Here is a 142,658-nt window from a genome sequence, read left to right on the forward strand (position 1 = left end):
CACCGTACGAAAGCCTGTACCAAGGCAGTCAACGTCTCAGAAACGAGAGCTCTGTTTCTGACAAACGAACAACTCCGAGAGACGGAATGGAATTCCTTATCCACCACATGCCGAGACCATCCAAGAAAACCCAAAAAAAAAAAAAAAAAAAAAAAAAAAAAAAAAAAAAAAAACGAATTTAACACAAATTCCAAATTGAAATAAATGACTGAACCAAAACACAAACAGATGGCGTGCGTGATAAGAACTTTTACTTTAGTTTTTACGCCTGTGACGCTGCCTCTGCATTCCCACTCAACGGAGGAGGAGAGACGAATCGCTAACATCTCAGGGAGTAGAGGAGGATGTAGAGAGAGGCTGAAGAAGAAGAAGAAGAGTGAAAATTAGAGAGGAGCTTAGGCAACGGGTATATAAAGGGAGAGAATTTCAATTTTGAAATACTAACGGCCTTTTTTTTTTTTTTTTAAAAAGCAAAAAACACAACGGTTACTTTATGGGAAATTTGGTTTGGGCCTCAAAGATTCTTTTTTTTTTTTTTTTTTTTTTTATAATTATAAAATATATATATATATATATATATAACTTTGGTTAAAAAGGATGAAATTTTTTGTTTATTTGTTGCCTTGCGATACTGAAGTCGTCCGAAGTTTCTACCTAAGAGTCACTCTTGCAGATGGGAGTGGGAAAGTTTTTGCTTGGTCTACTGGTCCCGCTGCAACTGAATTGTTACAAATATCTCCGGACGAATTCTATAAACTCCCTGAGGTGATTTGTTTAAACTCAAACATACGGAGACATGTTGCTTAAATTTATTATTACTATTTTAATCCCTGAGAAGCACTTTTGAAGAATTGCATCACATATATAATGTTCTGTTTTTTGTTCCAAACCATTTAGATGGTCTGAATTTTCAAATAGACTATATCACATTTTTACTTAGCCATTTTTGTGCACTTGTAACAAGTTATCTAGCTGCTTTCTCCTCTAAATCAATCTGTGCTGATATTGCAGGAAGAACAAGTTATGTATCCATCTTCATTAGAGAATGAGAGGTTCATGGTTGCATTAGTTAGTTGCAAGAGGAAAGTTTCTGGAGTCGATGATGGCTTTCTGCTTGAAGATGATGCAATTTCAAGGGAGATTACTCGTGCATTAAAATGTGAATAGTTTTAAGTTGCTGAAAAGATGTTTTGACTTATCAAAATATACATACACAAATATTTTTTTGGTCGGGAAATTCGAATTCATATTTGTTAACTGAAATTTTGGCCAAGCTACTGGACTGTTCCTACCCGAAGTATTAATATTATATATATATATATATATATACATACATACATAATGTCACCACAAATCTTTGGCACGATCTTTCAATATATTTGCAGTAGAATATGGATTATTTCCCTCTCTAATTAACATCAATACTTTTATGTGACATTGATCGGCTTTCTGTGTCATTATCATTTATAGTTTTATTTGGTAAATCATTATCTTTTATAGTTAGACACACTTTATTCTGTTTGGTTAATTGAATGAGATTTACGCCTAAAATGATGAGGACAACAGGAGAAACGTAAGGATTTCGAAGAGCAAATGCAACTGTATATAAACGAGAAAAAGCTTACTTGGTGAACAGAGAAACTGAGAAAGACCATAGATACCTAAAGAAGTATATATATATATAATGTATATACATATTTTTGGTCAGGATGTCCAGATTATAGCCTATCTCTATATATATATATATATATATATATTTTTTTTTTTTTTCCCATTAAAACAAAAGAGTGAAAGTCAAAAGCTAATTGGTATATCATATTGATACAATTTGTGAAGGCAAAAAGAGATAGTGATTTGAGAAAGTATACGATGCCTTCAATTGCATATGCTATTGTTATAATATGCAGTTGTTGATAATGTCTATTTATGTAACAAATTTAGTTGCGTGCCTCCAATTGCAAATGGTCTTGTTATACTACTTTATAAAACCATAATATGCCTATAAACCATAATCACAGAAACTGCTGTGACACTTTTAAAAGCGTGCATAACATGACTAGGAATCAGACATTATACATACTTTCAGCTCCTCATATTACTGTCAATGAACTTATTTTATCCCCAAAAATTGTTTTTTCTGTTCATCATTCAGAAAATTATGGTCGAAATAATGTCATATTTTGACAAAAAGCCTCAAAATCCTTTAGACAAATAAAGATCCCAACTTTCTTCAGCTAAACTAAAAAAAAATTTCATGTAAAACTAGTCTAATTTCACTACTATTTGTTGCTTACTAAATCTCAAGACAAAGATTTAGGCATTTCATATCTTACTGCTAAGAAAGCGGCAAATAAATAAAAAATGTTGCACTGATAAAGCTATTCACAATTATTATGACCTGGCAAACTCTTCTTATTATGTTTTGCATTCCTTTCCTGAGCATGCTCGCTCCGTTTTTTTCTCATATGAAAAATAGTAAACATATATAAGAAGAAAATCCATTTTCTCTTGACATAATCCATTCCCCCGGCCCCCCTCCTTTTTTTTTTTTTTTTTTTTTTCCCTCCTTTGGTTTCTAAAGATGACATGATATTTGCAAGCTGTACTTGACAAAGTAATCCTAATTTATATAATAGAATTCTTTCCTACTAGCAATTGTGTATCCTAAACTTCTAAAAGATCTAAAGCAGATATGAGCAAGGGGAATAATTTTATCACACTCTTCGTGTATTTAATTAAATAAACCATCTTTTATATTTATGTTTCTCTATGGAAGGACAGCAAGTTGCTTATCTTCTTAGACAAACCAATGCAGCAAACTATTATAGTTAACAGGTTAGTTGAAAAAAGAAAACGATGCAAACATTATGCAGGTCAAGCTTCTTACTTAAGCAAATCAGTCGAAACAATTCTCAATCACCCCCAATTTTTCTCAAAGTAAACGGACAACAATAGAAAGATTTAAAACGTAAATTAAGGCATATATATACTAGGGAAATAAGAGCTACATTTTCATCTGGAATGCAAAATTTGGTTAAGATATCAGATTATAAAATACTCAAATATAGCATCTGTCACCACTGTTGGTGGAATGTCACTCATCACTCTTACATAAACTGTGATGATCACCACAGGTCACATCAAGAAAAGCACGCAACTTTACCCACAGCATCAAAACTAAAAAAATTATAACACGGGGTCAGGTTATACATTTTGTTGACCCCAAAGAGAAAAACATGCATAAACAAACATGAATTACAACTAAAGCTAACATGGCAGTCTATCGATCCCTAATTCTGTTCTCAAAGTCCTATTAGAGCTCAACAGGAAATTAGTGTGAACCTCACTACCAATTTGAAGGTGTACCGACCAGCACATCTGTCCTGTGCCTCAGCAGCTTTGTCCTTTTCATTTTCTTGATAATATCAAACATCTTGGGATTGAAGAAGCTGTCACGGACAAACTTCCTCTCCTCAGCTTGAATCTCCATGACAGCACTTGGATATGGGTTTGGAGGCTTCTTCCCTTAAGCATGGGCAATTTGCTTCAACCGAACATATGCCTTCTTTTTAGATTTCTTCTTCCCCCAATATTCCATCTATAAATACAACAACAAAAACTTATATTCAGACTGCATGAAGAGTGAGAACTAACAAATCATTTAAAAAGGAAAGAAGCAGATATTGACATGGGCAACCGCCACTGCTTCCTCCTCTCTAACGCCTTGCTCTTCAACTCAAGCACCCGCAGAACCAAAAACGCAGGCTAGAGGAGGATCAAAAGCACAAAGCCTGTTCCAACATAAACCCTAACAGCAAGTGAATTCCATATTCATGCACGGATGTTCATGCTTGGAAAAAGCGATGCTTCTGGAAGAATTTCTTAATATAGACATCCTCAGGGAGATTGATCCTCTTCTCTTCTCCATCATTAAGGGGAAATGTTGCAGGCGGTGCCCCTGGTCAAAACCCATTCAATCTATATAAACAGCAAAATTTAAATATAAATGAGATGATGAATTTATCACATCTAGAAAAATTTCTTGCAAGAGAAAATTACGAGACACAGAGAGAGAGAGAGAGAGAGACGAAATAAAAAAAACCCTACTGTTGCATGGGTTTGAGCCAACGAGGCTCGGCCCTGGCTAAAAGCCCTTCACAAGCTTTTTGGTTCTCGTTAGCAAACTCTCCTTTCATCAACGACATTGCAGCAAATTTGTCCTTGAAAGTACAACGAATTTGCAAAAATCACTAAGGAACAGGGAAAAATTACCAACCTTTTTTTTTTTTTCCCCAAGGGCCTTATGGCATCAAAATCAAAATGCAGGTGGGAACATAATTACAAAGTCTAAAACACACACACATTCTGTGATCCTAATTGGGGTACGGAAATTCTCCATTTGAATGGAAAATCAAAGATCAGAGACATTGAACTTATCTGCCAAAAAAAATGGACTACTCATCATAATCGGAAGAGAACACACTAGAATACACACTGAGGAGAAAAAAACCATTAAAAATCCAAGCCATAAAGTAATTTTATGAGCGAACGGAGACAGATACTACTTACCGGCGGCGATCGGAGGAAAATCAACGGCCGGCGACAAGGTATACCGAGTGGAGAAAAGGTAGAAATGCAGCACGAGAGAAAACTAGAAAAGCCGCGACTTTTTACGTTTTGACGGAAAAGTAAAAAAGATTATAAACAACATTAACATATTTATATATATATATATATATAATTTATTTATTTTTGTTTTTAATCTAATATTGCATTTTACAAAATGAAAATTGAAAATATCATTTTTTTTGGTGATTTTTTTTTTTTGGTGAATATTGAAAATATCATTTATACAACAATAAAGTACAAACCTATATAAAAATATGCTTCAGCCAAAAAAAAAAAAAACCTATATAAAAATATGGTACTAATAATAATAATAATAATACTTATTAGGCCAACTGGAAAAAAAAGTGCGCTCTGAACAAACTTTGTCTTCTCGCTTCTATTAGCGCTTGGCGTTGCTTGTTGCTCCAAGTGAGGGTATAGTTGGAGAGCTCTTTGCTCTGGCCTCAGTAAATGGTGAGTGCATCTCAGAGGAAAAACTGTGTGTGTGGTTTTCAGCTAAGAGTTCAGTCTTCAATCTTCTCTCATCTAATCTCTCTTTAATTGTTTGCTGAAAATATCTCCTTTTTTTTTTTTTTTTTTTTTTTTTTTTGTGGGGGGGTAGGTTTTGCAATTGATATGACATTATTCATTTAAGCTTTGGTAATGATGGATTGTTTTGATATCAATTTTTTTTTTTTTTGTTATTTACTTTTGAACTTGTTCTGGGTTCTTGAATGAATTACGATTCGTGAAGTTCTGCGCACACACACACATATGTATATATATATATATATATATGTGAGAATCTATTGGTGTCCGATCTATTCTGACCCACATGATTTTCCTCACCAGCTTCAGCTCAAAACATCATCCAAATCCCACTTCTGAGTTCAAGCGAAGCTTCTGAGTGTGGCTGTGTTCGTCTTTTCGCAGATAGATATAGATATGCTCAACAGCTATATTAGCTCAGGTGTATACTCTTTTGGAAGCAATGGGTCTCTTCCCTTTTCCTTCAGTGATTACTCATACTGCTTAAATGAGAGATATGAGAGAAACCCAATTCATAAATCATCATCATGTTGTTGTCACTGTTGTGCTAGCTGTGCATTTCCAATCCATAGAGTATCCATAAACCCTGGGTTTTTATATGGGTTAAGGCAATCCTCCCTGCTTCAATGGCCTGCTTCTAGAAAATTGATCTTGGGTGTTGATAGGTACTATCACCGGATTCCGGTTTATGGTATTGACCAAGGCTGTTATGAGGTCTCCTCCTCCTCTCTCAAGGAGAAGAGAATATATAACACAACTGCGGGAAGAAGAAAGGGAAGATGCTGTTGTATGGTTGAGCAAGGGAGTAATGAAATCTACCATTCAAGCCGTTTTGATGGTGCTGAGGCATTGATCAATCTGTTGAGTGAGGAAGTGGATGAGGAATATTTTGGTGGCAAAAGCAGGAATGGGATTTCTCATAAGAGATTGGCAGTAGAAAGGAGAGTCAATTCGGGAAGGAGAGAGAGAAATTTGAATTCATTTGAAAAGGTACAATTGGAAAAGAAGGAGAAATATAGTAGCAAGTGCAATAATGGGAAGAAGAAATCCGACGGGTTGAGTAATTCGAAGCATGTATTTGAACCAGTCGCAATTGAGTCCAGGGAAGAGGATTCCAAAAGGAATGACGAAAGGGGGGTACTTACTAGAAGTGATAACAGAAGGGGATTAAGAAAAGAGGATTCTAGCTGTTCATCTTATTATTCATTGTCATCTATACAGGATTTTGACAGTGAGACAGAAGTTCATGATAAGCATGAACAAGAAGAGTCTTTTACTGGGTATAAGGACTCAGGATGGAAAGGAGAAGGTACATATGATGGTGCCTTAGTACAGAAACACAAGATTATTGGAGATGGTGAAGAGGAGCATGTAAAAGTATCAGAACAGAGAAAAAATGCAGTTGGGGGTGTTGCTGAGTGGGATTGGAGAAATAAATCAGAGAAGAAGCTTGCTGATACATTGGTTGAAGAAAGACAGTCTAGTAGGGAACACTCTGGAATGCATACAAGAGTTTCAGGAACCCATGAAAGTAACTATGGCAAAGCCTCCAGTTCTTACAAGCGATTCAGTGATGAGGAAGAAAATTCAGCTTTGACAGTGACTTTGGAGGAAGGCACAAGAAAGCAATATGCTCAAAAAGGGAACCAAGGTGATAAAGTACCTACTACATCTAGAAGGAAATTCCCAGATAATAAAGAAAGGTCAGTGTTCCTCAGAGGTGACAGTGAAACATCTTCGCAGCAGCAGGAAAGATATAGTAGTAGGGTAGAAAACCTAGAGACAAATGTTAATCTTATAGGCGAAGCAAAAAAAGTGCAGCACAGTGAAGTTAGCCATCTTACCAAAAAAGAAAGTTTTAGCAGAAATGACAAGGATCTTAGAAGAAAGTCAGGAAAAGATTTGGATACTGAAAGGACCTTCATTTCTCAAAGGCAGTCTGAAATTGGAATGATAGGTTGGGAAGAAAATGCTAAAATGGTTTCCAATTCAGTTCAGGAGACACAAGAGCAATTCCAACATACAGGTCAAAACATCCTTGGACAAGCCAACTTGAGAGGAAAATCTCAACAATCCACTGAAACGTTAGAAGCCTGTAGTAATATCGAGAAGGCTTCCATTATCCAGTCTGAAATCGAGAAGGCTTCCATTATCCAGTCTGAAACTACTTTGAATAGCCAGGTGAGAAACACAAATTTAGTTTCTGTTACATGTGCAGAATCAATAAATCCTCAGAGAATTCGATCCAGAACAGGCTCCAATGATACAACTGCAATCTCAGTGGCTCATGCCACGGGAACAGAGAGCATTCCTAGTTCTCAATGTGCTTCCGAAATAAAAATTGTTAATCAAGAAAGTAATACAATATTAATTGGGATAGCTGGTGAAACAGGAGAAGGAAGTAAGCAAACTAATGAAAAACTCAAGCAAATCAGTTCAAGAAAGGAGGACAAAAGGCCTGCTAGGCCTTCAAATTTTTATGAGAGAGACTTGGAAGAGGCCTCTACATTTCAAGGATCTTTGAATTTGGTTTCTCAAACTGGTATTCAGCAGATTGGTATGGGGGACCATAGTAGCTCACAGGCAATGGTAATGCCTCCTCCATCTCAGTTGATAGCTAGAAGTTCAATCCAAGATGACTCAACAAGTGGACATAAGGCTGAAGAAGTTTTCAGTACAACTTCAGACAGGGGCTCTAGTGCCTTGAATGCAAGTTCAAGAGGACGTCATGGGGAGCCTATGAATGTCATTACCCCTGACGATGCTCTGGGTTCTGCTGATCGTATACAGAAATCCTCCATGCAGTTTGTTGGAGAGTTTGTTGAGAAGATGAGGCATGAAGTCTCAACCTCTGAAGTCCAGAAAGTGAGGCACGTTGCCGAAACAAAATTAACATCTGAAGAGGACAAGTTGAGGGAAAAAAGTTCCAGTCCATATGTTTCTGAAGACTTCCAGCAAAAGGAGCAGCATGAAGCTCGTTCATCTGGAGGTTCTGGAACAAAGGGACCTTCAGATGAAATGTGGGATGTAGCAGACCCATCTATTCGTAAAAGTCCTATGGAAGAAGAAGGGGAGGCCACAGTGACAGGTGGCAATGTTATTGTCAGGAGAAGTGGCAGGTCCTTTTGGAATATTGTTTCAGATGTAGTTCGACTGAGGTGGGGTTCACGTTCTGAAACCCCTAGTTCTGCTGCAAGGTCAGGTGGAAAAATTTCATCAAATGATTCTGTCGGTAGTGAGGCATGGTTTTCATCCCGTGAGCCTGAGGAGAACAAAGACAAACATACAAAGGAAAAAGGCCCACAATCTGAAACTGCATCTGATCAGATGCAACATCAAGGAGAAGAGTCTGGCATACTCAGATCAGTGGACAAAGTAAGATATCTTGAAGCAGAAACATCATTTTCTACAAATATAGTGGATAGTGCATCAACATCAGAGGGCATTTTGTTGCCTTCTGGTGATGGAACTCTAGGCTTTAACAGATATGGAAAAAGTGTTGAAGGTACTTCTTCTGACATGCAAATAGCAGGATTATCCTTACCATCAGATGCTAGAGGAGTGAGGTCTACAATTGTAAGTGAGATTTCAAGTACCAATAATGATAAGGAGTCTAGTAGTGGTTTGAGGGAGCACATGGAGCTACCTGCTGGTGGAAACCTTGATGAAGTATTATTAGGGAGTGAGGGAAAGGATGGAGAGTTGAAAAGAAGGAAGTTCCAGCGGAACAAACAAGTGCCCAAAGACAGATTTGATGAGTGGGAAGAAGCCTATAAACTTGAAAATGAGCAACGAAAAATTGATGAAATGTTTATGAGAGAAGCATTGTTAGAAGCTAAGAAGGCTGCTGATACCTGGGAGGTGCCTGTCGGGGCTGTATTAGTGCAACATGGAAAAATTATTGCTCGTGGATGCAACCTGTAAGTTTATATGCTCATGCATATGCTAGAGCTAATTTTTCTTCTAGGTATTGATATATGAAATATGTATTTCAGAGTGGAAGAGTTACGAGATTCTACTGCCCATGCTGAAATGATTTGCATACGGGAGGCTTCAAAGCTACTTCGTACATGGAGGCTTTCAGTAATTTTCTCTACTCTTTTAAACCCAATGTGTGTGTGTGTATATATATATATATACATATATGTATATATGCATACAACTTTTCAAACATATTTTGTATATTGTGTAAAACATGTTGTTCATTGGATGGTGTGCTGCAATTTGTGAAGCACTTTAAATTACGTATACTTTATTTGTCTGAAATGATATGCATGGTATGATTCCTATTCCATATCGTATCCCAATGACTATGAATATTCAAATAACTATTTGGCAGAAATACAAACCATAAATACTCAAGGTGTCCTCAAGGGTTTACTTGCAAGTTACTGATACACATTGCTATGTCATGTACCTTGTTTTAACTCCATACTATGTTTTTCAGGAATCTACACTTTATGTAACACTTGAACCATGTCCCATGTGTGCTGGAGCAATACTTCAAGCAAGAGTTGACACTCTTGTCTGGGGAGCCCCCAATAAGCTTCTTGGAGCTGATGGCAGCTGGATAAGGTAAATTAATTATAAAGTTTTCAGATTTGGATTTAATTCATCTTTGACATTAATGGTGCATTAAATTTGAATGCTGAACATCATTTTGCAGGCTTTTCCCTGATGGGGGAGGGAATAACTTAGAACTTTCTGATAAGCCTGCTGCTCCTGTCCATCCATTCCACCCAAAAATGAATATCCGGCGTGGTATATTGGCATCAGAATGTGCAGATGTAATGCAACAATTTTTCCAGCTGAGACGAAGGAAGAAGGAAAAGAAAGCAGAACCAACCCCAACGTCTGGACTTTCTATTTCACACCATCCATCAAAATTTCTTAGAAGGATGCATGATATCTTCCACATGATGTTCTGTTTGTAACCCTTCGTGCTTTCAATAAAATTTCTTAGAATTTATTTTGTATTTTGCTTCTTAAATAAAAGTTTTGTTGTATCAACTCTCAATATCCGAGATCAAAGATGCACAATTCTGATTATTGAATGTTTTAAAAAATAAAATGACAAAACGGGCAAAACTCAATTACATGGGAGTAAGATACTACAGATTTGCCAAGCAAGAAAAGTAAAATGTGTCTACAACTTAGGATTAAGAGCTTGTTGTCAATCCAAGTACAAACAAAAATTTAAATATGCAATTTATTTTCCACCAGCACAGCAATTAGGGAATTGGAATCCTAAAATTCATTCTTGCAGTAGTTAGCTGTTTTCCATGTAGTCTTCAGCTTGGTCTTAGATATGATAGAATGAAAACTCAATGTACAGAAGAAATAAAGGGATTGCTGTTAGAGCCTGTTGGTCATGCTCTTGTTGTTTTCAAACTTGTTTTCAGAAAACATGATTAGACAACAGATTTTCAGAAACAACTTTGAAACATTCTCATATGTAATGGCCAGAATGTGTGTAATTTTTAAAAACTAAAACATTAATTTCTAAAAACAGAAGGGGGGGAGGAAAAAAACCTAATATGTTTCTGATCATTTATTTTACCCAGAGTGCATTCTAAACATGAAAAAAAAAAAAAAAAAAAAATTGATGATTGATAACAAATAATAAGCATATATAAATAAGTAGGCTAACAACTTCTTCATCCTTACTTGTAAATCCATCAGCCCATGTACTTTTTCCTGCATTTTTCAAAATCAACTTTCATGCAGTTTTTTATTGCCGTCTGTGGTTAGCGGTTATGTTTTACTTGCCAACGGCAATGCATACGACGAGCATCCATGCTCAAATGAAAATGTGGTTGTTTAAAAGGATCAGGAATTTCAGGTATTTTCTGATCAGGTATTAATGAGGGTGAGAAAAGATCAGGTGAAAACTGAGGAGGTAATGGGAGTGGAAGAGAAGGATCATAATCAGCTTCTATTATAATAGTATTCATCACAAACATTATTATTATTATTATTAGTAGGAGTAGTAGTAGTAGTAGTAGTAGCTTACTCGCAAATTTACTCCTAATAACGATGTTATCCATAACTTTGTTCTATGATTTCTTGAGTTGAGTATTCCTTTTGTTTTGCATATATAGAAGATTTTGAAGAGTCTCACAACTTTTTTATTTTATTTTTCCACATATAGTTAACTATTGTGTTTAATTATAAATATTATATGTGTACTTATCAGTAAGTATTTTATGAAACAGTGGTGATTGTTGGTGAAGAATAATAGCTCTCTTCTACTGTAGTTACTTATTTAATTAAAAATTCATCTATCTTTGGAATAGTCATATTTGTTATTAATTAAATTATTTATTTACGTTTTGGTCAAATATTTGTCTTTTAACAAGCAAATTATGTTTTGCAAAAAAAAAAAAAAAAAAATAACAATAATAAATAAATAATAATGAATAGTTGTAGTTTCTTTTGGCAAAAGCCAAGGTAAGCGTTTGGGGTAGAAAACGCTACGTAACAAAGAAAAACCAATATAGTAACTAGAAATTTGACTCTCCTATCCAGTTTAAAGTTGTAAGGAATCCAAAATAAATAAAACTATTAAAAAAAAAAAAAAAGGAGGGGGGGGGGGGGGTGTGTGTGTGTGTGGGGGTGGCGCCAATTCTGGGTCTAAGAAACAAGGAAAAAAGGGGCCAAAATATGCCAAATTTGCTAGATGAATAATAACCCCCCCAAAAAAAAAAAAAAAGAATTAAAAAAAAAGTGAGTTTCAACTTTTGGGACATTCTTAGATGAACCAAATCTCACTGACCCTCCAAAGCTTTCGCCACCTTTTGAAAACATGCATAGCCCACAGAGACCTTTTCACTGGGAAGTCCCTCCATGCACTCTACCTCAAGTCCCTTGTTCCTCCCTCCACCTACCTCTCCAACCATTTCATCATCCTTTACTCCAAGTGCTCTTGCCTCTCTTGGGCTCGGAGTGCTTTTGATCACACCCCATATCCCAATGTCTTCTCCTTCAATGCTATCATCTCTGCATATGCCAAGGAATCTCTTAACCACATTGCGCGCCAACTGTTTGATCAAATTCCTCAACCGGACTTGGTGTCTTATAACACTCTCATTTCTGCTTATGCCGATCGTGGTGAGATTGTACCTGCTTTGAGCTTGTTTCTGAGGATGAGAGACGAGCGTCTTGACATGGATGGCTTTACTTTATCTGCTGCAATAACAGCTTGCAGTAGTGATGTTGGTTTGATTAAGCAGTTGCATTCGCTGGTGGTCTTAAATGGGTTTGATTCCTATGTATCCGTGAACAATGCACTCTTAACGTATTACAGTAAAAATGGGTTTTTAGAGGAGGCCAAACGGTTGTTCTGTGTGATGGGTGAGGTGAGGGATGAGGTGTCATGGAATTCGATGATTGTGGCTTATGGGCAGCACCGGAAAGGGTTGAAAGCACTAGATTTGTTTCAGGAAATGGGTAGAAGGGGTTTGAATGTTGACATGTTTACTTTGGCTAGTGTTTTAACTGCATTTACATGTGTGGAGGATTTGTTGGGTGGGCTTCAATTTCATGCCAAGTTAATTAAAACAGGGTTCCACCAGAATTCTCATGTTGGTAGTGGTTTGATTGATTTATATTCAAAGTGTGCAGGTGGTATGTCAGACTGTCAGAAGATTTTTGAAGAGATTCCGGAGCCAGATTTGGTTATTTGGAACACCATGATTTCTGGGTATTCTCAGAAGGAGGAATTTTCTGAAGCCGCTCTTGATTGCTTTCAGCAGATGCAGCATGTCGGTCATCGCCCTGATGATTGCAGCTTTGTCTGTGTGATTAGTGCATGCTCCAATTTGTCATCTCCCTCTCAGGGGAAACAGATTCATTCATTAACAATCAAATCTGATATCCCATCAAATGAAATTTCAGTGAATAATGCTCTGGTTGCAATGTACTCAAAGTGTGGGAATCTTCAGGATGCAAGAAGATTATTTGATAGGATGCCAGAGCATAATACCGTCTCTTTAAATTCACTCATTGCAGGTTATGCACAACATGGGCTTGGGATGGAAGCACTGGGTCTTTTTGAGTGGATGCTTAAGTCAAACATTGTACCCACAAGCATAACATTTATCTCTGTCCTTTCTGCTTGTGCTCATACTGGAAAAGTTAAGGAGGGTCAAGATTATTTCCGTATGATGAAGGAGAAGTTTGGGATAGAACCAGAAGCTGAACATTATTCATGCATGATTGATCTGTTGGGTCGAGCAGGAAAACTTGGTGAAGCTGAGAGGCTTATTGAGACAATGCCATTTAGCCCTGGTTCCATTGGTTGGGCTGCATTACTTGGTGCCTGTAGAACTCATGGAAATATGGAGCTGGCTGAGAAGGCTGCCAAGCAGTTTCTTCAGCTTGAACCTTCAAATGCTGCTCCATATGTCATGCTTGCAAATATGTATGCTAGCGCTGGCAAATGGGAACAAGTAGCTACAGTAAGAAAGCTTATGAGAGACAGAGGCGTGAAGAAAAAACCAGGTTGTAGTTGGATTGAGGTGAATAAGAGGACACATATTTTCGTGGCCGAAGATAGTTCTCACCCAATGATAAAGGAAATTTATGAATACTTGGAGGAGATGTCAATGAAGATTAAGCAAGCTGGGTATGCGCCAGATGTTAGATGGGCTTTGGTGAAAGAAGATGGACTTGAATATATGCTAGGAGAGAAGGAGATACGATTAGGACATCATAGTGAGAAGCTTGCTGTTGCATTTGGGCTTATGTCAACGAAAGAGGGAGAGCCTATTCTTGTGGTGAAGAATCTAAGGATATGTGGAGATTGTCACAATGCAATCAAATTTATCTCTGCAATTGCTAGGAGGGAAATCACTGTGAGAGACACTCGCAGGTTCCACTGCTTTAAGGATGGGCAATGTTCTTGTGGGGATTATTGGTGATAATTAAGTTTGTTTAAGCTTCTCCAGCTCATTTTAGTCAGATAAAAATCTGGTCTTCGCAACATGAGATCTATGACTTGAACTGTTGGATACCATGTTAAACTCCCCGGAATTCAGAATCAATCGCTTCCATGATTAAGAAAGCAATAGCTTTTGATCCAGTATCAGCAGCTGAAGCTCAGTGTCTTTATTTACCTGAACCCTCAGTTAAGCTTTGGGTGAGTCAAATCTTGCATCTTGACTTTTGTTAGCCACATTGATCTTAGTTTATTTTGGTTCAATCCTTGGTTAATCGGCTTCTCTATTTGAGGGTTGCTTAATGATGTATTGACTTTACATTATCAGCAATTAATTTATTTCTTGCCTCATGACGTATGTGTACTTACTCCTAAATGGGTATAAAAACATATAATTTGCAGACTGATACAAATTTAATACAGAAAGAAAAATGTATGAGAATTATTGGTCATTGTGTATTCATCATATACGCTCCAACTTAAATTGATACAATGTTATTATTGGCACAGCATGAATCTAATGGAATAATAGATGAATGCAATGAGTTAATGAAGTGGCAGTAGGTGCGTTTTTCTTTAGCTTTTGGCCACCATGCTCTGCTTTCAAGTAACCAAACTCTTCAAGGAAGTATTTTTAATAGCTATCTCTCTAACTAGCACAAACTTGCTTAATGGACATGGACCTTTTAGTAAAATGAAGTTTGTCTCGTTTGGTACATTAGTAATTTATTACTTGGAAGTGAATTTAAAGATGACTTCGGTTCTTTGGGTTAGATATGTAGAAAGAGTTTCTTAAAAGGGATTTTATGATTTACTAACAGTTAGAAGGGAAAAGAACCAATGACATAAACATAATTGAACGTATGTTACTAGAAAAACTACGCATAATATTTCTATGTGTATATTTACTATGGTTGATACTGTATTTCCTAGTCTGCAATACTGTGCTCTCAGGTGAACAATTACCTGCCCTCCATGATGTGTCCAGTTATCACTGAGGAAGCAGCCGCCCTGAGCACTTCCATCAATCATTGTAGCAGGACATATGGTGGTGAGGCTGAGGCAGTGAATCAAGAATCGGTTGGGGACATGCTGACGGTAACTGTATACATCAGTGAATCAAGAATCGGTTGGGGACATGCTGACAGTGACTGTATACATCATCAGGAAACTAATTATGCTCAAGCCCAGTTACTGATTCTATAGTTTCCTACCACAAGACTTGTTCTTCCACTGGTACCGGTGATACTGGTTTAGTTGTGTGAAAAATCAAGTGGAATATCAACAGCCCTTAGCACAGGCCAAATCATGGTGTAGACATGTTTACGTTAGTTTTGTTGAATTCTAATAGATTGGAAGATAAAATTTACCAATCTCAATTTTATTTACCTTCAATTCTACAAGTAAACCAAAATAAACATTAGTATTTTCTGGAATAAAACAGATTGTTTATACATGGAAGTATTGACTTGTTAAAAATGTAACCGAGTAATAGATGTCACAGTTAGTTTGTGGTGTCTTACATATATATTTTCTTCATAATAACTTGCAAACTATGACCAGATATGATGCCAAAGTTTATATTAGGTTTGCACAAAACTGCTTAAATCTAGATACGAGCCTTTTCATTTACTTGATAAAAACAAACAGAAGTCCCTCTTTTTATTTTTTTTGTTGTAATTTCTACCTTTGGTTTTTTGGTGAACAATTTCTTCCTTTTATTAACTTTGGCTTAATGCATATTTTCAATTGGGTATTTTGGTCATTTACCTTTCAAGGTGAGTATGGAGTTTTCTTGCAGTGCAAAAAGATCCACCGTTCTTTTAAACGGTAACGCCATGTTGGCCTTTTACAAATAAGCCAATGTTTGGCTTATCATCTAGGTCAGTCCAAACGATAGGACCAAGTTGCTTAGTTACCGAACCCCACAAAAAAATAACAATAATAATAATAATAATAATAATAACAATACAAAATAAAAGATTGGGCTAATTACTAGCATTTGATGGTCGATCGAAAAAAAAAAAAAAACTTATAATTTCATCAAATTCCAAGAAAGTCAAATCGTTTATAAGTTTTAAAATTTTAAAAATGAATTTGAATATCTAAAAATATGCAAATAATATACATGCGATACACACGTTATATATATAATAAAAGGAAAGAGAATGAAAAATGTAGTTTTCTTACTCTTTTTTGGGTGAAAGAGTGAAAAATATAGGGATAACGAAACACATAGTGAATTCTTCATTATTATTTTTTCATAGTTTGGAATCACTATGGAATAAAAATTATCAGATTGATTTTGTATTTATTTATATATGAACAAATATTGAAATTGCTACTTGAAGCGATTGAATTGTAATAAAGATAATTTAATATTTCTAAATGGGTGTGCGTTTTTTGTATCAATAGTTTTGATAAGGATTTTTGACAAATGATCTCAATTTTTATACTGATGTAATTTAACAGTTTATTTAAAACAATATGCAAGTAATATACAAATATGCATATAATATACATGCAAATACACACATTATATAAAATAAGAAGAAAGAGAATGAAAATTGTAGTTTTCTCAGTCTTTTTTGGGCGAAAGAGTGAAAAATATAGGAAAAGAATTGGGATAAGAAAACACATGGTGAATTCCTCATTATTAATTTTTCATAGGTTCAAATCACTATTGAATAAAAATTATTAGATTGATACGGTATTTATTTATATAAAGACAAATATTGAAATTGCTACTTGAAGTGAAGGCATTGTAATAAAGATAACTTAATATTCATAAATAGGTATCCGTTTCTTATATCAATAGTTTCGATAAGGATTTTTGACAAATGATTTCAATCTTTAAACTGATATAATCTAACAGTAGACATATATGTGCATTTAAGACAATTTATATAATTTATTTTAATTTTAAAAAACAATATTTGTTATCATAAAACTATTACAAATCTTCAATATTCTCTCCCATAAAAAAAATATTTTCTCTCTCCTACTTTTTTTTTTTTTGGGGGAAAATGAAAAATCTCTCACATTAATTTTTGTGTAGCCAAAAAAGCATATTGATTATTAAGATATTTATATCTATAGTTCCAGACATTCTAGAGCTTAATGGCCACATGTATGTTTATTGGAGAAAGGACAGGGAAATTTCTTATCTCAAAGTTTAATTTTTTCTTTTTTGGTTAACTATATATTTCCACGTTTAATTGAAGCCCATGAAACTAGGATTAAAGAAAGACGTATCTATATTACAATTTGCACTTAAACGTTGTAGATTTTTTTTTTTTTTTTGTCATTTACAATGATATTTATTTTACATTTATAATAATTCACTTATTTTCATTTTAGTATTTCAAACTTATAATTTTTCCAATATAAATGTGAATTAAGCTAGATTTACTTGATTTAAACAGTGTAATTTGGACGTGTAGGAGAATTAAATGTTAATTTTAGTAGACTGCACAATCACACTTACATAAAGTTTTGTATAGCCAAAAAAGCATATTGATTCTTAAGATATTCATATTGATTATTAAGATATTATATCTATAGTTACAGAGATTCTATAGCTTAATGGCCACATGTATGTTTATTGGAGAAAGGATGGGGAAATTTCTTATCTCGAAGTTTAATTTTTTCTTTTTTGGTGAAACTATATATTTCCACGTTTAATTGAGGCCCATAAAACTAGGATTAAACAAAGATGTACATAGTATTGGAATTTGCACTTAACTGATGTAGGGTTTTTTTATTTTTATTTTTTATTATTTACAATGATACTCATTTTACATTTACAATAATTCATCTATTTTCATTTTACTATTTTTAACCTGTAATTTTTCAAATATAAACGGAAATGATTTAATAATTAAGCTCAATTCACTAGACTTAACCGGCGTAATTTGGGCGTGTAGGAGAATACAATGAGAAATTTCTCGAATAGAATATGCTGAATTTACTAAACTGACAATCACACTTAAATTACGTTCACATGGGCATTTAAGGGCAAGAAGATTGAAATAGAATTTTTTTAATAATATTTCTTTCTCTATCTTTTACCGTACCATCATTATTATTATTTTTGCTAAAAATGGAGTTTCATAAACCAAAAAGGAGCAAGCAAACAAGCTTGCCAGGGATCAAAAGCTAGCACTGAAAAACCTGTCTCCTGATCTATCTTTACGATAAAAGAATTACACATGCATTGAATAGGGAAGCACCCGTCTTTACAAAAAGAAATAACCCACTAGCTGAGGATATGAGCAACATGGTTGCCAGTTCTGGGAATCCAAGAGAAAGAATCAAAACCAAAAGAAATTGACAGCAAGCTAAAGCCATATAAACAAGCCTCTGCAGACCCTACTACATGCTCTTCTAAACATATACCAAAAACATATCACGTTATGGGACATGGCTATTTTCGTTTTTGCCTTTTTTTTTTTTTTTCTTTGGTAACAGGGACACGGCTTTTTCTTACATATATAAATATTATATTGGCCATGTTAGGCTTCCCTTCAGTCACGTGCTATTGCCTGCTTGTTTTGAATATTCTTTTTCCAAATAAACCACGAGGTCAACAAGATAAAAATAATCATATACATATGTTATATGTAATATATTTAAAAATAAAATTAGAAAATAATTATCAGCTATAAATAGAAGAGTTTAATGGCAGAAAAAAAAAAAAAAAAAAACCATCCAAGTAAGAGGTAGCTAAAGAGTAAAGAGTGAGTGGAAAAAAAAAAAAAAGTAAAAAGAAAAAAAGAAAAAAGAATGATGATGTACATGGCTGCTAGAAAACCTGCCAAAGTTATAACATGGAGGGACTTGATCGGTGAGAAGGACTGGAAAGGTCTTTTGAACCCTCTGAAACCTGAACTGGGCCAGGAGCTCAGTCACTACTGTAATTTGATCAGAGTCATCGAAAACTCCTTCCAGAGCAAAAAGGATTCGCCGTTGTTGGGGCTTCCCCAACACAGCGAGAACGAACTCCTCACCATCGCCGATTTGTCAAATCACTACGTGGTGGAGAAATATTTGTATGCTTCAACCAAGAACATTAGGCCTGAGCAAGGCCATGATGATTACCCACTTGGACCGAAGTCCGGATACTCGAATTGGATCGGTTACACCAGCCGTAAGCACGGATCAAGGGACGGCCCATCTTGGTAGGAGGGAAATTGTTATCGCCATTAGAGGAACACTTAAGCACGAAGAGTGGTATCCAAAATTTTGCATGCGAAAGCCTTTTGATATATTTCATCAACATAAAACTCTTAACCTTAAGTTGCAGGAAGGTCGGTACGACTATTATGTCACCGCGGATTCTCATGTGTCTGGCTACAATTAAACAAGTTTCAGAGACCAGGCATACAGTTTCTCCATATAAGATTCTTATATGTTCCGGATAGCTTTTATCTATTTATTTATTTATTTTTAAAGTTTCTTCCTCTTCCAAAAAAAAAAAAAAAAAAAAAGTTTGAACCATCTTCTAAAAAATTGTTCAAATACCATCAGAAGCAGTTTTTCAGAACCTATTTATAACTAATTATTATTAATTTATTTCTTTTTCCAACGTTATATGATATAATGTCAATAAACTTTGCTTAGGAAATTTTATTTTTCCATAATGTGTTTCAGATTCTAGAAGTGGTGAAAGGGTTGGTGGCCAAATACCAATCGGAGGAAAACCTCAGCATTGTAGTGACGGGGTTCAGCATGGGAGGTGCATTTGAGACGTTAATTGCAACAGATCTCGTCTACAACAGATATAACAAGGCTGACGGCCGGGAAAATGCTATTCCGGTGACGGTATTTGCATTCGCCAACTCACCTCTTGGAAATAAAGATTTCTACAATGTGGCATCTAAGCTTGACGATCTTCACATTTTGCTTGTGAAACACGAAAGCGACGTAAACCCAGATAATCCAACCCAGAAAGACGATTACTATCATGTTGGAGAAAAGTTAATCGTCGAAATGGGTGTGCACGATTTGGACGTTTACAGCCTGGCCATTACTCAATCTCAACAGGTTGATCAGACTAGTCTCGCATCTATGTGCCCAGCAAAATGATTGACATATCATTGGTGGTGATGGTGATGATGATAATTGATGATCAAATTATTATCTACATTTATCAGTAAGTTTAATTTTATATTATGATTTTGTCATTTGTGAAAAACAAGGTGCACGGCTAGGAAATTTATATGTCATGCATCCTTGGGGAGATAATACAATGACCGACAAGGAAGTAATACAGGATGGAGAGGAAAAAGGAAAGGAGATGCTCCTCGGACTTTCGGCAATGAACTGAGACGTCGGGCTCGCCCCGGATGATCGACGTCATCCAACCTGGACCTAGGGGAATGGAATTTAAAAATATAAGATGCTAATCATCTCAGTGAGTGACCCTATCTACTATACAATTGTCAGGACCCGTCCAGAATTCCTTCCTGGAACCCTAGACAAGTCTTGATCCCAGGGAAATACCACCGAACCTTCCAACGGAAAATCCGGCAGCACCTCCCCTAAGGGTAGAACTTACCACAAATTTTCTGCACTGAAAACACACTTCTATAAACATCTCGTTATTCCTCCCACAAAACTACAAAATTGATTCCACAACTTTACAGCACTCCAAAGAATAGTAGCAACTCAGTGCATAAATAATAACTACACGTCCAATACAGTATACAGAGCATTATACAATAAATGTAGAATTTATACAATGACAGATAAGAAGTAATACAAGATGGAGAGGAAAAAGGGAAGAAATACTTGTTGGACTTTCGGCAACGAACTGAGACGTCGGGCTCGTCCGGACAATCAACATCTCCCAACCTGGACCTAGGGGAACGGAATTTAAAAACGTGAGATGCTAATCATCTCAGTGAGTGACCCTATCTACTGAACACCTTTAATATTAATAATATAACAATGAAAGGAATTTAATTAATATCAACAATTAAATAAATAAATAATAATAACAATTGAAGTAATATTTTCTCTCAAAACCATCACTATTCACTCCGTTGGAAATATTCCCCTTTTAAAACATTTTCACAAAACCTGATATTCGTACTTCCCGAAAACCAAGGGATCAAATAATTTAATAAACAACAATTAAATAAATAAATACCCCAAATATAAATAAAATGTAATAAATTATAATAAATAATTTTTGTACTCTTTGGGGTTTGAAATTTCTATCCGAAAAATTTGTACTTGACGCACCACACCATATACCAGTGATGCCCTCCGATACCCAGCGTCCCGAGCACCGACTGGCGGGGAGATTAAAGAGAGAAACTTGCAAACGGCACTTCGGCGTCCCGACAGTACCGCTGCTGAAACTGTCATCTCGGCCAAGGATGGGGGCGGCTATGTGCACTATATCAAATGTAACACCCCGTCCCGAATCGCACCGGAATCCGTGCACGTTGACCGAGGTTGACCGTTGACCGTTGACCGAAGGGGTCAAAAGTTGACTTTTTGACTCGGTGGGAATTTTGAGTTGACCAGGGTACCGTGGCGAAGTGCACGATGCCACGAGTTCGTAGACTGGTAGCACGTCGAAAACGGAGCTACGGTTTGAAAGTTATGGACGAAACAAGTTGCGGTCCAAACTGTCCAAGGGGTGCCGGAGTTGACTTTTTGTTTATGGGGAATTGAGCTTTGACTCATGCATGGTTGTGAAGTGCTCGTCGATACGAGTTCACAGACTAGCGGCACGCTCAAAACGGACATCCGGTTAAAAAGTTATGGACGTTTGAAGTTTACCGGATACCGTATTATTTTAATGTTTTTGGGTCGTGAACAGTGAAATGCCACGTGTCAGCTTCTGAGTGGTCCACGTGGCATGAACAGTGTCATGCAGGGTTTTAATTTTGAAAAACTCTCGGGGAAGAGAGAGAAAGAGAGAGAAGAGAGAGAAAGAGAGAGAGGAGAGAGAAAGAGAGAGAGAGGACCCGCCGGCCGCCGGCCATTTTCACGTTTTTCCGGCCTAGTTACTGTACACGCGCCGACCAGCCAGATTGCCCACCTCATTTCCGGCAAAACCTCCAAATTTCACGGCGAACGGCCGCCGGACGCGCCCGGATCGGACGTCCGAAGTTTGGCGGCGATTTTTCCCCTCCACCGCCGGCGACCGCGAATCGGCACTATTCCGGCCGATATACAGTACACGCGCCATACACCCAGCATCCTCTCCTCAAGTCCGGCCTACCCACCAAAAATCACGGCCATCGGACCACCGACGCGCCGGGATCGGAGCCTGTTCCGGCGACGGTTGCCGGTGACGTGGCGGCCCGCCGGAAATTACTGTTCCGGCGAGTACCCCGAAAATTCCGGCCAGCTCCAGTCCGCAGTGTTCGACCTCCTGAACCCAAATCCGACTTCCGTTTCCACCAATTCGCGACGGTTTGGGAGAATTGCGGAGCCGAAACCCGAAAAGCTTCCCGATAAAATTCAAACCCCGTCGGGTACGATCATCGAAAATTAAGACCGGATCTGTGATTAGCATCACTCGAGCTTCGATTCGGTATATGATTCGTAAATTTTAGTTATCGTTTGTGTTTTGACCCCCCGGGTACCGGGTATTATTTACCCGAATAAAATATTAATTTATTTGACTGTCTGTGAATTTTGTTCTAGGAGCACCGGTGAGTCGTAGAATTGATCCCGTAGTGGATCATGGGTTAATTGCGTGCTCCAGGTGAGTGACCCACCTTCAAATTAATTTTGGAGAATTTAATTGATGAATATATTATGTGTGAATTAAATATTTGGAATTTAATTTCTATGTGCCAAATATTTATTGAATTTATTGTAGAATTATTTATGAATTTATTGGATTTAAGAAAATGCGAATTCTACAATTTATGCCATGTGGAATTATTTTATGGTTTTGAGGATTTTGAAATTGGTGTGGTTTTAATGGTAAATTGGGCACGATTTGAATTTCAAATATTTCAAGGAAAATATTTGGTTATGTTGGTGATTTCAATTTTTATAAAATATGCCCATGAAATATTATGAGATTTGATTATGAGATTTTGAGCATTATTTATGCTATTGGGAAAATGTGGATATTTGAATTGATGGATTTGAAAGTTGGTGGATTTGAAAATCATGAAATTTATGGCATTGATTACAAAGAAATTGTGGGAAAATTCCCGGTTCAAGCGGATGGATTATGCCTGCTATGTTTATGAAAAATGTGAAATTTGTTTTATAATTTAAATTGTGGATTTTATGATTTTTAGATGCACCGTGCACGTACTGGTGTTCTGATTATGTGATATGGTATATGTGATATGGTTAGTGTGCACACGGTTGTGATTAGCGCGCAGGTGGGTGTGAGTAGTGCGCGGTTGATATTATGAGGGTGTCCTGTGGATGCCATCGGAGAGGGCGGCCACCCCCCATTGGCCGGGACACCAGGTTAGCAGCGGCGCAGTGGGACGCCACGCGACCGTATGCCGGTTTCTTTCTATAACCTCATGTCTGGCGGTACCTTGGGACGCTGGGTACTGTTGGCGCCACTGGTATATAGTGGGTGCATCAAATGATTTTCAGAACTGTGTTTTAAAAATAAAATGTTTGGAAACTGAATTAGAATTAAAAATATAATTGTTACCGCTTCTGGTATTTAATTGATGTCTTGGTTTTCGGGAAATATGAATAAAGGGTTTTGTGAAAATGTTTTAAAAGGGAAACCTTTCCAACTGAGAGAATTGTAAGGGTTTTGAGAGAAATTATTATTTCCAAATAATTATTATTTATATACCTATTACCGTGGTATGATAGTGTAGAGTAGTAGGGTCGCTCACTGAGATGATTAGCATCTCACACTCTTAAATTCCGTTCCTCTAGGTACCAGGTTGTCGGTGTTCACTCGGAGCGGACTTGATCTTCCTCGCTGTATTTGTTCGCGCAGTACCTTGTTCTTCTTTTACTGCAGTTGTAATATTTCTTTCACTTTTGCTGTATTCTATATTTTGTAGTACTTCATAAAGCTCTGTATACTGTATGGGACACTTATGTATTTGTATTGCACTGGATTACTGTATTTTTATTTTGGAGTGCTGAAATTTGTGGAACCAGTTCGTCGTACTGTGGGAGGAATAAGGGAACAATTATAGAAGTGTGTTTTAAGTGCAGGAAATTTTGTGGTAAGTCCATCCCTTAGGGGAGGTTCTGCCGGATCTTCCACAGAAGGGTCCGGTAGGGTTTCCCTGGGATCAGGGCTTGTCTAGGGTTCCGGTGGGGAACTTTGGACGGGTCCTGACATCAAACCTGCCTGCCCACGGACCAATGGCAACTCACGGGAGACATAATACTTGCGCGCTATATATACCAGAACACCAATACTGTATGAGTGCGTCTAAAATAATTATTCAATCAAACGTACCGTTCTTTCCAAAATTACCGTGAGAAATATACCCATTTTCACATTTACCATCCCACATATTTTCATTTAACAAACCCGGTACGAAAACATCGATAACCAATAACCAATAAAAATAATTTTTCTCGCAACACGCGGTTCAACAAATATTGTACCACGGGCATAATTATAAAATTAAACCACCAAATTAAACAAATAATTTTCTTAAAATATTCAAACCAATTATGCCCAAAAATAATATAAAATCCAGACACAATTAATTACTGAAAATACTTGCTCATGTGTAATAAATATCATTTAATCACAATAAAATAATAATCGAGAATTTCTTAATGACCCCATAATTCCATTTAGCACCAATGGATAAATATATATAAAATAATATTTTTTCCGATTATATTTAAAGTACACCACATGAGCATAACTACAGATATCAAATTAACACGACATAAATATAATTAATTACCCCAAAAATATTTTCAAAGGTGGGTCACTCACCTGGAGCACGCAATTAATCCAAGATCCACCATGGGATCAATTCCACGACTCACCCGTGCTCCTAGAACACAATTCACACACAGTCAAATAAATTAATATTTTATTCGAGTAAATAATACCCGGTACCCGGGGGGTCTAACACAAATGTTAACCAAAATTGTCGAATAATATATCGAATCGAAGCTTGTGGAACGAGGATCGCATTACCGGTCTCCATTGACCCCAATTCCGCCGGAGGTGGCTGGAAAGCTTCGGCCCGTTTTGATTCCTTCGCATCTCACAAACCACTTCGAATTTTGGAAATTGGAGTCCATATTTGAACTCAGAGGACCCAAAATATTGGCAATTTGGACTGGGCTGGCCGGAATACGGCGGAATCACCGGAAAAAATTCAACTCGCCGCCGCGACTTCACCGGCCCGATCTGGGCGCGTCGCCGGCCGACCGGTCGCCAAATTTGGCTGGTGAGCTCGTCGGCGTGTGGTCTTGGATGGTGGCCGGCGCGTGTAGCTTATGGTGGCCGGAGAAAGATAAACACGGGAGAGAGAGACGGCCGGTGGGAGAGAAAATGAAAGAGAAGGAAGAAGAAGGAGGAAGAAGAAGAAGAAGAAAGAAAAAGAATTCCTCCCGTGTCCCTGCCCCTTTTTCCCCACGTGGGGAGAAGAAAAGAAAAAGAAAAAGAAAAAGAAAAAGGAAAATAAAATAAAATAAAAATAATTAAATAATATTAAAAATAATATTATTATATAAAACAACAATAATAAAATAATAATTTGGTATTAACCGTGGTTGACATGTGGCATCTCAACATGGTGACACATGGTCACATTTATTAAGTCACACATGGCACATCGTTACGCGTTTAGAAAATAATATTAAAATAATACAGTATTTGAAAAACTCTACAGGTCCATAACTTTCAAACCACATGTCCAAATCGGACGTGCCGCTAGTCTACGGACTCGTATCGACGAAAAATTTACAACCATGCATGAGTCAAAGCTCAACTTTGCATGAATAAAAAGTCAACTCCGGCACCCTTGGACAGTTTGGACCTCAACTTGTTTTGCTCATATCTTTCAAACCGTAGCTCTGTTTTCGACGTGCTACTAGTCTACGAACTCGTGCCAACATGTACTTCGTACCGGTACCTCAGTCAACCTAGAATTCCAACCGGAACAAAAAGTCAACTTTTGACCCCTTCGGTCAACAGTCAACGGTCAACGATCAAGGTTGGAAAATTTCTGTTGTACTTTGGGACGGGGTGTTACAATCTTCCCCCCTTACAAAAAATTTCATCCTCGAAATTTCTTACGTCGCTGAAACGCATAAGAATATCAGTCGCGGATTTGTGCCTTGAGCTTCCACGTCGCTTCCTCGACTAGGTTAATTCACCACGAGACTTTTGATCCGAGAAAATAGTTTTATTGACCCATACGCTTTCTTCATTATTTAAAACCTGTCTTAGTCGCTCCTTACACGACCGGTCTTTGATGTCCTTTCGTAGCAACAATACGTGAATTACACTGCATGCCGATGTCTGCTTTCCCGGAAGTACTAACTTGCATGCCACAAAACCAATTCTTCCAATAACCTCGTAGAAACTAAGGTATTGAGAACTTGGCTCTCTCTGTCAACCAAAGCGTATGACTCTCTTCTACGGAGATAATTTCAAAAAACTCAATCTCGAACTTCGAATTCAAGATCTTTTCCACGCACGTCAGCTTAACTCATTTGTCGATTCCTGAGTGGTCTTCAAACTCTCTTGGATGACCTTCACCTTATTCATAGCCCTCCGTAGGTGTTCGCATCCAATTCATGTTAGTCGTCGTGCGGTGCCTCTTTTTACCTACTTCACTCCAATACAGTGGGGTTCGACACTGCCTTCCATGTAGAATCTCATACGAAGACACCTCGATGCTCGCTTGGTGGCTAATATCGTAACGAATCCTGTCGATGGAAATTGCTCAATCCAGCTCCTTTCAACATTGCATAATGCACGGTCTCAATATAACTTCCAAGTGTGAATTCTGCACTTTGCTTGTCCATTGTCCTATGGTGAAAGGCGATGCAGTCGTTAAGTCTCGCTCCCAGTGTATCTGGTAACCTTCATCATAGTCTTGAAGTAAAGCTTGAATCTCAAACAGTCATGATGGCGATTGATGCTCTATACAGACTCATAATACGCTTTACGAACAGCTTGGCAAACTTGTTTCAGTAAGAACCACTCTCGTACCAGGAAAAAGTGCGCTAACATTTCTACTTCCCGCTTCCACTTGTCGGCAGCTTAACTTAGCAAGTATAATAGAGACCTCATCTACAATCACTACACTACCATCACGCCTAATAGTGAATTTGAACTTTCCTCTTGTGCAACTTTCTTCTCATGCCGACTAATTAAGGATATTCAAACTAGTCCACAAGAACACAATTTGCAAGTCTTAGTCATAGTCGAACGCTAACCATAAAGTGCTTCTTCTTTTTGTGAACGATAGTTTAAGCACAAAATCCACGTTTACATCTCCCCACCCGACACGGAAATGGGCAAAGATTGAAACTACCTCAACATCTCTATTCCCCACTTTTACTTGTCGGTGACTCAAGTACCTTTATTCAAATCCTTCAACTTCCTTTATCGTGCCAAACCATAATGTCATCTAGTGAGCATTCCATACATCTTTGTACCCTTGGGGTGTATCGTATACATCGAATCACGTGCTTCCTTTAGGATCTCCTTTTTGAACTCAACGATATCCTATTTTAGATTCTCAATTAGCGATACTTAACCCTTAAGTCGCTCTCGGAAAAACCATAACATAAAACAAATAATAAAATATATTTTTCAAATATACCACCAACATAAAATATGCACAATTTACCAACCCAAATTAAATTTCCAAACTTCTTCAAAAATCAAAATATAATTTATGAAATTTACTAATTAAATCAATGAAATAGTAAATAATACGAAAATTTGTTTAAAATACCTTAACTTGCATAGGCAATTGTTAAAACTCCACATTGGAACAACAATAAAAACACGAATAAATGCAAAAAATCATATATTAAAATCCATAGCATAAAATAAAATATGCACGCTTGTAATGGAGGTACGTATGATACCTTCTAACATGCTACGTGATCCATGATTCCAACTGTCGCCGACATGCTGCTACCAATACAAACCAGGGTGGTTGCCTATATTGGCCGTCCGATCCCCTAGACTTGTAGGCAACATGATTATGGGGCTAGCTCTACATGGACCACATTGGTTCGCCGCCTCCGTATGGTGCAGTATAATATCAAACAATATAACATACAAATACATGTACAAACATAAACAAAAAAAAAAATACTTGAATAAAATACCCTTAAATTTCAAATATCACTTTGAAAAGTATTTAATTTTTAATAATCGATCGGAAAAATATTTTGACACCTTGAAATTGATCGACACCCATTCGTACTTGACAACAAGTATCGATTTATGGGTAATGACCTTGCTAAATCGTTGATAGCCGATACACACCCTTAGGCAATCATCATTCTTCTCCATGAACGAAACGGATACCATTCACGATGACAAGCTTGACCTTCAAAAAGAAAAGGCAATCCTCGACCATCAACTAGGCCATAGGAATTCCCCGTTAGGCTAGATGATTCTAATTGACACCCTCGAAGATTAGAGTTATTCAAACTCGAGCAACGAATTTGCTTCGAGACAAATGGAAAGAACGCTTTAAAACGGAAAAAATGAGAGAATAGACACGGATGGGATACACAACAATGCACAGTCCTTTAGGAATACTAGAACCTAGAGCTCTGATACCAACTGTCAGGACCCGTCCAGAATTCCTTCCCGGAACCCTCGACAAGCCCTGATCCTAGGGAAATACCACCGAACCTTCCAACGGAAAATCCGACAGCACATCCTCTAAGGGTAGGACTTACCACAAATTTCCTGTACTGAAAACACACTTCTATAAACATCGCCTTATTCCTCCCACAAAACTACAAAATTGATTCCACAACCTTACAGCACTCCAAAGAATAACAGCAACTCAGTGCATAAATAATAACTACACGTCCAATACAGTATACAGAGCATTATACAATAAATGTGGAATTTAGAAAATGACGGATAGAAGTAATACAAGATGGAGAGGAAAAAGGGAAGAAATACTTGTTGCACTTTCGGCAACGAACTGAGATGTCGGGCTCGCCCGAATGATCAACGTCTCCCAGGGGAACGGAATTTAAAAACGTGAGATGCTAATCATCTCAGTGAGTGACCCTATCTACTGAACACCTTTAATATTAATAATATAACAATGAAAGGAATTTAATTAATACCTACAATTAAATAAATAAATAATAATAACAATTGAAGTAATATTTTCTCTCAAAACCCTCACTATTCACTCCGTTGGAAATGTTCCCCTTTTAAAATATTTTCACAAAACCCGATATTCGTACTTCCCAAAAACCAAGGGATCAAATAATTTAATAAACAACAATTAAATAAATAAATACCCCAAATATAAATAAAATGTAATAAATTATAATAAATAATTTTTGTACTCTTTGGGGTTTGAAATTTCTATCCGAAAAATTTGTACTTGACGCACCACACCATATACCAGTGATGCCCTCCGATACCCAGCGTCCCGAGCACCGACTGGCGGGGAGATTAAAGAGAGAAACTTGCAAACGGTACTTCGGCGTCTCGATAGTACCGCTGCTGAAACTGTCATCCCGGCCAAGGAGGGGGGCGGCTATGTGCACTATATCAAACCTGCCTGCCCACGGACCAATGGCAACTCACGGGAGACATAATACTTGCGCGCTAAACCATATATATACCAGAACACCAATACTGTATGAGTGCGTCTAAAATAATTATTAAATCAACCGTACCGTTCTTTCCAAAATTACCGTGGGAAATATACCCATTTTCACATTTACCATCCCACATATTTTCATTTAACAAACCCGGTACGAAAACATCGATGACCAATGACCAATAAAAATAATTTTTCTCGCAACACGCGGTTCAACAAATAATATACCACGGGAATAATTATAAAATTAAACCACCAAATTAAACAAATAATTTCCTTAAAATATTCAAACCAATTATGCCCAAAAATAATATAAAATCCAGACACAATTAATTACTGAAAATACTTGCTCATGTGTAATAAATACCATTTAATCACAATAAAATAATAATCGGGAATTATTAATGATCCCAAAATTCCATTTAGCACCAATGGGTAAATATATATAAAATAATATTTTTCCTGATTATATTTAAAGTACACCACATGAGCATTACTACAGATATCAAATTAACATGACATAAATATAATTAATTACTCCAAAAATATTTTCAAAGGTGGGTCACTCACCTGGAGCACGCAATTAATCCAAGATCCACCATGGGATCAATTCCACGACTCACCCGTGCTCCTAGAACACAATTCACACACAGTCAAATAAATTAATATTTTATTCGGGTAAATAATATCCGATACCCGGGGGTCTAACACAAACGTTAACCAAAATTGTCGAATACTATATCGAATCGAAGCTTGTGGAACGAGGATCGCATTACCGGTCTCCATCGACCCCACTTCCGTTGGAGGTGGCCGGAAAGCTTCGGCTGGTTTTGATTCCTTCGCATATCACAAACCACTTCGAATTTTGGAAATTGGAGGCCATATTTGAACTGAGAGGACCCAAAATAGGGGGAGAGGGGTGGCAATTTGGACTGGGCTGGCCAGAATATGGCGGAATCACCGGAAAAAATTCAACCCTCCGCCGCGACTTCACCGGCCCGATTTGGGCGCGTCGCCGGCCGACCGGTATCCAAATTTGGCTGGTGAGCTCACCGGCATGTGGTCTTGGACAGTGGCCAGCGGCCCAGCGCGTGTAGCTTATGGTGGCTGGAGAAAGATAAACACGGGAGAGAGAGACGGCCGGTGGGAGAGAAAATGAAGGAGAAGGAAGAAGAAGGAGGAAGAAGAAGAAGAAGAAAGAAAAAGAATTCTTCCCGTGTCCCTGCCCCTTTTTCCCCACGTGGGGAGAAGAAAAGAAAAAGAAAAAGAAAAAGAAAAAGGAAAATAAAATAAAATAAAAATAATTAAATAATATTAAAAATAATATTATTATATAAAACAACAATAATAAAATAATAATTTGGTATTAACCGTGGTTGACATGTGGCATCTCAACATGGTGACACATGGTCACATTTATTAAGTCACACATGGCACATCGTTACGCGTTTAGAAAATAATATTAAAATAATACAGTATTTGAAAAACTCTACAGGTCCATAACTTTCAAAACCACATGTTCAAATCGGACGTGCCGCTAGTGTACGGACTCGTATCGACAAACACTTTACAACCATGCATGAGTCAAAGCTTAACTTTGCATGAATAAAAAGTCAACTTAGGCACCCTTGGACAGTTTGGACCTCAACTTGTTTTGCTCATATCTTTCAAATCATAGCTCCGTTTTCGACGTGCTACTAGTCTACGAACTCGTGCCAACATGTACTCATAGCGGTACCTCAGTCAACCTAGAATTCCAACCGGAATAAAAAGTCAACTTTGACCCCTTGATCAATAGTTAATGGTCAAATTCAACGGTCAACGATCAAGGTTGGAAAATTTCCGTTGTACTTTGGGACGGGGTGTTACACAATTATAATACCACGATAATTAAGTAGATAAATAATAATTAATTGAAAATAATATTTTCTCTCAAAGCCCTTACGATTCTCTCGGTTGGAAAAGTTTCCCTTTTTAAAGCATTTTTACAAAATCATTTATTCATAATCCCCGAAACCAAGACATCAATTTATTCGACTAAATATCAAATAAAATATAATAAGTCAAGCATCCAAAATTTATAATTAAAAGAAATTAATTTATTGAATAATTAAGTAAAGGAAAAAAAATTAAATCAATTTAAAATCCCCATTTAATTAAATAATAAAAACAGCATTAATCATATTCTTAATTCCAATGCAATTTCAAAATATTTATTTTAAAATCCCAGTTCTGAAAATCACTTGATGCACCCACTATATACCAGTGGCGCTAACAGTACCCAGCGTCCCAAGGTACCACCAGACAAGAGGTTATTGAGAAAAACGGGCATGCGGTCGCGTGGCGTCCCACCGCGCCGCTGCAAACAGGTGTCCCGGCCATGGAGGGGCAGCCTACCCTCATCCGATGGCAAATACAGGACAACCCCATAAAATCACCTGCGCACTACTCACACCCACCTGCGCGCTAATCACATCCGTGTGCACATTAACCATATCACATATAAACAGAACACCAGTACGTGTATGGTGCATCTAAAAATCATAAATTAATACATCTCAAAATCTCAATTTTTTTTTTCATAAACATACGGGTTTATTCCATCCAATTAAACCCGAAAAATTCCCACAATTTCTTTATAATCGTCGCCATAAATTCCATGCTTTCCAAATCTACCAACTCCCAAATCCACCAATTTAAATATTCAAATTTTTCCAATGGCATAAATATTTTTGAAATATAATAAATTAAATCACATAATATTCCATGGGCATACTTATCAAAATTGAAGTCACCAACATAAACAAATATTTTCCTTGAAATATTTGAAAGTCAAATCATGCCCAAATTAATGTTAAAACCACAAGAATTTCATATATAATTGAATTCCACAATCCTCAATACCATAAATTAATTTTCACATGGCATAAATTTATATAATGCATATTTTCTTTAATCAAAATAAATCCACCAATAATTTCCACAATAAATCAATTATTATCAAAATCACAATGCCTTTATATATCAAATTTCCATAAAATCCCAATTTCCATAGTTTGTCAAAAATCAAAATATGATTTAATTTATTCAAATATGGGCATCAAAATTTCCACATATAAATCCACTAAATATTTGACACATAGAATATAAATTTCAAATATTCAATTCACACAAAATATTCACAAATTTAATTTCCGAAATTAATTTGGAGGTGGGTCACTCACCTGGAGCACGCAATTAAATCACGATCCACCATGGGATCAATTCCACGACTCACCCGTGCTCCTAGAATAACGATTCACACACAGTCAAATAAATTAATACTTTATTCGGATAAATAATACCCTGTACCCGGAGGTCTAACACAAATGTTAACTGACAAATTATATGTCTATGGAAAGCTTACGAGATGAGGAACATGAAACCAACCTTCGTCGGACCCATTTTGACCCGCGGTGGCCGGAATTTGGCCGGAAAGTTTTGGCCGAATTTAAACTTGAGGGATCGAAAATGGTGGAATAGAGGTATGGGTCGAGCTGGGTTGGCCGGAAACAGCGAGAATCGTCGGAAAAATTTAACCCGCCGCCACCGCCGACTTCATCGGCCCGATCTGGGCGCGTCCAGCGGCGACTGGCTGGGAAAATTGGAGGTTGGGGTTGCGGGGGACTGGGATTCACCGGTGGCCAGCGCGTGTGGCCATCCGGCCACTGAAATCCGACCAAAACGGTCGGTCAAAGAGAGAGGGGGAGAGAGTCAAAGGAGAGAGAGAGAGAGAGAGAGAATTCCTTGCTGGTTCTTGACGGGCTCGTGGAAGAAGGAGAAGGGAAGGAAAGGAAAAGAAAATAGGAGAAACGTGTTTTCCCACGTGAGGAAAAGAAAAAAGAGAAAAAAAAAAGAAAAGAAAAAGAAATAAAAGAAATAAATTAAAAATTAATTAAATAATATTAAAAATAATATTATTATATAAAACAACAATAATATAATAATTTGTTATTAAACATGGTTGACATGTGGCATCTCAACATGGTGATACATGATCACATTTATTAAGTCACACGTGGCACATCGTTGCACGTTTAAAAATAATATTAAAATAATACAGTATTTGAAAAATTCTACAGGTCCATAACTTTCAAACCACATGTCCAAATTGGACGTGCCGCTAGTCTACGGACTCGTATCGATGAGCACTTCACAACCATGCATGAATCAAAGCTCAACTTTGCATGAATAAAAAGTCAACTCGGGCACCCCTTGGACAGTTTGGAACTCAACTTGTATTGCTCATAACTTTCAAACCGTAGCTCCGTTTTCAACGTGCTACTACTCTACGAACTCGTGCCAACGTGTACTTCGTAATGGTACCTCAGTCAACCTAGAATTCCAACCGGAACAAAAAGCCAACTTTTGACCCTTGAGGTTAATGGTCAACGGTCAACGGTCACCCTTGGTCAAATTTGAGAAAATTCCTGTGTAGTTCGGGATGAGGTATTACATTTATCTTTTTCTTAGCCTCTAAATAATATATATAATAGTATCGATTGAAACCATAATCTAACATAATTTTCCATATAACCTATACAAATTGATTTATTTCCAAAATGACTACATATTTATTGAATTACCTTGAAGTTACAAAGCTTATACCAATCATGTTTATTGTACTGCTCGATATCACAATAATCTCATTCTCTAAATCTTCTATTATTTTTCATGCATACCAAAGGTCAATCAATATTAATTCAAATTCAAGGTTAATAAAAAAAAAAAAGGGAAAAAAGAAGACTAAAAATTAGCAAAAACGAGCTCTCTCACTTGGGAAGATCTTTTCTTATTTTATGTGTGTTTTGTTGGAAAAACATCATTATATTTACAAACTTTGCCATTTGTTGGTCAAAAATTTTCTAATTACAATACAACTTTTGATCATTTACTGCCAATTCGGACACCTCCAAAAGCTCCCAGCACTACTGTGCCAATCACAGATTGTGGGCATTTTTTTGGTTCGAAAAACACTTTCCATATTATTGTGATTATTATATTATCATCCAAGTATTGGTCACGCAGGAGCAAAATTACGTGACAGTTTGTGAGGCACGTTGCTAGTACTAGGTTTGGGGCAAAAAACCACACATAGGTAAATGAGGAAGCAGCCCGGCACCAAAAGGTTATGAGACCTATTGAGCAAAATGACCGGCTTGTAGTGAATCCAATTTCAATGTAACCCCAATAGAAAGCCAAAATCAAGAGCAATTTTTTTTTTTTGGTCCAAATTGCCCAAGCCACCAAAGCAAAACGTTCTAGATCGAAACCCTTAAATAAAGTCAGCATCTAAAGAGACCAAAAAATGAAGAAGTTAAGATAATGTAATCAATAAAATAATTCCAGATTATTTATCCGATTGAAATGCTCTTTTATTTTATTTTACTGAAGACAGAGTATATTTCACAAGTTTACTTGTTGACGAAGTTATATTTATAAAGTCCATAACCGAAAGACACAGACCGAGTTTTCCATAAGAAATTATCCAATTAATTTGTGCTTAAATTAACCTTCATTTTTTTTTCTTTTTTTTTTTTCCATTTCCCACGGCTAAAAGTTGCAAAAGTATTCAAGCTATGATGGATTCTGTTTTGTCTGGTTCTGTGTATGTTATTCTCAAGGAGGGACTTGGTATGCAGTTTGAAGACTTGTTTCATCTTTCTTTGGGAAAGATTGACACGATCGACACGAAGCCCTTCTTATCATGATGCTAATTGTATCTGTTGGCAATGATAAAATTTACAGGTTCTGTTTTTATATGAAAAGTTTTTGATGGTGGTGATTGTATGAACATGTTTTTTTGAGGTCAGAGTTGTTCATGCTCTCTGCCTTACCCTTTCCAATTAGTTCGACTTTCCTTGCTCTCTCGCGGCCACAACTTGGACAATTTTCTTGTGTGAAAGCGATGAAGAAAATGACAACCTAGGACTTGTGATAATAATGATGCCAATATTCATATGATTCTTTCTGAACCTTGTACCTATGGCAAGATGATACATTTTGTCTTGTCTGAAAGGTTGTTCAAATATATACAAGCGATGATGATCTTCAGATGTCAAATGAATTAAATCTTTTGAAGCTTATTTGGTTCTATGAAAAAAAAAAAAAAAAAAAAACCAAAAAATATTTTGTCCAGTGAAGAAAAAAAAACCCAGGTTGTAGTTTGATTTATCCTGTAAATATAAGAGGACAACATATATATTTTCGTGTGGCTGAAGATATATAGTCTGTTTAAGTTTGTTTATTGGTAGTAATTAAGTTTGTTTAAGCTTCTTCAGCTCATTTTAGGCAGATGAAAATGTGATCTTGGATACCAATTACCAAGTTAAAACTCCCTGGAAGTCGGAAGGAATCAGCCTCCATGATTTAGAAAGGCATTGCTTTCGACAAGCTAAACGTCTTTGTTGAACCTCGGTTAAGTTTTTTGGGTGAGTCAAATCCGATTTGGTTCAATCTTATAGGTTTTTTGTGTCCATATTCATCTTAGGTTTTTTTGGTTCAATCATTGGTTAATCTGCTTTCTGTTTGAGAGTTTCTTAGTGATGCAAGATCTTTACTTAGCAGCATTTAATTTATTTCTTGCTTCATGAAGTATATGTGCTTACTCCTTAATGGGTATAAAACAAATAATTTACAACTAGTAGAAAATACACACACACACACACACACATATATATATATATATAGAAAGAAAAATGCTTGATATTAATTGTTCATTATTTATTTGTCATATGGATATGAACTACAACTTAAATTGATATTAGCACGGCATGAATCTAATGAAAGAGTAGATGAATGCAGTGAGTTAATGAAGTAGCAGTACGTGCATTTTCCTCAAGCTTTTGTCCTCTATGGTATGCTTCAAGAAATTATTAACCAAGCTCATCAAGGAAGTATTTTTATTAACTGTGAAGCTAGCTAGTTACTCAAACTTGCATAATGATGTACAATGACCTTCCAGTAAAATAAAGTTTATCTAGTTTAATATATTTTTATCTTTTTACTTGGAAGTGAATTAAAGATGACTTTGGTACTTTGGGTTAGATATGCAGAAAGAGTTTCTGAAAGGGATTTTAGGATTTACTAGTATATAGTTAGAAGGGACAAGAACCAATGGCATAAACATGATCGAATGCATGTTAAAAGAAATACTATATCTATATGCACATGACAAGAACATATTTTGAATATTTCTAAGTGGATAAATAATATTTGTCTATGGTTGATACTGAATTTACTAGTCTGCAGTACTATGGTCTCAGATGAACAATATTACTTCCCCTTCAAGCTGTGTCCAGTTATCACTGAGGAAGCAGCCGCCCTGAGCACTTGTGGTCGAGGCTGAGCCAGTGAATCAAGAAACGGCATGGGGGACGTACTATTCATGACCCTATAAAACGTCGGGAGACTAATCATGCTCAATCCCGGTGACTGATTTTATAACTTAAATCAAGTGGAATATGAGCAGTCCTTGGCACAAGGCCAAATCATAACGTAAACATGTTGACATTAGCTTTGTTGAATTCTAATAGATTGGCATATAAAATTTAACAATCCCAGTTTCATTTACCTTCAATTCTACAAGGAAGGAAAAAAAAAAAAAAAGCATTAGTATTTTCTGGAAGAAATGCCGTTTATACATGGAAATATAAAATTTGTTATAAATTGTTGTATATATATATATATTCTTCATAAACTTGCAAGCTGTGATATGATATAATGCCAAAAATTATATCAGATTGCACAAAACTGCTTAAATCTAGATATGATTCTTTTCATTTAAGTTTTTTAGTCATTTTGGTCATTTTACTTCCAAGGATGAGGATAGACTTTCCTTGCGCTGCAAAAAGAACCACGCTTCTTTTAAACCATAATGCCAGGTAGACCTTTCATAAACAAGCCTTGACCAAGATAGGACCAACTTGCTTTAAAAAAAAAAAAAAAAAAAAATTATTAGCATTTTGATGCACGATTCAGGAAAAAAAATATATATATACTTAGAGTCTATTCAAAAGTTGATGTGGTGCTATTCACGTGGTTTGAAAATTGATCTTATTTAAATTTAAATGCATAAATGCACAATTAATTTAATTTTAAAAATGTTCTTCAATATTAATATGTAAAAGATTATTTATGTTTTTTAATTAGTTATATATAATCAACTTTTTTTTTTTAATTGATGTTTTAAGAAAAATTTGCTTTTAAATATACTTAACAATATCTAACAAAGCTTCTAAAATATACTTCAATTTGACAATGCTTAGGATTAGGTTGACATTCATTTTAAATATTACTGTTGGGAACAATTTTTTTAAAACATTGTCCATGTTACTTATATACATGACATATCTATTTCATAATTTACATATTCATTAAAGATACTCTTATGATTTTATTGAATTTTAAAAAGAAAGTCAAATCATTTGTAGTTTTTAAAATTTAAAAATAGATATGAATCTTCAAAAATATGCACATAATATATATATGGTAGAGACGTTATATAAAATAAGAGGAACGAGAATAAAAAAATAGGGCCTATTCCCAATAATTCTATCTTTCTAGTCTAAGATAGTTCCCTACCGGGACACTTTACATGCTAGTTTTTTAAATAGCAATGCAAAAGGGGATTCAGTCAACTGACCTACGATTTCGAAAATGTACCATTTTGCAAAACTTTTTTCTTTTTCTTTTTTTTCATTTTGCTAATCAAAAACTAAAATTATTTTAAATTAGATTTCATATTTTTAGAATTTTAAAAGGGTAAATTTTTTTATAAGAATGAAAATGTTAAAGTCATATTTTGTATACGTATAATATATATATATCTATATAAAAAAAAATCTTTGTTATTGAAAATAATAAACATGATCTATATTTGTATAAAATATATGTTAAATATAGTTTATATCTATATAAAATAAATATTTTTTTAATTTAGAATAATAATAAAAACAGCTTTTGGAAGTTTTATTATATATGGATTCAAAATCTATTTATGTTTTAGAAAATATTTCCAACTTTTTTTTTAATTTTATATTTTCATTTCTTGTCATTTTTGAATTTGTAAAATGAAAAACCAAACCACTTTGCAAAACGGTACGAATGGACCGGGTTTTTGTATTTTTGGGCGAAAGAATGGCAAATATAGGTAAACAAATGGGCTAATGAAACATATGGTTGATTTTTCATTATTTTTTTTTCTTAGTTGTGAATCACATTATAGAATAAAAAATTATTAGATTGATCTGGCATTTATTTATATATGAAAAAAATATTGAAATTGCCGTCCGAAACGATCCCATTGTAATCAAAATAATTTAATATTCCTATAAATGATTATATATAATTAATCAGTTTTCATTTATGATTTGATTTATTTAAAGAATTCAGATTTGTTGATTCATTATTTTTAATCTCCTGTCTCACCCCTTTTTATATAATTGTATTCCTTATTGAAATATGCTGAATATATAATTAAGATTTTTTTGGGACAATGCTCAATAACTAAGATTTTTTTTTTTTTTGGTGGCAAAGCTCAATAATTAAAATTGAAATGAGAAAATGTCCATACACGTAAACAGCACTTGAGACAATATAGGAGACAGAGCGAGAGAGAGAGAGAGAGAGATACAGTTGCAATATATATTAGGAACTAATTTCTTTAATTTCTTTCTTGATTATTGAAATAGATAATTGAAACTTTAAAAGTGTGTGTATATATATATAATTGTATCTATAGGTCCATATTCTAGATCTTTAATGGTCATATATATATGTATGTTAATTGAAGAAACGAAAGGGAAATTTCTTATCTCCATATTTAATTTTTTTTTTTTTTTGGTCAACTACATATTTCCACGTTTAATTGAATTCCATAAGACTAGGATTGAATAAAGATGTATATAATATTACAACTTGTACTTAACCAAGTAGTTTGCTTTTAAAAGAAAAAAAAAAAAAAAAAAAGGAAAAACCGTGTAGTTTGCGCATGCATATGGTAGAATACAATACGTAGAATTTACTAAACTGCAATTACAGGTAAAACACGTGCACATTAACTTTTAAGAGTTAGAAGATCAAAATAAAATTTTTTAAATAATATTTCTTTCCCTCTCTCTTGTACCCTGTTATATGCTTCTAAATATATCAAGCGATGGGATATTGAAATATTCCACTCGTCCACGTGCAACATGATATATTATCCGATAGCTCTTTGATTAAAATATTCCAATTATCTTGATTACGAATAAAAAATTATTGGGCAGCACACCATATCTGACGCGGCCATCCAAAGAGTATATATATATATATATATATCAATCAGCCATGTTAGGCTTCCTTTGAATCATGTGCTATTGCCAGCTTGTTTTGAATATTTTTTCCAAATAAGCAACAAAGTCAACGAGATAAAAATAATCATGTAGGTTGCATATAAGATATTTTAGGAACCAGATAAGAAGCAGGATTGATCATGATAATTAAAAATTTTTAAAAAAATAAAAATAAAAATAAAGAATTATCAGCTATAAATTGAAGAGATTTAAAGGGGGCAAAAGAAAAACCATCCAAGTAAGAGGTAGCTAATAAAGCCTGAAAAGAGTGAGTGAAAAATAAAGAAAAGAAGAGGAAAAAAAAAAAGATTGACGATCAACATGGCTGCTAAAAGACCTGCCAAAGTTATAACATGGAGGGACCTGATCGGAGAGAAAGACTGGGAAGGTCTTTTAAAGCCTCTGAAACCTCAACTGGGCCAAGAGCTCACTCGCTACTGCAAGTTGATCGGAGTTATCATCGAATCCTTCCAGGAGGAAGAGGATTCGCCGCTGCTGGGGCTTCCACAACACAGCGAGAGCGAACTCCTCTCCCTTGCCGGCTTGTCGAATGACTACACGGTGGAGAAGTATTTGTTCGCTTCGACCTTGAACATCAGGCCGGAAAATGACGATTCCTTACTTGGACCACAATCTGGATACTCGAATTGGATGGGTTATGTAGCCGTAAACACCGATAAAGGGATGGCGAAAATCGGTAGAAGAGAAATTGTGATTACTATCAGAGGAACCATTAAGCGCGAAGAGTGGTATCCTAAATTTTGCATGCAAGAACTTGTTCCTGCTCATGATATATTCCCAAAAGATAGGAATGTTAAACCTAAGTTGCAGGAAGGTCGGTACGACTATTATGTCACCGCGGATTCTCACGAGTCTGGCTACAATCGTACAAGTTTCAGAGACCAGGTATATAATTTTTCAGATATAAATTTTTTTGTTTGGGATAGCTTTTGTTTAGTTATTAATATTGTTATTGTTATTTTTTAAGTTTGTGCTTTTCCAAAACAATTTTATGATAAAAGTTGCCTTTTTTTTTTATCTATTTTAAATGTTTGTAAAAAATTGTTCAAACACTATCAGAAACAGCAGCTTTTTAGAACCTTATTTATAACAAATTATGATTATTATTAGTATTATTTTTTCAATAATTTGTTCAGGTTCTAGAAGCGGTAAAAGGTTTGGTGGCCAAATACCAATCGGAGGAAAACCTGAGCATCGTAGTGGCAGGGTTCAGCATGGGAGGTGCATTTGCGACGCTAATCGCGACGGATCTCGTCTACAACGGATATAACAGGATCGACGGCCGGGCAAACGCTATTCCTGTGACGGCATTTGCTTTCGCCAACTCACCGGTTGGAAATAAAGGTTTCTTAAATGTGGCATCTAAGCTTAACGATCTTCACATTTTGAACGTGAAACACGAAAGTGATGTAAACCCAGATAGTCCAACTCAGAAAGACGGTTACTTTCATGTGGGGAAACAGTTGGTCATTACAATGGGTGTGCACAACTTGGACGTTTACAGGCAGGCCATTGGACAATCTCAACAAGCTGAGACTAGCGCCGCCCCTATGTGCCCCGCACCCCCGAAACGATTGAAGATCAATGGTGGTGATGATGAACATAATTAATGATCATATATATATATATATATATATTATGTAATCTTAATTATTAATAAGTACTTAATTTTATATTATGGTTTTGTAATTTGTGATAATTCGAATAAGCTGTGACTTGGCATGGAAATGATATGATATGCAAATTAGCTACCTTGGAGAGTTAGCTATAATCACTCTCCCTCTATCTCTCTCTAGATCTTCATGATTCCTTAATTTGTAGAGAATTAGCAGGCTCTTTCTATTTTAAAATGTTAGCCTCCGCGCCCATTTGCGTTAGCAAGTGTTTTTTTTTTTTTTTTTTCATGTACTCTTTTATTGTCTTTCGAATTCAATAAAATATGTATCTTTTTTCCAATAAATTTCGAGGAAATAAAAAAGAACAAAAAAATAGAAAAAAAGAATTAATGTTAGAAAGGGTGTGAATTTTTCAGATATCTTACTTTTTTTTTATATTTATTATAGCTGACAAAAAATATATATTTTTTAATTAATTATAATATATATTTTCTAATTGTGAAATCAAATTTATTTCATTAATCAAGGACATACTATCTGAGTGGAACATATATATATATATATATATATATGGCATTAAAGAGATTGGCATGCAAGCCCAATTAATTGATGTATATATATATATATAGACATCGTTACATGTAATATAACCAATACACTAATATAACAAATATTTTAAATAAGCAATCATACATAATTAGGTAGAAAAAACCAAAAATAAACAATACTTAAAGAATTAGTGACACATGACTCTTCTAATATTTTTCCTTAGTTTTAGATTTTGGTTCCTTGTCTTCTTTTGTTTGTTTTTAGGTAGTATAACTGAGTCCCAATTATTGGTTTTAATTAATGTCCTTATCTTATGTGTTCTTAGCTAGCATGACGAGTAATTGACTTAATATTTTGTTAACTACGAGTGATGATTATCAGATGGAACATAAATTAATATATATATTTAAACTATCACTTTGTATTGTTTGACCATATAACATATACAAAATATTAATTGAATTTTTAGCCTTGGATTTGAGGCTCACATGTTTTTTGTAGGTTGAATCATTCCAATAATCATGATTTCATCCAGCCTTACGAGTCCGCTAGACAATACTCTATATATACATTATTTATTAACTTGATTAACGATTTTTTTTTTTTTAGAGATTTTAATTAGGGATTTGTCTTTTTTCAAGCTTCTAACCTAAAGTATATAATTTTATGGATTAAATGTAAAAATATAATCTAACAATATTTTCCATCTTACTTATACATATTGAGTTGTTCCCAAAGTGGCTGCATATTTATTGAATCAGCTCGAAGTTACAAAGCTTATACTCATCATGTCCGTTGTATTGATCGATACCACAATCTCATTCTCCAAATCTTCTATTATTCTTCATATCCAAAATGTGATCAATGTTAACTCAAATTCAAAGTTAGAGAGAGAGAGAGAGAGTTAGAAAGAGCAAAAATGAGTTCTCTTTTTGGAGGCTCGTTTATAATTTGATGTGGTTCTTTGGAAAACACATTATTATATAAACAAGCTTTGGCATTTGTGTTGGCCAAACTATTTATATTTAAAATGCCACTTTTGATAATATAACGGCAATTGGCACACCTCGAAAAGCTCTCTGTGCTACTCTAGGTCTCTAACAATCACATGTTAATTATGGCTTTTTTTGGTTATAAAAAGTACTTTCCAAACGGAGGCAATTCATAATTTTGTTTGGGTAATTTGGTCATTTAACTTCCAAGGGCGAGTATGGAGTTTTCTTGTACAGGAAAAACAATCACGTACCATTCTTTTAAATGATGGTGTCAGGATGGCCTTTTACGAATAAACTTAAAAGGATGACAAAATGCCTCGGTGCCCGATCCTTGCAAAGATCTGCATCTAATGGGGCGGGATTCCCCAGTTAACTAGGGAATTTGGATAGCATTTTCAAACTTTGGCATTTGGCTATGCTTTTCTACTTATAATACAACTTTCACACCCAGATTGTTTCGCCTTTTCAAATTAGTCATGCTGTGGCTTATTATTGAGTACGTAATACTATCATTATCTTGTCTGTCAAAATATTAATTAAAAATATAGTATTATTAATTAATTAATTAATTAACATATTAATATAATTTAAAAATTAATAAATGAATATTAAATAAATAATTGTTATTAAATATAAAACATATATTCTGGATAAATATATTAATAGATTGATGTCTATACTATTGTTGCTCATTATTTAAGCCTGTCAACTAAATAGAACCAGATCAACCAGTCATTAGCATTTTGGTCCCAAAAAAAAAAAAAAAAAAATTATAATTTATTGAATCCCTAAAAAGGGATTAAATCATTTATAGATTTTAAGAAAATGAAAATATATTATATTAATTTAGAAATAGATTTGAATCTTTGAAAACTTGCAAAAGATACGCAAATAAACCACATATATACACAAAGGAATAGAGAGAGAATGAAAAAAAAATAAAAGGTTAAATAAATGAGGTCAGGAAAACATGATGGATTTTTAATCATTTTGCTTTCAAAATTTTGAATTATCTTTGAATAAAAGAAAAAAAAATAGTTAAATAAATGAGATGAGGAAAACATGATGGATTTCTCATTATTTTAATTTCACATTTTGAATTATTTATGAATAAAAGATTATTTGATCGATTTTCAGTCAAACATTTATTATCTCTCTTAAGTGTCACCATTCTTTTATTGTATTGTAAATAGAAATAAGGATCAATTAGGAATGGTAAAATTTGAGTTTTGGATTTTGTGATTTATCCTTTGTAACGAGTAAGGCTTTTTATTTTCAATTTGATGAAGATTAATTCAATCTCTAATTTAGTTAAACAAATTGATAATAATTTTATCATGTGGTTACTTTGTTATCTTTCCTCGTAGACTTTAGTGCTTTTAATATAGCAATAAATTTCTATATTAAAAATTCATAGAAAAATTTAACGAGTTAGCAATGATGATGTGGCCAAGCTTACGGTACCACATCATTTTTTATTCTCCTGTAGAGCTTGTCAATGTTGCAGATACTTCTCTTTCTTGTTATGTTTTTCCTTTAAGCATGTACAAATTTGTATCTATCTTTTCCGCTTTCATCACTACAAGTACACCTTTAATTATTTTCATGATCTCATCTTGAATATGGGATATGCATCCACTGTTATCTAATTGTCCCAAAGACAATAGATGTTTCTTCAGGCCTTTCACGTGCCATACCTTCTGGATGGTGCGAACCTTGCCATCATATATCTTCAATTTGACGGTATTAATACCAGCGATCTTTAAGCATGATCGTCTCCCATGAATACAGATTCTCCTGAGATAGGTTCGTATTGGTGGAACCATTCTCTTCGGATGGTCATATGCCATGTTGCTCATGAGTCCGTAAGCCAAACATCGGTGAATTTTCTTCTCCCTTCAGTAACTATTGTTGCTTCGCTGTATAAAATTTTACCATCATCTGAGGTACTTGCCATACAACCTTGAACTTTTGATGACTCAGCATCTTTTCCTTTGGCTTTTTCGTTCCTTTTGAGATGCCAATACTCCTTTTTATAGTGCATTTTCTGGCCACAGTGATGACACTTGACATTCTTTTTATTTTTGGATTTTGATCTACTCTGATTTTGACTCCCACTGGGGCCACATTCCGTTAATCTCCCTCTTATCATCGTCAAAGCTTCAACTTGTTGTGAGCTTCCCAATCTATCTGCTTTGGTATTGCACCGACTTTCTTAATCTTCAAAAACCGCAGCTACAATATCATTGAAGACTAAAATTTCTATGTTGTTGGTTATATTGACAATGAATTGATCATACGAATCAGGTAGACTTTGAAGTAGAATTTCAGCATGTTCACCCGTGTCTACATTATGCCCCATTGCTGTGAGATGTGAAAATAAAGTATTAAGAGTGTTGATGTGGTCTATCACAATAGTTGACTCCTTCATCCAAAGAGTGTAAAGCCTTCTCTTTAAAAATATTTTGTTGTGTAGTGATTTGGCCTCGTATAATTTTGTCAAAGTGTCTCATATTTGTTTTGCCGTCTTTTTCTTCGTCACGCTTGACAATACTTCATCGACTAGTGCTAAATGCAGATTAACAATAGCATTGCCATCCATCTTGTACCACTTACTGTCATTAAGAAACTCTGCAGGCCTTTCTCCAATTGCTGCCAAGTAGTTATCTTTTCTCAAAACTGCTCTTTTATTCTCATTTTCCACAATGAGAAATTATTCCCATTGAATTTTTCTATTTCGTACTTCGCCATCATTGTCGAAGATGCCTCTTTTCCACTATCTGAATCTCACAAAAATTTGGCTATAAACCAGGTTCTGATACCACTGTTAGAAAATTGTGGTATGAGATATACAATTGCAGCTGAAGTAGAAATTATAAAAATGAGAAATTTAGGTGTAAAAATACTCAAATAAGATACATATAAAAAACTTGGCAATTATACAAAGATTTTATTATAGCAAAAGAATATAATAACTTTCCTCTAAAATAAGGTAAGTCTCTTTTATTTTATCTCTAATACTCTTCTTCTTTCTCTCTGCTTTGTTATGTTTCTCACACCAAGAATGGAAACGGATTGCTGCAAAAATGGGGTGAGGACTTGAAGTATTGAAAGTATGTATGGTAGTAACAAAGAGAAAAGGTGAAATTGAATTCGTTTTGCAAGCTATCATGACATCTTTGATTTGACCTTTTTTTTATATATTTTTTTAATTGATTTCCAGCCTTTCACAGCCTTAGTAAAAGGGAGAGGAAGCTTTTTCGCCTATATGTGGAAGCAATAAATACTTGCACTACCAATTGCCGCCTATATGTGAAAGTAGTAAGGACAATAAATACCTACACTACCAATTGCCACCTATATGTGAAAGCAGTAAATACCTATACTACCAATTGTGAAACCACTTAGGGAGAGGAAGCTTGCTGTCTATATGTGAAAGCAATAAATACCTGCACTACCAATTGTGAAAGCAGTAAATACCTGCACTACCAATTTGACTTTGTCAACATCATTTTTAGCCAAACAAGTGGTGTTACTGCCACAATACATATATCAATTGGCCATGATAGGCTTCATTTGAATCATATGCTATTGCCAACTTGTTTTTGAGTATATAAGGGAGAGAGAGAGAGAGGAAAGGGTACAGTTGCAACATATATGAGGAACTAATTCTTTCTTTATTATTGAAATAGATAATTGAAACTTTGAAAGTACATATATATATATATGAAAATTCTATGATGAGGACGGTCTGCATGAGGACCGCAGTATTAGTGACAGTTTTTCATAGTATTAACAACGGTTTTTTAGAAAATCATCACCAATACTATGAAAAACTATCACCAATACTGTGGTCCGCATGAGGACCGTCCGCACCATAGACGGACTGTATATATATATATATATATAATTATATCTATAGTTCTAGATTCTAGAGCTTTAATGGCCATGTATATGTATGTTAACTGGAGAAAGAAAAGGGAAATTTCTTATCTCCATATTTATTTTTTTTTTTTGGGGTCAACTATACATTTCCACGTTTAAATGAATTCCACAAGACTAGGATTAAATAAAAAATGTAGATAGTATTAGAACTTGTACTTTACCGAGTAGTTTGCTTGATTTAAAAAAAAAAAAAGTATTAGAACTTAACAATGAGTTTATCATACGAATCAGGTAGACTTTGACGTAGAATTTCAGCACGTTCACCTGTGTCTACGTTATGCCCCATTGCTGTGAGATATGAAAATAAATTATTAAGAGTGTTGATGTGGTCAATCACAGTAGTTGACTCTATCATCCGAAGAGTGTAAAGCCTTCTCTTTAAGAATATTTTATTGTGTAGTGATTTGACCTCGTATAATTTTGTCAGAGTGTCCCATATTTCTTTTGCTGTCTTTTTCTCCACCACGCTTGACAATACTTCGTCGACTAATGCTAGATGCAGATTAACAATAGCATCGCCATCTATCTCGTTCCACTTGCCGTTGTCAAGGAACTCCATAGGCCTTTCTCCAATTGCCGCCAAGTAGTTATCTTTTCTTAAAACTGCTTTTATTCTCATATTCTACAATGAGAAATCATTCCCATTAAATTTTTCTATTTCGTACTTTGCCGCCATTGTTGAAGATGCCTCTTTTCCACTATCTCGATCTCACAAAAAAATGGCTATAAACCAAGCTCTTATACCACTGTTAGGAAATTGTGGTATGAGACATACAATTACAACTGATGTAGAAATTATAAAAATGAGAAATTTGTGTGTAAAAATACTCAAATAAAATATATATAAAATAATTAGCAATTGTAGAAAGATTTGATTATAGCAAAAGAATATAATAATTTCTCTCTAAAATAAGGAGAATACAATTGATAATATCCTCTCTTTTATAAAGAAGAAAAATACACTCTCTCTTACAAAGGAAAGACACAAGTATTTAGTAAAGACTCTTTTATTCTCTCTTTAATACTTTCCTTCTTTGTCTCTGCTTTCTATGTTTCTCATACCAAGAATGGAAACAGCTTGCTTCAAAAATGGGATGAGGAATTGAAGTATGAAAGTATGTAGGGTGGTAACAAAGAAAAGAAAGTGAAATTGAATTCCTTTTGCAAGCTATCATGACATCTTGACTTGACCCTTTTTTTTTATTTTTTAATTGATTTCCAGCCTTTCACCGCCTTAGTAAAAGAGAGAGGAAGCTTGCCGCCTATATGTGAAAGCAATAAATACCTGCACTACCAATTGCCGCCGATAAGTGAAAGCAGTAAATACCTGCACTACCAATTGTAAAAGCAATAAGGGAGAGGAAGATTGCTACCTATATGTGAAAACTAAATACCTGCACTACCAATTGCCGCCTATATGTGAAAGTAGTAAATACCTACACTACCAATTGTGAAAGCAGTAAGGGAGAGGAAGATTGCCTCCTATATGCGAAAGCACTAAATACTTGCGCTACCAATTGCCGCCTATATGTGAAAGCAGTGAGGGAGAGGAAGCTTAACACCTATATGTGAAAGCAGTAAATACATGCACTACCAATTGCCGCCTATATGTGAAAGCAATAAATCCTTGCACTACCAATTGTGAAAGCAATAAGGGACACTACAAGAAATTCACCTTTTATTGACAAAACAAAATTGTCGGAAAAAACATAAAATTCGTCGATAAATGTTTTACCGACAAAAATAAATTTGTCGACAATGTCGTCGCTTATGCCTCTTCTGCAATTGTATTTACTGATAAATTTTTAATTTTTACTGGCTAAAACTTTTCCTGACAAAAATTTAGTTTTCTCGCCAAAAAACTATTTCCAACAAATCTAAAATTGTCGATAAAAGATTTTGGCGACAGAGTTTAACATATGGAAAACGATTTTTATATTGTTGAAAATTTAATTAGCAATGAAAATATTTTGTTGGCAATAAGTAATTTGCCATCAAAAATAAAATTCATCGGCAAAGGTTGATTTTAGCAACGAAAAAAGTTTGCTGGCAATAGAAATGTTTCTGACGAATTAAAGGTTGGCAGGAAAATATTTAACTTTTAGCAACGAAATTCTTTTGTCAACAAAGGTCTTTCTAAAATTTTTTTAAAATATTACAAATAATTTATTTTTATAAATTTTATTATCTGTATAACAAATCTGAACATAATATTTATTTGTTTACATACAGACAAAGAACATAAAATCAGGAACATGTGTACGTAGATTTATTGACATGTATAGTGGGACCTAGAAATCTCAGTTTTATTAATTAAATCGCCTAAATAGTATCAAGCAGCTAAATGCAAATGCCACATTATCTCCATCTCTAGCACTTCTAGGCTTTTGGATCTTGTACAATCGAAGTAACAACAAGTCCTGTAACAAAAGCAGAAGAAGAAAAAGAAAGAATAAGCCAAAAATATACCAAGGGAATTTCTAGATAAGGATATTTTATGTTTATCCCTTTATTTATTAGTCAAATTTTCTAAGTTCAGATATTGAAAAATCTCCCATTCATTGTTTACCTGATGTAGCGTTGTGTACACTCCCATCCAACTTGTTGTTAGAAACGTCTCTGGTAAGTCATAAAATGCTAACGATTAGAGAGAATTTCAGAATGAATTTTCAAGAAAATATTAAAGGCAATATTGAAAAGCTAAGTATAAAAAATGGAAGAAAGATTAGTCATGTGTGTGTATATATATATATATATATATGAGTTCCTTACATGATCCTGATTACAGCCAAGGGAACAAGCCCAAGAATCTCAGTTGGTATGGTGCCAGTAAGATTTTACTCTTCAAATTCCTACAGAAGAAGATAATCATCTCAGATATATCTATATATATATATATATATATAGATATCACCAAAATCCTATATTATACATATTCTACAAGTAGTTTCTCATAAAAGATCATGAAATTAATGTAAACTTACAAGTTCTGTAAAGATGCCAACTGGCCAAGAGATACTGGAATGGATCCAGTGAGATTATTGGTAGACAAGTCCCTGTAATTAGACAATTCAACCACAAAATAAAAAACACATTAATTTTTAACTTTATTTTCCTTTAAAAAAAAAAAAAAAAAAGGCATGTCATTTCATTGCTTTATGTAATTACTTTTTTCGCTTTAAGTATCAAAGATTAATTTGATATATATCACAAGAACTTCAAGGCAGTCAAGTTCCCAAAAGAATCTAGGATGGGGCCTGTAAGTGTATTTTGTTGCAGCTCCAAACGGATGAGATTCTTCAAATGACCAATCTCACTTGGAATGGTTCCATTAACGTTATTGCCAAATACCACGCTGCGTGCGTGCATGCCACCAAAAAAAAAAATAATAATAAAATAAAATATTAATTTCCATAAAAAATCAAACATACTTCGAAATAAAACAAGGATCTACTCATATCACATCACTAAAGCACGAACAATATTAATATAGATAGAGAACATAGAAGTCTAATGCTATAAAACTTGAATCCAATTACCTATTTCTGCATTCTTAGTTTGTAGAAGAACAACAAAGGCCAAAAGTTATCCTAATGCACATTTGCTTGTGTAATTTACTAATGTACGTAATTAGTTTATATACTTCTTGAGAAAAGGTCATATCAATTGCCAAGCAACACTTTTCATGGTTAGCTAGTCAAGTTTTAAAGTCTGCCAATCCAACCTCAAAATCTAGCCTGCAACAGGACAGTAAATTAGTATGCAAATCACTATCAATCGAAATAAATAGATGGTCTCAAAAGGTAACCATAATGTTCTGCATAGTCAGGACTTTGTTGAATTTTGAGACTTATATTTCTTTCAATGATACGTTCATCATTGCATATTGTTTCCAGAAAGATAATCTGCAATGAAACATATCAAATATACATGTCAACAAAAAAATATGCCAGCAGCTCAAAAATAGCTTCTTTTTTTTTTTTTTTTTTTTTTTTTTTTTTTTCAGAACTATCTACCAATATGTCCATGGTACCTTGCATTTTCCTTCAGCCATTTCATCAGCATATTCCTTCTTTTCTTGGTACTGTTTGTAGCATCAAATATTCCAACCTAAAAACAACTAAAGTTGATGAAATGAAAACACCAGGAAGAACCACAAAGAATGATAACATTCAACATCAAAGGATATTGCCCACTATTACATCTCTGTCAAGGAAAAAAAATAAAAATAGTAAAAACAATAAAGAAAATCATCCCACATATATTATTTTTAAGTATTTTGCATTAATATTGATCCCTCCCCCCATTATACAGAGTCCCACACGACCAAAACTGAGAAAAGAGAAATCAGACCGGATTCCAGATTTTTATTTGGTTTGGGTTTTTCTCCAAACAGATTGAAGGCGGTGTCCAAACAGCACAACACGTAAACCCCACCACGCTCCTGAGTTTCTCTCTCTCTCTCTCTCTCTGAAAATAAAACCACCTAAATTGCCAAACGCTGCCAACCACTCGTCTCTCTCTCTCTGTCGCACCTCCATTTCTGGAAAAAAAAAAAAAAAAAAAAAAAAAAAAAAAGGTTTCTACATACTCATACGCTGTTTCTTTGATTTCTGGGAAAAAAAAAAAGCCCAAATGACCATCAGACCAAACATCAGAGAGCACTGACCTGTAGAACCGCAACGGCAACCTTCAGAACACTTACACCAGGGCACACCAGCAGATCGGCAGCACCTGCAGATAAATAAAAAAAAATAAAAAATAAAAAAAGAAACAGAAATTGAAATAGAAATTCAAAGATAAATCCGAAGAAGAAATTGAAAGAGAACCCGCAGGTGATTTGCTTAGCTTCAACCTTTTGGAGATGCTGATTTGCTTGAGGTGGAAAAGGATTTTGCCTTAAACAAAAATAAATAAATAAATAAATAACATGGAGAGAAAAAAAGAGAGATGAACGAGATGTAGGTTAGAGATGAAAGAAAGATGCTGATTCATTTATCGCATTTTTATTTATTCTATATTTGTTTCAAAAAAGCGAGAGAGTTGCTGGCGGGAGCTGGTGGCGCCCAAAAAAAAAAATTTACTATTGCCGACAATTTATTTAAATTCTCGCTAAAAATTAAAACTATTCCCGTCAAAATTGTATAGTTTGTCGGCAATAGATACTTTGCCCACAAAAATTTAAATTTGTTGGTAAAAATATCCTTTGCCACGTTTCCTTTATATATGTATATATATATAACACTAATGTATAAATAATGCAATTAATTTTTTTAACATAAAAAAACACTATTAATAATAATGATATATATATATATACACTATTATTATTAACAATACTATTATTAATAATCCAGTATTAACAGTGTAGTATTAACAATGCTACTACACTAATGTAGTAGTATTGACAATGCTAATATATATACACTACACTAATGTAGTATTAATAATACTACTATTAATAATAATAATAGTACATATGTATATATATATATATAGTTACACATAATTATAACACTAACTGTTAAATAGTGTATCTAATTTTTAACATAAAAAAATTTACATATACATACCACAAAAATCCAAAGCAAAGATGAAAAAATTAAATATTTAAGATTGTCCCAAAAAATACATTTAAAAAAAAATAAAATTCCATAATTTTTGCAGACAAAACTTGAAAATTTTGTTGGCAAAAATGACTTTCGCAGAGGAAATATTAAGTTTTGGCGAACAATGTTTATTGTATTACCAATAAAATAAAGTACTATTAATAATAATAATATTATATTTGACCTTTTACTGCAATAGTTTAGTTTTTACCGACCATGTATAGGTCGTCGCTAAAAGGTATCATTTTTGCCAACTACAAAATTTGATTTCGTTGGAAAATGATCGTCTTTTGCTAACAGTATTTACTTTCGTCGGTAAAAGTTTATCCAATAGCGACAAAATTGTGCATTTGTCGTTAAAAGATAACATTTGCCGACGACTTGTTGGTTTCGTCGCCAAAAGTTATTTTTTACCGACAAATGTTTTTCGCCTCTAAATGTTTTTTTTTGCGACGATGTTTTTTTGCTGGTAAAAATTTTGTCGGAAAAAGACAATTTTCTTATAATGGGAGAGGAAGATTGCTGCCTATATGTGAAAGCACTAAATACCTGCACTACCAATTGCTGCCTATATGTGAAAGTAGTAAATACCTGCACTACCAATTATGAAAGCAATAAATACCTGCACTACCAATTATAAAATCAGTAAATACCTGCACTACCAATTTAACTTTGTCAACATCATTCATGGCCAAAAAGTGGTTCTACCGCGACAGTACATATATCAATTGGCCATGATAGGCTTCATTTGAATCATATGCTATTACCAGCTTGTTTTTGAATATTTTTTTCAAAGAAGCGACGAAGTAACAGCACCTTAGACAATATAGGAGACAGAGAGAGGGAATGATACAGTTGCAACATATATAAGGAACTAATTCTTTCTTTATTATTGAAATAGATAATTGAAACTTTAAAAGTATATATATATATATAATTATATCTATAGTTCCAGATTCTAGAGCTTTAATGGCCATGTATTTGTATGTTAACTGGAGAAAGAACAGGGAAATTTCTTATCTCCATATATATATATATATATATATTTTTTTTTGGGTCAACTATACATTTCCACGTTTAATTGAATTCCACAAGACTAGGATTAAATAAAAATGTAGATAGTATTAGAACTTGTACTCTACCGAGTAGTTTGCTTGATTAAAAACAAAAAAAAAAATAAAAATAAAAGAAAGAAACCGTGTAGTTTGGGCATGTACACGGGAGAATACAATATATAGAATTTACTAAACTGCAATACACTTAAAACACGTTCACGTTTTGACTTTTAAGAGCTAGAAGATCAAAAAAACATTTTAAATAATATTTCTTTCCCTGTCTCTTTTACCCTATTATATGCTTCTAAACATATGACATAGGACATAGAAATATTTTACTAGGCCACGATCAGAGCATGGTATATTGTCTGATAATCCTTTGATTTAAATATTCCGATTATAAATTAAAAGATTATTGGGCAGCTTATCATATCTGATGTTGCCATCTATATACACATATATTAATTGGCCATATTAGAGCATCTCCAATTATTTTTTCTATTGAAGCTTATGTATCAAAAGATTTGGAAGATGTTGAATCTTAGATAACATTATATCTATTAATAAACAATGTATATTTAAATTTCTTTTCGAATGAATCCTATTTAAAATGAAATGAGTTAGAATATAGAAAGAAAAAAAAGTTATGAATTGATGAGAAGAGAGGAGAAAGAATAGTTTGAATTTATGACACATTCTGTTAGACAACTTTTATTTTTTTTTATTTTTTATTTTTTGTTGGTATCTCATCTTAATAAATTTTTTGCACATCATCATTGGAGATTTTTTTTTAAAGACTATTTATTTATCTGATGTGACCAAAATTATTTAGAAAAACAGAACTAATCAACATTCCATTGGAAATACTTTTAAACTTCCTTTAAATCATATGCTATTGCCAGCTGGTTTTGAAAGTTTTTTTTCCAAATAAACGGCGAAGTCAACAAGACAAAAATAATCATGTAGGTTACATATAATATATTTCAGGAACCAGATGAGAAGTAGAATTGATCATGGTAATTTTAAAATAAAAAATAAAGAATTATCAGCTATAAATAGAAGAGCTCAGAGGGGGCAAAAAACATCCAAGTAAGAGCTAGCTTAAAGCCTGAAAAGAGTGAGTGAAAAATAAAGAAAAGAAGAGAAAAAAAAGATTGACGATCAAAATGGCTCCTAAAAGACCTGCCGAAGATATAGCATGGAGGGACCTGATTGGTGAGAAAGACTGGGATCTTTTGAACCCTCTGAAACCTCAAATGGGTCAAAACCTCACTCGCTACTGCAACTTGATCGGAGTTATCGCCGAATCCTTCCAGGAGGAAGAGGATTCGCCACTGCTGGGGCTTCCCCAACACAGCGAGAAAGAACTCCTCTCCCTTGCGGACTTGTCGAATGACTACGTGGTGGAGAAGTATTTGTTCGCTTCGACATTGAACATCAGGGCCAAAAACGACCATAGCTCACTTGGACCACTGTCCGGGTACTCGAACTGGATGGGTTATGCGGCCGTAAACACAGATAAAGGGATGGCGAAAATCGGTAGGAGAGAAATTGTGATTGCAATCAGAGGAACCATTAAGCGTGAAGAGTGGTATCCTAAATTTTGCATGCAAGATCTTGTTTGTGCTCATTATATATTCCCACACGATAGGAATGTTAAGCTGCAGGAAGGTCGGTATGACTATTATGTCACCGCGGATTATCATGACTCTGGCTACAATAAAACTAGTTTCAGAGAGCAGGTATATAATTACTCAGATATGAATTTTGTTTGGGATAACTTTATATTTATTATTATTATTTTTTAAGTTCTGCTTTTCAAAAATAATTTTATGATAAAGTTGTCTTTTTACTTATTTTGGATAGAAATTTTTTTAGATGCTTAACGCATTGTCAGACAATTATCCAAACATTATCAGCTGTTTCTTTTTAGAACCATATTTATAACAAATTATTATTAATTTTTTTTTTCCCCATAATGTGTTCAGGTTCTAGAAGCGGTAGAAGGGCTGGTGGCCAAATACCAATCAGAGGAAAACCTGAGCATCGTAGTGACAGGGTTCAGCATGGGAGGTGCATTTGCGACGCTAATCGCGACGGATCTCGTCTACAACGGATATAACAAGATCGGCGGCAGGGCAAAGGCTATTCCGGTGACAGCATTTGCTTTCGCCAACTCACCGGTTGGAAATATAGATTTCTCAATTTTGGCATCTAACCTTCACGATCTTCACATTTTGAACGTGAAACACGAAAGTGATATAAACCCAGATAATCCAACTCAGGAAGACGGTTACTATCATGTGGGGAAACGGTTGGTCCTTAATATGTCTGTGCACAACTTGGACGTTTACAGGCTGGCCATTGGACAATCTCAACAAGCTGAGACTAGCCCCGCCCCTACACGCTCCCCACCCCTAAAACGATTGAAGAACAGAGGTGATAATGATGAAGATAATTAATGATCATATATATTATGTAATCTTAATGATTAGTAAGTATTTAATTTTATGTTATGGTTTTTGTAATTTGTGATAATTCGAATAAGTTGTGACTTGGCATGGAAATGATATGATATGCCAACTAGCTAGCTTGGAGAGTTAGTTATAATCACTCTCTCTATCTATTGTAAAATGTTAGTCTTCGGGTCCATTTGCGTTAGCAAGTGTTCGTCTTTCGTGTACTCTTTTAAGGTACCGATCTTTTGAATTCAATAAAATTTATATCTTCTCCAATAAATTCCAAGGAAATGAAAACTAAAAGATAAAAAGAATATATTATGTTACAAAGGGTGTGCATTTTCAGATAGCTTACATTTCTTTTATGTTTATTATAGTTGACATATATATATATATATATATATAAAATATAATATAATACAGTATAATATCAAATACAATATAACATAATATTATACAATTCATTCCAATACAATCTATTTCAATATATTCTAATACAATATAATATATTCTAATACAATATAATATTCCATACCAAACAAGACCCTATACGATTCAAAGTGGTATTTTGAATAGAAATAGTTTGGCCAACACAAATGCCAGAGTTTGTTTATAAAATATATATATATATATATATATTTTGTTTTCCGATGAACCATATCATATTATAAAGGGGCCTCCCAACAGAGATCTCATTTTTGCTCATTCTAACTCTCTCACTCTCTCTCTCTCTCTCTCTCTCTCTCTCTCTCTTTAAAGTTGAATTTGAGTTAACATTGATCACAATTTGAACATGACGAATAATAGAAGATTCAGTCCGTTTATGGTGCGGACGGTCCTCATGCGAACCACAGTATTGGTGACGGTTTTCATAGTATTGGTGATGATTTTCTAAGAAACCGTCATTAATACTATAAAAAACCGTCACTAATACTGCGATTCTCATGCGGACCTTCCTCATCATAGAATTTCCGATAGAAGATTTGGAGAATAAGATTATGGTATCGAACAACACGTAGACCTGATGAGTATAAGCTTTGTAACTTCAAGGTAATTCAATAAATATGCAATCATCACTTTAGGAACAACTCAATATGTATAGGTAATATGGAAAATAGTGTTAGATTACACTTTTAAATTTAATCCATTAAATTAGACACATTAGTTTAGAAGCTTGAAAAAAGACAAATCCCTAATTAAAATATCTAAAAAACAAATCCTTATTCAAGTTGATAAATAATGTATATATAGAGTATAGGCTAGTGGTCCACTCCTAAATCTGGATGAAACCATGATTATTGGAATGATTCCCCACAAAAACACATGTGAGTCTCAAATCCAAGGCTACAAATTCACACAATTTGCCCAATAGCTTAATTAGTATTTTATATCTGTTATGTGGCCAAAAAATATAAAATGATAGTTTAAATATATATTAATTTATGTTCTATCTGATCATCATCACTCGTAGTTAACAAAATATTAAGTCAATTAGTTGTCATGCTAGCTAAGAACACATAAGACACGGACATTAATTAAAACCAATAATTGGGACTCAGTTATACTACCTAAAAACAAACAAAAGAGGACAAGGAACCAAAATCTAAAACTAATGAAAATATTAGAAGAGTTATGTGTCACTCATTCTTTAATTATTCTTTATTTTTGGTTTTTTGTTATATTAGTATATTGGTTATATTACATGTAATGATATATATATATATATATATATATCAATTAATTGCACTTGCATGCCAATCTCGTTAATTCCATATATATATATATATATATATATGTTCCACTAGATAGTATGTACTTATTAATGAAATAAATTTGATTTCACAATTAGAAAATATATATTATAATTAATTAAACTATATATATATATATATATATATATATATATATATATATTTTTGTCAAATATAATAAACATAAAAGAAATGTAAGATATCTGAAAATGCACACCCTCTCTAACATAAATTCTTCTTCTTCTTCTTCTTCTTCTTCTTTTGCCCTCGGAATTTATTTAAAAAAAATACAAATTTTATTGAATTCGAAAGACAATAAAAGAGTACATGAAAGAAAAACACTTGCTACCGCGACTAACATTTTAAAATAGAAAGAGGCAGCTAATTCTCTAAAAATTAAAGAATCATGAAGATCTAGTCTCAGCTTGTTGAGATTGTCCAATGGCCAGCCCATAAACGTTCAAGTTGTGCACGCCTGTTGTACTGACCAACTGTTTTCCTACATGATAGCAACCGTCTTTATGAGTTGGACTATCTAGGTTTACATCACTTTCGTGCTTATTTAAAATATTTGTTATATTAGTGTGTTGGTTATATTACATGTAATGATACATATATATAATTGCGTATGCATGCCAATCTCTTTAATGCCATATACATATACATATATATATATAGTTTTACTATAGAGAGTATCAAGTTTTCTTCATAAGATAAGAATCTAACGTTAAACATCATTTGGGAGGATCAGTTTTGCACCGGGGTAAGCATTCTTTCACAAAACATACTTATAGAGCAGATCTATATGTATCGGCGTAAAATTAATCATCCTGAAATAATGTTTAACATTAGGTTCTTACCTCATGGAGAGAACCTAATTTTCTCTGCAACAAAACTCTCTCTTTCTCTCTCTCTCTCTCTATATATATATGTTCCACTCAAATAGTCTCTCTCTCTCTCTCTCTCTCTATATATATATATATATATGTTCCACTAAGATAGTATGTACTTAATTGATGAAATAAATTTGATTTCACAATTAGAAAATATATATTATAATTAGTTAAACTATTTTTTATTAAATAAAAATAAAATATCTAAATTTATATATCTTATTAGTATTTGTATTTTGTAGTCATAATTATTTTATTCAAGTAGGTTAATTAAAAACATTTATCCAATTAAAAAAAAAAGAAAACTACTCCATATCTCTATTAACATCACTAATCCAACTTAATCTGGTAAGGTGAAGGTTTTTTATTTTTTTGGGTTAAACTTGGTTGAGCCGTATCTTATTGGGTGGGACCGAAATAAAATAAGGAAAAGACGGGTCAACCATGTATTAGAGCATCCCAATGGATTTTTTAAGGTAAAAAAATATATTCTCTATAATAAAAAATATCTTTTAAAATAATTAGTAAGATTTGAAAATGTTCTCTAACAACATTTTCTATTTAAGCTCTTTATTTTTATTTTTTCTATAAATATTTATTATTTTACTTGTAACTCCTTTATTTTATATGAACTATCTATCTTTTAAATATTATAATATTAACATAGAAAAATATATTACATTCAATTAAATTATATAATATTGAAATAAAGAATTATTTTGACTCTCTATATTTAGAAACTCAAACCAACTTTTTATATCAAAAAATCAAAATAAAAAATCTAATAAAATTATTTTTTTAAATATTATTTTTTTAAAATAAAAAATATTATACATATAAAAAATCCATTCGAAATGCTCTTAACTGATACCAACTATTTCGTCTGTATAAATTATCCAACTTCTCTTGCATTAAATTGAACCCCACGTATTAAATTATCCAAGCTTTTTTTTCTCACCGAACATGTGATTGAAATCAGCTAATAATATACAAAGTCCTGCATGTAAGCGCGCCAAACGAGACCATGATGGCAATTGGTAGACCTCGGCAAGCTCTCTGTACTACTGTACAGTCTGTAACAATCACATATTAATTGTGGGCATTTTTTGGTGATAAAAAATACTTTCCGAACCGGGGCAATTCATACTTTTATTTGGGTAATTTGGTCAATTAACTTCCAAGGGTGAGTACAGGAAAAACAAACCATGTACCCTTCTTTTAAATGATAGTGCCAGGTTGGCCTTTTAAGAATAAACTTAAGGATGAAAAAAAATGCCTCGGTGCCCGATCCTCGCAAGGATGTGCCTCTAATGGGGATCCACCGGTACTATAAATTGGGATAGCATTTTCAAACTTTGCATTTGGGTATGCTTTTCAATTTATAAGACAACTTTCACACCTAGATTGTTTGGCTTTCTCAAATTAGCCTTATTATTGAGTATCTAATGTTATATATAAAAGCATTATCTAGTCAACTAGTATATTATTATTAATTAATTGGTTAACTTATTAATATAATTTAAAAATTAATAAATAATTTTAAAAGAATAAATATCATTAAATGTAAATCAATTAGATAATAATACGTTGTAATTTTTAATAGTTATATTGGTAGATTAAATGGTTTCTGTATTATTATTCTGTATTATTTAATTCTCTCAATTAGATAGAACCAAATCATTAGCATTTTGACCAAGAAAAATTTAAAAAAAAAACAAAAAAAAACCTTATAATTCATTGAATCCCTAAAAATGAATTAAATCGTTTGTAAGTTTTATGAATTAAAAATATATCTTATTAATTTAGAAATAGATTTGAATCTTTAAAAACTTGCAAAAGATACAAAATTAAATTACACATATACACAAAGGAATAGATAGAGAATGAAAAAAAAAAGTTAAATAAATGAGACAGGGAAAACATGATAAATTTTTAATCATTTTGGTTTCAAAGTTTTTAATTATCTCTAATAAAAGAAAAATAGTTAAATAAATGAGATGAGGAAAACAAGATGAATTTTTCATTATTTTAATTTCAAATTTTCAATTATTTATGAATAAAAGATTATTTGATGGATTTTTGGTTAAACATTTATCATCTCTCTTACGTCTCACCAACTCTTTTATTGTATTGTAAATAGAAATAAGGATCAATTACGAATGGCAAATTTGAGTTTCAGATTTGCAATTTAGTCTTTGTAGCAAGTTAGGCTCTTAATTTTCAATTTGATGTAGATTAATTCAATCTCCAACTTAGTCACATCAATTGATAATAATTCCATCCATTTGGCTACATTGTTATCTTTTCTCATGGAGTTTACTGTTTTAAATTTTAATATAGCAACAAGTTTCTGAACAAAATAATTATCAATTTGTTTAATCAAATTAGAGATTGAATTAATTTGTAACAAATTACAAAATTAAAGTGCTAAATCACTACTTTTAAAATTGAATGTTTAAATTTCAAAACTCTACAAATTAAATGAAGTGTAATGAACCCTATAAATAATGAGGATTCGAATGACAAAGTGTACAAACATGCATGCAATACATTTACAAAGTATATACATGTACATACATAACTTTTATACTATGCACTGCATCGTTTAGTTCATGTTGGACGTGTAACTGCGCCTACTACTAGCATTAATCGGTTATATGGCGTCCAACTTAAAAAATCATCGTCTAGCTTAGCAGAATACTATATATATATATATATATATATTGGAAACTAAATAATTAATAAAAACTTTACATACATATAACCTTATTTATACGGTATAGATCGAAAGCTTGACATTTCAGAGCAAAAATAATCAAAAAGAAAATTTAAAAATATATTTCTTAGTAGCTAGCTTGTTTCTTTCCTACCATATGCTCCTAAGCATGAGTTTTGACACGGCTAATTCCTTAAATATAAGATCGACCACGTTAGGCTTCCTGTTTATTAACTAATTATATATAGGTTATATATAATATGTTATGAACCATAAGAACCATAGGTTATATAATATATCAGGAATCGGAAGTAGGTTAAACATGGGAATTTATTAAAAGATAACCCCAGAAAAAAAAAAAAAAGAAAAAAAGAAAAAAAAAAAGAGAATTATGAGCTATAAAGCTTAAACTTAGAGAGCTTATATATATATATATATAGAAAGGAAACAAACTTAGTGATTTCATCATGGCAAGCAAAACAATACCATGGAGGGAACTGAATGGTGAGAGCAAGTGGACAGGCCTTTTAGAGTACCCTCTAAACCCTGAACTCGGTGACTATCTCACCCACTACTGTAAGATGATAGAGCCTATCATGGATTTCTTTGATAAGGATAACAACTCCGAAACGCTGGGACTTTCTCGAGTCGATAAGAAAGATCTCCTCAATAAGGCCGGTTTGTCCAAGTTTTACACGGTGGAGGAATATTTGTTTGCTTCAACCAAGAATATCAGGATGGAAAATGATACACGCATAATGAAGCTGAAATCCGGCTACTCAAATTGGATGGGTTATGTAGCTGTGAGCAAGGATCAAGGGAAGGCGAAATTTGGGAGGAGGGACATTGTGATTGCAATTAGGGCAACCATTAAGCAAGAAGAGTGGTTCATTAAATATTGTTTGAATGAACTTGTTCCGGCTAATGAAATATTTGGACATGATCATAAACTTAAACCTAAGTTGCATAAAGGTCGGTACGAGTATTACATTACGGAGGATCATCACAAGTCAGGTTACAATTCTATAAGTTTCAGAAATCAGGTATACATATTATATATATATTTTTTCCATATACTTTTAGAAAATGAACAATGATAACATATATATATAGATTCGGATCTTCTGTTTTCCTTTTTTTTCTTTTTTTATCTCATTTTAGTAAATCAATGATTATTTTGTATTTTAAAATGATAGATCCGATCTTTTTTTTTTTTTTATCTCATCTTAATCCATAAATGATTATTTTGTATTTTAAAATGATATTAAATTTTATTATTGATTGAACATGAATGAAAATACTAAAATAAGATTAAAAAAACCCCCATTAAATATATGGCACCTAATTATTTTTAACTTTATTATTATTGTTGTGGTTGTTATTTGAGCATGAATTAGGTGAAAAAAAATTGAAGAAATAAGTTAAAAATTAATATGGTGACACATCATCATTGTTCAATGTGAGGCCTAGAAATTTTGTTCAGTAAATCTTATTTTTGCATGCTTGATGAGTTCGATCTTAATTACTTTTTCGAGTTTCAAATCCATTTGTGGGAAGTAAAATGATAAGAGATACGTAATATATACATATATATATATAGATTAACAAAGAGATTAACGAATTTAATTAAAAATTAATTGAATGTTTCAGGTTTTAGATGCAGTCAAAGAATTGGTGGCCAAATACCAAGGGGAGGAAATCAGCATTACAGTGACAGGGTTCAGCATGGGAGGTGCATTTGCGACAATAATTGCTACTGATATTGTTTATAATGCAAATAAATTACTTAATAACCATGCTTGCAGAGGCACTAGTACTACTGACAATATGATTCCGGTGACGGCATTTGTGTTTGCCAACTCCCCTGTTGGAGATGAAGATTTCAGCAAAGTGGTGTGTTGCCTCGAGTTTTGCAATCTTCGCATCTTGCGAGTGAAACATGAGATCGACGAAAACCCAAATACTCCAACCGAGGATGATGGTTACTTTCATGTGGGGAAAGATTTGATCATCAGAAGAGGTGTGCACAACATCAAAACTTACTTGAGTTCAATTCAAGACTCCAAACCTAAGCCTTCGTTTATTTGCCCAAATGAAAAAACCAGAGATCATTAATGATCAACGACGACGATATGATTATGATGATGATTATATGATCAGGAGTACGATCCTAGCCCAAAATTGCTAGTACATTGGTTGGTCTGCTTTTTATTTATGGTTTTTGTGAAAATAGTTATATTATATATATGTCATTATATATATTTTGGAGTCTTCTATCTGGCCTCTCTAAATCCTTCATGATTCTTGTAAAGAATAATTAGGAGCCACTGTCTGGCTCAAAATGTTAGTCTGCGTTAAATTCCATTTGGGTTTGAATATTGTATGTCAGGACCCGTCCAAAGTTCCCCACCGGAACCCTAGACAAGCCCTGATCCCAGGGAAACCCTACCGGACCCTTCTGTGGAAGATCCGGCAGAACCTCCCCTAAGGGATGGACTTACCACAAAATTTCCTGCACTGAAAACACACTTCTATAATTGTTCCCTTATTCCTCCCACAGTACTACGAACTGGTTCCACAAATTTCAGCACTCCAAAATAAAAATACAGTAATCCAGTGCAATACAAATACTTAAGTGTCCCATACAGTATACAGAGCTTTATGAAGTACTACAAAATACAGAATACAGTAAAAGTGAAAGAAATAGTACAACTGCAGTAAAAGAAGAACAAGGTACTGCACGAACAAATACAGCGAGGAAGATCGAGTCCGCTCCGAGTGAACACCGACAACCTGGTACCTAGAGGAACGGAATTTAAGAGTGTGAGATGCTAATCATCTCAGTGAGCGACCCTACTACTCTACACTATCATACCACGGTAATAGGTATATAAATAATAATTATTTGGAAATAATAATGTCTCTCAAAACCCTTACAATTCTCTCAGTTGGAAAGGTTCCCCTTTTAAAACATTTTCACAAAACCCTTTATTCATATTTCCCGAAAACCAAGACATCAATTAAATACCAGAAGCGGTAACAATTATATTTTTAATTCTAATTCAGTTTCCAAACATTTTATTTTTAAAACACAGTTCTGAAAATCATTTGATGCACCCACTATATACCAGTGGCGCCAACAGTACCCAGCGTCCCAAGGTACCGCCAGACAGGAGGTTATAGAAAGAAACCGGCATACGGTCGCGTGGCGTCCCACTGCGCCGCTGCTAACCTGGTGTCCCGGCCAATGGGGGGTGGCCACCCTCTCCGATGGCATCCACAGGACACCCTCATAATATCACCTGCGCGCTACTCACACCCACCTGCGCGCTAATCATATCCGTGTGCACAATATCCATATCACATATATCATATCACATAATCAGAACACCAGTACGTGCACGGTGCATCTAAAAATCATAAAATCCACAATTTAAATTATAAAACAAATTTCACATTTTTCATAAACATAGCGGGCATAATCCATCCGCTTGAACCGGGAAATTCTCCACAATTTCCTTATAATTAATACCATAAATCCCATGATTTTCAAATCCACCAACTCCCAAATCCATCAATTCAAATATCCACATTTTTTCCAAGCATAAATAATTCTCAAAATCTCATAATCAAATCTCATAATATTTCATGGGCATATTTTATAAAAATTGAAATCACCAACATAACCAAATATTTTCCTTGAAATATTTGAAATTCAAATCGTGCCCAATTTACCATTAAAACCACACCAATTTCAAAATCCTCAAAACCATAAAATAATTCCACACGGCATAAATTTGTAGAATTCGCATTTTCTTAAATCCAATAAATTCATAAATAATTCTACAATAAATCCAATAAATATTTGGCACATAGAAATTAAATTCCAAATATTTAATTCACACATAATATATTCATCAATTAAATTCCCCAAAATTAATTTGAAGGTGGGTCACTCACCTTGTGCACGTATCTCAATCAAGATCCTCCGCAGGATCGACTCCGCTACTTGCACGTGCACCTAAAACATCCACAGTACCAAAACCACACATATTAATATTTTATTCGGGTAATCCCCAAATGGGTACCCGAGGAGCGAACACCAAACGATAACTAAAATTTACGAATTATATACCGAATCGAAGCTCGAGTGATGCTAATCACAGATCCGGTCTTAATTTCCGATGATCGTACCCGACGGGGTCGGAATTTTATCGGGAAGCTTTTCGGGTTTCGGCTTTGCAATTCTCCCAAACCGTCGCGAATTGGTGGAAACGGAAGTCGGATTTGGGTTCAGGAGGTCGAACACTGCGGACTGGAGCTGGCCGGAATTTTCGGGGTACTCGCCGGAACAGTAATTTCCGGCGGGCCGCCACGTCACCGGCAACCGTCGCCGGAACAGTAATTTCCGACGGTGGCCGTTTGCTGTGAAATTTTGCAGATTTGTAGATCGTGAGGAGAGCAATCCAACGGGACCGACGGTGAGCAAAACGGAGGTCGGACGGCGGAGAAATCACCGTTTGAAGATTTTCGACCCCTCGCCGGAAAACGCTCCGATCCCGGCGCGTCGGTGGTCCGATGGTCGTGATTTTTGGTGGGTAGGCCGGACTTGAGGAGAGGATCAAGGCTGTCAGGCGCGTGTACTGTTTATCGGCCGGAATAGTGCCGATTCGCGGTGGCCGGCGGTGGAGGGGAAAAATCGCCGCCAAACTTCGGACGTCCGATCCGGGCGCGTCCGGCGGCCGTTCGCCGTGAAATTTGGAGGTTTTGCCGGAAATGAGGTGGGCAAGCTTTCTGTCCGGCGCGTGTACAGTAACTCGGCCGGAACAGTGGCAAAATCCGGTGGCCGGCGGTGGCTCTCTCTCTCTCTCTTTCTCTCTCCTCTCTCTCTTTCTCTCTCTTCTCTCTCTTTCTCTCTCTTCCCCGAGAGTTTTTCAAAATTAAAACCCTGCGTGACACTGTTCATGCCACGTGGACCAATCAGAAACTGACACGTGGCGTTTCACTGTTCACGACCCAAAAACATTAAAATAATACGGTATCCGGTAAACTTCAAACGTCCATAACTTTTTAACCGGATGTCCGATTTAAGCGTGCCGCTAGTCTATGAACTCGTATCGACGAGTACTTTACAACCGTACAAGAGTCAACTCACAATTACATCACAAGAAAAAGTCAACTCCCGGCACCTTTTAGACAGTTTACACTTCAACTTGTTTTGCCCATAACTTTCAAACCGTAGCTCCGTTTTCGACGTGCTACTAGTCTACGAACGCAGGGCGTCATGCACTTCGCCACGGTACCCTGGTCAACTCGAAATTCCCACCGAGTCAAAAAGTCAACTTTTGACCCCTTCGGTCAACGGTCAACGGTCAACATCGGTCAACGTGCACGGATTCCGGTGCGATTCGGGACGGGGTGTTACAGCCTTCCCCCCTTACAAAAATTTCGTCCTCGAAATTTCCGCACGTCACTGGAACAGATACGGGTACTGCTCACGCATCTGTGCTTCGGGTTCCCACGTTGCTTCCTCGACCAAGTGGTTCCGCCATAAGACCTTAACTAGAGGAATAGTCTTGTTGCGTAGCGTGCGTTCCTCGCGATCCAAAATCTGTACTGGCTGCTCCACATACGAAAGATCTTCCCTTATCTCTATATCCGGACTCTCGAGTACGTGCGAAGGGTCTGCAATATACTTCCGTAGCATCGACACATGAAACACGTTGTGTACTCGAGCTAGCTCTTCCGGTAACGCCAACCTATACGCCACCGGGCCAATCCTCTCCGTAACCTCGTAAGGCCCAATATAACGAGGACCCAACTTACCTCGTCGTCCAAAACGTACTACTCCTTTCCATGGAGATAGTTTTAGGAATACCCAATCTCCTACCTCGAATTCCAAATCCTTTCTACGCACATCGGCGTAACTCTTCTGTCTATCTTGGGCAACCTTCAATCGATCCCTAACGATCTTCACCTTGTCCAAGGTCATCCTTAAATACTCAGATCCGACCGCATTAGTTGTTGCAAGGAGCCTCTCTTCTCCTACCTCACTCCAACACAAAGGTGTCCGACACTGCCTCCCATATAAAGCTTCATACGGGGACATTCCAGTACTCGCTTGATAACTGTTGTTGTAGACAAACTCTATCAGTGGCAGTTGTTCATCCCAGCTACCGCTAAATTGCATAATGCAAGACCTTAGCATGTCTTCTAATGTCTGGATTGTGCGCTCTGCTTGTCCATCAGATTGTGGGTGAAAAGCGGTGCTGTAGTTAAGTCTTGCTCCTAGTGCATCAGCCAACTTCCGCCATAGTCGTGAAGTAAAGCGCGGATCTCGATCGGAGACGATGGCTAACGGTACTCCATGAAGACTTACAATGCGTTGCACGAACAACTGGGCTAACTTCTCGGGCGAAAAACGTTCTCGTACCGGTAGGAAGTGTGCCGACTTGGTGAGACGATCAATGATTACCCAAATGCCGTCGTACCTTCTAGGTGTGGAAGGAAGCTTGAATACGAAGTCCATGTTGAGTTCTTCCCACTTCCACACGGGAATCGGTAAAGGTTGGAGTAGTCCCGAAGGCTTCTGTCTTTCTGCTTTCACTTGTTGACAAATCAAACACTTTGATACAAAGTCTGCCACTTCTCTCTTCATACCAATCCACCAATAATACTTAACAAGCGTCCGATACATCTTGGTACTCCCAGGATGCATCGCATACATCGAGCTATGCGCCTCCTCCAAAATCTCCTTCTTGAGTCCTGGGATATCCGGAACGCAAAGTCGTCCTTTATACACGAGGGCTCCATCCCTCCTTATGGAAAATTCCGGATCAAGACCTTCTTGTACCTTGCCCTTAATTGTCCTCAACTTAGGATCTTCCATTTGGGTCTCTACTATACGATCCACCAACACCGGTCGTACCTGGAAGCTAGCCATGAGAACTCCTGAAGGATGCATATGCATTAACACCCCCATCTTCTTCAACTCCACCATGAGAGGTAGTTGGATGACTTGGATGTGAGCAAGGGATCCAGTAGCCTTCCTACTCAAAGCATCTGCCACTACATTCGCCTTACCCGGGTGATAGTCAATCACACAGTCATAATCCTTTAACAACTCCATCCATCGCCTTTGCCTCATATTTAACTCCTTCTGAGTGAAAATATACTTGAGGCTCTTGTGGTCGGTATAGATTTGGCACGTGGCCCCATACAAGTAGTGCCTCCACTTCTTTAGAGCAAAGACTACCGCCGCCAATTCTAAGTCGTGCGTAGGGTAATTCTGTTCGTGCTGCTTCAATTGCCGAGATGCATACGCTACCACCCTTTGATTCTGCATTAGCACGCAACCCAACCCTTGATGGGATGCATCACAATAAACTTCAAAACCTTCATTCCCATCAGGTAAAGTTAAAACAGGTGCGGATGTCAACTTTTGCTTCAACTCCTGAAAACTCTGTTCACACCTGTCCGTCCAACTAAGTTCAACATTCTTTCGGGTCAATCTATGAAGCGGCCCGGCAATCCTTGAAAACCCTTCAATAAAACGACGGTAGTAACCCGCTAATCCAAGAAAACTTCGTACCTCCCTCACAGTGGTAGGGCGCTCCCAACTCAACACTGCCTTTACCTTATCAGGGTCCACATAGATACCTTCTGCCGACACGATATGTCCGAGAAAACCCACTTGATTCAACCAGAATTCACACTTGTCGAATTTAGCATATAGCTGATGCTGCCTTAGAGTTTGGAGCACTCTCTTCAAATGCCTCACGTGCTCTTCTTGGCTCCTTGAATAGATCAGAATGTCATCGATAAATACAATGACAAAATGATCCAAGTACGGACGAAACACCCTATTCATCAAGTCCATGAAAGCTGCTGGGGCATTGGTGAGTCCGAACGACATCACTAGGAATTCATAATGTCCGTACCTCGTCCTAAAGGCAGTCTTAGGAATGTCCGACTCTCGGATCCTTAACTGATGGTATCCCGACCTCAAGTCGATCTTGGAGAACACCTTGGCACCTTGGAGTTGGTCGAATAGATCATCTATCCTTGGCAACGGATAGCGATTAGGAATGGTGACCTTATTAAGTTGTCGGTAGTCTATACACAGCCTTAGACTACCATCCTTTTTCTTTACAAACAAAACTGGGGCTCCCCACGGCGATATACTTGGTCTAATAAACCCCTTATCTACCAAATCTTGCAACTGGACCTTTAGCTCCCTTAACTCCGCTGGAGCCATCCGATACGGTGGTAGAGAAATAGGCACGGTGCCTGGAATCAATTCAATGGGAAAGTCAACTTCCCTTTCCGGAGGCAATCCTGGTAACTCCTCAGGAAACACGTCCGGGAAATCCCTCACAACGGGCATGTCTTCCAACCTGACCCCACTTACTCGGGTATCTATCACATGAGCCAAATACCCCTGGCAACCTTTATTCAGTAGCTTCTTGGCGGTAAGGGTAGATATCAACCTCGGTAAGGGCCTTCCAACTCCTCCACGGAATACTACTTCTGGCAACCCTGGCCTCCTGAATGTAACTTCCTTGCTGAAACAGTCTACAGATGCATGGTTCCTTGCCAACCAATCCATGCCCAAAATTACATCAAGTCCGGACAGATCCAACAGGATCAAGTCCGCCTCCATCACTTGATCTTCGATACAGAAGAAACATTCCTTGATTAACTGGCTAGGCCACAAGGATTCTCCTGCAGGAGTGGCTATCTCTACTAGACATTCTAAAGGAGTAGGGGTCATACCGACCCGAGTGACGAATTCCTTGGAGATAAATGAATGTGTTGCTCCTGGGTCTATAAGTACTAATGCATCATTACCAAATATATTCAACGTACCTGCCACGACGTCCGGTGTAGCTAGGGCCTCCTGCTGGGTCATCGCAAACACTCGACCCTGCCCTGTCTGCTGGGGCCTCCGTCCTCTACCCCTGCTCGGTCCAACAGGCTGTGGGACTGATCCCGATGAACCTCCTACTGCATAACTCCCTCGGGAACTCTGACCCCGCGATCCACTGGCCTGATGTGATGGTGGGCTCGCCCCTAACACTCCCGCCTCTCCATAAGGGCAATTTCTCTTAATATGTCCCGCCTATCCACACTGAAAGCACACACCCTCAAACTGGCAAATCCCATGGTGTGCTCTATTGCAACGTCTGCAGAATGGCTTGGGGCTAAACCCAGAGTGCTGATATGAGCTCGTGCCGCCGCTGATGGAATGGCGCGCTGGTTGGGGCATACGATAGCCGCCTCTCCTCTGAAATCTGCCTCGAGGGCTGAACCCACCACTGTCTGAGCCTGAACTATGACTCTTCTTAGATGCCCCCTGTCGAGGTACCCCGCTGTACGAACCTTCGAACGGTCTGCGCCTCGAGGGTCTGTGTATCTCCGCCTGTCTCTCTAGCTCGAGCGCTGCATCCCTGGCGGACTGATAGGTGGGGTGTACTGACCCAGAAAGGGTGTAGCCGATACTCTCGTTCAACCCGTCTATGAACCTCACCTTCTTCGCGTGATCGTCGGGAATCAAGTGCATGCAGAACTCTGACAGCTCCCGGAACCTCCTCTCGTACTCTGTCACCGTCATGTTTCCCTGGCGCAGTCCCTCGAACTCTCTCCTTCTCGCCTCACGGTAGGCAGGAGGACAGAACTCAGTAGAGAAGGCAATCTTGAACTGGTCCCACGTATGCCTTCTGCGGGTCTTCTCCATTTGCCACCACTTCCGGGGGTCTCCCTCTAACATGAACCCAGAAATCCTCACCATATCCTCATCGGGGCACTGCATCCCCTCTTCCAAGATTTTCTCCATGCTGGATAGCCACTTCAAGGCTGCAGCTGGGCCTTGGCTTCCATCGAACTCCACGGCTCCTAAACGTCGAGCCTGATCCACGGATCGGTTACTAGAGCTTGAACCTCCTAAGGCTCTAGTTAGCTGAGAGACCAGATCTCTAAGGCTTGATCGACTCCCGGAACTCTCAGCCGAGCGTTCCCGAGTTCTACGTGTGTCCCGCCGACTCATCGTAGTCGATTAAACTGAAGAAACAAACAAGAGTTTAGAAACAGGGACACTTAAGCACGATTACAAAAGGAAGGAATTTACGGATGGGCTGTACAGCAATGCACAGTCCCTTAGGATTACAAGAACCTATGCTCTGATACCAACTGTCAGGACCCGTCCAAAGTTCCCCACCGGAACCCTAGACAAGCCCTGATCCCAGGGAAACCCTACCGGACCCTTCTGTGGAAGATCCGGCAGAACCTCCCCTAAGGGATGGACTTACCACAAAATTTCCTGCACTGAAAACACACTTCTATAATTGTTCCCTTATTCCTCCCACAGTACTACGAACTGGTTCCACAAATTTCAGCACTCCAAAATAAAAATACAGTAATCCAGTGCAATACAAATACTTAAGTGTCCCATACAGTATACAGAGCTTTATGAAGTACTACAAAATACAGAATACAGTAAAAGTGAAAGAAATAGTACAACTGCAGTAAAAGAAGAACAAGGTACTGCACGAACAAATACAGCGAGGAAGATCGAGTCCGCTCCGAGTGAACACCGACAACCTGGTACCTAGAGGAACGGAATTTAAGAGTGTGAGATGCTAATCATCTCAGTGAGCGACCCTACTACTCTACACTATCATACCACGGTAATAGGTATATAAATAATAATTATTTGGAAATAATAATGTCTCTCAAAACCCTTACAATTCTCTCAGTTGGAAAGGTTCCCCTTTTAAAACATTTTCACAAAACCCTTTATTCATATTTCCCGAAAACCAAGACATCAATTAAATACCAGAAGCGGTAACAATTATATTTTTAATTCTAATTCAGTTTCCAAACATTTTATTTTTAAAACACAGTTCTGAAAATCATTTGATGCACCCACTATATACCAGTGGCGCCAACAGTACCCAGCGTCCCAAGGTACCGCCAGACAGGAGGTTATAGAAAGAAACCGGCATACGGTCGCGTGGCGTCCCACTGCGCCGCTGCTAACCTGGTGTCCCGGCCAATGGGGGGTGGCCACCCTCTCCGATGGCATCCACAGGACACCCTCATAATATCACCTGCGCGCTACTCACACCCACCTGCGCGCTAATCATATCCGTGTGCACAATATCCATATCACATATATCATATCACATAATCAGAACACCAGTACGTGCACGGTGCATCTAAAAATCATAAAATCCACAATTTAAATTATAAAACAAATTTCACATTTTTCATAAACATAGCGGGCATAATCCATCCGCTTGAACCGGGAAATTCTCCACAATTTCCTTATAATTAATACCATAAATCCCATGATTTTCAAATCCACCAACTCCCAAATCCATCAATTCAAATATCCACATTTTTTCCAAGCATAAATAATTCTCAAAATCTCATAATCAAATCTCATAATATTTCATGGGCATATTTTATAAAAATTGAAATCACCAACATAACCAAATATTTTCCTTGAAATATTTGAAATTCAAATCGTGCCCAATTTACCATTAAAACCACACCAATTTCAAAATCCTCAAAACCATAAAATAATTCCACACGGCATAAATTTGTAGAATTCGCATTTTCTTAAATCCAATAAATTCATAAATAATTCTACAATAAATCCAATAAATATTTGGCACATAGAAATTAAATTCCAAATATTTAATTCACACATAATATATTCATCAATTAAATTCCCCAAAATTAATTTGAAGGTGGGTCACTCACCTTGTGCACGTATCTCAATCAAGATCCTCCGCAGGATCGACTCCGCTACTTGCACGTGCACCTAAAACATCCACAGTACCAAAACCACACATATTAATATTTTATTCGGGTAATCCCCAAATGGGTACCCGAGGAGCGAACACCAAACGATAACTAAAATTTACGAATTATATACCGAATCGAAGCTCGAGTGATGCTAATCACAGATCCGGTCTTAATTTCCGATGATCGTACCCGACGGGGTCGGAATTTTATCGGGAAGCTTTTCGGGTTTCGGCTTTGCAATTCTCCCAAACCGTCGCGAATTGGTGGAAACGGAAGTCGGATTTGGGTTCAGGAGGTCGAACACTGCGGACTGGAGCTGGCCGGAATTTTCGGGGTACTCGCCGGAACAGTAATTTCCGGCGGGCCGCCACGTCACCGGCAACCGTCGCCGGAACAGTAATTTCCGACGGTGGCCGTTTGCTGTGAAATTTTGCAGATTTGTAGATCGTGAGGAGAGCAATCCAACGGGACCGACGGTGAGCAAAACGGAGGTCGGACGGCGGAGAAATCACCGTTTGAAGATTTTCGACCCCTCGCCGGAAAACGCTCCGATCCCGGCGCGTCGGTGGTCCGATGGTCGTGATTTTTGGTGGGTAGGCCGGACTTGAGGAGAGGATCAAGGCTGTCAGGCGCGTGTACTGTTTATCGGCCGGAATAGTGCCGATTCGCGGTGGCCGGCGGTGGAGGGGAAAAATCGCCGCCAAACTTCGGACGTCCGATCCGGGCGCGTCCGGCGGCCGTTCGCCGTGAAATTTGGAGGTTTTGCCGGAAATGAGGTGGGCAAGCTTTCTGTCCGGCGCGTGTACAGTAACTCGGCCGGAACAGTGGCAAAATCCGGTGGCCGGCGGTGGCTCTCTCTCTCTCTCTTTCTCTCTCCTCTCTCTCTTTCTCTCTCTTCTCTCTCTTTCTCTCTCTTCCCCGAGAGTTTTTCAAAATTAAAACCCTGCGTGACACTGTTCATGCCACGTGGACCAATCAGAAACTGACACGTGGCGTTTCACTGTTCACGACCCAAAAACATTAAAATAATACGGTATCCGGTAAACTTCAAACGTCCATAACTTTTTAACCGGATGTCCGATTTAAGCGTGCCGCTAGTCTATGAACTCGTATCGACGAGTACTTTACAACCGTACAAGAGTCAACTCACAATTACATCACAAGAAAAAGTCAACTCCCGGCACCTTTTAGACAGTTTACACTTCAACTTGTTTTGCCCATAACTTTCAAACCGTAGCTCCGTTTTCGACGTGCTACTAGTCTACGAACGCAGGGCGTCATGCACTTCGCCACGGTACCCTGGTCAACTCGAAATTCCCACCGAGTCAAAAAGTCAACTTTTGACCCCTTCGGTCAACGGTCAACGGTCAACATCGGTCAACGTGCACGGATTCCGGTGCGATTCGGGACGGGGTGTTACATGTATGTGTCTTTCATGTACTCTTCAAGGCAATATCTTTCCATAAAACTCCGAGTGATCTTGTATAACTGAGGCTGCCAAATTATTTAATTTATCTGTAAACGAAAATTAGAATGTTATATAAATCTTTCGATATATTAAATTAATGGTATTTGAACCTACAATCTGTAAAAGGTGTACACATTTATTAACACATGTATGTTAAACATGTCCTTTTGTTAAAGTCTTCCAAACTTCCTTAGTTTCATTAAATTTCATTTTCCTTGTCTTTTTTTTCTTTTTCTTTTTTCTTTTTTTTTTCCGAGTTGTCCCATTGAGTTCCCTTGGTTTTGATCAATGTCATTATTTTTTGTGCTCTAATAATTAGCATGTGGTTACAGCTAATTGACTTCATATATTTTATTAAGCCGAGTAATCCATTTTATATTATTTACATACATATTCCTATTTTTCCATTACTATGACAGTACATCTCGTTTATCTGGTCTAAATTCAAAGAAAAAACCCTCCAAAATTGCAGCAAGAAGAGGCTTCTTACTGATAGAAGTTACATATGAAACTAGATTTTCTGTCCCAATTTTCCTGTTTCCTATCATGTCTCACCATTAAAAACAGAACATAATTTAAAATTCCAACTTATTTTCTCATTAGCTCAGGCTTATAACTCCGTTTACTTTTCATTCCACCTTTATCCACGTCACCAACTATAGCAAACTTTTCTCAATTCCTACAGGGGCCCACTGTATTAAAAATGAGAGAAATTTTGCTTTTGGATTTTTCTTTTACACCTAATAAGGTCCTTGCCTCTACTGAGTTTTATAAGTCAAAACCACCATAATCGACTTTTACAATTATACCTACGCCTTGCTTCCTATGTAGCATGTGGGAAAGAACACTCTTTGAGTAATTTTCGTATTCGTAGTGTTGAAGTTCTTAGTGCCTTCAACATTGACATTGATCAAGTTCTTTAAACAACTCCTCATCCACTTCGTGGAAGAACATAGGGATAAAATATTCCCACATTGTTAACCAAAACACCATCATCAAATCCTTCAATGGTCTTGCAAATCCTTGGAATACCCTCATAAAAGGTAGCAGACGGAATTGACGGCGATGATCTGATCTGGATGTTGCCAAATTTGGCTTTGAATTGCATCTGAAACGTCCTCGAGTTGAGCCCCAAACCCACCGATTTCAATTTAAGTCTTTTTATGATCCAATTGTAAGGTGAGGCATTTGCTTTCTGTTTCCAATTTATTTTCTTTCAATTGTACCAAAAAATATATATGTTATCTTGTTTCAATCATGGTGTGTACGAGAAAGAGCAGGGAGGGAAGGTTGTTTTGTGGGGGGGGCGGCTGGTGGTGGGGAGGGTTTGGGAGTCTCATTTAATACAGTGGGCCCAGCAAAAATTGTGAAAATGAAGCAGAAAGGAAGCAGAGTTAGAGAAGAGCTAATGGAAAAATAAGTTGGAATTTTAAATAATACATCATATTTTAAATGGTAAGACAAGATTAGAGATAGAGGAATGGGGAGAGAGGATTCGTATCCGATATACATATATATATATATATATATATATATATATATATATGTGAGAGAGATTTTTTATCATCTTAATTAATAATTGTACAATTTTATTGCCAATTTGGGTCTCAACAAAATTGTTCATTTATAGTAAGAATGAAGATTTTCAGTTTTTTATTTTATTTTATTCTCTTTTTTTTTTTTTTCATACTTAACCAACTATAAATAGAATTGCACCTCTCATTTTGGGGGGAAAAAAAAAAATATATATATATATATATGTAATTTTTTTTTACCTTTTATTTTAATTTTTTATTAATATTTTTAAATAAAATAATATCGTATTAATAATGGATACAGAGAGGTAGGGATAGAAAATAATGGATAAAAGATCTGAATGTGTCAGTTAACGCTACTGTGTGAAATTGGGAATTTGCATCAGAATTGAGACTGTGAGACGGTGCTCAGTGGGCTGAATCATTCCAATTAGTTAAGCTACAATTAGCAAATGGACCACTAGACAACAACTTCTTGAGGGATTTCATCTTCAGAGAGATTTTCAGTATGTCAAATCATTTTCATTTTTTTGCGTTATGGTTTTGTTTGTTTGTTTGTTTGGTTTTGTTTGTTTGTTTGTTTGGTTTTAATCCGTTAAATGTACATAGCCAAATTGAGTTGTTCCTGAAAAGACTATTTCATGAATTACTTTGACGTTTTCTTTTTTGGTAAATGAATTACTTTGAAGTTGAAAAGACTTTTGATAATATTATTGTATAGCTCGATGCCACGATCTAATTCCCCAAATTTTCTATCACTCTCCATACAAATCAACATATAAACTCAAATTTAACGTAAATAAAAAAAAAATAAAAAAATAAAAAATAAAAAAAGACTGCAATTGAGCAAAAATGAGCGCCCTCTCTCTCTCTTGGGAGGCTCTTTTGAAGTTACCTGCTTGTACATGGATGTTTTTTTTTTTAGGGAAAAAAAACATTATTATATTTACAAATTTTGGCATTTTTTGGCCAAACATTTTCTACTTACAACTACAACTTTGATCATATACCATCAATTGGCACACCTGCGAAAAAGCAGATCTGTACTGTGCCAAATCACATATTGAATGTCATTGTTGGGTTGTAAAAAACACTTTTGCCGAATTATTTGTGATTATTGTAGTTTTTCCCCCCCAAGTATTAGTCATGCCTTATTTTAGAGAATGTTGAGGATTCATGAGGAGTAGTAGTAGTAGTAGTAGTTGTAGTAGAAGAGGTATGGTTAGAGGACCACACAAAGACCCTCCAAAATTGTCGATGCTTGCGCTTTGGAGGCTGATCTATTACCTCTGTTTCTGATCTTCTCAGCATCTCCCACATCACCTGCACATCCTCATATCCACATGTTTGCACATCATCACGAAGCTTCAATAGCCCACCACCTGCAAAAAAAAATTAACAATACAATTTCCTGTTTTAATTCCACACTCCAATAACAAAATCACTATTTTCGCTAATGTAAAAGTTTCACTACAATTTTTACTTTTTAAGTGTTCCACAGAAAATAATAGGTTGTCCATTCGAGATTGTGAACCTTCATGCTTGAAATAGCATTTTTTCTTTTTCTTTGGAATTTGTGGTCCTAAAAACGGAAATGACCAATGGCACAAACTAGTAATTTGCTTTATTTTATTTTATTGTTGTTTTTTGGGCAATTTTTGTTTGGGAGCATGAATTTTGTGAATAGAAAAGCAGTAAAGTGGGTTGGGAGGCATAAAGTTGCACCAATAAAGATGTTGATCCTATCGTTAGGCCATAGCTTTCGGCGCAACCATCAAAATTAAACACAGGAATCAGGATTGGCTAATTGCTTCTTCTACTAAGTTAATGAATTAAAAATAATAATAATTAATTAAATTAAATAGACTTTAATTGGAAGGTAGGTGTTTAACTTAATCACTGACTATATTTTCCGTACAACCACATAAAAATAGTTTATTTTTGTTGTTTCAAGTGGGTTTATTAGTTTAGTGGACGTAGCCACCACCAACAAAAGGAATCTCCCTTAATGGTTTTTTTTTTTTTTTTTTTTGGTTCTTAATTAATTCTTAAGATGAAAGAAATATCTGGGGAATTGTTCAAAAATGTAAAAGTTTTCTGGATTTTTTTTTTTTTGATGATCATAATTGGAAAATTAATAGTCGATGAAATATTTACAATATGATATAATTGAGTTTATGAAATCAATTCTAAATTAAATTTTTTTTAAAAATTACTAAAATAGAATAACTTAGATGAATAACAAACATGAAAGAATTTCATTTATTTTCCTAGGGAAAAAAAATGATCATACGAAAAACATAGGAAAAGAAAAATGGTCCCGAGGCCAATCTCTATTCAAATAAATTTGAGAATAAATGACGTCATAAATGTTTAAGGGAAAACAATTAATTGTCAATAGCGGAAAAATATTATAATAATTTCTATTGCATAATTACATTCACAAAAAAACAGAAACAAAAAAACAAAAACAAAGAGCAAAATTTGAAAAGGTAAAAGAAGGAATTTTAACATTTGCTTCTCATGAACGCAATAATTAATGGAATTTAATGTAAAAAAAATAAAAAAAAAAAAAAAAAACACTGAGCTGTAGTTAGTAATCAGAAGTTTATAGCTTAATTAATTCTCTAGCTGCCTACTTACTATAATTGATGCTTAGCAAACTTTTATTGTAAAACTTAGGCTGTGAATGAAAATGAATTTGTGTTTTCTAGGATTGGAAAAGAAAAGAAGAAGAAGAAAAAAAAAAATACCAGATTTAGGAGAGTAATTAACTCGAGAAGAAAGAGCAAGCCAAACACGGCGAACAGGAAAAATCATATTATTCCAGAACTCCATGAAACTCTCTTTAACCTGCTTCACTTTTCTCCTCCCTTTCCTCCTACCTCTACTGAGTGGAATCGCTATGCTCCTTAACCCGGCCAGACCTACCGATTCAACTCACCCTCTACCTACTCACAAAAACTAACTCACCTCAACTCAACTCGCTGCTCTTCTTCTTCTTCTCTCTCTATCTCCAGAGACAGAAACCGTGAAAATATTGGTGTGAGAGAGAAAGAGAGAGAGAGAGAGAGGAGAGAGATAAGGGGGGGCGAGGGGCAAAATGGGTATAAAGTAGAAATAATGGAAGAAGTGTATGGCTGCCTTCCCCACCGACACCCCTTTCTCTCCTTTTATATGTCGTTTTTTTAAAGCTCTCTCTGTTTTCCTATACGTCCACGTGTCTGTCTACGTGTACGTATCATTTTCTTTATTACCGTTTGTTAGTTATACGGTCATATTTTTTGTTTTTTTCCTTTAAAATTTAAAAAAAAAAAACACTATTTCAACTAATTAATTATTCTATATATATATATATTTTTTTTTTTTTTAAATATATGTGTTTAGTGGGAATGGATAAAGAATCTCGTCTAGATTATAGGTTTGTTGAACTCAAACAAAAAAGAAAAAAATAAAAAACAGGACTATAGGTTTGTTAATGGTGATCAGTGATTAGACTTTTCATTGTGCTTTGTTTATTCTGCCTATGTTTTCATAAACTTTATAATACATATATGTATTTTTATGCTTCAATTTTATGATAATCACCCATATTGTACAGTTTTTGCAATTCAATGTGAATTAAGTAACCATTATTATCCCAAAGAAAATGGGGGAACAAATTAAACTTTCACATTAAAAAAAAAAAAAAAAAACGATGACAAATGAAATTTAATGAGGCATTTAGCCAAGCCCACTTATCAAATCCAAACGAAATTCTAATTTAAAATTAATTAGCAATAAATAAAATAGTCTATTTAAATTATATGATGTCTTTTATTTAAATTTTCTATATATATGGAATGGAACTTTGTTTACGTTTCTTAAATGTTTATATTGTTAATTATATGAAATAAATGAATACTTTTTTAATATTATTTTGTTCACTACAGTTTACGTATGTTAGTGTTATTTTATACATGAAAGATATATGTATAAATATTTAAATTAAAACAAGGATACAAATCACAATAGTCGGTAAGTACAAATATTACATTCGTTGCATGTGAGAACTTCTTTTTCGTTTCCCCTAAAAATAAGAATAAAATTGGAAAAAAAAGAGAGAGAGAGAGAGAGAGAGAGAGAGAGAGAGAGAGAGAGAGAATGGCATCAAAATTTTCTTGCATATTCATTATGATTTGGAGCTTTTTTTTTCAAATTCATGTGTTTCCTATAGAAATATAGATGAACTATTACTCATACTTTATTTATATATATATATATATATAGAGAGAGAGAGAGAGAGAGAGAGAGAGAGAGAGAGAGAGCAACACGTGTTAAAAGCTTCTTCTTTTTTTTCCTTCTTTTTAAATTTAAAATTTGAGGCTGTAAACGTGTCCGAATCAGGTAAAGAAAACGACCTTCAAACGATTCTTTTAGATTTGTGAAGCGAAGGTGGGCGGTTTGACTGTTTGAAAGTTTTTGAAATTTAAAAAACTATTAACTGAAAAAAAAAAAAAAAAAAGAGAGCGTTTGTGTCGGCAATGTGTCAGCCACGTGGGCCAATCAGAATAGGGATATGGGATTTGGTGTAGAATGTCAGACAGACAGATAAATGGGTGATCACACGGGCTTCGTCACCTTTGAGAAGGATCATCTTGATGAGGTTGCCACGCGTCTAATTGCTATTGGAAGTTGCTGCTTTTTTTTTTTTTTTGGGGGGTTAATTAGGTTATATTTGGAACGCAAGTAAAAATAAAATAAAAAGTTCTTTTTACTTCCTTTTTAATTTTCATTTAATAATTAATTTATCTGTTTGGAAGAACCAATTCTTCTTTAAAATAGACAAATTGTGGGGTTTCCAAGTAGAATGTTTTTTTATAGTTGATTGAAATGAATGTATTGGCTTTTTTCAAAGAAGATTTTTTCTTAATAAGAAAAAAAATAGACCTTGTTCCCATATGTTTCCTTTTCCTTTTTATGACGTTATTGGTATGTTTTAATATATTATATCTCTAATAGGTTAAATTTGTATCAGGGAGATTCAAACTTTTCTATATTTTATTATAAATTGAAATTATTATTATTATATATATATATATATATATAAAATAAAAAAAAGAGTTTGTCACGTCTATAACATTTATTTAAATTAAAAAATTAAGAGCCTCATAGTATTTAAGAATAAAAATTTGGGATTCGAAAGGCAGTGAGAAGAAGGGCATAAGGCTCTTGTGTGGGTATCGTCAACTTCAACCACACATAAGATTTGGCATTCCCACCCTTAATTTCTTGGTGGGATAAGTCACTTTTCTTTTATATATGTGTAACTATTTATTTGTTTTTTAGCAATTTTTTTAAGGTCTGGAAGACTCTTTGTACCTAATTAATCTTCAAATAATCATTACTACTATTTGAATGCATGTGGGGGGTGAACAAGGACCTTTTCTTATAATGTTAGTCTACGTGTCCCATTTTCTTCATTCTTCTATTAATATTTACATTAATTTATTTTAGAAATAATTCAATGAAAATGGTCAATATTCAGTCACTTCTTGTCATGAGCAATTTTAATGAAAAATAATAATTTTTAGATATGTCCTTTCAAAATATGAATTTGGGGTCCTCAAAAATCCATATTTAATTAATTCTGAAATTAAACATAATACAACATTTTGGTTTTGGAGCTCCCAGACACTAATACAGTCCATAACGTTGCGTTTGTTGACCTTTATTCACTTAGTGGTACTCCCAAAATAGGGAATGGTGGCCAAATTCCATTGTTTCTCTCCTTTTGAAGGAAAATAGTAGAAGACCTTTTTTTTTTTTTTTTTAATTTTTTCCCCATGGTAGAATATTGAATCCTTTTAGTTTTTCATGTCACCGTATATGTCACAAGTCATTAACTAACAAACTTGACTCAGAAATTGTTTACCAAAAAAAATATTATAAATCAAGTGCAAGTATTCAAAGAAAAGAACCAAAATAGTTGTCACCATATAGTATCACCATGGTTGGTTTAGTAATTGACTGGGAAGGCTTCTTGTCCTATCAGTATCACTATCAGCTGTATATATATGATCTTTGAAAATTGTCTAGTGTTTGGTGGTTTTGTACATGGATTAGATCATATATATGTACATGTACATGGTAAATATTAATAATTTATGCATAATTATAATTTCGTTATTCCTTTGTCTTGTTTGTAATGATGACTAAAGATTATTTTAATAAATTTTATATTAAACAAAGAGATTATTTTAATATATAGTATTTTATTAATTCCCATTATCAGTTTGACAATGTGATGAATATATAAAAAACTCAAAACTCATGTAATTTCCCCACAGGAAAAGTCTAAAAAGTACCGCAGACCTAATAAAACTTGTTTAAGTTCATTTACAGAGTGATTGATGTGTCTTAACTAGACAAAACCTTGACCAAAGTATATCCGAATTCGTATTCACTTGGTTAGGCAGGGAAAAATAAATAAATAAATAAAAGTCCAACTTTATGCTGCTAATTTTCAGAGAATGAGCAGACTTTCTTCTCCTATGTCAGCATTGTCATCAAATTAGAAACCTCAAGTATGAAATGTCACAAATTCATTCTGATGACTTGACTATTTGGTTTTTAACTAAAATCTTTCTCTTCACTTGTATTAATTTTTGTGAGCTAAGGAATTTACAATTCTTGAGTTGGACATTTTGATACATTAATAATTTAACCCAAAAATTCACTATGTATGATTATGATTATGATTATAATATATATATATATATATATATATATATGTATGTATGTATGACTTTTCTACTACTTAATCTTGGCTTTTGAATTATATAACGGACTTTGTAAGGGGTATTACTGTCTTTGCAAATATTCTTTATATTAACACCATTTTTACTGGTTGTTGTAAATGGGAAACATGAAGTTTTTTTATGAAGAATTTTCCAGTTTCTTGCTGAGGTGTACTTCTGTTGGTAACTGAAAAAAAAATATATATATATATATATATATATATATGAAAAATCAGTAACAAAAACAAATTTGTTGTCGTCTTAAGTAAGCAAAGCACCAAATTATTCAAGTTTTTGAACGGTGTTGAAGTTTCAACATCATGATTAAAGAATTTCCTTTATGGAATTACTCTTGTACTAAATAATGTATATGAATTAGGAGAAGAAGAAATATTACCAGCCGCACATCCCAGTTGAGCATAATATGAAAAGAGTATTCCTTTTTATCAAAAAATAGAGAACCAATTATTTAGCATCAAGAACTCATATTTAGAGTGAGCTCACAATTTACGCCATCGTAACGAATCATAGTCTTTTGAATGAAGCAAACAAGACCAAACCTGAAAAAATGTGACCCACTCATGCTCTTGGTCTTATTCGAAGATTAATCTATTGCTAGGTTTCTGTAATATCAAATGGATTTGGTCTAATTTGCATTTTCCTTCACTCTATGAAATTAGCATCTTCTTTATTACAGGGCTTTTATGCTTTTATTCATAACCAATAATATTGTTTTTGGTGAATATAACCAGTAGTGTTTTCATCTTTTATTCCATCCTAAAACATTAAACATTGACCCAAAAAAAAAAAAAAAAGGGAAAATTGTACTAAAGAGTTTCTTAAACACTCCAAGTCATAGGAAAATGAGGAAGACATAAGAAGATGCTTTAGATTTTGTTGTAAAAAAGCATTATCCACTTATTGTTAAATTCAGGATTAGATTCTGTGAAATTATGAATAATATGAAGTTTCTATAGTTACCAGTCATTGATAAAATGCAGATTATTTAATTCATAAATGACACCATTTTCCTTTTTAACTATATATCCGTATACCCAAAAAATTGCTTCTTACCCAAAATCCATAATTTTATGTAATATTAATTTTGGAAAGTTGTTTAAAAAAACAACCAAAAAAAAAAAAAAAAAAGAGAGAGAAAAATTGCATATATTTCTCTTTGGCTATGCACAAAAGAAAACAAGTAAGAGGAATGGAGCTTAAGAAATTGGTCAAATCATCTTTGATTATGCTTCTTCTTTGGAATTATTTGATAAAAAAATTTTCTCTTTGTTTAGTTCTGAGAAGGTTCTTCACAGACCATCCAGTTTGCTCACTTTTAAAAGTAATTTCTCTTTCGTTTGGTGCTGAGAACCTTGATCTTCACATTCCATTTAAAAAAAAAAAAAATTCAAAGTTGAATTTCTAAATAGTAAAATACCAAAAGCAATCCTCTTTTTAGCTTTTGTCACTTAATTGTCTCCCTGAATAATGTAGATTATGCTATCTCCATAACATACCAGAATCAAAACAATGGAAAACCCAAATCATCTTTATTTTGTCCTCGGCTCTCTCTCATCCACAAAACTCTCCAATCATCTTTCACTGCAACCATTGGAATTTTCGTAGAATTTAGGGTCCATTGATTCTCCATTAATTAGTTGACCTTGGAAACATATTCCACCAAACATGTAATGAAAAATTAGTCAGAATTATCCAGACCGTCTTTTTTTGTGTGGTTTTTTGAAAACCATGAAAATTGTTGTTTGGATGTGGTAGGGTCATCTTCCTCAGGCGCTCTTCAATGATTCTTTTCACACGGTAAACCAATATGTGTATATATATATATACAGTATATAAACCCAGAGTTCAAAAAATATATAAAATATAAAGAATTCAAATACAATATAAGGAGGTGAGGTGAGCATGAAGTGTTGATGGATAACTCCAATAATAAGATATATGATTCACAAGTCAATAGGAGAATTATAAAGACAATACATAGCAAAAGTTCACTGTCAACATCCATTATAAGTTTCGGTTAAAAAAAACTTCCATTAGAAGTTAAAATGAATATGAAATTCTCTCATTATCTTTTATATATGAGTTATAGCAGAGTTCATTGTCAACTTCCATTAGACGTTAAAAATGGATATTGATCCTTTTTAACTTTTTTGTGAAATATATACATGCTTATCTTAATGAGCTAACCCTATAAACACTTTTTTTTAAAATGAGTGGTCATGTTCTATTCTATTTTCTTTTGTGTTTATCTGTTTTGTTTGCATCAAGGAATAGGGTTAAAAAAATAAAAATAAAATAAAAAAACTCACGCCAGGAGATGCTTCTAGTCCATTTAAAAAACCTCGTTATTTAGGATATATTCTTTAACTCCCAAGTTGCTTTGGTAACCCCTAAATTAACAAGCATTTACATTCCAAACGTATATCCTATCCGAATTACTTTTTTTCAAAATGGATTTCGCTTGCAAAGAAATGAGATATAAACAATGGAATCCAAGATCATTTATTTCGCCCAGTAGAAAACAACAATATATATATATATATATATATATCCTTTAAAGCACCACGCTATTATCCGTATTCTAGTCAATGTTCTTCATATATTCCTTTGAAAGTTTGGTCTCCATTATCATCTGTTGTTCTTTCAGTAAAGAATAACCTGATTCTAGCAAAGCCTCTAATGTTTGCTGCTCAAACAAAAGCAAAAAACAAGTTAGTGCTAAACAATTTGAGATAAAAAGGGTCAGATAAGAAATGCCTTGAAACAGACAACAAAAACAATATCTATCTGGTTTCGTATTACTCTAATACCCAGTAAGCTGAGCACTGGCTATTTGCCATTTAATTTCTTCTTCCTCCCTCAGTTTCATAATGTCAAAACTCAAACGGCAGAAAAATCTAAGAGCACAAAATTTCGGTTGGTAACAGAATAAATTCACAGTTTCTGTATACAGTTCAATTGTTTGCTTATTTCCAAATGGTGAAAATCAACAACATTATCTATAATTATTCTAAATTAAGAAAATAATTATAAAATCTAATAATTGAAATATTTACCACATGTTAAAGGGTAATGATGCCAATAGTATATTATAACTGTGTTTAGTAAACTACCTTCGGGGGAGTAAAAACTGGAAGTTTGTCGCTCTTTCTTCGCTTGAGAAGTTTGTTACCAAGACTTTGAATGCCTCCGATATCGTCAACCCACTATAATGAAATATTAATTAGATAATACACATGTACATATATAAATTATTTAGAAATTCTATAAAAATAATTATGTCATAGAACTTGTCACTAAGTCACATATTTGGAGTTAGAAACAAGTGGAAACAATTCACGAATTATATGTAAAATTCCTTCTAGGAGAAAGCTAAACACATGCCAATACAAATTTAGATGGTTGCTTTCTTTCTGTGCTAGCTTGAAACCATGCTAAATTATATAAAGAATCTGTTTGGCTGTTCATCTGGTGCTTATTCTAGTAATCTGTTTTTATTGTTTGGTTGGTCAATTTAAAAATTCTTGTTCGATATTGTTTACTCAATTGCATAACAAAATTAATACCAGAAAGAGCATAGAAAGGCCTGAACAGTGACCAGTTTTTTGGTGGTACTGTGAACTGTAGTGTACTGGCAGTTAATTGCGTTGTCTATCGTATATACCAGTTAATATAGGTTAAGGCTAAATGTGAATGTAGTAAAGTGAAAGAATGGATTATGATAGTTGTAGGACTGTCTACAAGGAACAGGAGATGAACTTAGTTAAATTTAGAAATAATAAAAAGAAAAAAATCAATACACTAAAATACTGATTGCATAATCTAAATCCAGGGATTTGAATTGAGTATGTGTAGAAGTCACATTATCTAAAAACATTACTTTCCAAAAGTGATTAAAAATCCAAACAATTACTCTTTGAGGTTTAAAATTTCAAAATAGATCGCATCTATCTGCTCATCATAATAAATATGTCATATACCTTGGAAATAGACCTGTCATATGTGCGAGACCTTACAGCTCCATAGAAATCGAGTGCTGCCCAAGTGCAAATCAATAGATTAAATTAATAAAAAATAAAAAAATAAAAAAATAAAAAAGAAAAATAGAAAGTCTTGGATTTTTAAATAATGTATCCGCAATGCTTACAACTTCATCTTTCCAAGGGATATGAATTGATGATACAAAGAGAAATGTACCTTGATTAGGAAATGTATCCACAATGCTTATGACCTCATCTTTAGATATGCCATCTTTTTCATACATTCTGTGAACAATATTCACAATATCCTCACGATTTGGCTGCCTGTTTGACAAACAACTTTTAGAGAATGGAGGATATAGCTAATTTACCTTTCATTAAAGATATATAACAAAAAGAATACCATAGTTGGATCTGTCTAAAGTACCATAAATAATAAAACATAACAAACAATCTAAGATAAATATTATATAATAGGTTGCACTCACAAACAAAATGAAAGTGACATGAGGCAAATAATACATAATGTAGCCAAGTAAACGTATGGACTGGCCTCTAAGTCCTTTAACATAACTTCAGAAGACATATAACTCAGTTCTTTCTGATGTTTTCCCGTTATAATTGTTTGGCTTATAGGATTTGCACTCTGGAACCCATAGTTCACAGGAATCAAGCCAATCTTACTGAAGGCGGTAGGACCAGATTTACAATCAAGCCTTGAATTAAACATCAATCAGGTCTACCATCAAAATATGTTGTAAGTTTTCCAGAGAAACTTCAAATTTGAGCCCTATATTTTTGGGCTTTGTTTCAACACTAAACAGTTGTTTGACAGAAATGATAAAACCTTAGTTCACAGGAATCAAGCCAATCTTACTGAAGGCGGTAGAACCAGATTTACAATCAAGCCTTGAATTAAACATCTATAAGGTCTACCATCAAAATAAGTTGTAAGTTTGCCAGAGAAACTTCAAATTTGAGCCCTATATTTTTGGGCTTTGTTTCAACACTAAACAGTTGTTTGACAGAAATGATAAAACCTTTACCGACGAAATGGACTACAAGTTATTATTAAACTTACTGGCTATATGGCAACATTTAAGAAATACAATCATAGGGACACTGCAAGCACACATGCAAACTGTGTGTTCACATGATTACATGAATGTAACACCTATATTTATGATTAAATTAGTATGTCAGTGTAAAAGAGTCATAGAATACAACAAAATTTAGTTAAGGCAAATTCTAATTTAAAGAGTATGGAATTTGTTGAAGTGAAAGCAAAGCCATACCAGTAAAATTTTTCCATCCTTCCATCGCGAATCAAGGGAGCATATATTGTTGAAAAATCATTCCCTGTAACAATTATAGGAACTCTGTTTGTAATATCTGATTCTCGCCAATCTTGTCCAACACTCACCCTTGTTGGATTATCTGCTAGATTCATGAGAGTTCCAACAACGATTTGATTGTTGACTGTCATCTGAGTATTTCCTAGATAAGAGATAACAAGAACATATGTATTAACATTATAAATTCATGCATCAGTAAACTTGGCAGGGAAATCCAATGCTTACAGCAGAGAATTTATTTGGAAGGATTTGAACCACATGAGACAACAGGAGAAATTAGGAGGAGGGGGGAACAGAAAGAGAGAGAAACGGAGGTACAAAATGCACATTATTGGATTATTTGTCCTTCAATTATAGTTTAAACTGTATAAAACACTCGGTCAACTTTTACAGTCCAAATTCAACAATGACTCACCAAATCTACCAAGGCCAGCATCGATGTCATTGATCATCAAGCAGCTCATCTTGCCCTGCAATAGTCAACAAATGAAAACAAGCTTGAACATTTAAATTTGCAGAAAACAAGAAAGAGGTTTAATAGTTTAAACCAACTGAGATATAAATAAATTTGTCAAGATAGACAAGGGTAGTTTAGATATGTTGTCTTTATATTATTCTAGATACCCGTATACACATATATATATATAAACATTATGATATATTTTCATTTTTGCATGTGAAAATGATATAATCAGCTCTTATATTTTCTCTCCTTTATCTCATCTGACATGGCTTTGAAGGCCATGCGAGTCTATATCTATCATTGCATTTCCTCAACACAAACCCCAGGTGAATCAGCACCTAGCCCCTGTTTTCTCTCTACCACCTCTGCAACCAATCGTTTCATCTTTGTCCTACACTCAGAACAACCCGTCACAAGCCCATCTTGTTATTAGCAAGATTGTAGCTTGTTTTCTAGTCTTTCAACCATCATCTCTTTTCCACGCTGGACATTTTTTTTCCCCCTATTTTCTTAACCTAGTACCTTGCTGCTACCTCATGCCAGCAAAATGTTTAACTATATTTCCTCCAAATATAACTGCCTCTGATAACCCTTTAGATCTAAATAATCCCTGCAATAACCCGCAAAAACACTGCTATCACTTTTAACATTTTAATACAGCCTTACCACAAGATCCCAATTCTCTTTAAACCTACTAAATATTCTCAGAATTCTCCACCTAATGGATATTCTAAATTTTTCGCTTCATCAATAGTTTCTTTCTACTTTTTTGCAGCATACTAATAAGTTTTATGGTTCTTTCCAATTGATCTCTACGGAAAAATTGGTTTTGTTCCTCTACTAGTACCTACTGCTTGCTAGATAGCATATTAGTAGTTTAAACTTATTCCTCTAGAATAGTTAGATTGTGCTGGGTAGTTTATTTGTTGTAGTTCTGATTTTCGGAGTGTTTTCATGGAAAATTATGGTAACATCAAAGTTGTATCGGTTATAAAAGTGCTGGGTAAAAGTAGCATCAGTGCAGTTGAACAATTCAAATCATCTGTGGCAGCTGTCAGAGTGTTCTAACTGAAAAATAAAAGAAAATAAGGTTTATGAGGATCCTCATGATTCTTGTTCCAGCTGACATACAAACATGCATAAATACATACATAAAGTGTGCATTTGTGTGAGTGCATGAGTAAACATATCTATATAAATGCTTCATGTAACTTACAACAAAGACCTACATATATTAACAGTGAAAGTAATAAAGCTTTCTAACTTGGTTCTGGACCACTTGAGATGCTGTTCTATAGCGTTCACGAATCAATTTTCCAGGTTCTCCTGTTACAGAAATGATACGAAGTAAGACTGCAGCCACCCCTTAGCTAAGCAATGTTAGGAACTCATCATACCTGCTCGTTCTGATTCTAGTTCCCCCGCAGACATAATTACAGGTTCAATTCCCATAGCCTGGAATATGAGTTCAGTCTGAAATGATTTACCTTGCCCCTTTCCTCCCCAAATACCTGTCAGAAAAATTGTTAAATTTCAGAAAACAAGTTCTGCTCACAAGGTATCATAACTCAAATCAGCATCTTTCTTTAAACATTATATTAAAAGTAATCAAAACTTGCAAAAATTTTATGAAAGATATATGTTAAATTTGAACACATAGAAAGATTGAGATGATAAGCAGATTATTATTTTCAAAATAACAACACGTCATTTTATGTTATTTCCTCCTGCAGGAACCCAAATAATGTGCCAGAATAAGACTTGAAAAATCATAGTAATTATAGATACCTAGGATCAAAGGAACTTTGGTATTGAGAAGATGAGCAAGGTAGTTCTTCGTAATATGGCAAACTGCATCAACAAAATAACATAAATAGAAAAAACTGAAGTAAAATCTAAAAAGGAAGAGGAGATGGGGCAGAAGACTGCGAAATTTTGGTGAGAAACAAGCAATAAAATGCTTTTGTTATCTGTGAAAACTTTATAAAGCACAAAGTAATAAAATATTTTCCCTAGAAAAACAGGCTTTAACGAAAATCAAGACGCTGTGATGAATAACTTTTTTATCAGAAAAATTTAAAACAAGGTCCTGTCCCGCGGCATCGTCATTGCTTTGGATCTAACACACGGCAGTATAATTTGAAACAACTCCCAGGTAAAACCAATGTACTTTCACAGACCACTTCTTTATACAAAATATAACAATTGCCACAGAATACAATACCCATAAGGATATAAGGAAAACTAGTACTTTACATCAAGTTTTCTTACAGCTTTAGTGTTAGTCTTGTCAGTTTCTTTAACTTTTTCAGGTTTCATGGAACTTACCAACTTTATCCTGCCAAAATGAAGGCAATGGAAGTAAGCAAAGTAATACATTTGTTACCAGAAACTGTTTCAAGCTTGTATATTTACAATATTAAAAATATCACAGGTAACTATAGAGTCAACATTCACTATTCTTTCTTTTAAAAAAAAGAAAAACAAAAACAAAACTAGCCTTAAACTATAGCAAGATTTCGTAACAGTTATAAGACCCCCATTAACTTTCAGAATTTAAGAACCCAACAAGCTGGTTCAATCTCGAAGTGACAATGGGAGGTCAACCAACCAAAATGGCCTAACAGCTAGAGTTGAACAAAGAACAGAAACACCAAATTCCAAATGCAAACGGAAAACCACTCAAAGAACGAACGAATGAATATTACCATAAACACAGGAGCGATATAGTAATCGCCTTGAAGGTATTCAAACGATCTGGTCACCTTCTGACGATAATCGAACACGATATCCGCTGCCAAAAACCAATCACCAAAACACATTCAATCCCTAATATTTCACATTTCTGACAAAAAAAAAAAAAAAAAAAGAAAAGAAAAAAAAATCCAAAACCAAAATGAACTTAAAACAAGCACAAATTAAACTTGAATTACAGTCTCTGCCGAGAAAATTTCCGGCGAAGAGATCATCAATGACACCGGACCTAGCTCCGACGGCTATGTTCACATTATCGGCCTCCTTGCCAAGCCTGTAAAGGTAGTCCTTGCCCTCGGAATCTTTGGCTTCCCATGAAGATTGCTTCGACAGCTTCTTCTTCTGCTTGATGTCATCGTCCTCAGCAGGTTTAGGCGGCTTCGACGAACAGAAAATGGTGAACGGAGTGAATTTGACGACTGTTGGAGGGAGAATTTGAGTTCCGAAGAGGGAAATGGAAGGAGATGAATAATTGCAGAGAGCCATTTGTTAAAAATGGCTTTTTGGAATTTTTGGATAATGGGAAAATTTTTGGGTTCGGTTTTGTTTTGGCGCAATTTGGTTAGGGATTGGAATCGTCTGCTTCTCACGAAAACTGACAACTATCATGTTAGGTTCATTGATGTGCGCCACGTCAGTTATCGGAATAGTTGTGACGGTCATATTTTAGCCACGTCACCTTGTCTTTTCTATCTAATAAATACATTTGACCTTTTTTGTGGATTTACATCAAAAGAATTTTGAAGTGGTTATTACAGTTATTTATTTATTTATTTCCTTCTATTTTTTAACGACAGAATATTGAAAAAAAAAAAATCATTTTCCCACATTTTTCTATTTGATCCATCCTCTTTATTTTATCTAATCGCTGACAAAACTATTAATTAGTTTGCAGGAAAAATAAGATCAAAATAAATCAAAAGTCAAAACCTGAAAGTAAAAACAATGAACTATAAAAGGTCAATGTATATATATACAGTCTTTGGGAAGGAAAAAATAATGAATTCAACACAACCTGATATTACAAACACATCAGATGGTTATGTATGCTGACCCATTTTCTCTGATTATCCTTTGGTAATTTCCTACTTCTCCTCCTGTTTGTGAAAGCCTAAAAGCTACTTCAGCTTACATGGTAAGTCATGGCCAACCAAAATGTGTAAAACTGTCATCACTTACATCCCAAGCTCCTTCAGCAATCTCATCAAACATTTGCTCCCATCCCCAACTCGAATAGCCCAAGAAAAACCAGTAGTCATCGATGGATCGTTTCCCTGACTTAACCTCTTTGATTTCGTGTATCGTTGCTGATTGATCGAGAAAGAAGATACCTGGTAGGATTTCTGGATATCGATCTCCCACTACTGTTTTAGTTAAAGCAACAAGAGGCATGCCATACTTAATAACCGGTCCTCCAAAGGAGAGAGGAGCCTCTGTTAGTATCTCTAACCCTTCTTCCACTTTGTCAAAAGCATCCCATCTTATTTTCTTGTTGAAAATTAGACCTTCAAATCCACTATTTTGGTCTGCCTTGACTATGAGAATTTTCGATTGATCAAATGGCTTGACACCGAGCAGTTGTTTGGTGGCAATTAGAATGCTACCAGCCACCACTTGCACAGAGGCTTCATGCATGCCTTTTAACGTGTGAGTCTTGATCTTATTATGTAAATTTTGATTCTCACCCTCTTTTTTATCTACAGATAATATAATTCCTGAGAAACAGTAAAAGAAGTTTAAAAAATAAAAATAAATAAATAAATAACCCAATCTAACAGCAAGATGCTAACAACTGCAACCACTAAATTTTATTACATACAAGTTAATCCAGGTTAGGTGGATATCGAGGTTATCAAGAACAAGCAAATGCATTTATTTATTTATTTATTTATTTATTTTTCTGCATACCCAAATAAATAAAATAATTACCATTATCATGGATGAGGTGATGAGAATCACTTCCACGATCAGCAATAAACCTGATAATGTCAGTGACTGACATATGACCTTCATAAAGGAGAGCATTCTTCCCTTCTGCTGGAAATAACATCAGACTAGGATAAACCTCCCTCTGCAAATTCCAACTACATCAAATGGACATAATGCTACCTTTTGATTGAATTAAAATTACAGTTAAAGTTCCCATCAATGTATCATATATATCCAAAATTTTACATTACAATGAAGAAAGAGAGTCCAGAAAAACACTGCAAGGAAAATATGATGCTCCTAACATAGATATGAACCCAAGTATTATGTGAAATATGAAGAACCTGTCTAAACCAAATTTACCAACGCGACCAACCTATTAATATCACCTGTCTTACTAATAGCATATCAATTTTATATTTTAGGACAGAATAAAATAAGGATTTAGATGCAAACCTTATTTATTGATCTTAGTATCAAACTACAATCATTCACCGTGCAATCCAGTAAGTAAATCAGTGGAAACTTCAGCAATACATCCTTCAATTTGTCTGCCACATGGATGATTTTATATGTCAGAAAATACATTTCAAAAGGAAAAGGTTAATAGATAATAACTACAACTAGTCTCCTCACAAGTATGAATAACTGGGGAAAACATGCAGTTGTTTTACTCCAAAAAGACCTTAGAAATATAGCATAATAAATTAACAGAAACGGGGGTGCACAGGAATTGTCAAAAGATTGATTAGGCAAGTATGTTTTGACACAAGATTAATCAGACAATTGTGCTCTATTACCATCATATCAGTTCACCATCAATTCCAAAAGTTTAAGCTGTTAGGGAATTGTTCAACTACACCTATCAAGGTAACACAATAGATAGTTAACAATCATAAATGCAAGTTGAAAGCAAGTCCACTCCTCTCAAGCTCTTAAACAATTAAAAGAAAGAAAGAAAAAATCCTTTAAGAAAATTTCCACAACATAAATTGGTCTGGACTTCCTTTCAGATGGCATGTTCTGTATTCCTAAAACAATATTCTACACATGTTGATGTTTCTGCATAAGTAATTCCAAGGTTCAAAGTGTCAACACCACCAAGACATTGGCTGGTATCAGATATTCCATAGCACCGATACTAATATGAAGAATAAAGTTCTTTTCTTTCCGATTTGGCTGGTCCTGAACAAAAGAGCAATTATAAGAGAAAACTAATTACAATGTAGTAATTTTTATTCATACAAACACCATCCCTAGGAACTTTCCAATGGCTTTTTCTTGTTTCCATCAATTTATTACTGAAATCAATAATGATATTTCCATAGATTTGGAGCACCAATACCTTAGTCGATATTGATGTTTTTATCATTCTATATTGTTGTTGATCACAGCATTTCAATCCTTGGCCCACTCCTCATTTTTTACCCCAAAAAAATTAGATGTCTAATTAGTAGTGCGCAATTGAAGGGATAAAGACAAGCATTAATAAAAAAAAGCAGAAAAAAAGTTAATATTTAGAGAGACTTGCCAAGACATTCATAGTAGAAAGCTATCCACCTTATAAGTTGTTTATAATTATATCAAACAGTTCATTTCCTCCTGTCTATATGTCCCCATGCTATTCCCAATGTCTCTCTTTAACTCCCCAGTGAAAATACAATATCATATTGCCTATCTACGATTATACAAATATTTACCATTTTATAAATTCAGCAGCAATCTCAACAGACAGACATCAAATACTTTGCATGTATATGATACAGAATTTAAACAAATGGCATTATGGGAACAGACACTTTCTAAGGACTTAACACAGGGAAGTACTTACCATCATCAAGCATTTTTTTCCCATTACTTGATTCACTCCTCAACATGTTAACATAGCCCTTCACAGCCCGATATACTTCACGAACAACCAATTCCATTCTTTGACAAAACCCACACCATCTGTTACTAAAAAGGACCAGCACATCCTTACTCTGCGCATCGGTGCCAGATTGATTAAATCCAAAAACAAGCTTAGAGAAAGTATTACTTGTTATTCGAGGGAGAGAGTCCGCCTCATGGAAATCCAAATTAACAAATGGTGGTTGAATGACCTCCCTAGTGCCCTGACGAACAGATTCAGACTGTTGGTAGGGAACAAGACTCCCATTTAGAAACCCAGCTAGAAAACCATCCAGTGAAGAATAGCTTAAATGTTTCTCTTTTGGAAAGACATAATGCTGCTGCCAAATAGGATCAACTATTACCAAGGCTGGAATCTCTGACCCGCCTGTTAAAGATTGAAGTAACTGATAATTACCATCGCAAAAGAAAAAAGAACCCTTAAAACGTTGAAAATGAAGCTGTTGGTCCCTTGACATGTCTACTTGTGGAGAACTTGTTTCTTCAACCTTTACGTCTTCATGCTCTGTAACAAATTGTTTAGATTCCATGGATACTAATCGTTCACTTGAATCCACATATGTTTTTTTCTCATCATCATACTTGACCTTTGAAATAACTGGATTCTCCTCTATTTGCAGCAATTGATCTTTGTCAGAATCAACATCGCTTACAACAGAGTCTTCCTTAGATGGATTTGGTGAGACTTGGTCAGATTGAATTTCAGTCTCTGATGACAATGTATTTACTAACTTAATGTCAATATCTTCTGACAAAAGTTGAAAACCTAATTCCTTGGCAAGTGAGCTTAACTTAGCCTCCTTTTTTTGCTTTAGAAGGTTTGCCAACACCTCATGCAGGGAACCTCCCTGGAGACCTGAAGTTCCTTCATCCAAAGTGACATGCTTACCGTCATTTAAAATCACAACAGTAGACATTTTGTCCTTTATTTTGACCACCTGAGTCGCTGGGGATAATTTTAGTCTAGGATGTCCTGATGTACTCTTAAATCTCTGATTATCTTGGACTGATTTCCCAAGCTTCTGACCATTTTCCCCACTCATATGGTATGAATTATGATAACGCAATGCTAGTTCCCGAAAAGCATCAAGAGCTTCCTTACCTTTTCTTCTAGTTTCAAATGAATCAGATGATCGATCAACAAATAAGAGCATTGATGGCTTATTTGCAGGTAAAGAAGGCCTCAGATCATGGTCATCAGTTTCCAGCTAAATAACAAAAAAAGATATCTCTCAAGGATCAAATATTATAACAAAAAGAATAATAATAATAATAATAACAAAAGAAATTACTTAAGAAATAATAAAGAACAAAAAAGATAAAAAGAGGGTCAAGTAAACATAAGAGAAGTGACATGAGTGAAGCCTACATGGATTTTTAATTATCTATCCATTCATGGGAGACAAATTTGGCACTGAAACATAAATTATAAACAAACTTACCTCCATAAGCATCGGATTATCCATTTTTAAAACATTGTTGAGATCATCTTCTTTGTTTAGAATCCTTAGACAACTTGGACATCCAGCAAAGTAAAGCACTGCCAACCATGAACCAGACTCTTGAATCCCAAGAGTTGAAAGAATTGATCTCTCTGAAACCAGACCAGCTCTATGCCTTTCAGAAGGCAGAAAGAAATCTTTTGCAACAGTCATGAATTTCGTGAAAAAGGAATCAAACTGCTGAAAGTCTAACAATGAACACGAAGATACACCACCGTGCTTTAAATTCTCAGTCTCATCAAAAAGAGCACTCTCATTTACAAAGCCAAAATGTGAAAACCATGGAACTGTATCAAATCCATTATCAATGCCACACTTCATCTCCGCATCATCCATCCCTGCTAAAATTTTTCAAAAGGAAAAACCAACTAACGTATTACTAAAACATTTCTTCCATTTTTACTTCGCGAAATCAGTCACATAAAGATGTGGAGTGATAAACTACCAGCCACCTTCTGGATACTCTTTGCCATGGCTGTTGGTGTCTCTCCTCTGAAGCTTGTTCCAAGAACACCCCCTTCAAAGCCAAAAGCAATAATCAATATTTTTTAGCAATAAACCACACAAAACCATATACATATATACAAAGCTAATATGGATGATTCAAATTTTCGTGGTGAACAAGATTCCTACAAGATAGAATACAAATGTTTGTGCATGACCCAATTAAAAAAAAGGAGACAAGAAAGTAGTTTTTGCCAACCAATACCATTTTCTGTTCCATTCTTCTTAGCCTTGGCCAGCAATTTAGGAGCCCATCCACAGAATTCGAATAAAAGTAAAGCTTTGTCAGTGGAATCAAGAAATTCCTTCAGCTCCTCTGCATCACTCAGGCGTTTAAGGGGTAGTTCTTCAGGCGAAACAGACATATAAGGATAAATTGAAGACAATATATATTTAGCTGTAAGTCTTCCTTGATACTTATAAGATACAGAATGGTGGTAATACAAAATTGTTGTTTCCTGTGTCGCAGCACCAATGGCATCAGCTAGCATCTTCTCCGTATTTCTATACATTACCATCAATTTTAGGGAGCTAAATTCTTCTTGTCTGTTGGTTACCAAAGTTGCTATTTCTTTCCTAAGTGATCGACATTCACCAGACCCTGTTCATCAAATTTGAATTTAAAAAAGTTTAAAAAAAAGAAAAGAAAAAAAGTTTCTCAATTGAAGCTCAATTTTTGTTACAAAATTCAAATCTTTTAGAATCTGATACCAAAATTAATCATCTACAGGAATCAAATTTAACCTAATTTCTTCCTTCACGAATAAAATAACGAAAAACTAACATACATATATATATATATATATATAGAGAGAGAGAGAGAGAGAGAGAGAGAGAGAGAGAAAGAGTCGGAGAGAGAGAGATTACAAGGAAGGGTGACAAGGAGGAGGATATGGGGGTGAAGACGAAGAGTGGAGGAGAAGTTAAGCTTGGTGAGGATCTGCCATTCGCCAGGGTCGTCCGATTTACAGTTAACGGCTGTGATGGAAGCCCCAACGCATATACAACAGGCTACGAGAACAACCACTTTCTCCTTCATCGTTGTGTTCCACTCAAAGAGCATTGCAATGCTCTCTCTCTCTCTCTCTCACTCTCGCTCTCAGAGTCTCAGTGCAGAGCTCCGTGATGTGTTAACAAAGATCCGGGCCCGACTGACGGCTATTCCGGGTTAACGGGTCTTCAACAAACTGCCTTTGTTATTTTTTATTATTATTATTATTTTGGAGAATAAAGAAATTGAGGCGGCCACTTGTTCGAATGAAATAAATTATTATTTAAAAAAAAAAGAGATATTTACAATTAAATAAAAAAAGCTATAAAAATAATCGAAATATTTACCCTTTTTTTTTTAAAATTTCCTATATATGTAATTTCCATTTATATACTTATATATTTGGTTGGTTCGAGCAGTCTTATTTTAGAACGATGAAAAATTGAAAAGAAAACAAAAATTGGTGGAAGAAAAATGAGAAGAGAAAGTGTTTTGGTAATTTGATAGTATATTTGATAAGAAGAGAAGAAAATTATAAAAATATGTGAGTGTATAAAGAATTTTGGTCTTTGGATTTAGAAGAAGCAACAGAAAAAAAAAAAAAAATCTCAAACCTCAAACCAACTTACAATTGGGTCAACCGGTTTGGTTACTGTTTAACTCTGTCTTCTACCGGGACGAGAAAGAAGAGGAAAATTTCTTAATATTACGATTTTTTATTCTTTATGTTTTTATTTATTTCTTTTTATTATCGCTGTATTTCTATTTTCTCCGAAGTTTGTTTCTGGGTCGTTTACTTTAATCCATGGAGACCCAGTTGAAGAATTGGAATGTGCTCGACTTGTAGCTGTTTTATTATTAGCTCCGGATAACAAAAGCCATAAATATGGCTGATTCAGCAAAGGTTGGTGGGTTTGCCTTGTTTTTCTTTTTTTCCCATTTGTTGAATAGATTTTTGGCTTGTGGGTTGTTGGTTAATTTTTGGAATTTCGAAGTTTTTTTTTTTCTTGTTTTTTTAATCTTTCTGTTTCAATGGTTGCTTTCCTTATGCTTGTTCTTTTTTATTCGATGCTGTTTTCAGTCCATCAGGGTAGAGATTCTGTGAAAAAATAAAAAAGATAGTTGGCTGTGTTACTTGATTGCAAGGCTTTTTTTTGCTTGGTGTTCTTCCTATTCATTCATACTTTTTAACTACATGATGATTAATTTCCTGGAAGAAAATTCGTAAAATCGTATTCTTGTTATTTATTTGGTAAATGTTTAATTTTGCTATTAGTATGTTAGACTAAAATAACCAGGAAACAGAGTCCATTGGCATATTTGTTAATTTCTTTTATTAGCACTGATGACTGATATACGCTTCCATGGTTAGGTTCTTTGCATTAATTATTAGCCTCTTCTGTATAATGATCAAAGATATATGAACAAAATGCTGTTTCCGTTTGGTACCTGGATATTATATTTATTTTTTTAATGATGCGGTATCTTGTTTATGAGAAACATTTTTGTATAAATCTTGTTCTTAAATCTTAAGTACTTGGAAGGAAGTGCGCTTTTATAATTATCAATATATCTTTTTACATCAATGTTCGTAGAGGTGGTTTGTAAACTGCTTTCTAGTTTAAATTTTCAAGTAGTCTTCTTTTCCATAATTTTGGGGTTCCCTTGGTTGCTTATATATAAGGGTTACATATAGGAGGAATTCATAACGCTGGTCAATGATAATTATGAGGTGAATTGTTGGGGTTGCGGATTGCGCCTTCTTCTTTCAACCCAGGCATCTATTTTCAAGTGTGGATGGTGTGGAGCTGTGACAAATCAGAATTCATGGAAACGAGAATCCAAGTATTTTTGGTTGAGACGCTTGCGGGATCGGTTCTTTGTTTGTGTCCTCCTCTTGTTTATGCTCTTTGTGATATGTAGGTAGTTGTAACTTCATTATTTTTATTAGAAATTGAAACTTTTGTTTCTCTCCCTCCAATCCTCCTATTTTTTTTATCCTTTCCTTTTGTTTTTAATTTTCACATAACATGGGATATAATTGGATTTACTTCTGTAAACTATTTTAGATTTGTCTATATTTTAATTGATAGATACAAAATAGTGGCATTCTTTTAGAATGGTTTATTTAATTATAACCAAATAAAATGAGACTTGTTATCCCAACAAGGAAAAGAAGAAAGTTAATTTATGAATATCTAAATTGAATTTGCTTGGGGATTAAAGTATGATGTCTCCTATTTGCAGTTTGTAACTTTGTGCAAAAATTTGAATTGTAGAATAGAATATGGTGATCTATGCTGATAGATGAATATATTTCATGTGAGAAATTTTATTAGTTTATTGGCACTAAAAATGTAAGATTAAATTATCACACTTCCAAAAAATTTCGACAAATAAATGCAGAAAAAGGAAAGTGTTTGATACAATACTGAAATAAAGAACTTTTAGCCAATATATCTTGTGCCACTATTCTATGCACGTTTGTTTGACACATGCATGTGATTAAGGGATCTGTTCCTTCCTATTATTGCTTCTGGTTTGACATGCTTTTTGCAGTTGGGATCTTTTCCTGCTAAGGTTTTGAGAATTTTACTACCTGTTTCATTAATTCATCATTCGTAATTTACTGTCATTATATCATAGTTGAAATATGTTGTCCAAAACATTTTTGCAGTTCACCTTTTACAATTCTCCAATCATAGAGGTGACTCTTTGTTGCATTCATTGCTGATATATATATAGATGCTAAAAGGACATTTGGATTTCAAAATTCTTATTATGATCCCGAATTTTTTATCCAAAATTTTCATATTGAAGACATGTCTCAATGCATTAGTTACACTTTGCTACATCTCTTTCTTTTTCTTCTTCCCCCCTTTCCCCCTCTTTTCTTAGGTCCTTTCTGTTACATCTTGATACAATTTCCTGAATGTGCAGGTGGTGGGGTGTGGGCGGTGTACCCAGTTGTTTTCTCTATCAGCTATTCGAGTGGGATTTTTCACTCCATCGTAACATTTTTATTGTCTGTAACTACTATTTACACATTTAGTTCTGCAGCATTCCGGTGTGCTGGAACACCTTCAACCATATTATGGGGTAGTTACCCATCTGTGGGGAAAGGTCGTCTTGAGAATTATACCTTCTGTCACTACTGTTCAAAGCCGAAGTCACCTAGAACTCATCATTGCCGTTCCTGTGGAAAGTGCATATTGGACATGGATCATCACTGCCCATTTGTAAGTGTTCACTGCTCATTTTGGAAATTCCAAGTTGCAAATGGAGTATTTTACTGTCCAGTTTGAACTTGTCAAAATTTAGCTAAATCGTAGTGAGGAAATCAATTAAGTTGAAATGGAGAAATTTACAGTTTTGGTATCACAATTTTTTATGAGTTTTTTGTCTGGTACAGTAAAGGAGTTCATGAAAGAAAATTAGGACTAGTTTATCATCATCTGGCAAGATATTTATTTTAACCCTGAAACAACTCTAGAAAAGCTTGACCAGATTATTAAAATGAAGCTGTTGTTTTAATGGAGTATGCAGTTTAAATTTTAGCTCACACTTTGATTCTAACAATAATGAACCATTTGTTCATGAATGTTATGCAGATTGGGAATTGTGTTGGTGCAGCAAATCACAGGCATTTCATTGCTTTCCTTATTTCAGCTGTGATCAGTACAATCTATGTCACTTTTATGTCTACATATGCTGGTCTGCATATCTGGCCACCATTATCATACACATCCACAGTTCATTTCAATCGTCCTAGTAGGGATTTGGCTTTTATAGCTCTCCGTGAGGTTGCATTTGCTTTGTTAAGATCTGCTGTGCTTTTATCTACCAGAGGACTTGTGCTTGTATATCTTTTTGTTTCAAGTGTTTCGGTTGAGATAGGTTTGAGCATACTTCTGTGGCAGCAGCTCTATTATATCTACGAGGGGAAAACCTACTTGAGTAATCTAAATTCGCACGGGAGCAACAATGTTGAAGAGAAAGATTGCCAAAATTTATTGCGTTTCTTTGGATGCTCTTATTCTTTCTCGAGATATTTGCCTACTTTTCAGAAGAAGAGACACTAGAAGTGAAGGATTCTAATTATACGGTCGATCATGTCCATTTTATTACCATTCTCTGTGGTATTCTCCTACTTCCAACGACATTGAGTTAATAGTCTATTGTTATGGTTGTTGAATATTTTTGGGTGTAACATACCATGTGTTTTGATTGAAGCTATGGCATATAGTTGTAGTCCAACAGAAAAATGAGAGAATATAGGAATTTTCTTGGTTAGTAAAACAAAAGTATTTTCCTCTTTTGATTGCTGGAGGTAAAATATGAAAGTTAAATTGCTTAAGCTGTTTCCATGATAAAATACTGCAAACGTCAATTCTCAGCATCCAAACAAATGTTTATAACATTTACACAAAAATAAATAAATGTTTATAACTCCACTCCTGTATCTTCATGGCTAAGGCAAGACTTGGATCTAGGAGGTTCGTATAAACAGCAAAATTATTTTGATTACATGTAAAAGCAATTTGTGCATTATTGTTTGTCACTAAGCTTGGGCTTTGCGATACAAGGTTCAAGAATGAAATATTCATTCGAAAAAGATTATAGAAGCGATGAAACATTCTCATCATATTCAAAGCAATAATAATAATAAATAATAAAACATACTGTAAACTTACATTAACTAATACTATTTATATAACTACTATTTAATTAAAAGGGTTTTTTTCTCCTCGCCTATGGCCACAATGACGAAACGGAAAAGAGGTTACCATCTTTTACCAAAAATAAGTTCAGTAACAAACATGCTTGAATATTTTTGGTAGGTAAACTAAAACTAGCATACTCAGACTAAAGACAGAACCCAATATTAATGTGTCATTCTCTAATGGTAAAAAGAAAATTCCATACAAAAACCTTACAAAAGAATCTGTTTCATCTCTTTCTACCACCACGCTCTCTTAATGAAAGAGCAAGTGTTTCTCCAGCTCCAACATTGTAATAAGCAAGCGACATGTTGTCCTTGAGAAACCCAGGTTTTCCACTCAATTTCTGTTTATTTGCAGGAAGTTGAATCTCTCCAGCAATTTTCTCTTTCAGACTCCCTACAGTTTCAGACAAAGACTGTACTGTGATTTCAAGAAGTTGACCCTTGAGATTTCCTTCATCCACGTTTGGAACAGAAATAGTAATGCGTACAGGTCCCTGCCAAAAATATAGAAGCAACTTAGCCATAAAACAAAAAACTGAAAAAACAAAAAAATCATGCTAAAAATTTTAGAGTGAAAATAAACCAATTCAAAAGCAGTGTGTACCGGATGTTGAGCCAAAAATTGGTCTTCCGGAACAAGCAAAGAATCATCAAGCTTTTGTCTCTTTGGCTCTGGTTCTTCAGGAAGAGGAGGAGGAGCTTCCTCAGGTGGGGGTGGTGGAGGCATTCCCTGTGGCAATGGTGGTGGAGGCATCATAGGCATTGTGGGAGGGGGACCAGGAAGATGGGTATAAGGTCGGTGAACTGGCAGAGGTGTAAACTGAGATCCCGGCGGCGGTGGTACAGGAATACTAGATGCATTCATAGACATAGAAGGCAATTGGGGTTGCCTATTCATTAGAAGGGATTGCTGTCCAGAACCCATTTGCATAGGTGGTGGAGGCGGCCGAAGTGATTGCATCATTTGCATTTGCATAAGTGAGGGCCTGGGTGGAGGTACAGGGAGTCCACCACTGCTCGGAGCAGAATACTGAACTGTGTTTGGAGGCACACGAGGAAGGTTTAAAGCCAGTCCGGGAGGTGGTGGAAGTGGCCGGACTGATGGTACACCAGGTTTTGGAGGAGGAGCTGCAGGACCAGGAAGGGTCCTTAAATCCAAGTTATTAGGATCATTCAGATCCTCACCATTCATATTCTGTGACATGGCTTGGTTAGCAGTTCGACCAATGCTTCCAGTATGACCATCCCATATAACCTGCTTCGGTTGCTCATCTTTCTTCTTTTCAATCTCAGCCTTTACGGCATTAGAGACTTCTTCTTCTGTGGTACCAAAAATATCAGGACGGGTCCTTGCAAGTCCCACAATATTTCTAGAGATTTCATCATCCTGAGCCAGAGTAGTTTCTCGAATCTTGGCAAACATTCTATCTTTCTGTTCTTTGTACTTAGGATCAATGAGGGAAATTCTCATGTGTTCAGACATCTCACTGATAGGAATTAGCTCACCAGTGATCGGAGAAACAACATACTTGGTTGGGTCTCTTTCTGCAGGGATCCTCTCCTCAGGCCTCTTCCAGTTCTTCACGATTCTCATTGGCGGTTCTGGTTCTTCTGTATCCATCTTCTCATTCTTCTTTTCTTCATCATTGTCTGCAAGTCTAGCTGCTTTCATGCCCTCTTCAACAAGTTGCATCTCTTCTTCATCCATTTCCATTTCCATCTCTTTGCCAGGCTCAACAATCTCTTCTTCAACAGTTGAAACCTTACTTCTCTTTATGACCTCCTCATGGGTCATTGGAGGCGGTAAGTCCTCATCCTCATCGTCCACAAAGTCTATAGTCTCAACCACAACAAAGTCATGCCAATCAATCATGGCCATTTGTATCCTTTCTTGCTCAATCTCATCCTCAGCTTTCTGCCTAGCCTGCTCTTGCGACCGCTCCCATTCAAGCCGGTGCACACACCGTTCAAGCACAGTGGTCATGTCCGCAACGCTCTTCTTAAGCTTCTCTGTCAATCCCTTAGGAGGCATCAACACTTTCGAATAAGCATCCGCGAGCGAAGTGAAAAACATGAACATACTGTGAGTAGGCTTGAGAAAATGGAACTGTGGGTTATTGATCTCCCTACTTGTTAATCCCGTCAAAAAAGATTTCCCATTTCGAGCTACAAACTGAGCTGTCAGCTTAATGATATCCAGTTCTTCCCCAGTAATCCCTTCAGGAAGCCTAACGGTATACTGCTCAGCTTCTGGGGGCTCAAGCACTTTCTTTACAGGTCTAAACTGGGCAGATGGATCCGGCTTTGCTGCTGCCGCAATTTCATTCTCATCAGCAGCAGTAGAAGTCGGTGGCGCTACAGAGGCACCCTCAGGTGCAGCTGAATCCGCCGGCTGCTGTGCAGAAGAAAGATTCTGGGCACGAAACTCAGACAATCTATGCTGATAATAAGCATGGTAAGGATCCGAAGGAATCAAGAAATTGAACTTGGCATTCCCTGTATTATTTGCTATGATTCTCTTCTCAAATTCAGGCCCATTCTTGGCAACGAATTGAGCAGTTTTATCAACAATGTTTCTAATATCAGGAGGGGGATGAATTATCCCAATAGTTCTTGTGTGGGTTGCAATAGAAGCAGGAACAGAGTTGGTTTGGCTCTGTTCCTCTTTCAATTGATTCTCATCCTTCTTCTGTTCCTCCTCAGAAACTTGAGATAGCGGAAGAGGACCAAGATTTCCATCAGAGGGCGGAGCAGGAAGGGGCAAAATAGCTCCTGTTCCTAACATATTTTCTTTTTTTCCTTCACAAGCAAATTAAAGAACACCTTGTCTACGAACTCATCTACAAAAACTTTCAAATCTATAAGCTACAAAATGAACGCAAACCCTAATAATAAATTCAATAAAGAAACCGAAAATTAACACCACGAATCAAACCTAAACATCCATCGCACCTGACTGTTCAACAAATTTCTTCGAACTCCGAAATTCGAAAATAATAGTGTTCTTCTTCTGGTTGCGGTTTGAAGATTGAAGAAATAAAAAAGCGAGACCGAGACAGAGTCGGCGGCCGTGTGGTGGTCTGGGGCTGAAACGTGAACGATCGAAGGAATGAGATACCTAATGGAACGCACCGTCTCGATGATTTCTCGAAATTACTTGGAAAAAAAAAAATTATTATGTAAATTTGGGTCTCTCACCTAAGCCCAAAACAATTTGGGCTTGAGGTAAAAACCATTTAATAGATATATATATATATATATATATATATATTTGTTTTTTTCTTTATTCCTAGAATTTCAGTCTCTCAAACAATCGAGTTTTCTAATATTTGGCCCAAAAAAAAAAAAAAAAAAGAGATGGCTAATAATTTAAAATATTTATTTAAGAAAATAATCTTAAGGCCTGTTTGGCCATGTTTTCTATTTTCTGTTTTTGAAATATTGTTTTCAGAAATGAAAATAGAAAACTGTTTTCCCTTGTTTAATAAAAACAAAGAGCGTTTGGCCATTAATGTTTGAAAACAGTTTTCAACACTAAAAAACAAAAAATATATTTGGTTACATGTTTTTAAACAGTTTTTTATTTTTGTTTTTTTTTTGGTATATTTGTTTTTTTTTTTCTTTCATACAAATAACCTTATATATATAATATGCAGCTATAATATATTTATATAGATTTACATAATATTAATTCATTCACATATTAATGAATTATATACATATATATAATATAAAATATATTGAAATATAATATATACATATACATAATATAATGAATTGTTGCCACTAGGAAGATTTAAATTTAATGGATGCTAGATCCTTCCCTAAACTCTTTGCAACACCCTTATGGATAACCATGTCCACCCAGAACCCATTGCTCTTGAAGAGCTTTTTTCCATCCATTCCCCTGTTGTAGACTGCACTAGGGACAATACATCTGGGTGTTATCTTTCTTGACGAAGAAAGAAAATACCTAAATAAGACAACTTACCTTGATCCCTATGTCAGTATTCTGCAACCAAGAAGGCAGTTCTCCCACGAAAAAACTTCCATTCATAGCCAAACAACTTACAACGAGCAAAATCTCTTCAAAACTTCTCAAAGTCATCAGAGGTAGACCTTACAGTAACACCATAAAATGACTACTTTTCTCTAACATAATTTGTTTTCCAAGGAACAGGATATAGAACCAATGATCGCAGATGTTGAATGCCTTAACTACCTGGATGGCCCATATACTAGGCTGATTACCATTAAAGCATTTAGCATGTAGACTTTGCTGCAAATTGGAAGACTTCAATGGAACATGGAGGAACAAGCAACTTCTTGGAAGTTTAGCGCCAACACCTAATAAAAATTGCAGAAAAACACTATCAATACATGCTGCAACGCTTACTCAGAAAAGACACAGGCTTGCTAAAAGATGCCTAAACTGTCAAAATTCATAGCAATTCTATAATTAACAGAAGCTTTCATGAAAAAGAAAAAAAAAAAAAAAAAGCAAAGGTCTTGTTTCAATTATTTGCAATACACGCAAAAGCAGCGACATTTTGAATTTATATAATATACACACTACGAACCTTCAAGCCTTTCACCTGCTCTTGTAAATACCCTTTATGGAGAAACATCAACTATGATGGTTGAAGTTGGCCAACTAAGCCTATATGGCTGAGTATCCATGCCATCTGATAGCAAAACAATGCAAAATGAAGGAGAATACCATTAAAATCTCAAAATGAAATAGAGAAACTGGAGCCTATATGGCCGAGTATCCATGCCATCTGATAGCAAAACAACCTGCAAAATGAAGGAGAATACCATTAAAATCTCAAAATGAAATAGAGAAACTGGTTTTTTCAGCCAATCCTTGGATTAACAAAGTACCTGCTTAAGTCCATCAATATGGTTCACTGTACGGAGCAACTTATCATCAATGAACTTAGTTGCTATGCAATAGGGGTGCAGAGATTTCCTCATACCCATCTGAATATGAGGACTAACAAAGCAACCAGCGTACGGATCAACAAAAAAGGCTCTGCATTTACAAAGCATAAATGAGATACATATTTAAAATGACATGGACAATGTTTCAAAACATAATGCTTCAATATCGACATTAAGGAACAGGGCTAAGCTTAACTAATTGTTAAATTGCCTAAATAAGAACAAAAATAGTAAAACGTTAAAAATTGGCAAATGGGGGATTAATTGCCTGGTCGATGGGTCTCCTGAAAACGAAGAGAAGCGACATTAATGGCGGCTCGGATAATGGGTCATCATCCTCGTGAAGTTTAGCTCTCAGCCAGCCATTTCTGTTTGTCTTTGAAGCGTGGGTCACCGATCGGCGCAAGATAGAAGTAGTGGGAGGGGCATGAGAAAAGCTCAGAAAACATTCCATAAACTGTTGCAGAGCAATCCTCAAAGACGATGACGAAAAAACAGAGAGAGAATTGGAGTAATCATCGGCATTGAGCTCCGAATAAAGTAAAACAAAGTCGAGCGGCGATGGTGAGAGAACAGTCGAGTGGTGAAGGTGAGAAAACAGGTGGAAACATCTTTTTGATGTTTTCCCAATTTTGTTTTTTTTTGTTAATTTGTTTTCTGGATTTGTTTTTAGAAACAAATGGCCAAACAAGTGCAAGATTGTTTTAGAAACAAATTTCTGTTTTCAAGAACAGAAAACTGTTCTAAAAACAGTTGGCCAAACAGGGGCTTAGGTTTCTATTGGGATGCCACGAGACAAAACAAAATCAATTCAAATATATATATATATATATATATAAATATATCTTAGGATAATAACTCTCTATTTTATTTACTTTTTTTCTTTTTTTTTGGAAAAAGAAAAGATTAACCTAAATTAATTTCAATAGCTATGGTAAGGTGCTCTCATTCCTTGTCCCAGGCCAGTACACCATGGCCATTTGTTCTCACTTTCTTGGTCAACTTTTCTGTGTATAAAATTTTTGCTCATTTATGAATAGAATTTTAATTTGATTCTGCTTTTTTTTTTTTCTTGGTGTTTTTTAAAAGAATTGATATGGTAGTTCGATTTTATCATTTTTTTGTTATGGACAAATATAGTTTAGAAAATGGATTAATTTATAATCAATTAAAGAGAGAGCGAATGCTAGTATTTAGCATCATTGTTGTTTGGTTTAAGTATTTAACTAGTCTGATAGAGGATTGCTAGCCAGGTCAATATTGGAAGTCCAAGTGACAAACCCAGTTGAAGTTTATCTAAATAGAATCCTAGGCAAATCAATCTTTTCCATGATTTGTTGGAAGAGAGAAAAGAGACATTGCAAAAGCTACAGGCATTTGGAAATATTGCTAAGAAACATTAAATGAGACTAAACCTCTTGTTTCTGTCTGAAACTCAAAGAAACATGTACAGCTTAGTGCATTTTTGTTGTGTTTCCAATGCAATAATGGCAGCAAAATGCAAATCTTGGTAGCAACAGTTTGGTTCAATAGAAATTTTATGAATTCTGGTACTCGACTTTTCTTATTGGGGATGGGAAATTGGCAAGAAAAATGGAGTTGTGACTACCTACTTTCCCTCCATGACCAGCATTTGGGAGATCTGTTAATCGGTCTGTTCAAAAGGTAAGCAAATCTGGCAAGATATCATAAAAGGGAAATGAATAATATTAACATAACTCTCTGCAATTAATAGCTAAAAGTACTTTTTTAATTTGGCATTTCAATTTTCAAACACAACTTTTAAATAGCAAAAACGATCATAAATAAATAAATAAATAAAGTCACAGTTTTAACATATACTACTACTACTATAAACTGATCAAAGCTAACGAACCAATGCTATAAATCAACCAGAAGTCATACACGAAAATCCTGGGTTGAAAAAGGAAACATCTACAATATATGCTACAAGGAAAGTCTTAAAAATAATTATCCATTGCATATAATCTTCTTTACAAGCGGACAACATGTTAAAAAATAAAAAATAAAAAATAAAAAATAAACCCATACTTTTTAGACCATTGAAATAATTATCTTTTCTTCAAATGTGCAAACTTGGCTTTATGATAGAAACCACTAGAGTACACTTTAGATCATAATATAAGGTAAAATCATAATTCCTTTTTAATTTACAAATATTAAAGTCTTCAAAAGAAAAATACAAAATAAATAATTATTATTTTGTTTTATTCAGTAATATTTACTAAAATATTCACAAAATTTAATGAACAAATGGTGTAATAAATGTTATAGCAATATTTAAGCGATTTATTTTTTTTAATTTATTCAATCAATAACATTTATTCAATCAATAAATAAATAAAATATTTAGTAGAATTTGGGCTTCTCACCTATGTCCAAAACAATTTGGGCTTGAGGCTAAAACGTTATTATTTATTTATTTATTTTTCACAGGAATTTCAGTATAAAATTTGGATCTGAATCGAATTGTCTAATAATTTAATATATATATATATATATATAAAATCAGAAGTTTCTATTGGATGCTACAAGGCAGAACAAAATCAATTAAAAAATATCTATCATTTTTTTCCAAAAAAATATCTATAGGATATATATATATATATATATATATATTTTTTTTTTAAGGATGAAACATTAGCATATTTAATTTAAATAGCTAGGATAAGGTTCCGACTTTCTCTGTTCCAGTGCACCATGGCCACTTGTTCTTACCTTCCCAGTCAAGCTCGAATCATAAGCAGTATGTACTATATCTATATGCGACTTTTTCCTGGGTTTTGGTTTTTGCTTACTAATGAATAAGATGTTTAATCTGATTCATTTTTTTGGTATATTTTGAAGGAACACAGCCTCGGATATCCAAGCAAAGAATTTCATGTATCAGTGTAAGTTTAACCAGTTCAACTCTCTTGATAAGTTTATTTAACATGGAAAGAGAAAATGGCAACTATATTTGTGTAATTATTTTGAACTTGTAATAATACAAATATATTGAAGTGATGTTTCTTGAATACAAGAACCTTTTAGTTTCAGAGTCACTTTGGGTTTTGTCATTTTTGGTATAACTAGAAAATGGATTAGCATATAATCAATTAGTTTTTATTTTTATTTTTTTTGGTTAGTGGTACGTACTTTACCTTCTGTTTCTTTTTTTTTTTTTTTTTTTTTTTTTTTGAGTAGAAGTGGTAGGTACTTTACTGTATCAATCATGATGCAGGGTAGTTCATAACTTCATAATAATTGAACGGAATTAAGTTTGCACTTGATGGCCATTGAACTAAGACTAAAATTTGCGTTGAAATTGAAATTTGTGTCATTGCAGAGCCAAAAATAGATTATTAACTCAAATTGTATGCATACCAAATATGTGTCATAGTTAAGCAAAATGCAAATGCAAGTTGATCTAGACTTTTGTTGAGTGTAAAAGCTGTTAAACTGAAAGGTGGGAATTGGATAAATGAATCATGGAGAATGTGTAATGGTCATCATGGTTGCTTTGTGACAGCAGGGATATATTATGTTGTTAAAGACGAATGAGGATGTGGTATAAAGAACAATTAGTTGCAGACGAACAGTGCCACACCCAGCTGAACTTTATATAAATCGATGCCTAGCCAGATCAATCTCTAGTTTCTGCCTTAAACTGAAAGAAACATGCATTGCATAGAACCTTTGTTATACACCCATACGAATTATCACTTATTCTTTAAACAGTAAAGTTCATAACTAGTTTTGTATGTATTTTTCTTGTTTTGGTACTGTTATTGCTTCCATTGCAAAGATGGTGCCTCCTATATAAGAGCAAGAATAATGGCAGTAAAATGCAAACCTTGGTAGCAACTGCTTGGTTCAATAGAAAGTTGATGAAATATGGTATTTGATTTTTCTTATGTGGGATTAAAACAGATTAACAGAAAAAATGGCATGAGATCAAGTCCACGCCGTCTGATCACAATATCAACCGGAGATGGGAAATGGCAAGGAAAATGGAGTTGTGACTACCTTCTTTCCCTCCAAGACCTGCATTTGGAAGATCTGTTGGAGGATAAACAGCAAAAGAATGCTCAAGTTTCTATCAATCTCTCCGTTCAAAAGGTTAGCAAAAACTTGCAATACGACTATCATATAGAAATGTATAATATTGCACACTCTCTGCAATTTATAGCCACCAAACTACTTTTGTTAATTTGGCATTTCAATAATTTTCAAAGACAATTTTCCAAAATATTATGGTATGCAACACTGTCATTGACATTAGTTAAAAAGACTAAAATGATCATTAAAAAAGTCACTGTTTTAACATATTCTACTTGTATGAACTGATCAAAGTTATTGTCCTTGTGTTTCTTAGCATGCAAGCTTTGGCTTCACTGTTGATGGAAGGATCATCACCTCCTTCACCAGAAAATGCAGCAACTGCTCTTCTCCATATTGCCGGCAGGTATTTTTTGTCGGAAAATAATAACGAATTGATGCTAAACCGTCCTGAATCAATACACCGTTTGCATATGTTTAGGGAAACAAAAACTTTAAAAATTGCAATGGATTTGAATATTATAGAATAGTATAAAAAGAAAATTTATATTAAAACTGCAAACTTGATTAAAAGGAAATTTGTTTACAGAAATTTACAAAATACAAAGAAATAAAACTACATTTTGTATATAAAATTGTTTGTTTCTATTTTGTCTCGCTTAACCACCATTGTTTAACTGATCCTTGCATTTCAATCCACTGAGATTGCATTCAATTTGTTCTCATATTATACCCATTATCAAACTCTTTCTCAGAGTTTTCTCTGAACTTTCTCAGCCGAGAAATCATGCACATGGCACTAACTTATTTGTTTGGTTTTTTCTAGCTTCCCATCTGATGTATTCTTGAAGTTACATATTTGTTTTATATATATGTGTATGTGTGTGTGTGTGTGTGTTTGTGTGTTATATACTATTTCATATGTATAAGAAATATTATGCTACATCTTTCAATCTCTACAATTGAAATCTCTCTCCCTTTCTGTTCATATTGTAACAGATAGATACTAATTTTAATGTTTGGGTTCTTCCATCAAGCCGATTCAATCGACATCAACATGAAGTTTGTTTACCAGAAATTGGAGGAGATGATCCATCAGTAACTTTCTCTATGTTAAACCTTCTCTTTCATTATTTTTTTCTTCTCTCTTTTCACTCTTACCAAACAGAGATTTTTACACCAAAAACAGGTGATTTATGTGAAACCTGGAAATGAAGCTGATCTTGATTCACTAGTACAAGACACAATACGCCTTACAACCTCCATAAAAGTATTAAAATCTCTTACCATAATATGATTATGAATAGATGATTTATCAAAAACAAAATGATCATGAAAATGTATGTTTTTGCTGATTGTGAGTGTGAAATTGCAGGACACTTGCTCAGAATTGTGTGAGAAATCAACATTTACAATGAACTGTAAGTGTGTTTTTGCTAATGGCCAAAAAAGCATTGAGGTCAATTTCACAATCAATCTAAGCAATAATTTTTCTTATAATTAAATAAATAAATACTTTGTTTACAGATATTGGTGGACCAAAAACCAGTGGTTCTATTGATGGGAGGTGGTCTAGACTCTTGAAGCTAAGGAATACAATTTCATAACAAAAATTTATACTTATTTGTGTGTGTGTATATATATATATATATATATAAAATATATTAATGTGAATATTATTTTGTTAAGACAATATATAAAAAAGTAAAAAGTTTTCTCTTAATCAAATGCATTATATTTCTATTACAGTTTATGGTAATCCTACTTTATTCATTAAAGCAAATTGTTGTTCAAGTATTCTAGATTCATATGCTGCGCATAAAGTACATGACAATTGAAAACTTATGCATCTTAATTGTCTTTTATACATTTAATATTATTGTATTTCAATTACTATAAATAAATAAAAGAAAACTTTTAATCTATTCATTTATGTATATTTATCTTAAAATTGTTCATATTTTGTTAATTATATATATGACACCATATTTAAATTTTAGAAAGATTATAATAAATATAAATTGAGTTAAATCGATAAGTGTTAAAATATTCATTTTATATGGAACATAATTTAGGGAAATCTTTAAATGTAATTATTTATTATCTATTAATAAAAATAAAGTAAAATGCCCTTGGGTTTCTCTCCCCTCCCCCTCTACGCTGTCGTTTTGCTTTGCATCACACAAGCCGAGTTTGGGGTTAAAAAACCAAGTAGCCGGCGCAGAAACAAGAACGAGCTTATACGCAACGTTTCTAGAGAAACCCAAAAAGGTTGACGAAGAGACAGTAGTCAACAAGACTCTTTTGGCTGAGCTTTGCATCAGAGCCGTGGACTTTTAGTCTGACGGTTCACAACGCATGAAAGTCTTTTAAGAATTTGTTAAAACTGTTTTAGTAACACGTGTCGCGTTCTCATCGGTACAAAAACATCAAATTCAAAATGAAAACTTTTTCCAAACAGAACGAATTTTAAAGCGGCTTTGGTTTTACGCGCACAGAGTTTGAGCCGTCTTACCGACCTTCTTCTTAAGCCTCTTAAATCACGCTGAACCGCCATTGTCAACCTGATCAAGATCGCACGCTAAAGGCCCAAATAAACCCCTTCTCTCTCTGCTGAGCTTTCAAGGTATTTATCTTCTCTCTGTTATTCTCTTTCTGTATGGTTTCCGTGCTCGTGTCTTTAGGTGGACTTTTTATTTTTTTATTTTGATGCCATGAATGGGAATCAAAATTGATGCTTGGTGGGGTTTTGAATTCTGGGTTCTGGGTATTCATCAAGTTCTTTTTTTCTTTTGAGATTATTGGGGTTTTTTTTTTTTTTTTCTCATCGTTAAATTTTTTTAGTCTCTAATCGTCTAGTTGGGTTCAAGTAGGAAGAATTCATCCTTTTAACTTTTGTAGTGAGAAGTGATGTTTATGAGCGCAACGGAATTATTGTGAGGAATGATGTTTTTGAGCGCAACGGAATATTAATCGAATTGATGAACTCTTTACCTATTGAAAGATTAATAGAAGAATCATAAGCTAATAGTAATCTAGAATGCCCTTGATCCAATATTTGTGTATAAATTAAATTAATCCTCTGTCAAACAAGAAACATGGTCATAAATTATAGGATGCGGTGGAAAAAAAGAAAAAGGACTTGCGAAATGTGACTGAACCATGGTTTATGAGGTTAAATGTATGATAATCAAGAGTTCAACCAAAAAAAAAAAAAAAAAAAAAAAGAGTTGGAAAACATGAAGAATTGTAGATTCTTTAAACGTCCAGTTGGGTATTTAGATTGTTAGTTATAAAGTCCTTTAAGCTCAAGGCAACTTATGTTAGTTGAAGTTGTGAATGTAATGCGACTTGTTTGGCATCATGAATAGCATCTTCCGTCCGTTATTGTAACTTCCTGTGTTCTTGCATTCATATAGCGAGTTAGGTCTCATATATAACCGGAAAACTATCTCACTGAGTGTTTGTAGATTACCGCAACAATGCCGGGCAATGTGTTGGCAGTTACAGATGATGCAGTTCTACCTGTTAGTACTGTTTTCAACATAATTGGGGAGCTTCAAGATGGAGGGGTTGAAAAGTGGGATCCTCAAATAATCACTCAAGTGTCTTCTCTAAGTAATTTCCTCACCTTTTGTGATTTATTGCAGAAAATGTTCTATGTTCTTGGTTAACAAGTTTTAAGCATTCTGCAAGTTCGTATTTTTCATCTTACTTTATATGCTTATGCAAGTAAATAAATCAGTTACTCTTCAAGGTTGAAATATGATTCTGTATGCATAGCTTTTCTTGTAATTATTGTCTTGATTTGGAACAGGTCAGCTGCCTTTTGAGGCTTCCTCTATGGATGCTGTTATTTCTCTCTGCAGATCAATTGAACTTCCGAGTGACCATCTGTTGAGGGAAATATCAAGAGTCTTAAAGTCTGATGGGACAGTCCTAGTAGTTTACCATTCTCAGTCTAATAATGTGGAAACAGATAAAGTACTTAACGTGCATTCTGTGAGTTAATGGAGCTTAATTTGCAGTAAGAATCTAACTAGTGGTTTTGCAGAAAACCTCTGCCCTTGAGCGTCAGTTACTATTGGTGGGTTTTCTGGAAGTCAAAGTTATTCAGTTAAAATTAAATTTGGCATCTGATAGGCAGTCCTATGTGGTGAGTATTCAGTACTTTGTTCATACATTGGTATATTTTATTTTCTGCTCCTCTCCCTTTAATTATAGATCATACTTATAAATATGACCAGAAGAGAAACAAGAAAATCCCCAGTGGGTGGTGGGATTGGAGCAAAAAGTAGACCTTCATTAATTTGGATTGTTACTTGATCAAATGTAGCATGTATAGGTGTTTATTCATTCTCTTAGACCACGGAATTGGTCAACATCTTAGTTCGATTCTTCTCCAATTTTTTAAAAGGAGGTTCATAGCATAGGACTTACTGGACAGGTCGTCCCTTTTGTGTGGGATTCATTTGGAATTTGGTTTTTCCTGCCCATGCCTTTCACCTTTATATGATGCTTTTGAGTTTTGACCACTTGTTCATGGATATTTAGGAGGAACTACCACATGAGATTCTAACCTCCATAATTCTCTTCAACATGAATATCAGTGCATGATAACTTTCTCATGTAATCCACTATCGCCAACATGAATACCAGTGCATGATAACTTGTCGATGTTGTCCACCCTTACCTTTGAGTGTGATGTTATACTTTTTTATTTTTTCCATTTCAACCATATTGTTTTATTTATTTTGCTTTCTTATATTTTGGATCATAGCTTAAGGCTAGAAAGCCTTCTTGGAAGATTGGTTCATCCTTTTCCATAAGGAGGACCATAAAAAGTTTACCAAAAGTTCAGATTGACGATGATTCAGATCTCATCGATGAGGATAGCCTATTAACTGAGGAGGATTTGAAGAAACCACAGTTACCACCTGGTAAACATCATGGCTCAAAATTTAATGCTATGTGCTTGGTGTTTCTTTTTCTATTGACCATCTAAGTTATTCATTAATACAGTTGGGGATTGTGAAATTGGAAGCACGAGGAAAGCTTGTAAAAATTGCACTTGTGGGAGGGCTGAAGAAGAGGAAAAAGTCCAGAAGTTGGGATTGAATGATGATCAGCTGAACAATCCTCAGTCAGCTTGTGGCAGTGTATGTTCTGTTATCGTTGATGTAAATTAATTGATTATGTTAGTGAGGTTTTTGTCTGACCAGTCATTATTATCATAAAAGTGATAAATATGCTGGCACCATGGATATATTTAGTTTATATGGCGTCTTACCATGTTGATGCCCTTAAGCAACTCACAAAGATTAGATATGGTGGTCTTTTTAGCTTTGGTATTTGTTGAATGTGGTAGGTTCAAAGGTAAACTTTTTATGCCTGGATTATTAGAAGTACCTTGCTTAGTCGATGCTAAATCTTCTTTCAATGCACCATGCATCATCTGCTTGCTTGTTACTGAGTATGGCAATAGATCGTGATCAACTCGTGTTTGTTGTTTTTTTTATATGTATATTATATGATAAGAATTAGTTTACATTGCTCTAAAAGTTGAACAACTTGCAGTGTGGACTTGGGGATGCATTTCGGTGTAGTACATGTCCTTACAAGGGTCTTCCTCCATTCAAACTGGGTGAGAAGGTATATAAACAGCTCTCTCACTATCTCCATCTCTATTTCCATTTTTCTTTCTTGTTTATAATAGCCAACATGCCTTCATGTAGGTGTCGCTATCTGGAAACTTCCTTGCAGCAGACATATAGACAAAGGGTTAAAACAATTTAGGCTTCTTTTCTTCTACTATAGAGATGTGGTTTCCATGTGCTGGAGAGTAATCGGGCTGTTTTCGCTGTTAGCATCCCAGGCTTGGTTTGCTTTAGTCATTGTTTACTGCATTCGGACAACAAAGCTTTTGTGTTTGTTTTAAGTTTTGTGTAATAATATTGAAGTCGGGTTAAATTTTAGCCTATGGTTAAATTCAATTATGGTGAATTATTGTTGCTTCATTAATTTTGATTTGTTCTGTGTTTAATACAATAGTGCATTAATAAATAGGAATTTAATATCGTAAGGACTCTATGAGGAACTTATATATACCAGGAAACTTGAAATGCAAATGAAATCATGTATGCTTAGTGTTGTGGAGCCCACACAGCAAATAAAATATCAAAGTAAGAGAACTTGGATTGCATTTGGTTCTATTTCTTTTGAAAGTGTATAAAATTACAGTAAAATGAGGCATTTCCTGTGTTAAAATCTTCATAGCTCCTTACACACATGACCCGTTAATATTACTCAACCATATTCCAAGTGAAATTTCACTTTTCACTAAATTCAGATAATGCAACCTTCTTGATTACTCTGATCCTCCAAATGCCAAATGACATTCAACATTCGCTTTAATTTCCATTTGATAGGTATTTCAAGATTTTAACCATTGGGAAGAGCTTTAACAAAATAAAGAATTTAGAGGGACAATTTGGCTAATGTTGTCTTAAAGGAAATCCCAATACTATTTAGCAAATGTTTTGGGTGCGCGAGTGAAGTTCTTGTTGTAATCAATGTAGTGTAATCCATATCTAAGTTGCATAGGATTCCATTCAAAATCATCAAATACAGACCAGTAGAAGAATCCTTTGACGTTTACACTATTGCTACAATATACGTATATATGTATATATAACCAAAAAATAATTATTCGTAAAATTTTGTACAAAAACATAAATTTATAAAAGTAAATATATTTTTGTTTAATTAATTGAAAACTTACTGTATGGTCATATGTACATAATTGAAGTGTTGGAAAAATAGGTATAATTGGATGAGGATCCTTTAGTGATTCAATAGTGGCCACTTATCACAACTAATTTCAAACAAACCTAAATATGTAAAAAGTCTATTGGAAATTGTATTTCAATAGCATGCAAGTAAATTTTTTAGTAGATATATGAATGCAAATACAAAAAATTAAGGCACAACCAAAAAGAAAAATAGAAAGAAGTTCCAACCATTTTCTGTAATAAATATATTTGGGTTTTCAGATTTTTGCTTCATAAACTTTAGCAATTTTTATATCCCTTATATACGTAATTCTTTTTCTAAAAAATAATAATAATAATAAAAAATGATAGAAGTAGTTATAAAATAGCATACTAACTAATAAACTAAAATATATAGAACAACTTCACCCCAAAAAAAAGGGGGAAAAACCATATATAGAACAAAGTCAGCAAAGTGGCAATGCTTGTCTTGGTAATTCTGGGTGTTTTTCAACAACAAATCTGTAAAAGAGACAGCTACCTAAAGGTTTTAGGCATTCACCACTCAACTGCTGCCATGTGGCAGTATGTCCCACAAATCGCCACATGCAAAAAGATGAGTAGTGCCATCCCAACCATGAACTTCACAAGTTGCGTTGACAAGAGTTTCCCTATTGTATCCTCTCCTGTCAATATCAGATGCAGTTTATGACCCTTTGGATGCCAGGCAGGCAGGCAATTCTGAAACCCGTCATGGGTTGTACGGATTGCCAAATTAATGTTTTTTGAAATGACAAATATTGTTGTTAAAATAAGTTTATAACTTTTAACCAAATTAGATTTGTAGGTCCCCATACAATGTTGGTGAATGTGTTGGCTTTAACGGAGGATACAGATCTATACCTGTTTAGCGAGCTTTCCAAAATGGAGTGGAAAGTTGAATTTATTCCTTACTCAAGGTTTAAATTCTCAGAAATTTATTTTTAAATGACAATCTATGACATATTTTTGGTAATTTTAGAATATTGAATCTGTCATCAGAGAATTTTTATTTTATTTTTTCCTTGGTAATATGTCATAAGAGAATGTTAATAAAACTAAGATATTTGGTTACCAAACATGTTTTGATGCATATATTCTGAAATTGAGACATCAGACATGCTCTTAATTTAACTTCAAGGAGAAAAAAATATATAAAAAGTCAACTATTTTGTATCAGATTGAATGATTAACTGATTTCAAACTACATATTTTTAATCATGCCACTCATTCTCTCTGCTATATGAATTTCCAGTTGCTGGTTAAGCTTAATTTACACACTAATAGTGCTTTTTCATTTCCTTGTTTTCATCTGATGCACTATAAACTGTACATGTTGATATGGAATAAATGGTCGAAGTTTACGCCGTTTACTTCATGCCGGTTACCTTGAGTTTTAGTAATTTGCACACCAATTCTTGTTGTCCTGCTCTGTCATTGTTGTTATTATCAATATGGCATGGTATGGTATAAGTATAACATTGTCCTTTGGGAACGGCACAAATGGCTGCCACTGTTTTCTCACAGACTAATCCTGAATACGAAGTTCGTAAAGTAAAAGTTCTTCAACTATAAACGAAAATTGGCGTCTATCCTACATTCCTACATTGACATATTTCAGTTTGCTAAACTCTCCCCCATTAGAGTACTGGTATACTTTGCTCTAAAAGTTAAGCAACTTGCAGTGTCGACTTGGGGATACTTTTCAATGTAGTTTATGTCCTTACAAGGGTCTTCTTCCATTCAAACTCTCCCCCTGACTCTGTTTCTGTTTCTCTGTTTAGAAGGTATGAAAAATGCTCTCACCTCTCTCTGTTTCTCTGTTTCTCTTCGTCTTGTTTACTAGCCAAAGGGTTATAACTTCCTTGCAGCATATACATAGACAAATGGCATTAACAATTTAGACTTTCAGTCTTTTTCTTGAGAATGTGGTGAATTTTGTTTGCTTCATTAATTTTGTATTTCTGTGTTTTATAATGTAAGTTGAAATGCGGATGAAAATCATATATGCTTCATGATGTGGAGTCAATGTAAGAACAGAGCAAAGATATCAAAGAAAGACAACTTGGATTGTATTTTATTCTATTTCTTTTAATAAAACTACATCAAAATGAGACATTTTTATATGTCAAAAATCTCCACAGCTAGGTAATATATTAATACAACACCCATCACCATAAATATCACTCTCAACTATATTCCAAGTATTGAAATTTTGCACTTCTTTCACTAAATTTTGGAAATACAATCTTCTTCTTGATTAACCTGATTCTCCACATGCTGAATTGCATATACCCTTTGCTTTAATTTTCACTTGATTGGTATTTTAAGCTTGGAACTTTTTGGTGACAATGTACGAAAGAATTTGTTTAAGAGGGATAGTTGTGCTAATTTTGCCTTAGAGGAAATCCGGATAACAGTGCCACTTAGCAGACATTTTGGGTATGCGTGTGAACTTTTTGTTGTAATCAATGTAGTACAATCCGTGTACAAGTTGTAGACTATTCCATTCAAAATCATCAAATACAGTCCTAAATAAATATCTTTTAACGCTGACACCATTCCTATAGAAAGACATTTTTTATAAAATAATATAAATTGAAACTTACTGTATGAATCAATTACTGCAGAAAAATTTAAGAGCATTACTATTAAATTAAACTATAATGACATGGATAAATAAGTTAGTTCTAAATTTTATAATGGGTGTTTACACTAACATGATGATAAGCATTTCCATTCAATTAATAGAATGATCTATCACCAATAATATGATGAAAATGCCACCATAATCTCAATGTGAACGTCTTGATCTATATATACAGGGTGTTTCTATAATTCTATAATATGGATATCTGCAAGTTTTTATTTTTCATGTATCTACACTATGAAAATGTTGTATATATATTTATATATGATATTTGTAATGAAAGGAAAATCAAGTATGTAAGAACCTAGAACTGTTCAAGCTTGGAATCCCAAGTGCTTTTTCCTCTTCCTCCATTCATTGACCCTTCAGTCTACAAAATCAATAATATATATTAAAAAAAAAAATGGCCCAAATACAAATTAATGTTTATAAATCAAAAACAATATTTGTGGTCATGTAGTTTAACCTGTGCTGCAGAAGCACCAGCACCAAACAGAAAATCACTTGGAAAACAGTTGTTTTTAATTCTTCAGCAATTTAAGAATTTGGCTCCTCTAATTCATAATTAGACTCCCCTCCTGTCACATTCACTAATACTCCTACAGAAAAAAAAAAAAAAAAAAAAAAGAATAGTGACATTATTCACTAGTTTCTAAACCGAAAATGAGAAGGAAAAAAAGTAAATGTAAAACTTTTGTCATTAGCAATGCTAATTTTGTTTACAAGCAATTGGATGTAAAATAAGAAAGAGAATTATGATGTAATTCACCTTTACTTTTCAGCGGTCCAGCAAATAAATAAAGTAATAACAATGATGCCGAGGATCCCACTTAGAAGCATTGTTGGGGATGACATTGTTGATAGTAAAAGAGCCATATTTTACCTCTTAACCAAAAAGAAATCTCTCAGAATTCACAATCAAATTGAAAAAAAAAAAAAAAAAAAAAAAAAAGGAAGAAGAAGAAGAAGAAGAGAGTTTGTGAAATCAATGTGATAACAACACCACCTATATACGTAATTCTTTTTCTAAAATGAAAAAATGACACAAGTAGCTATCGAATAACATACTAATAAACCAACACATATAGAAAAAGTCAACAAAGTGACAATGCTTGTCTGTCTTTTTACAACAAATCTGTAAGACAGCTACCTATATAGGTTTCGAGCTTTCACCACTCAATCACTGCCATGTGGCAGTGTGTGTCCTATGTACCACCACATGGCAGAAAGCGAGTGGTGCCATCTGAATCTTGAATTTCACAAGTTGGGTGGACAAGTATTTCCCTAATGTATCCTCTCTTGTGAATAGGAGATGCAATTTATGAACGGCCAGATGCCAAGTAACTGTGGAACCTCCATGGGTTGTGAGAATTACTAAATTAGTGTTTTGAAATGACCAAGATTGTTACCAAAAACAGTTTTTTTTAACTTTAACCAAATTAGATTTGTAGGTTACCATACAATGTTGGGCAATGTGTTGGCATTTACAGATGATGCAGTTCAGTATGCCTGCTACGTTCTGTTTCAACATAATTTTGGAAGCTTCTAAATGGAGTGAAAAGTGAAATTTATTCCTTACTCAAGGTTTAAAATTTTCAGAAATTTTTGTTTTTACATAACAATATATGACATATTATTGGTAATTTAAGAATGTTGAATCTGTCATCAGAGGATGTTACTAAAACTGAAAAGTGAAAACAGTAAATCTTTCTTTTGAAAGATATTTGATTGCTAAACATGCTTTTGATGTATATATTTTTGAACTTAGCTATGCCATCAAATGCAATGATAAGAGTCTTAGTCATGCCATTCTCTCTGCTCTGTATATGAATTTTCAGTAGCTAATTAGATTAATCTTGGGTTTTTAATTGCACATTAATCTTAGCTGCACTGTCCTTTCATTAGATGAATTATAAGTACATGGTCATATGGATTAAATGATCTAAGTTTACGACATTTCATGCGGGTCTTTTCTATTATATGTCTTTCCCGGTGCTAAACTTAGCCTAAGTTTTAGCCAGTTGCAGACTAATTCTTGGTATCCTGAACTGTCCTGTTCTGTTCTGTTCTGTTCTGTTCTGTTCTGTTCTGTTCTATCCTTTCTTTCTTCTTAGTAGACAGAAGTATCAATATGGCATGGTTTTTCTATACGAGTTAAGTAACTACGGTATAACAGTGTCCTTTTGGGAAAGCCCAAATGGCTTCCACTTGTTTTCTTATCATCTAGAATCCAAGTTCGTAGAGTAAAAGTTCTTCAACTGAAATTAAACTTTGCATCTGATGGGCACTTTGTTGTGAGTACTCATTCCTACATTCATGCACGGGCATATTTTAGTTTGCTACTCCCTCCCCCATTAAAATATAGATAAATGTGACCCAAAAAAAAAAAAAAAAAAACAAGTGGATTATGGATTTGGAGCAAAAAGTATATCTGCATTGATTTGGTTTACAAACTGACTCAAAATTACAGAAAGTAAAATGTGGGATTATTGAGAATTTGTATTTTATTATTATTTTTTTTTTGGACCCATACTTTTGACCTTTATATGATGCTTTCTTTTTTTCCCCATTTTTGTTCTTGGATTTTGAGCAGGAACCACCATATGAGATTCCAACCCTTTATTTATTCTCTATTTCAAGATGAATACCAAAGGATGATTCCATGCCATCCACCCCTTTAGCTTTGATTGTGATCATATTAGAGTATTTGCATTATTTTTCAGGCTAGAGTTCCAATCTTTAATTTGGTTTTCTTTGTTATTATCATTATTATTTACTTTGCTTTTTTGGTTATTTGATCATACAGGTTAAGGCTAGAAAACCTTCCTGGAGGACATTTTCATCCTTTTCCACAAAGAAATCTGTAAAACGTTTACCATAAGTTCAGATTGTTGATGATGATTCAGAACAGCTTACCTAAACTTCTTATTAGATAATATATGTGGAGATTGTTAAAGTTGGATGAACAAGGAAAGCTTGCAAAAAGAATTAATTTATTATTATAGTGACAATTCTATTATCATTATTTTATTATGTTAGTGACAATTCAATCACAATACATTTTATTCTACTTTTTCCCTTAATTTTTTTTTTTTTTTAATTATCAGTTTGTTTTTCTCTAAAAGTTAACAACATGCGTCAAAAATATAGATAAAAATGGATTAAAAAAGTGGAGTGCATTGTTTTGCTCTAGTTTGCATTGTTTATTGCCTTCAGATAATAGACATTTTGAATAAAATTGCTTGAGTTCGTGGAATAAAAAAATTGAAGTCAGTTTGAATTTATGGTGAATTTGTTACTTAGATATAAAATTTTGAATTTTTTCGCCGTGTTTAATATAATGCAATTTATACATTTACTAGGCAAGGTGAAATGCAAATGAAATCTTATGTACTTCAATTTTTGTGAGAGTTAACCACACGAATCAACATTCATCAATGAGATAAAGAAAAATAGTCTGCTTGACTACTCTAACCCCTTAAACCCACATGCTAAATAGCATCCTAACACTTGCGTTGAAATTTCCAATTGGTGATAACAAATGAAAGATATAGTTTAGGGCTTAATGGTGCCAACTCTGAAGGAAATCATTGTACCACTTAGCAAATGTTTCAAGTATGTTGCCTTGGACGAAATCTCAATACCATGAAGCAGAAATTTTGGGTATTCGAATGAAATTTTTGTTGTAATCAATGTAATACAACCCGTATCTGAGTTGTGTAGTATACCATTTAAAATCATTGAATACAGTCCAATAGAAATAATCCTTTTGACTTCTACACTATTTCTAATTAAAAAATGTAACCAAAAAATAGTTGTTTACAAGTTTTGTACAGAGTACAAGTCCATAAAAATAATTATTAGTCTTTTAATAACACAAAATCAATTAAGTATTTGAGTAAGAGTTATTTAGTGTTCAATTAGTTCATAAAAACTAACCGTATAGCCTCACATACATTTAAATGTTGAACAACATAGATTATTCAGTTTTACATCATTTGATGATTCATTTAGCGCTTGCATATCATCATTCTTTCCAAAACTTCCTACACATATTAAAACTCAATTATGAATTGTATTTCAAATTTTTTTCATGTAAAAACTTTTCTAATATTAATATATATATATATATATATATATATTAAAAATAGGAGATTCAAACTCAACTTAAATCATTGTTTAATGAAAATATTGATTTTTACGATTGAATTATCCCATAGGGATAAAAAATAATAATAATAATAATAAAAAGTTTACATGTTCTATGAATAACTTACTTGGTAGAATCTTATTTGTCAACTCATGAGAGACTGAAAAAAAAAAAAAATCCTATTTACTTGAAAAAAGGAAAAATACTTGGTAGAATCCTAGACTGGACCAATGAATAGAGAATCTGTAAGATTCAACTCATCCTGGACTGGACCAAGGAATAGAGAATCTGTAAGATTCAACTCCAAGCTCCTTCACAAGCTTTACAACATCCTACATAAATAAATAAATAAATAAAATCTAATTAAATAACGTACGAAAATCAAAGTGACAAATATGTGGTTTTGGGGTGGCACCACTCACCTGATGCTACATGTGCCCACATGGCAGAAGCTTAGTAGTTCCACCCCAACTATATAAATTTCACGAGTCGTTCTAGTTAGCTTTTTTCCAAGAATTAGATTAAAAAAAAAAAAAGTTTTAATTTGGAAAAGAGTTAGAGATTTGTATATACAAACAGGCATGTTTAATTACAGCAATGCAATTCTTTGATTGAAAAAAAAAAAATTTCTTGCTAAATTTTCAAAATATTTATGTTCTCTCCATTATTTTGCTTAAAAGGAAGAACGAATTTAATATTCAAAAACTACTGCAGAAAATTCTCAGCCAAAAAAATTAAAAAAAGGGACAAATTTTCAAGTCTAAAGAGGGTGTATTTAATTTAGAATTTAAAGGATTTTAAAAGTTTTTAAAAGTTTAGAGGTATTCAATTTAGATTTTAAAAGAATCCATATAAGTCTAATGATATTCAATTCAGATTTTGATGAATTTTATAAAAGTCCATTAAAATCTATATATATTCAATTAAGACTTTGTAGAATTCTTTGAAAATATGGTGGTATTTAAAAAGTTATTAATTTTAAAAGATTTTAAAAAATGATGGATTTTAATGGATTTGAAAGGATTTTAACAATGAAATATTGAAGAAAATTGTCAATATCAAATCCAGTCTTTAAATCCAAAGATTTCGTTGGATTCTTATAAAATCTTAATGGAATCTGTAGAATTCCATAACAACCCATCAAGTCCTTTAAAGTCTATAGATTATTTTGAATCCATTAAACTTTGAATTGAATACTTCCCCTTAAGATTTCTAGATTATAATGATTATTTTTTTTTTTTTGGGAGAAAAATCAAAACCTGTATTTTAATTTTTGAAGAGACTATAAGAGACTATTTAGATTCTTATGTATTTTAAATTAGTTTGTCCCTAGGCCCCACATATATAAACTCTAACTCTACTCTTAGGCATATGTATGTGATCAATAATCAGTTGGATTCTCCCGAGCTAATCCAAAAGGATAAATGTGTTTAAATAATAATAATAATAATAATCCAAAGGGGATGATTAAGTCGCGCGAACTACTGCAATGAAGTTATTAGGATTTTCTGTTTGTTTTATTTATTTGTCTAATTGTACTTATTTTTGCTTTGAAATTATTGCTCATATCAAATGGACATTTCACCAAGTTTTGTCACGTTGAATTGTGAATTTTAGATAGTGGGTTAAATTATGGTGAATTTTTTTATTTCATAATTTTTGAATTTGTTCGCTGTGTGTTATTCTACCCCACTAGGAAGTTTGAACTGCATATGGAATTATTCATATTTTCATGTATATATATATATATATATATGTATATATACATTGGAAATAGAGGAATTCCAACTTAAATTTCTGTCGAAAAAATTAATAAGAATTTTTATTATTGAGATGTTCCTATATATATATATATATATATTTATAAATGTACCCGAATAAACTTATATTACTCAGTGTTGTGGATTGAGAGAGAAAAAATATCAAGAGAGAAAGACAACTTTGGAGTATATTGAATTTAAATTTCCTTTTACAATCCAATAAAAAACTCACATATATGGAATACTTGGTAAAATAAAAAGTATTTAAAAAAACTAATTATTGAGAATTAATTTTTTGAGATTCAATTTTATGAGAATATATGAGTTTTTTTATGAGTTTTTTTTATAGTATTTGGTTAATTATAAAAAAAAAAAATAGAACTTTCAAGTAATTAAATAAATTTATATATTAAAAATAAAAGATAAAATTGTATTTTAAAAAATACGCAAAATTAATTTTTCAGAAAATTTTAGAATGACAACTTTTTAATATAATTAACTCTCCCTGTCAGTTTCTTACATTATGAAATTACTTTTTACTGAGGATCATAAATTTTTTCTATTAAAAATTATTCAAACAAGAAAAAATTTCACTTTTTCAGAAAATTTTAATTCCTACTAACTTTACCATTGCTCAAACACCCCAATAAAATTAATCATTTTCAGCTTTAAAATCTGTAGAGAATCCCATTACACTTGGAAAAGTTACCCACATTAACACAACATTCATCACTATGTTTAGGGAAAAGTACAGCCTTTCTTGATTCCTCTAGCCCTCCACATGCTAAAATAGCATTGAGCATTAAGTTAGGAACTCGAATGTTTACAGGAATAGAAAAATTAGGGACTAAAGTACCAAAATGGGACATTTGTGTTTCTATATTGGAGAAAATCATAATACCACTTAGAAGACATTTTAGGTGCACGCGTGACACTATTTTTCTGATCAATGTAGTACAATCCGTACCTAAGTATTATACCCGACCATACAAAATCATCGAATGGAGACCAATAGAAGTATCTTCGTACTCCACGCCATTCTTACAAAAAATAATTAATCGCATTCAAGTGTCGAAGAACAGATATGATTCTATAAGGATCCCTTATTGCTTCAATGAATGGCCGTTTATCATCCTTAATTTCAAGCATTATTATGTTAAAATTTAATCAGTCATTGTATTTCAATAAGTATATAGATGCAAATCCAGAAAATTGAAGCATAAGGAAAAAAAAAATTTTTTTTTTCAACCACTTTCGGCAATAATGTTATTTGGGTTTTCATATTTTTGCTTCACAATTAGTTCTAGCAATTTTTGTAGACCCTGAGGATAACTTCCATTTACCCGCAATTTATGAAATTAAGTACATAAATGGTCTTATCTGATAAAAATCACCTTTAACCATTGTGTTTTCTGCTGTCAAAATTTTTAACATATGAACTAAAATATATATATATATATTTATATATACTTACTGGATAACCAAGAGGCAATCCATCTTTTTGTTCTGCAAATTCAAAATATAGACAAAGAATGTTATATTAGAATTTATACTTTATATTTTCTTGGCTTATGATTGAGTTATTTTGTTTGACAAAAGATATAACATTAAAAGAAAATATAAAGAATAATAATAAAAAAATTACCTAGCAAAATTGTCAATGAATCAACTCACGGTGAAACAACGTTGGAGGTTTTACCATACTTTAGCATATGATGACACCTGATAATTTAATTCCAAATAATGAAAACTGCCCTTAATCAAACTCTTATCTTCTTCAGAAAATATAGGTAGCTTCTCCTTAACCAAATCTCTCATGTTTTTTGGATAATCTCCATAAATTAGTGGTTCAACAAACCTCTAATGTGAAACAAAAGAATAAATTAGTGAGTCATAACATAAATATTATATAATTTGATATTATCTCACCCAAATTACATGTAATTAGGCACTAATTGCCGTATATACGAGCAATTAATCTGGCCTAGTAAAAAATATTTGATATACATACATATATATATATATATATAATTCTTGCTTAATAATAAAACTATAGTTAAGTTCAGATATATACCATCCTAAATTGAAGTTAAGAAGTCTATTAGCTGCGTCTTTGTCTTCTGATGATTCTGAATAAGGTTCTTAATAGTCTGAATTTAGAGCAATGCGAATGACTCCTTGTTTTTCCTATAGAGTTATATTTAAAATTATATTTTTTAATAAAATGTTAGTAAATGAAATTAGATGTTAATTTACACTCTAGTTGTAAAAAGTGTACTTACACAAATGAGGGACTTAATTATCCTCCATACTTGTATTTCAGGGCTTGTGGCAACTCAAAATTAAAAATTGTGACCATGGGTTTGATCCCTGCATTTGAGGAAACTTTGGAATAACATTTTTGACATATATAACAGAAGAATCAAGGCGGAGCCAGATATGTTAGGTTAGAGGGGCCGGAAAATTCATTAATATTTATAAATAAAAAATAATATTTGAAATCACCTATTTAGAAAAATAAATTAAATCTATACATGTGCTTCATATACATATTTTATTTTCTTTGAAATAAATGAAACAAGCACAGAGTAAGGATTTTTTTATTTTTTTTTTTCTAATGGTCAATGCAATTGTAAAACACTCATAATTTCACCGTATAAAAAAGTTTTACTTAAGACAAAATTGGTCACTTGTATATATCTAAATGACAAACCAATTAATTATCTAACTTAATATTTCAATTATTTTTAATGATGACTATTAGATAATTACAAACTCTTTATATATATATATATATATATATATATATATATATGTGTGTGTGTGTGTGTTAGATAATTACAAACTTTAATGAGTAATATTTAATTTATTAAAAAATAATAATAAAATTTAGGGGGCCAAATGTGTAAAATAAAAAAATTCGAACCTAAAATATATTTAAATGCACATATTTAGAAGGAAAAATTAAAAAGGCGAGGGAGGCATGGCCCCTCAGGCCTAAGAGTAGCTAGGCCCCCTGCAAAGAATACATAATGTAGTAAAGTTATATCTTTCTTATGTACCATTTTTTAAGTAATTCATCGATCAAATTATTATAGTGAAAAAAAAACAAAAGATAGATTCCTTCTTGTTTTATTCCACCAATTGATGTTCCATCTGTTTTTTAAACCACAAGCCACAATGCTCGAATAAATTTGTTATTAGAAAAAGTTGGAAAAACAAAAATTAAAAAAAAAAAAAAAACAAAAAATCTTTCATCTTCTATACTAACTTACTTGGCAGAACCCTAGGATGGAGAATCTGTAATAATCAAGTCCATGGATCTTCACAAGCCTCACATCATCCTATTGGGGAGATAAAGATCGTATTTAATAAAGTATTTACACATATATGAAAAACAATTTAAATTCTTATAAAGGATTTTTTAATTATTATATTACTTTGATTACTTATTGTTAATAATTAGCATGTTGTTCTTTCCTTATATCTTTTCTACGAATCAAGTACTGCCAACAAAAAAAATAAAATAAAATAAAATAAAATAAAAATTTGGGTTAGTAATTGCCATGAATTAATAGTAGTAGAAGATTGATTAATCCCATTGTTTCTTATATATCTTATACAAATACAAAACTTTCCTATATAATATTTGTCAAGTTCAATTACATGTAATTTATTTATGATAATATATTTCATATAATCAAATGCAAAATATAATCAACCAAATATTGAATGTGAATAGTAAAAAGAAAATCATTTTAGTTTGTAAGAACCTGGGAATTCTTCAATACAAGAATCGCAAAAACTTGGTCCTCTTCCTCCTTTGATTGATCCTTCAATATTCTACAAAAATCAATAAATTTAAAATGAGACATTCACAACATTATGTTTTCTAAAACGAAAACAAGATAAAAATTTGTGTATATATGTGATAATAATCTGTAGTGCAGAAGAACCAGCGCCAAATATAAAATCATTTGGAAAGTTGTAATGCTTTATTTTTAATTCTTCAACAAGTGAAGCATCAACTCATAGTTAGATTCCCCTGCTGTCACATTCACTAATATTCCTAAAAAAAGTAATAATAATAATAATAATAAAGAAAGATATTTTATTTATTATTAATCCAAAAATAAAAAATAAAATTAATTAATTATATTCAGTGTAGTTAATTTGCATTGATGTGTTTATTGACCTATCCGCATACTACTAAGAAAATTTAAGTTTATTTAATTGGGTGGCATATGAAATCATGCTGGTTTTCTTTATGTATGAACCAAACTGCTTTATGATCCAGTGCAAACTAGAATAACTTATGGCCTGTGTTGTTGTGATACAAGACTAATTTAGATTAGCCTGGATTATTTTAAATATAGGTTAATCAAATTAGATTATTTAAAATTTAGCAGAATGTAATTGAACATATTGAACAAACCTTTCAATAGTCGTTCGAAAAATTTGGTGCAAGAAAAAATTGCCTAATATAAAAAATAAAATAAATAAAAATTGATGAACAAGGATAATGAGCATGAATCCTAACCTTTACACTCAGCATTCCAACAATAAATGAAGTAATGACAATGAAGCCAAGGACCCCCCTTTGAACCCTTGTTGGAGATGACAACGCTGATGGTAAAAGAACCATAAAAATCTATTTTACCAAAAGGAAAAAAGAAAAAAGAAATTTTTTTTTTTCTCACAATTCAAAATAAATTGAAAAAGATAATTTTCTTTTGAAATGAATGACGATAGCAACATGTCTTTTATAGTAATTTAATTTTTTCATTCAATATAATAAAATAACCAATCAACTAACCTTAAACCAAGTTAATAAGTGACATTAGTAGTCTTGCTAATTCTGGTTTACTCTACAACAATTATATATGTATAAATATGACAGATACCTAGATTTTGGGTGAGCACCAGTCATCTAATGCCATGTGGCGGTATGTGCCACATGGCAGGAAGTTAATGCTGCCAATCAACATTTTCTAATTTATATCTTCTTCTATTCATAGAAGATATCTAGTTTATGAGCTGCCGCAACCATTAGGTTGTAAACTTCTCTTAAATCTCTTTTGAAATTAGATGTTTAAGAAGTTGAGTAATATTAGTACTAAATAAATTTATTGAAATATACAAATACATGTGATAATATTTTATTGATTAATATAGTAATATAATTTAATTATGAATAATAAAAAATTTAAAACAATAAATATAATTAGTATACCCAAATCAAATATTAACATAGCGATTGTATACAATTTGCTATATTTATTAGCTACTTTAATGTTATTTTAACAAGTTTTAGTCAATTTTAAAAAATAATTTAGAAAAAAGTTTTTAAAGTGTCAAAATTTTCTACATAATTTTTTTTTCTTTTTTTTTATAATGAAATTGTATTTTGTTTCTTTTGTAAACGTATGGACTTTTATATTTATATTTTATAATTATTATTATATTAAATAAAAAATATATTTTATATGAAAAACAATTGTTAATTTTGTTGTTTCTAGGCATATATTTGTTGAGAAATTAGTTGGATTTTCGGAGAGTTAATCCAAAGGAAGGAGTTTAAAGCAAGAAGTTAACTAAATGAATTAGAATTTTTATATGATTGTTTTTATTTGAGAAAATTAAATAAGACCCTGATATTTAATTGTATTATATAAAAATATATAAAAGTAATTAATTTAGCTGTTATGTTAGTTAATTAATTTAATCAATTTACAACAGAAAAAGAAGCCTTAGAAGAGTCCGATTTGACATTATAACAAAGTATAGAGAAAAAAAAAAAAGTGATTGAAACACTGTTTAAAGTTCATAAAGAATTTTTGTAATTTTACTTTAAATTATTTTTTTATTATAATGTAGGGTCATAAAACAGTAAAGAATTAAAAATAAAAAAATAAAAAAATAATTAAATAAAGGAAAAAAAGGAAAGGTGGAGAGTCCACAATAATTGGCATCAAATGCTTATGGGGATTCGCACTGTTGCTGAATTCCAAGATCTGCAACCAAACCAAAACACCTCCAATATAATATATATATATATATGTATATGCATATATAATAAAATAAAATATAAAAATAAAAACCACCCTCTCCTATTCACCTTTTCAGTGGCTTTTTACTCTGTTTCCCCATTGGTGGAGCTCTCTCAGCTCTCTCAAGCTATCTGTTTTGTCTCTCTTTCACTCTCTCTTTTCAGTTCCTTTGGATAGCCTGAAAGCCTCAAAAACCCAACAAAAATAAATAAATAAAAATAAATAAACAAAAAATAAAATAATGGTCGTAGCCAATTAGGGCTTCGTCGGAAAGTTGAACCCAAAAAGGTAACGCTCTCGTTCTCTCTCTAGCTTTTTTTTTTTTAAATTTTTTTTTAAGAGTTTTCTATCTCTCTCTCTCTCTCTTTAGCACTACCACACGTACCCATTTTGTGCTTAATAGCCTTTTCTTTTATCTGTTGCCCATTTGGAGCTTTTTTCTCAGCTCTTAATGGAAGTGGCTCCGGCACCAGTTGGGTGGGTGGTTTTCTGGGCGTTATCCAAACAGTGTTTCACAACTTCTGTTGGGTTTTGATCCTTGTTTGTGCAGGTGAGGTTGTGCTTCGGTTTTTTCTTTCTGGGTATTTTTCTTTTTGGGTTCTGAAGCTGTCTGAGATTTTTGAAATATTCTGGGGTTTTTGTTTGCATTTGGGGTTTTTGGGAGATGATGTTTTTTCTGGGATTATCGGTTAAAAGGGTATAGTTTTTGTTGGGAATTAATCAGTTATGGCGGTTCTTTGTAGTGTTTTTGATGGGTTGTGCTGTGGAATATATGGTTTGTGATAGAAGTAAAGAAAAAAAAAAAAAAGATTTGTTTTTTTTTTTTTTTTTAAATTTTTGATAGAAAATTTTAAGCTTTAGGGAGAGTTGTGGATCAAAATTTTGGAAGAGTGCTTTTGAATTACTGGTTTGTTATGTTTGGATAACCAACTTGGGAATAAAAAAAGTAGAAGGAAAAAATGGCAACGGAGTCCAACACAGGGTTTCACTGCGAGGGAGCTTTAGGTTCTGCTTTGAATCGACACGCTATATCATTCCAATCTGGTGCTATAAACAGCACGTCCGAGATGCTTCAAATGGGGTATTCCTTTGGTGTGAATAGTAATACAGCAGCGGGAATGATGTTTACTGGGAATTCAACCATTATTGGCAACAATCCTGTAATTAGTCAGGCTGGTAGTTCATCTGGTGCTCTGCTTCTTGATTCAGTGCCAGGGCTGAAGCATGACGTGGGGTTGGCTGTTGAGTGGTCTGTTGAGGAACAGTACAAGTTGGAGGAAGGCCTAGCGAGGTAGGTCCTTCACAAAAAAAAAAAAAAAAAGAAAAAGAAAAAAGAAGCTTTTTTTTGGTCATGTTTGTAATCATGTAGAACTTGCTTTTTTTCCCTTTTTTTTTTTTTTTTTAATTATTACCAAATTTTTGCTGCCTCGTCCTCTTGCTTGTTTGCCAAACTTTTGTGGATTTCACTTGGAAAAAAATTACTTTTCTATGTGCAAATGGTTCTACTGATATTATGCTGAATGGTTTGATGGTAATTTACCTCAACATTGTCATATACCTATGGCAGGGTCTCTAGTATACTGGTAGTATTAGTTAGATGTGATACAAAATATATATCACCATAGACATGCGATGGTTCTAATATTTAACAGTAATTCCTATGAAATTTTATGCAGTACATTGTCAATATACTCATCTGCACATTCAGTTATTATCGATTATGCATGACACATTCTTGGGTACTTTTAGTTATTGGAGTGAAGTGAATTCATTCTAAGGTTTCATTTTCTATTTGTGAATGTTTTACGGCCTATCATACCTTTTATTTATTTATTTATTTTTTGCTGAAAAGAGGGTTTTATAAACCAAAAAGGGCAAGAAAATACAAAGCCCAGATTCAGGAGCTAGCCTCATGGCCTCTCTCCTGAATCATTACATTAACAATAGCTGAGGAGATTTGAGAAGGATCAAAAGATCCTATTACAACTTGATTAACAGCCCATTGTGAAATAATGTGGGCACCTCTATTGGCTCTCCTCAGAATCCAATTAAAAATAACAGAATCAAAATTAGAACACAACTCTAGGATATTAGAGAAAATATTATCAGCAGACCAATGTAGGGAGGCACAACTACGAGTGTTTAAGCTTTGAATAACAGCTTTGCTTCATTTTCGCACCAAATTTGGTGCCAACCTTCGATAGCAGCTAAATTCAGTGCTTTGAAGATGGCTAACAGTTCAGCAACATCTGGGATATTGCAGTCATCTTTGAAGGTCAGGATTTTGGAGAACTTTGCCTCTGTAATTTCTGGCCACAACACCCAAGAAACAACCCTGGTTTCTCACGGCAGCAGCCCTATCATACCTTCTTGTTCTCTTGAGAGTTCTTAGTTTCTATTTTAGCATGTAAAACTTGTATTGCTATGTGATGCTATGATGGTGGTTTTCTTTTCTTTTATTTTTTTTTTTATTTTTTTTTCATTTTTAAATATTTTATATTTGTTAGATGCTTGTTACGTGAATGATTTGGTTATAATGCGTGCAAATATTAGAACTTGTATTGCAAATTGTTCTTTTACAATGTTGGATTGATTCATCTGGCTGGTTTGGCTGTGTGACTTTGTAGATATGCTGATGAACCAAGTATAATGAGGTACATCAAGATTGCTGCCACATTGCGTGACAAGACTGTGCGTGATGTTGCTTTGAGGTGTAGGTGGATGATGGTAAGCTTTTAATGTTCTGTGATACTGCCATCTTAGATACACTATTTACTTCACAAGTATGCTATTTGTTTTTTGGTCATTTTTGTGGTTCTAAAATGTAGTTATCTTTGTGAGTTCCTTTGTGCTGGTGGGGAGTCCCACCCTTATTTGTTATGGGATAAATTGGGTCAAACAAAAGGAGCAAAATAGCAAATTAACAATTAGAGGAAGAGTAAATTTCAATTATATTCGAACAAACTAAGTTTCTCCTTCTCTTGACTTATTCTAACCAAAGTCGGCTGATGTAAACCAGTGACGTGGCACCTTATGCAGGTGCCATTGTTAGTATTAAATTTGATTCCACACCCTACCCCCCTTCTAACATGGGATAGCTATATCACTGGTGGTTGGTCATCATTAACAATTTGGTTCTAATTTGTAATGCAATAAAATATGTCACTCGATTCTTGGCCCCAACCTCTTTTTAGAAATTCGTGATCATGAAAGCCATATTATGCTTGCTTTGGCCAATTATTTGGTCCATCCTTTCTTTGATTACTATTACATTTGAAACCTGGTTTGTTGCTTGTGGAAGAAGCTATCATTATTTACATCTGATCCTCATCAACATCCTTTGAGATTTTACGTTTTATCTCCAACTTAAATGGATGTCTCTTAATGGATTAATAGTTAGCAACATAATTTATTGCATATTAGATAGATTTATTGATACTTAAATTACTTTACATATGCTGGTTTGAGTTGTCAATGTTCTTATGTAAATATTTAACAGAGAAAGCGGAGGAAACCTGATGAACATAATGTAGGAAAGAAGGTGATCAACAGAAAGGTATGTTTGTGCAACTTTTATGAACATTTGTGATATTGGTTCCTGTGAATAAATATTTTTTTTACTTTGCATTTCAGAAAAAGAAACATTAAAATTATTATCAAGTGAGTAATGAAAAACTACTGAGTTTGATAAACAATAGGAATAGACTGAGTATCTTTTCTGAGAGTGAAGGGATCCATGGGAGGATGGGGCCTAAAAGTCCTCTTCTAGCTTCTATCTTTCTTTCTGCCTTATCAAAACTAATGTCTTACATCGAGTCATGAGATTGCACATTTCATTATTTGATTTTTCGCCCAAAATTTTCCTGTTCTCACCCATGACTATCAACCTGCATGCAATTTCACTTTATGAAACTTGCAGTCAGCTTTCAAATCAAGGGATATATTCTTTTCAATTGGCAATACATATGAAGTCTTGGATGTCAGATTATGAAAGATAGCTACCTTACGATTTGATAGGACTGAAATATGATATTTATTGTTAATAAATTAGGATTTTTGTTACCATTTATTACTGTTGTGACAATTCGATATAACCAAACAAAGTAAAGAAAAAAATTTGCATTATTACTATATAGTGCAACTTACCTGCTTTATATAACTTAGTTTTATTCCAAAAGTAACGTGAAACCCTAACCTCCCAACAAAGAGAGAGAGAGAGAGAGAGACCTGCAAGAGAACATTACAGTGATAGGTAGGACTTAGGAAGTGGCAGAAGATGCAAAGGCAGTGCTAGTTCATTGAGATGAAGCCTTGATGTTATTGGTGGAATGGCTAATTGGTTGTAAAATTGATAGAGACATCTAAGAGGAAAGACGGGCAGCCACAAAAATGCCCCATTTGGGAAAATATTTTGAGTTTATAAATTCCCTCTATATTTAGCATACATGTATTGCCCCATCTACTATATTTTATTTTGGGCCAGACACCTAGACCAAAAAGTCCCATCCGTTACAAATAATATAGTTAAGGCATTTTTATGTTTTACTTGTTATACAATTTGAATCCTATTTCATTTTTGTGAAGCAATTTTTGAATTACCAGACATTTAGGATAATATGTTTTACTACAAAAATTAATCCTCTTGGATTGCCATAATTAATTTCTTACTTTCAAATTAAATTACTAAAATGATAAGTAGTTGTAAAAGCTGAAAAAAATATATAGATGCATATTTCCTCCAACTCAATTGCCTAAGCTTAACATCATAGATGGGATTCCTTTTTTTGATTATGAATATATTAATGTCTTTAGGATCTAATGTTGATTGAGGAACCAGTATTCTAAAGATCATGCTTCTTCAGGATAAGCTTCTGGAGTCATCTTCAAAGATGAATATGCCTTCTGCTCTGCCGCTGAACATGGGTACATATCCTTTTATGTTGCACAATGTGGACCAGAATGGATGCATGCCTTCCGAAGGTTAGTTTTTTTTTTTTTTTTTTTTTTTTTTTGGGTGTGTTTTTTAAATGTTTATAATGAAAAACATAACAGAAGAGAGCACAAGAATAAACACAATATAATGTAATTCCATAGATCTGCAATTCTGAACTATCTGCGCAATAGATCATGTGTGCCTTGCATTCAATGAAGAAGAGAATATATTTATCTTGGTTTTAGGTGGTATTAAGGGCATATGTTGTACAGTTTTGCAATAAACATAGTGTAGCAATTAATTGTCTAAAAAGGAAGAAAAGAAATAAGAATGAAGGATATACCCAGTTGTGCATATAGGGGAAAAAAAAAAAAAAAAAAAAAAGGGATTTTAGAACACATGTTATAGTTCAAGAAGCTGACATGATTGAAAACGTTTGCTGGAGTAACATTTCATGAGACATTGATTTTTATAAGTTACTGCTAATTTCTTTGCTATCTGTTAGATACTCTTTATTTTTCTTAATCCAAACTAAGTATTGCATGCATCTGATGTTCCTTTGTAAATAACGAAGCTTAGACTTAGATTCTTCCTCCCAGTAGTTAGAATACTGATATTTAGTGCATCTTACTTCCAGGATCACCATGCATAACTAGTGAAACACATGTGGTGAGAGAATCTGTTTATACAAATGATGCTGAAGCAGGATCCTAGTTAATGTAAAACATCTTTTGTTTTTGTACTGCGTGGGTGTTTCCATTGGGTCAGGTGAAAATGAAACTGTTTTGACACTTTTGTTGGAAGGTTTAGAATTTCAATCACAAATCTCTTTGGAAGAATGTTATGGTATATATTTGTTTGTATAGAAAACCAACTTAGTTTACATATCACTTTTCTGTGTGCCTGTATTTGGTTTCGCTTACTTTAATATCTTGATCTCATTTATTTTTTAACGACTAAAGATCTTGCACATCACCTTGTAATGGAAATTCAGTAAATAAAATTTCATGTATGTAATAGTGCTCTAAAATAAATGGCACATTGGAGAGGATGATAATGCTTTTTTACATATAATACAAATTGATGGAAGAAATGAGCTTATACACTGACCTTCCAACTAGAATAATCAAACATAAAGGTAAATCCCTAAAATCCTTCGATGTAGAAGTCTGTTAATTTATCTCATAGAAGCTTCACATCTTGTATCTTGCCTTTGTGAATTCTTCCATTCGGTCCCAACCAAATTGTCCAAAATGTAGCTAACTTTTTACAATACCAAACAATGCATGGTAACCATGAATGGAAAGTAATAAGGAATATTGATTGCGGAGACTTGAGGTCTAGGCAGTGACCAAGTGGAGGACATTACTAAAAATTGCTATTTTATTTTTTTAATTTTTTTTTCTGGAGCTTTTTCTCTTTTTGTTTATTTTTATTTTCAGCCTCTCCAGCATAACTTATGCTACATTTGATGTTTTGGGTATAATTATTCTTCTGCGATATATTAAATGCTTCAGCACATAATGTTGCAGAAATATTTTTCCTTTGTTTGGTTGGTTTTTTGTTATATCATAGTTTAATTTGGTTTTATTGAGGCAGTTCTTCTTGGTTAGTTTCAGGACTAAGTGGCACAGCCAAACACCTATTGGAACAAAATGCTCAAGCTTTTAGTCAAATCTCGTCTAATCTTTCTACATACAAGGTAAATATCGTGATACTTGTGCAGTTGATATGCATAAGATTTTGTAGTAAAGGATAAGAATCAGCTGTTGAAAATTGGATTTGTATGAAATTTCATATGGAAATTTATTGGGCATCATGCTCCCGCATTTTCCTTTAATTCAAAATTTTTTTTGGTTGACATGAAATATTGATCTAACATAGGCTTTTCCTCTCATGTTTAACATTCTATGTTCTTATGTAAATTTTGCTTGTTATCTGACCAAATATTTTCATACACATGTAAACATTGCATTCATTAGTGTTGTTATTAATATTTTCTGTGTTATGGCTAAAGCAAGAATTCCATCTATATGTGGCTTACTGCTTAATTACCTCAAACAGTTACAGGACAACATAGACCTTTTCTGTCGCACAAGGAACAACTTAATCGCCATCCTGGATGAGTAAGTAAATGCTTGTAAATATCGAATTTATTATGGATTTTGTCGAATCCCATTTCATACTTAGTTTCATGTTGCCAAGAGTTTGCCCTGTAAAAATATTCTTCTCTCTTTTTGCAGCATGAGAGATATGCCGGGCATGATGAGAGAGATGCCTCTACTGCCTGTATCCATTAACGAGGATCTTGCTAATAGTATTTTGCCTAATCCAACTTAGGTAAGACCTCTTGTCAATTACTCGTGGCAAAATTATTGAAAATTTTGAATCATTTTCTTCTGAAATTATTGGTACTTTTGGGAACCACCACTTTTTGGTCACATAGTTATGCAGCATGTGTAGTTCTTGGCCATTGTGCTTGAATATGAATAAAATGTACTACAAATATGGATGTAAAGAATTTGATTTGTTATCTGTTAATGCAGAAAAAATGGATGCATCTGATGGATTGCACAAATTGTCTGAGCTCTCCAGTGCATAAGTTAATTTTCTTTTTCCTGAGAAGCAAGAGTAGCAAACAATTTCGCGCTTCATGCACTAAGAAAGAAAGAAAAGCCCTAATACCTCTCTATGCACAGCTTCTTCAATTCTTGGGCATTAAAATTCAGTCATTTGATCTCAGTGCTCCCTGTTTTTAATTGTGTTTTGTGTCTGAAGATGGATATTGTTACTCTTGTTGTTACATAAATAAAAATTATTCTGTGCAGAAAATAATCTATTTTATGAAATATAGCTCAAGCTGAAATGCACATTTTTATTTGATTCCAATCATTGCCTGGTTTAATTTGTTGTTTGAAATGTTTTTGATTAGACCTTGTTAGGATATTTCATTTTTTAATTTTTTCAGCCAAAGAAAAAAAAAGAAAGATAGCACATTGTTCATCTTAATGTCATTTATGCAATTATTGTAATTCCACAATATAGCCTATGGTGGGTGTCCAAAAAACACAATATAGCTTAGTGGAAATTTTCTAACCCTTCTTTTGTCATTTTGTGGATGGCAATGATTTTTCAACTTTAGAAAGAAAACGACACATTAATGAATGACCCATAAAAACCCCAATGTAAAATAGGAAAATAAATATTAATAATAATGTGTAAACTATTAAATAATTTATATTTTAAAAAATAAATAAAAATAAAAAAACTTGTTATTTTTGTTCAAAATTTTGTTAACTTGTTTAATGACAATGAACAAAAAATCTTCAAAGAATGGTAAGTGGTTATGTCATTTCAAATCAAAGCTTCTGTACAGAGCACAGCAAAGTTAGAAACAGTCTAGTCCTTAGAGATTGAAATAGAAAACAGAATTAATTTTCGCATTAATAATGTGTCCTCTCCTTAAACTGTTCATTCCGTTCTCACATTATCTCCTACAAAAATAGCTTTTGTATTATCCTATATTCCCATATCCTCGAAATAAATAAATAAATAAAAAAAAATTATATCCTTATCATTTTAAATAATAAAAGCAAAAATAAAAATACAATAAAAGAGTAATTGTTTTATGATTTTTTTTTTTAAATCTATTTGAAACTCATTTGATCTGGCTTTGAATTTTGAACTAATTATGCTTCAACCTACAACCCAGCTATTTTTTTTTTTAAAATTT

At 34.1% G+C, this 142,658-nt stretch overlaps 15 protein-coding genes, 2 long non-coding RNA genes and 1 pseudogene across 32 annotated transcripts; 10 read left to right on the forward strand and 8 right to left on the reverse strand.

Moving 5' to 3' along the window:
* Positions 1–3,017: 3,017 nt before the first annotated feature.
* Positions 3,018–4,726, reverse strand: LOC107429612 (uncharacterized). 2 transcript variants are annotated; one of them, XR_009635099.1, is made up of 4 exons: positions 4,570–4,726; positions 4,108–4,437; positions 3,689–3,958; positions 3,018–3,598 (listed from the first exon to the last, which is right to left on the reverse strand). It is a non-coding gene; the product is annotated as an uncharacterized LOC107429612 (long non-coding RNA). The 2 variants fall into 2 exon arrangements; XR_009635098.1 differs by having other exon boundaries at positions 3,689–3,978.
* A 199-nt stretch (positions 4,727–4,925) lies between these two features.
* Positions 4,926–10,236, forward strand: LOC107429637 (tRNA(adenine(34)) deaminase, chloroplastic). The gene is made up of 5 exons (XM_025078406.3): positions 4,926–5,082; positions 5,461–9,077; positions 9,153–9,240; positions 9,605–9,732; positions 9,824–10,236. The coding sequence occupies exons 2-5, from the start codon at positions 5,554–5,556 to the stop codon at positions 10,089–10,091; spliced, it is 4,008 nt and encodes a 1,335-aa protein (XP_024934174.3). The 5' UTR covers positions 4,926–5,082; positions 5,461–5,553; the 3' UTR covers positions 10,092–10,236.
* A 1,521-nt stretch (positions 10,237–11,757) lies between these two features.
* LOC107429640 (pentatricopeptide repeat-containing protein At3g49710) lies at positions 11,758–15,619 on the forward strand. 3 transcript variants are annotated; one of them, XM_048462921.2, is made up of 2 exons: positions 11,758–14,296; positions 15,029–15,619. In XM_048462921.2, exon 1 carries the CDS (start codon positions 11,913–11,915, stop codon positions 14,076–14,078), a length of 2,166 nt encoding a protein of 721 aa, XP_048318878.2. In that variant the 5' UTR covers positions 11,758–11,912; the 3' UTR covers positions 14,079–14,296; positions 15,029–15,619. The 3 variants fall into 3 exon arrangements, with proteins under 3 accessions (XP_048318878.2, XP_015895848.2, XP_015895849.2); XM_016040362.4 differs by having other exon boundaries at positions 15,050–15,619; XM_016040363.4 differs by having other exon boundaries at positions 15,084–15,619.
* A 3,273-nt stretch (positions 15,620–18,892) lies between these two features.
* Positions 18,893–20,182, forward strand: LOC132800166 (uncharacterized). The gene is made up of 3 exons (XM_060813188.1): positions 18,893–19,275; positions 19,401–19,404; positions 19,748–20,182. Exons 1-3 carry the CDS (start codon positions 18,893–18,895, stop codon positions 20,180–20,182), a joined length of 822 nt encoding a protein of 273 aa, XP_060669171.1.
* Positions 20,183–40,445: 20,263 nt separating this feature from the next.
* On the forward strand, positions 40,446–42,035 carry LOC107429606 (phospholipase A1-IIgamma). Its single transcript, XM_016040316.4, has 2 exons — positions 40,446–41,135; positions 41,387–42,035. Exons 1-2 carry the CDS (start codon positions 40,551–40,553, stop codon positions 41,858–41,860), a joined length of 1,059 nt encoding a protein of 352 aa, XP_015895802.1. The 5' UTR covers positions 40,446–40,550; the 3' UTR covers positions 41,861–42,035.
* A 7,473-nt stretch (positions 42,036–49,508) lies between these two features.
* Positions 49,509–52,491, reverse strand: LOC107429626 (uncharacterized). Of its 5 annotated transcripts, none has more exons than XR_003057530.3 (10): positions 52,211–52,491; positions 52,025–52,089; positions 51,709–51,898; positions 51,389–51,465; positions 50,895–51,260; positions 50,524–50,710; positions 50,340–50,411; positions 50,128–50,207; positions 49,925–49,974; positions 49,509–49,775 (listed from the first exon to the last, which is right to left on the reverse strand). It is a non-coding gene; the product is annotated as an uncharacterized LOC107429626 (long non-coding RNA). The 5 variants fall into 5 exon arrangements; XR_003057529.3 differs by having other exon boundaries at positions 50,895–51,092; positions 51,164–51,260; positions 51,389–51,898; positions 52,211–52,489; XR_007237632.2 differs by having other exon boundaries at positions 51,164–51,260; positions 51,389–51,898.
* Positions 52,492–55,022: 2,531 nt separating this feature from the next.
* LOC107429609 (phospholipase A1-IIgamma) lies at positions 55,023–56,758 on the forward strand. The gene is made up of 2 exons (XM_016040321.4): positions 55,023–55,761; positions 56,008–56,758. Exons 1-2 carry the CDS (start codon positions 55,186–55,188, stop codon positions 56,479–56,481), a joined length of 1,050 nt encoding a protein of 349 aa, XP_015895807.1. The 5' UTR covers positions 55,023–55,185; the 3' UTR covers positions 56,482–56,758.
* Positions 56,759–62,305: 5,547 nt separating this feature from the next.
* Positions 62,306–63,953, forward strand: LOC107429586 (phospholipase A1-IIgamma). The gene is made up of 2 exons (XM_016040297.2): positions 62,306–62,881; positions 63,489–63,953. The coding sequence occupies exons 1-2, from the start codon at positions 62,306–62,308 to the stop codon at positions 63,951–63,953; spliced, it is 1,041 nt and encodes a 346-aa protein (XP_015895783.2).
* A 494-nt stretch (positions 63,954–64,447) lies between these two features.
* LOC132800200 (uncharacterized) lies at positions 64,448–71,883 on the reverse strand. The gene is made up of 3 exons (XM_060813309.1): positions 70,707–71,883; positions 65,799–65,859; positions 64,448–64,638 (listed from the first exon to the last, which is right to left on the reverse strand). Exon 1 carries the CDS (start codon positions 71,881–71,883, stop codon positions 70,960–70,962), a length of 924 nt encoding a protein of 307 aa, XP_060669292.1. The 3' UTR covers positions 64,448–64,638; positions 65,799–65,859; positions 70,707–70,959.
* Positions 71,884–77,494: 5,611 nt separating this feature from the next.
* LOC107429600 (uncharacterized) lies at positions 77,495–79,806 on the reverse strand. Its single transcript, XM_016040313.4, has 2 exons — positions 79,406–79,806; positions 77,495–78,034 (listed from the first exon to the last, which is right to left on the reverse strand). The coding sequence occupies exons 1-2, from the start codon at positions 79,488–79,490 to the stop codon at positions 77,793–77,795; spliced, it is 327 nt and encodes a 108-aa protein (XP_015895799.3). The 5' UTR covers positions 79,491–79,806; the 3' UTR covers positions 77,495–77,792.
* A 6,123-nt stretch (positions 79,807–85,929) lies between these two features.
* LOC107429607 (ribulose bisphosphate carboxylase/oxygenase activase, chloroplastic) lies at positions 85,930–92,543 on the reverse strand. The gene is made up of 12 exons (XM_016040317.4): positions 92,184–92,543; positions 91,959–92,044; positions 91,579–91,588; positions 91,039–91,101; positions 90,648–90,761; positions 90,515–90,576; positions 89,203–89,257; positions 88,728–88,929; positions 87,650–87,756; positions 87,433–87,488; positions 86,566–86,658; positions 85,930–86,138 (listed from the first exon to the last, which is right to left on the reverse strand). Exons 1-12 carry the CDS (start codon positions 92,488–92,490, stop codon positions 86,034–86,036), a joined length of 1,260 nt encoding a protein of 419 aa, XP_015895803.2. The 5' UTR covers positions 92,491–92,543; the 3' UTR covers positions 85,930–86,033.
* Positions 92,544–92,935: 392 nt separating this feature from the next.
* On the reverse strand, positions 92,936–99,113 carry LOC107429633 (uncharacterized). Of its 2 annotated transcripts, none has more exons than XM_016040352.4 (8): positions 98,718–99,113; positions 98,056–98,451; positions 97,792–97,863; positions 97,287–97,687; positions 95,765–97,052; positions 94,390–94,484; positions 93,934–94,075; positions 92,936–93,719 (listed from the first exon to the last, which is right to left on the reverse strand). In XM_016040352.4, the coding sequence occupies exons 1-8, from the start codon at positions 98,911–98,913 to the stop codon at positions 93,145–93,147; spliced, it is 3,165 nt and encodes a 1,054-aa protein (XP_015895838.3). In that variant the 5' UTR covers positions 98,914–99,113; the 3' UTR covers positions 92,936–93,144. The 2 variants fall into 2 exon arrangements, with proteins under 2 accessions (XP_015895838.3, XP_015895839.3); XM_016040353.4 differs by having other exon boundaries at positions 97,287–97,684; positions 98,718–99,112.
* A 142-nt stretch (positions 99,114–99,255) lies between these two features.
* On the forward strand, positions 99,256–103,073 carry LOC107429599 (protein S-acyltransferase 11). The gene is made up of 4 exons (XM_016040312.4): positions 99,256–99,745; positions 100,538–100,760; positions 101,782–102,080; positions 102,453–103,073. Exons 1-4 carry the CDS (start codon positions 99,728–99,730, stop codon positions 102,921–102,923), a joined length of 1,011 nt encoding a protein of 336 aa, XP_015895798.3. The 5' UTR covers positions 99,256–99,727; the 3' UTR covers positions 102,924–103,073.
* A 413-nt stretch (positions 103,074–103,486) lies between these two features.
* On the reverse strand, positions 103,487–106,689 carry LOC107429631 (probable splicing factor 3A subunit 1). 2 transcript variants are annotated; one of them, XM_016040347.4, is made up of 3 exons: positions 106,520–106,689; positions 104,172–106,407; positions 103,487–104,061 (listed from the first exon to the last, which is right to left on the reverse strand). In XM_016040347.4, exons 2-3 carry the CDS (start codon positions 106,350–106,352, stop codon positions 103,792–103,794), a joined length of 2,451 nt encoding a protein of 816 aa, XP_015895833.2. In that variant the 5' UTR covers positions 106,353–106,407; positions 106,520–106,689; the 3' UTR covers positions 103,487–103,791. The 2 variants fall into 2 exon arrangements, with proteins under 2 accessions (XP_015895833.2, XP_015895832.2); XM_016040346.4 differs by having other exon boundaries at positions 104,172–106,689.
* A 664-nt stretch (positions 106,690–107,353) lies between these two features.
* On the reverse strand, positions 107,354–109,027 carry LOC132800167 (O-methyltransferase 1, chloroplastic-like; annotated as a pseudogene).
* A 2,114-nt stretch (positions 109,028–111,141) lies between these two features.
* On the forward strand, positions 111,142–114,321 carry LOC107429610 (large ribosomal RNA subunit accumulation protein YCED homolog 2, chloroplastic). The gene is made up of 8 exons (XM_016040322.4): positions 111,142–111,278; positions 111,380–111,423; positions 112,445–112,633; positions 112,890–112,979; positions 113,573–113,671; positions 113,763–113,843; positions 113,949–113,994; positions 114,101–114,321. Exons 1-8 carry the CDS (start codon positions 111,233–111,235, stop codon positions 114,178–114,180), a joined length of 675 nt encoding a protein of 224 aa, XP_015895808.1. The 5' UTR covers positions 111,142–111,232; the 3' UTR covers positions 114,181–114,321.
* A 428-nt stretch (positions 114,322–114,749) lies between these two features.
* On the forward strand, positions 114,750–118,649 carry LOC107429638 (anamorsin homolog). 2 transcript variants are annotated; one of them, XM_016040359.4, is made up of 8 exons: positions 114,750–115,199; positions 116,044–116,191; positions 116,391–116,557; positions 116,628–116,729; positions 117,354–117,513; positions 117,596–117,732; positions 118,151–118,225; positions 118,309–118,649. In XM_016040359.4, the coding sequence occupies exons 2-8, from the start codon at positions 116,056–116,058 to the stop codon at positions 118,345–118,347; spliced, it is 816 nt and encodes a 271-aa protein (XP_015895845.3). In that variant the 5' UTR covers positions 114,750–115,199; positions 116,044–116,055; the 3' UTR covers positions 118,348–118,649. The 2 variants fall into 2 exon arrangements, with proteins under 2 accessions (XP_015895845.3, XP_048318515.2); XM_048462558.2 differs by lacking the exon at positions 114,750–115,199 and adding an exon at positions 115,293–115,340.
* A 15,374-nt stretch (positions 118,650–134,023) lies between these two features.
* On the forward strand, positions 134,024–141,814 carry LOC107429642 (uncharacterized). Of its 6 annotated transcripts, none has more exons than XM_048462679.2 (10): positions 134,024–134,280; positions 134,426–134,542; positions 134,943–135,283; positions 136,620–136,719; positions 137,492–137,548; positions 138,855–138,972; positions 140,539–140,627; positions 140,990–141,051; positions 141,169–141,265; positions 141,472–141,814. In XM_048462679.2, the coding sequence occupies exons 3-9, from the start codon at positions 134,952–134,954 to the stop codon at positions 141,263–141,265; spliced, it is 855 nt and encodes a 284-aa protein (XP_048318636.1). In that variant the 5' UTR covers positions 134,024–134,280; positions 134,426–134,542; positions 134,943–134,951; the 3' UTR covers positions 141,472–141,814. The 6 variants fall into 6 exon arrangements, with proteins under 6 accessions (XP_048318636.1, XP_015895855.2, XP_015895856.2 ...); XM_016040369.4 differs by having other exon boundaries at positions 134,438–134,542; XM_016040370.4 differs by having other exon boundaries at positions 134,438–135,283; positions 140,545–140,627.
* The last annotated feature ends 844 nt before the right edge of the window (positions 141,815–142,658 follow it).

The sequence above is a fragment of the Ziziphus jujuba genome, chromosome 12 (genome assembly GCF_031755915.1).
Source record: "Ziziphus jujuba cultivar Dongzao chromosome 12, ASM3175591v1".
Classification (NCBI taxonomy): Eukaryota; Viridiplantae; Streptophyta; class Magnoliopsida; order Rosales; family Rhamnaceae; genus Ziziphus; species Ziziphus jujuba.

Coding starts and splice junctions, on each gene's coding strand:
- LOC107429638 (XM_048462558.2), top strand. CDS start 115,308: ATGCTTGGTGGGGTTTTGAATTCTGGGTTCTGG. Junction 116,192..116,390: donor CACTCAAGTGTCTTCTCTAA/GTAATTTCCTCA, acceptor GATTTGGAACAG/GTCAGCTGCCTTTTGAGGCT. Junction 118,226..118,308: donor CATTCAAACTGGGTGAGAAG/GTATATAAACAG, acceptor GCCTTCATGTAG/GTGTCGCTATCTGGAAACTT.
- LOC107429642 (XM_048462679.2), top strand. CDS start 134,952: ATGGCAACGGAGTCCAACACAGGGTTTCACTGCGAGGGAGCTTTAGGT. Junction 135,284..136,619: donor TTGGAGGAAGGCCTAGCGAG/GTAGGTCCTTCA, acceptor GTGACTTTGTAG/ATATGCTGATGAACCAAGTA. Junction 138,973..140,538: donor TGGATGCATGCCTTCCGAAG/GTTAGTTTTTTT, acceptor CTTCTTGGTTAG/TTTCAGGACTAAGTGGCACA.
- LOC107429637 (XM_025078406.3), top strand. CDS start 5,554: ATGCTCAACAGCTATATTAGCTCAGGTGTATACTCTTTTGGAAGCAAT. Junction 9,078..9,152: donor ATTGCTCGTGGATGCAACCT/GTAAGTTTATAT, acceptor TATGTATTTCAG/AGTGGAAGAGTTACGAGATT. Junction 9,241..9,604: donor TTCGTACATGGAGGCTTTCA/GTAATTTTCTCT, acceptor TATGTTTTTCAG/GAATCTACACTTTATGTAAC.
- LOC107429599 (XM_016040312.4), top strand. Junction 100,761..101,781: donor GTTTATGCTCTTTGTGATAT/GTAGGTAGTTGT, acceptor CTGAATGTGCAG/GTGGTGGGGTGTGGGCGGTG. Junction 102,081..102,452: donor TGGATCATCACTGCCCATTT/GTAAGTGTTCAC, acceptor AATGTTATGCAG/ATTGGGAATTGTGTTGGTGC.
- LOC107429586 (XM_016040297.2), top strand. CDS start 62,306: ATGGCAAGCAAAACAATACCATGGAGGGAACTGAATGGTGAGAGCAAG. Junction 62,882..63,488: donor CTATAAGTTTCAGAAATCAG/GTATACATATTA, acceptor TGAATGTTTCAG/GTTTTAGATGCAGTCAAAGA.
- LOC132800200 (XM_060813309.1), bottom strand. CDS start 71,883: ATGAGTCGGCGGGACACACGTAGAACTCGGGAACGCTCGGCTGAGAGT.
- LOC107429631 (XM_016040347.4), bottom strand. CDS start 106,352: ATGTTAGGAACAGGAGCTATTTTGCCCCTTCCTGCTCCGCCCTCTGAT. Junction 104,062..104,171: donor AATTTTTGGCTCAACATCCG/GTACACACTGCT, acceptor TATTTTTGGCAG/GGACCTGTACGCATTACTAT.
- LOC107429607 (XM_016040317.4), bottom strand. CDS start 92,490: ATGGCTCTCTGCAATTATTCATCTCCTTCCATTTCCCTCTTCGGAACT. Junction 90,577..90,647: donor ACTAGAATCAGAACGAGCAG/GTATGATGAGTT, acceptor TTTCTGTAACAG/GAGAACCTGGAAAATTGATT. Junction 89,258..90,514: donor CTCAAGTGGTCCAGAACCAA/GTTAGAAAGCTT, acceptor TGACTATTGCAG/GGCAAGATGAGCTGCTTGAT.
- LOC107429640 (XM_048462921.2), top strand. CDS start 11,913: ATGAACCAAATCTCACTGACCCTCCAAAGCTTTCGCCACCTTTTGAAA.
- LOC107429606 (XM_016040316.4), top strand. CDS start 40,551: ATGGCTGCTAAAAGACCTGCCAAAGTTATAACATGGAGGGACCTGATC. Junction 41,136..41,386: donor GTACAAGTTTCAGAGACCAG/GTATATAATTTT, acceptor TAATTTGTTCAG/GTTCTAGAAGCGGTAAAAGG.
- LOC132800166 (XM_060813188.1), top strand. CDS start 18,893: ATGGCTGCTAGAAAACCTGCCAAAGTTATAACATGGAGGGACTTGATC.
- LOC107429609 (XM_016040321.4), top strand. CDS start 55,186: ATGGCTCCTAAAAGACCTGCCGAAGATATAGCATGGAGGGACCTGATT. Junction 55,762..56,007: donor AAACTAGTTTCAGAGAGCAG/GTATATAATTAC, acceptor TAATGTGTTCAG/GTTCTAGAAGCGGTAGAAGG.
- LOC107429600 (XM_016040313.4), bottom strand. CDS start 79,490: ATGGAGTTCTGGAATAATATGATTTTTCCTGTTCGCCGTGTTTGGCTT. Junction 78,035..79,405: donor TAATTACTCTCCTAAATCTG/GTATTTTTTTTT, acceptor TTTTTTTTGCAG/GTGGTGGGCTATTGAAGCTT.
- LOC107429633 (XM_016040352.4), bottom strand. CDS start 98,913: ATGCTCTTTGAGTGGAACACAACGATGAAGGAGAAAGTGGTTGTTCTC. Junction 94,076..94,389: donor TACTAAGATCAATAAATAAG/GTTTGCATCTAA, acceptor TGGAATTTGCAG/AGGGAGGTTTATCCTAGTCT. Junction 93,720..93,933: donor TCACCTCATCCATGATAATG/GTAATTATTTTA, acceptor ACTGTTTCTCAG/GAATTATATTATCTGTAGAT.
- LOC107429610 (XM_016040322.4), top strand. CDS start 111,233: ATGGCCACTTGTTCTTACCTTCCCAGTCAAGCTCGAATCATAAGCA. Junction 113,672..113,762: donor TTGGAGGAGATGATCCATCA/GTAACTTTCTCT, acceptor CACCAAAAACAG/GTGATTTATGTGAAACCTGG. Junction 113,844..113,948: donor GCCTTACAACCTCCATAAAA/GTATTAAAATCT, acceptor GTGAAATTGCAG/GACACTTGCTCAGAATTGTG.